Source organism: Carcharodon carcharias, chromosome 2, assembly GCF_017639515.1.
Source record: "Carcharodon carcharias isolate sCarCar2 chromosome 2, sCarCar2.pri, whole genome shotgun sequence".
Taxonomy (NCBI): domain Eukaryota; kingdom Metazoa; phylum Chordata; class Chondrichthyes; order Lamniformes; family Lamnidae; genus Carcharodon; species Carcharodon carcharias.
The window spans coordinates 222,930,090-223,074,268 of record NC_054468.1 but is presented as its reverse complement, the minus strand read 5'-3'; the positions used below and the strand labels follow the sequence as shown (position 1 = coordinate 223,074,268).

General features: G+C 42.5%; 1 protein-coding gene across 5 annotated transcripts; it reads right to left on the bottom strand.

The window, feature by feature from the left end:
• Positions 1–55,493: 55,493 nt before the first annotated feature.
• LOC121271948 (FERM domain-containing protein 6-like) lies at positions 55,494–123,262 on the bottom strand. Of its 5 annotated transcripts, none has more exons than XM_041178216.1 (14): positions 123,167–123,262; positions 88,252–88,467; positions 83,919–84,009; positions 79,537–79,616; positions 78,553–78,629; positions 77,307–77,493; positions 72,659–72,814; positions 67,941–68,006; positions 67,712–67,780; positions 65,591–65,765; positions 63,715–64,044; positions 62,764–62,868; positions 60,523–60,602; positions 55,494–60,109 (listed from the first exon to the last, which is right to left on the bottom strand). In XM_041178216.1, the coding sequence occupies exons 2-14, from the start codon at positions 88,435–88,437 to the stop codon at positions 59,828–59,830; spliced, it is 1,884 nt and encodes a 627-aa protein (XP_041034150.1). In that variant the 5' UTR covers positions 88,438–88,467; positions 123,167–123,262; the 3' UTR covers positions 55,494–59,827. The 5 variants fall into 5 exon arrangements, with proteins under 5 accessions (XP_041034150.1, XP_041034158.1, XP_041034142.1 ...); XM_041178224.1 differs by having other exon boundaries at positions 123,126–123,211; XM_041178208.1 differs by lacking the exon at positions 123,167–123,262 and adding an exon at positions 122,575–122,797.
• Positions 123,263–144,179: the final 20,917 nt, after the last annotated feature.

The following is a 144,179-nucleotide window of genomic DNA, read 5'->3' as shown; positions in this document are numbered from 1 at the left end:
ACATAACCTCTCTCCTCCTGTCCACCTCCAGCACCCAGGCCTCCAGTGTCACACCCATGAATCTAGAAGCTTTCTCTTCCCCGGTGCTCCATTTGTGCAGCTCCTAAATGTAGCCAGCAGCAGCTCCCTTTCACTGAGTACTGATCTGCTAAAAAAGGGGCAGACTGCCTTTAGGGCACCCTACGCTGTCAGTGCACCCTACTCAACCCCTGCCAAGCACTCAGGCAGCCAGCAGTGTGTACCCCATTCAGACCAATACTACAATCAGGTAAAAGAGGAGCAGCACTAAGTTTGCATGCTATCTGCCTCAATAGCAACGAGTGTGGTCAGATGGAGATCCACAACCTCCGTACCTGAAAAGGGGTCATAACCAATTTATAGCCCATTCAGTTTTAAATATGAGGGCATGTGTTCCAGCCCGAAGATTTAGTTACTCCAGGCTAGATTAAGGTAATTTCACATAAAATATGCAGGAATTTCATTTAATGTTTTACATTACTCCCCCTGCTTCAAACGTGATTGCTTTGGGTGTTCTGCTGTCCCACCTGAGTGGGGGTAAAGTTGGGGGTGGGGGGCCTGTTGTTTTTAAAAGAAGCTTCAAATATAATTTCAGTTTCCCAGTACCCTTTTTTAATTCAACTATTCTTTGGAAAATGTTCTTTATTGTTTAAAAACTTTTTGAGAATATTTATGCTGAAACCAAAGTAGCCAAATATTGTCTGGAAGATTACTAGAATGCCAAATGTAATTGAAGTATTAACAAAACTTCAATATAAAAGGAATAGTTTTTAAAAAGGCATGAAATTGACTTCAGTGGAAATGGATGTTGGAAAGGATGTAAAACCAAATTGATATCACCCATTTTACACTATCATGCAAAGTTAAAATTCCCCTCCCCTAAAAGCTGCATGCAACTCATGAGACACATGTTGGTCACCCCTACTGCAGATGGAGTCATTGTCATTATTGATAGAAGTGAACCTTCCAAATCAATTAGAAATTTGTAATCATCCGGACACTATTCAACTTTTAAAAACAAGTCTGCCAATTTCTTTTCTCCTCCATGAATTTTGCTTCTTTGGTCAGTTCCCCTCAGACACCGTCAGTACCTTGTCCAAATGTGCACCAATTATGTGTGATCCTTGACAATGAGGGTTGTCACAGTACAGCAGATGGTAAATGCTGAGCTGTTCAAATCCCAGAGGGAAACTTGAAACAGTTTCCATAACTGTTTTGCAATTTGTATTTTTATTTCAGTGAATATGGTACTTGCCAATATCCTCTTAGCAAGTCAATCTTTGTGATAAATTTTGATTGTCCCACTTTGTCAATACAATCTTCCAACCATAGTATCGAATATGAATCTGCTTTTGTCACTCTATTCACCTTTCGATAGTCCACACACAGTCTTTGTGTTCCATTCAGTTTCAGTACCATCACAATAGCGGAGTTCCTGTTAATGCAACTAGACTCAGTTATGTCATTTTGAAGTATTAATTCAATTTCTTCCCGTACTTTGCTGGATTTACTTATAAGAATGTTGCCATATTGAAGATGAAACTTCTATACACACATCATGTTAAGCTAAATTTGCCCTCCCCAGCTTATTCCCACAAATAGCTTTGTGTGACTGTAATAGTTTCTCCAAATCACTTTGACACTTGTCTGGAAGGTAACTCAATATTACATTTAAATTTTCAAAACACCCCCTCACTATCCAATTTGATTAGAGGAAAATCAATTCCAGAATCCTTCATTTTTACCTCTTTCTCTTTATCTACCACCACTGGTACCTCCTTTTGGTCCTCTTCCCTGTCGAAATACTTAAGCATATTTACACAGCACATCCTCCGCTTCTTTCTTCTCTCTGGAGTATTTATTAAATAATTTACTTCACTCAGCTTCTTTTCAATCCTGTAAGGCCCATTAAAGTTTATTTTCAATCCCGTAAGGCCCATTAAACCTTGCCTTTAATGAGTCACCCAGTACTGGTAACAGAACTAGCGCTTTTCCCCCAGCAACAAAACTACAAGCTGTAGCTTTCCTGCCTAGCTTCACTTTCATCACTTGCTGGGATAGCTTTAAATGTTCCCTAGCTAACTCACATGCTCTGTCCTGATCTTAACCTATCAAAATTTTGTACGTCTCTTTCAAACCTCTCCTCAACCTGTTTTGCTTCAAGGAGAACAACTCCAGTATCTCCATCATAACCTTGTAGCTCCCTCATCCCTCCTAGGTTTTGATACAATCCAGTGCATTTCCTTTCTCCTCAACATTTCTGTTGAAAACACTCTACAGGCTGTTCAACTACCATAGGCATCACCCACATCTGTGACCCAGCTATATCATTACCTAAAATAAATTGAACCTCTGTAATGGGCAATTTTTTCACTACTCCAACAATCACCTCACCTGTTTTCCACTTACTCTTTAAATTTACCTTCCACAAGGGAATAGTTTAGCAACCCCATGAACTCCACTTATTATCACCTGTTCCTGCAATACTCCTGCTGAACAACAAATATCACTATCCCACGCTAAGAATTGACTAGCCCATGTCTCTTAAATTTTTAACATCTTTACCTAATCCATCCTGTACACATGGAAAGACTTCCCCCTCACATACAAAATCTTTAAACATTTCTGCAACCTGATCCTCAGAACTCCCTTGGGTAAATTGTGAATACATTTCCACTTCTTTACTTATCATTGACTTTTCTTGTTTTACCTGTACACAACCACAGGTTTTTACTGTGCCTGAGCCTCAGAACCCACAGTACTTTTACTTCCAGAACTTTTCTGTATCCCTATAAGTCCAACAGATTTTCCCCGTAATTTCCAACACACTGACTTCATGTGTCCAACTTTATTACAATGAAAACACCTCAATTTTAGAGCATCACCTCAGCACCTTCCTTTTTATTCAGAAAAAAAATTCCTGGGAATTTCCACCTACTCCTTCTCTTCCCTGACTAGCCACCTTCCTTTCACCTTCCAACTTTCTTTCCCTCTCAGATTTAAAAGGGTGATGATAAAAAGTTTAGTTCTATGAACTAACTCATAATCATCAGCTATCTCTGCTGCTTGTCTTACCATTTCAACCCTCTGTTCCTGCATAAGTTCTCACTACCAAAGGAATTGAATCTTTAAATTCTTCCAAAAGAATTACTTCTCTAAGAGATGTATATGTCATCTCTATCTTTAATGCCCGTATACACCGATCAAAATTACTTTGTTTTTTTCTCTCAAACTCAATAAGTTTGCCCAAGCTGTTTTCTCATATTCCTAAATTTCTGTCTGTATGCCTCAAGAACCAATTCATATGCACTCGAAATAGCCTTTTTTTACTACATTATAGTTCACCAACATTTTTTCTGACAGCGAAGCATAAATCTCATGTGTTCTACCCACCAACATAGATTGTAACAACAATGTCCAGTTCATCTGTTTAGCTATCTTCTCAAATGAAATAAAGGATACTTCAACTGCTTCATCTTTGGAAGAGCTTGTACAACTTTAAACATCTCCCCATTGGGTTCTAATCTGTAAATAAGTCCTTCCGCAATTTCTGGTGTCTCTTTTTTCAAACTGCCAGCATTTTAAGCTGGAATTCTCTCTCTCTTTTTCTCTTTTCTCCGTTTCTAACCTTGTTATTTCTAACTCCCTTTCCTGTTTTCTTTCTCTTTCCTGCCTTTCTGCCTGTTCCTTTTGGAATGCCCTCTTTCCTTTTCTTTTTCATTCTCTGCCCTTTCTTTTCCTGCTGCCTCTAGTTCCAATTTTTTCATTTCCAACTGAATTTAAGCCCATTCCAACGACCCACCCCTTGGAGAACTTGGCCTCTCAGGTATTCCTTGCAATTTCAAATGCTGTGCTGTTTTCAATTATGTCTGATTTCCTTAGCCCTGCAGATAATCCTAATTGTAACTTATCTACCAATTCCATTAATTTAGCTTTATTTACCTTCTGTAACCTTAAGATTCACCAATCCCAAACTAATCAAGGAATTTCAAATATATTCCACAAAGAGCCCCCAATTGTGTTATGGCACAGCGGATGGTAAATGCTGAGCTGCTCAAATCCCAGACGGAAACTTGAAACAGCTGCCACAATTGTTTTGCAATTTGTATTTTTATTCTGAGATGTGTGCCTTGAATTCAGTAGTAATAAGTCGACCAAGTCTTGGAGGTTCTTTACAAAACTAAATTAAACATTTATTAATAGAGGAAAAGATAAGCACCACACAGGTCTACAAATTACTACTATAATAACTCCTAAATCCCCTAATTAATCTGACTCCCACTTACACCTTCGTTAAGGCAACAGTAAAAACAAATAAATTTCAACAGACCCAGACAAGGCATGCAATACTCTGGATGTGATATTAACTGTAAGTTTTCTTAGTTTTGGTTCCTGCATACAGCAGCTTGAGGCATAGAGGCTGGAGGCTGTTCGCACTTGTGTTAGATCTTAGAATGCTTTCTCCTTACACATAACCTCATCGCCTTTATACATTTTTCTTCCTTTTTAATGTAAACTCAATTGTTCCATTATGTCTTTGCAACTTTACTTTTTCCATTAAATAAATCTTTCATAGCATTCATGTTATCAGTAATCTTTGGGAAAAATAAACACACTGTTTGGCTTAACTTCTTATGGCTAGGTGTAACATCTCATCATCTCTTTGAAATTCAAACTACTCTGGTTTATCTAAAATAGCACATGTTCCTCACACCTCACATTCTAAAATTTCAGCCATGTTTACGTATTTTTAGCATTTCAAACCTAGCTTCTCTTTTGATAACTCAAAAGCTCCAGACTAGCTGCCTACAATTCAATTAAAACCCTCACACACATCCTCTCAGAAACTAATCCGAATACCACTATTAACCTATCTTCACAACTAATCACAATAATATTATGAAAATTATATTTTCATGACAGGGTAGAATTTGCCGATCGTGTGGATGCAAGTCTGAAGGTGTGACTGAGAGCAAGATCAGAGACAGGGGTGTCAGGTCAGGTGTCAGAAATTTTACTGAAGGCAGGTGAACATCTGCAGCTGCTACCCGCCTGGCAGCAGCATGTAGCTAATAACTATTAAAGGCATTAATGAAGCGTACAGGGAGAACTCCACTGGGATCTTCACAGCATCGAAGCAGATGCCCACTCAGCACAGAATCCAGTAACTCCATGGAGGTGGCCTTCCGGTGGCAGGCTAGGTGGCCATCAATATCGGAGTCTTTGTGCTCTAATGATGGGGCCGTGGGTACAAGTTGCCGCAGCCATAGTCCAAATGAATCCTTCAAAGGGATTTTCCATCCAATAATAAAGGGACTATATAAATATAAGTTGTTTCATGTCCATCCTCTACGTCGATAGCCCCACCGGCTTTAGGTCTCTTATTTTTGAAATTATATGAATGCTTCTGAGTTCACCTTTATTTTGTTGTGCCCTAGCATTCCCATCTGCCTGAGCAGCACCCAGTTCTCCTTGTCAGGCCATCCACAATTGTGGGCCCTCCGATTTGGCCTGCAACCACAGGAACCTGCCTGCTGTCCTTAATTAGACAGGGGACATGTGGGACGCAGCCTGGAAATACTCCTGAAAATACACGATCAGTCCAAGATTCTACCCCTTGCAAGTCATCTTTTGACTGAAGAAAGCATCACAAGCAAGTACAATATTCACACAAACACTTTACAAGAGGGGTGGCCTGGGTAGTAATCCCAGAGCAGCAAGTCCAGTCAATTTTATCCTCTCTAACCCAGCTACACCAATGGCAATTGTAGCTCTTGATGAGCTAATTGTATCAACTGGTAATTGAACTGGCAATCTAGATGATCCAGATGATTTTAGATACCAACTGCTTAAAGTTGCTGAGCAATTACAGAGTGGGACATCATCCAATTAAGAAAAGTTTAGGAAAACCAGTACAAAAGAAACTGGAAGCTGGATTTAACATAGTTCCCACACCCCCAGCTAAAATGTTGGCTTGGGGAGTGAGGGAGGGTGGCCGGGACGCATGCCAGCACGTTCCTGAGTGCTGCCCTATAGCCATTTAACATTGGGAGCACCAATCAGATGGCTGGCAGCTCTGTAGTCCCAGCTGCTTCAGAGGAAGTGGTAGCCACTGCTGGGACTACCAGCAGTCTCACTACACCAAGGAGCCTGGACTAAGATCCAGGGATTTGCTGGGACCAGGCTGGCAGGCCCGATGTGGTGGTGAAGATAATGGGGGTCAGGTTTGAGAGGCTTTGGGGGGGGGGGGGGGGTGGGTTAAGGGGGTGGGGGGGGGGGGGGTGGCGGGGTGTGGGGAATGACCTTGGGCGGTGTCTCTGTTGGGCCCAGGGTAACTGCAAAGGAAGTCTTCCCTCACTTTGCCCAACAGCTCACACAGCAAAAGCTGCTGGGCTTCCCAACTGGTGTGGGCCTCCCTACTGTGGGTATAAGAGCTGCAGCGATAGAATGAGGCTCTTAAGTGGACCTCAAAAGGTCCAAGGGCGAACGAGCCACCCAGCTGATCCCCTATCCCATTTACTTTCAGTGGGGGCAGAGTCAGGCAGGTAGATGGTGGGTACAGCACCCACAAAATTTTACGTACCCATGTCTTCAACCCACCAGCAGATGCATGTTTCATTCAGTCCTTGGAGTGAGAACTTACATATTCAGCTTAGAGCAAAATAAGGCCAAAGTACTTGGTGTCCTAACGTTTCAGTTTTCTAGGGGGCAATGTAAATGGGAGCTAATTTTCCCCCTTTATTTAAAACAATTTGCTTAAAAAGTGTGACTCAGTGTACTTTTTGCACTACATAAAATGCACAAATGAGTCAAAACATGCCTACAATAATGGTTACTTGTTAACCATCCAAATAGGTACACCACTGATATAAATAATAGCGGGTTAGGCCAGCCATTGGATCCAAGACTTAAGAACATCAAATTAACTGACACACACTGAGGCAATGAGGGTTTCAGCATTCTTGGCGCTGTTGCCTTTCAGATGAGAACTGAAAATGAGGTCCAGTCCACCCTCTTCAGTGAATGTAAAAGATTTGATGAGCTGTCCTGGCCATTTATCCCTTAACCTACAGGACTAAAATCCCCCAAATCGCTGCTGAACAAAATGAAAACTTGACATCACCCCTGCTCCTTTTTTGATTTGTTTCTCTTGGCTAACAATGCTGCCGTTATGATAGGATCCCATGGGAGGCGTGATCTGATCACCTAAGAGAATTCCAGAGGGAGATAGTGAGAGGGAAATAGCAACTTTCTCTGAAGATTGCTAGGAGTCATACAGCTAAAAGTCATGCCATATAATAGCATATATGCTCTGACAACTTGTCTCAAAAGATTCTCATAGTTTCTGTACCTGTTTTCAAATGCATCACTCATTGAAAAGCTTTGACCATTTCCATAAGATCTCTTTTTTTAATCACGTCTAAACATTAATCATTCTTCTCTAGTACATTTAAAGCAATCAGAACTGTGGCCTGCTGGATGGCTAAAATGCAAAAGCTTGTCAAGAGAAAAATATTTTTAATTTAGTAATAATTTAAATATACCTACCGTTACTGGATATATAGATGCACAGGACGTCCTGCTCAGTAGACCAATAATATTATTTTGGGGTAGACCACGCTTGATCCCAAGTTCTATATAAAAACCTTTCTCATGTCTTATATAAACAGAGTTTCCAATAAGAAATAAAATTTTTCTCTCCAGGAAAGCTGCTGTTTTGACTGTGTTCTGTTCTTGAAGTTGTAGATCAGTGGGCACAATTTTCAGCTCCTCCACCGTAATAAAACCATCATGAGTTATGAAGGTACCATAATCTGTCAGAAGTAAGGCACTACTGGCCGAACATGGGTGGTATATGATCAAGGGATTGCTGCCCTCAGCCATTTTCAGTGAAACATACCCAAGTGCTTTAATGATGGAGAGATCTAGACGCTTTTCAATAGTATAGGAAGTAGCCATGATAAATAAATCTTCAAAAGTCATAGGTCCACCTTGAACTGTTAGAATTATCTCATTAGTTACGTTGTAAATGTAGGCTCTCCAGTACCTATCAAAAGAATCAGAACAACAATGCTGAAAATTATCTTTATGTTTTGGAGATCTAATAACTCAAAAGCAGAAACAGAAATCCCTGAGACACTGATCATGACTTCAATATGCCCCTTTCAACTGATATACTTCTGCTAATTTTGACGATTCTCAGTTTGACTACTATATAGAGCCCCATTCAGAAGCAGGAAGTTGAAGAGGGAGAATCTCAATGTAAACCTTTTATTTTATGTTTTCTTAAATTACTGTATGCCTCCTGCCAGCTGATCAGAATGGAACTTTTGATGATTTCACAATTCATGTCACCAAAACCTCCCTTAAGCAGAACTCATGGCAATGAGCAGTGCTTGGAAGGTAAAAACTAAGTAGAAAGTTAAAAGAATCCTGAAATGAAATTTTGCAAAAGATGTTCATATGGTTCATTCGATTAGGTCCAGTATTCACTAATATCAAACAAACAAATTAAGAGCATGAGGCAATTTGGCCCCCAGAGCCAGCCCTGCCACCTGACCAAGATCATGAGCTTCAGGCTATAGAGCTTTCTTAATTGCATAATATGCTAAAATTGATCAAAATGACAAATTTCAGGTTAAAGGTTAAATACAACGGTGTGTGAGAGTTGAAAGGGAAAGTTCCAGTTCAGTTTAAAAATAAGGGGTCTCACATTTAAGTTGGAGATGAGAATTTTTTTTCTCTCAGAGAGTTGTTAGTCTGGGGAATTCTCTTCCCCCAGTGAGCAGTGGAGGCTAAGTCATTGACGATTTTTAAGACTGAGTTAGACTGACTCTTTTGTCAATCAAGAATCAAAGAATATAGGGGATACACAAGAAAGTGAAGTTGAGGCCACAGTCAGATCGGTCATGATCTTGTCAGGTGGCAGGGCTGGGTCTTGGGGGGCCAAACTGCCTCACGCTCCTAATTCGTATGTTTGATATTAGAGAATACTGGATGAACAACGATGATGAGAAAAAGTTAGGAAAAAGAACCCTCCATCACCAGGCCAATGAAACCAAGTGAAGGAAACAATTCTTGACATTGATGATGCAGTAAAATAGTTATAAAATGTCCATACAAAACTGTGCCCTGTTTTTGCCACCTAACCTGTCTATCTTTAACATTTAGCTGAGTTTTCTAAAAAAAGTTTGTTTGCACTATAATGTGACTATACATACTAACTTGCACACTTTTATAAACTCTTTGAAAGGTACACTATTTAGAAAAGTGGTATGACAGGATTTATTTTAATGTTAAAACTAAATTTTGTTTCCAGGTTTGAAGTTGAGTACCTGCCATAGCGGAACATTTATAGACGAATACTTTCCAAAAACCTTTATACTGAAATTCATGCAGCTCTACCAAGAACTTCTTGTGTCAGTTGCACAGAATGCCATAGGACCTCTATTTGCACATTAAAGGAGTCTATCACCTAAAACCGGCAGGCACTTTGGGAAAGCAATGCGAAGCTCTTGTCAAAATGGTGCCTGCCATATTAGAACCATAGAAAAGTTACAGCACAGAAGGAGGCCATTCAGCCCATCTTATCCATGCCAGCCCGAGGACACCCAGGTGCCCTTTCTAATTCTACCTTCCTGCATCCGGCCCATAGCCCTGCAGCTTACAGCACTTAAGGTGTAGATCCAGATACTTTTTAAAAGAGTTTAGAGTTTCTGCCTCTACCACCAACTTGGGCAGCGAATTCCAGATACCCACTACTCTCTGCATAAAAAAGTTCTTCCTCATGTCCCCCCTACACCTTCTGCCACTTTTCTTGAATCTATGTCCTCTGGTTCTAGAATTCTCCACCAAGGGAAACAATTTTATCCTGTCCACTCTATCTATTCCCCTCATAATTTTGTACACCTCAATCAAGTCACCTCTCAGCCTTCTTTGTTCCAAGGAAAATAACCCCAACCTATCCAATCTCTCCTCATAGCTACATTTTTCTAACCCTGGCAACATTCTTGTAAACCTCCTCGGCACTCCCTCCAGAGCTATTACGTCCTTTCTGTAATGTGGTGACCAGAACTGCACACAATACTCCAGTTGTGGCCTCACCAGTGTTTTATACCATTCCAACATGATATTCTTACTTTTATATTCTATACCTCTGCCAATGAAGGAGAGCATTCCATATACCTTCTTTACAACCTTGTCTACTTGAACTGCTGCCTTCAGGGGCCTGTGTACTTGTATGCCAAGATCTCTCACTTCATCTACCCCTCTTAGCATATTCCCATTTATTTTGTAATCCCTGTAACTGTTTGACCTCCCTACATGTATGACCTCACACTTCTCTATGTTAAAATCCATCTGCTACTTTACTGCCCACTCCACCAACCCATCAATAGTGTTTTAGAAGATTATGGCTATCCTCTACACTATCCACTACTCGGCCAATCTTTGTATCATCTGCAAATTTCCCAGTTGTGCCCCCCACATTCACGTCCAAATCGTTAATATATAACACAAACAGCAAGGGTCCCAACATTAAGCCCTGTGGAACACCACTTGAGACAACTTTCCATTCGCAAGGGTATCCATCGACCATTACTCTTTGTTTCCTGCTACAACGCCAATCTTTTATACAGTTTGCCACATTACCCTGAATCCCACGGGCTTTTACTTTCCTGACCAATCTGCCATGTGGGACCTTGTCAAATGCCTTGCTAAAATCCATGTACACAACATCCACTACACTACCTTCATCAACCCTTCTTGTCACTTCCTCAAAGAATTCAATCAAATTTGTGAGGCAAGACCTTCCTTTAACAAATCCACGCTGACCATCCCTGACTAGTCCATGCCTTTCCACATGACAGTTAATCCTATCTCTCAGGATTGATTCTACTAATTTGCTCATCACCGATGTAAGACTAATTGGCCTATAATTGTTTGGCATTTCCTTTGATCCCTTTTTAAACAATGGAACTAGGTTTGCATTTCTCCAGTTCTCCGGTACCTCCCCTGTATCTAGTGAAGATTGGAAAATCATCCTCAGAGCATCTGCTATCTCCTCCCTGACTTCCTTCAGCAGCCTCAGAAACAATCCATTTGGCTCTGGTGACTTATCAACTTTCAAGTATTTCAACCCTTCGAGTACTTCCTCTCTCTTATGACTATCCCGTCCAATATCTCGCAGTGTTCCTCCTGGACTACTGTATCTTCATCCTCCCTTTCCTTTGTAAACACGGAGACAAAATATTCATTCAAAACCCTTCCCACAGCCTCTGCATCTATATACAAGTTTCCATCTTCATCTCTTATAGGTCCCATTTTTTCCATAACTAACCTTTTAGCACTAAGATATTGGTAAAACATCTTTGGGTTATTTTTAACTTAACTTGCTAATCTTTTTTCATGCTCTCTCTTTGAATTCCCTTATTTCCTTTTTTACTTCGTCTCTGCACTTCCTATATTCGTCCAGGCTATCTGCAGTGCTTAGTTCTTTGTGCCTATTGTACGCTTTCTTCTTCTGTTTGATCTTCCTCTGTATTCCTCTAGATAACCAGGGATTTGGTTATCTTAACTTGTAGATTTGGCAGTACCACTCTTATTTTTATAGGGGACGTGTCTACTTTGTACAATTAGGATCTCGCTTTTTAGTGCTTCCCAATGGTTTTCCACTGTTTTATCCTCCAACAGTGCTGTCCAGTCCACCTCAGTCAAGTCCCTTCTCATTTATGCAAAATTTGCCTTCTCCAGTTCAAGACTTTTACTCCTGCCTTGTCTCTGTCCTTTTCCATGGTAATGCTAAATCTAACTGAATTGTGATCACTGTCCCCGATATGGTCACCAACTGTCACTTCACCCACTTGCCCTTCTTCATTCCCCAAGACTAGGTCTAGAATTGCATCTTCTCTCATTGGGTTTGTCACTAATTGGTTGAAAAAATTTTCCTGGACACACTGCATGAATTTTTCTCCCTCAGTGCCCCTTATATTGTTTGAATCCCAGTTGATATTAGGATAGTTGAAGTCTCCTACTATTATTGCCCTCTTGTTCTTACAAGCAGAAATTTGCCTACGTATCTGTTCTTCTATCTCCCTTTCACTATTTAGGTGTCTGTAGTATACTCCCAGTAGTGTGACTGCCCCTTTTTTATTTCTAAACTCAATCCATAAGGCCTCGTTTGTTGACCCATTTAGTTTATCATTCCTTGCCGGAGTTAACTGTGCAATAAGGATACCAATTCCACAATTTAAAATCAAACTCTTTCTGTTAAACCTTCTAAAGCCCAATGCAGTAATAGTTAAATAATTTGCAATCCCTAATTCAACCAAGGTAAATATTGTTTAAGAAGTTTCTTTAACCTATAAAAGGATACATATGTAATTAAAGAAAATATTTATTTATTTGATTACTTTAAATAACCCTATCTTGAATACATACCTTATAAAATACATAAACCTATAAAAGGATAAATATGCAATTAAAGAAAATATTTATTTATTTCTGATTACGTTAAATAACACTATCTTGAATACATACCCCTCTACAGAATTAAATGCTGTTTCATATTTGTGAGGTATGGGATACATTGTCAGTATTATCTCCTGTCCCAGGTTAAAGAATTCTTTGGTCAAAATGCGAGATAACTGTTGAGTGAAAACACACATCAGTTCTAAAGAGTGGTGAGTTCAATAAAATCAAGTACGATCGTACAGATTGTTTTATTGGGTTGTAGAAGTTACCAAGAAGTCTTTATTAACAGTTCTGTAAATATGTACATAGCTCAGTAGAGGGTACAGGTATGGAGAGGACCCCAAGGCATGTCCTTACATGTTATCTAGCTCACTGGTGGGCGGTACTGCACTAAGTCCCAGGTTAACCCTTAATGTACCAGATCCTTCTACTACACATCCCCCCCAAGACTTTATCCCCTGGATATAGACTAACAATAGTTACTTCCAGTTTGATTCAAGTATTGAGTTTTCATAAGATTTGTGTACTTAATTTCAGTGTTGCAACTATAGCCACTCTAGCTAAATTACTTTGTGATTAACATTACAACATTAGCAGCATGCATTAACAGAGTTTATGTTGTCCCATCGTCCCCCTTCAAGTCCTTGTGATCAGGATTTGAGGCAGTATAGGGGTCTTGTACCTCTGCCATGTCCCAGTTGCCAACTGGTCGGGAGAGTGGTAGGGGCTGTTGATCTTGGGGGTAGATCATTAGTTGGAGCTAGGTGCAGGGCTAGTTTCCATAGCGAGGTGTTGCACTACACCTAGTCGGTCAGGTTGCTGTGGTGGCGGTTTGGTACCATGAGTGGTGATCATTTCTTTCTGGGAGTGGTATCCATCTAGCTGTCAGTTGGTCCCTTCTTCCTCTTCCACCTTTTCCAGCATCCAGAAGCCTTCTCGGGTTGAGAGGGAGCCATCCTGTGGATAGAAGAAGAGTGTAGAGGCTGCTCACTTTTGCTGAGTAGTGCTTGCGTTGGGCTGCTCCCTGGTTCTGGTGGACTCTGTGGTTTCATCACACTGACTGGGGCCATGTGTAGGTTGCCATCTCAACCGACTGCACCATGGTATGGTTATTGGTGGAGGCAGAGGCTCTGCTGAAGTCATTCTGGCTCTGGCATCACCTCCACTGGCGGTGCTGTGGTCACATCCTGCACAGCAGTTGGTCTGGCCCTTGGTTCAGTTCAGGGACCTGAAAATGAGAAGGACAGGGAAGTGAGGTCACAAACAAGGTCAACATCCGAATGTGGTTTGGTGGTTGTGCCTTCGGAAGGATGCCGTTCCGATTGGATTACGACTGAGGGCTTGTTTCTGCCCCTGAATTGTTCTCTCCAGTGATTGGTTCTTCCTTGGCAGAGTATAATTCCTCCATATAACCTTTCAAGGGCACATTTTGTGCTTGCTCTTTCACAAGAACTCATACTCTTTAGTGAGAACTTCAACCTTCACCTGCCATTCTTTGTTCTTGATCTTCAGTTGTTCATAGGCCTCTTTGGGAATGAACATTCCAAGGTTCCTTGCAGCTGTGCAACTGTTTCCTTCAGCATTACAGTTTCACTGTTGTACCTCTCGGCTTTTCCCGGAATAGTGAACATTCTTGAGTCTTCTGTGAAAACTGGGTTGTCAGTTCATTCAGAGTGGCAGTAAATTCATTTTGTCTCACTTCGGAATATTCCCTAGGAACAAACACAGACCTGAGGGAGCCTTGTAGCATGCAAAGATCCTTCAACAGGTTTTCCTTTTTGTTGCAGAAATCAAGGACTTCAAGCCTTCTTGTAACTTAGCACAGTCTCGTTGAGCCTGTTCTGCCATTCTATTGCTCAACTCTGGAGCTTCAGGCCCAAGGTCCCCATAAAGATAACTTGGCTGGAGTTCTGGCCAGTGATATCTCTGTATGGCACCCTCGTGTGGTTTATTTCATCGTGTTGCCGAAGGTTAATGGAATGTTTGAATCTGCTCTTGAAGGACTTCAAGTAGCTGCTCTTTCAAATGGTTCTTGAGCTGCTTATCAGTGAGTATGTTTGTCATTCCTGATAGCTCCAACACAGCTTTCTCTGAAGTAGCATGCAAGGTCTTTGCCAACTCCTCATGTTTTTCAAGGGATACATATCAGTTTGTCAAAGAGTCTTTCAAGGCAACAAGTTCGGTGAGTGCCTTTTTCATCTGCTGTCGTGCCTGGCTGTACGTCATGTTGAGATCTTCGAGCTTGGCTTTGAGACAAATGTTTTCAGCTTATAACTGTGCTTTGTCTTGCTCCACCTGGTGCAAGACTCTTTCCTTGTTGTCCATTACCAGGAAGTGTATAGATCAGAAAACATGTCTAAGTCATCAAGAAATCATCTGGATCTTCAGGCCCAAGGTCCCCATAAAGATAACTTGGCTGGAGTTCTGGCCAGTGATAACTCTGTATGGTACCCTCATGTGGTTTATTTGGTTTTCATCTCTTGCCTTTTCTTCTTTTTGCTGGGTTTTTTTATGGTTCTTTTCAAGCTCTGCACTCTCCCCAGCTTGAAGATTAAAATATCCATCAAAGGCAGTTAACAGTTCCCCGAGACTGGTGCCGGATTCACCACTGCCCTACATCAGGACTACCTGATTCGCAAGATCACCAAACCAGTACAAAAAAATGCATTGATCTTGTGTTGTTCTGATTTTTTGCTAATGCCTGGTGCAGTCAAGTAATGTGAAAAATCGCCTCTCAAGGATGCCAAACGTCCTGTTGGATTTGGTGTAGTGGAATTGTGATGAATGTTTAAAATAAAGTGTGGATGTCCCATTAAGAGATTGGATGCTTTCAAAATGGCGTCACCAGTATTGCTGAGAAAGTTTTTGTGCACTTTGAACTTTGGGTGACATTTAAAATAGCGGCGACTGGCCAGGAAGAGGATGAAGCTGCAAAATGGCTGTGGCTCAGATTGTGACTGTGGGCCAGTAGAATGGTGTTGGCTTGCCATGGATAAGGTCCAGGTGAGGAGGGAAGAAGTCTCACTGGCTGAGAGGCCGAACATTTTACAAGGCACTCGGGCTTTCCTTTAAACGGGGGTTTCTAAGTGTCAGTGGTTTCTTTTGCTTTCCCTTTTGTTGTGCTCCAGACACGGGAACCATGAGGAGGGGGCACAAGTCAGAAGTTGGACTAGCGACAAATGTTCAACTGAGTTTTTTGCCTGACATGTTTTTAAAATAAATAGTTCACAGGACTGGCTTCCCTGGAACTTTAACAAGGTTGTATCTCACCCTGCAGGCTGCTAGCTCTGCTTTGTTGAAGCTGTTTCCACACGGATCCAGTGGATTCTTAAGCTTAACTTCTGCCTTTGTTTCTGCCAACAGGATCAACTTCTGGAGCTTTTCAGGTGCGCTTCTCAGCTTATTGCTTCTTGAATGAGGTTTTCTCAGAGCAGAAATTTGTTGCTGGTATCCTTTTCTTGATCGCTTCTTTATAAAGGATATGGATTTATCACCAGCTGCCACCATGTTTTGTTGGGTTGTCACTACCCATAGTGTGTACTGCTTAGGCACGATTAAGCAATCTTGAGGAAGTTACCAAAATGTCTTTATTAACATTACTGAAGTATGAAGATATTTACAGTAGAGGGTACAGGCATAGAGGGGGCTCCATGGCATGTCCTTACTTGTTGTGACCTAGCCCTACACTGCTTGACTTAAACTCTAGGTCAGGTGCCTTCTTACCTCACTGATGGACAGTACTGTACTCAGTCACAAGTTTGCCCTTAATGTACCAGATCCTTCTACTACACAGATCTTGTGGCCTTTATTTTAATAATCAAGTTCAGTCCCTCCAGTTATTCCCTCTTCAGGTTCCACAAAATCTCACTGGCAAAGCAAGCAGGTGACCTACTCCCTGGAGTTCTTAATATGCCTAACTTAAGTTTTCCATCAAAAGATACTTCATGTAACTCGCTCACTATTTATCCACTTTCATGGCAAGAGGAAGCAGAGTCCAGACCCTGCCAGCTTCACTCAGAACAACAACTTGTGATATGGATTACCACAATATCGATAAAGTATGCCCTTTTTCCAAAATAAAATTAGAAAAATGCTGGAAATACAGACCAGGTCAAGCAGCCTCTGTGGAGATAGATACAGAGGGCCAGATTTTCGTCTCCCAATGGAGGTGCAAATCAGATCACAAAACGCTGAACTTGTGTTTTTTTTTGTCAGAGAAACAATCTCCCTGCCTTCCTGGCCCTACATTTTAGTGTGGCCTTTTCACGGGCTAGAAAAGGCTTGGATACAAAACCCAGAAACACCTCGCTCGAGGTCAGGTTCCACTGTGAGGATGACAGGAAAACTGCATTTCTTCCCACACACTGTTTTGCAAGCCCTTAAAAAAAACTCACCTCCTTGGAGAGTTTGTGACCATTAGAAAAAGCCTACTGAGGAGTTGGGAACATTCTGAAAGGTTAGTGTAAAATGTTTTGACAACTTCAAATGTCACTATTAGATGCAGTATTGTAATGTAGTTATGTTTTTAATGCAGCAATTCATCATAGGGATCTGTCCTGCAAAGGTATGCTGATCCTCACATTGACCAGCATTGTTTAATTGTTGTCATACTTTACTGTACTTTTCCAAATGTCAAAAGTACCATAATGCATTAAAAATGTAAAGTAAGTCCTGTCAGTCTCTGCTGTCATGTTCTGTGCTGTGATCTTAATCAGCCCCGCTTTTGAAAGTTGAAATAAATCTCTGAACTTGCTCCCCTCCATTGATTGACAGGGACTCTGCTTTGAAATTGAAATGGGATACCATTTTGTTCTGTCAGTTTCAGGCAATGTACATTTTATTATGACAGCTGTAGATATTATGAATGTTTGGCTGAGTTTCAAAAGCTATTGATGGCTTCAGTTCAACAGGTGGTCAATTTTTCCAAGAACAATTGAAATTTTTAAGAAGCTCTAATAACAGAATATGCCTTTAATGTGGTTTCTTGTGTGTTTAGAGTGCCTTTTAACAATGCTGGGAGCTGGACTGCCTTGGGGTAGTGAGGTGGGACTTCCAACCATCCCATGTTTGTACCCACACTCCTCAAACTACCACACCATAGGGACTGCATCGATTAAAGAAGGCAACTCACCACCACCTTCTCAAGGGCAACTAGGGATGGGAAATAAATGTTGGCCCAGCCTGCGAAGCCCACGCCCCATGAACAAACTTTTTTTAAAATAGGCATTTAAAGGGTTATATTTGTTTGCACTGGAGTAGTTCCTTTCTCCAGTATCGATGACAGTGTGTTTGAATTCAGGATTTTATTAGATTGACAGAGGTTTAATTTCCTTTCCAATGGTTTTAAAAATAATTTCCATTGCTACTGCATGGCTCCTGAGGATTGTACATAGTGGATACTGGGTGAGTGGCTATGGAGAATACATGGGTCCTCTGAGGTGGCATGGGGTGGGTGGGGAGGTAAGGGAGAATAGGGTGGCATGGGCAATCTGAGGGGACATGAGAGTGGGTGAGGGGTGAGGTTTAGAGGGTCTTTAAACAATCCTGGGAGCTGGGCTGCTGTCGGGTACTGAGGTGGGACTTCCAACCATCCCACGTTCATACCCACACTCCTCACAAAATGCATTGCAACCCTCTGTGGAGCTTTGGCAGGTCAACCAGGAGAGATGGGACTGTTGAAAGATGTCAGGGATCAAGAAGCATCCTCGCTAACCTGCTCAGCAGTGACTAAGTAACCAGCGTCTAAATTGGTGGGCCTATTGGTGTAGAGAGAAAACCCCAACAAACAATTGGTTTTGGCTGTCACTGCAGCCTTTCTTTCACTCAGCGCCCTCTAAGGCACAGCGCCTCTGACTTCGATAGCTACCTGGCCTGCCAGAGAGTCTGCCTCCAAGAAGTGGTAGCCTCTGCATACCGTGGGGGTGTGCTCCACCAGTGTCAGCAATGGCACAACATCACCCTAATTGGGGCTTAACAGCTGTAATTGGTTGCCGACCTCCATGGACAGACAATTCTCTTCCCACTCCTAGGAAATTTCCTCGCTGGCGGAGATGCATTGGGAGGCCATCTCAATGTGGTTCCCCCTATTTTCCCACCAGTCCCTGCAGCACTCACCCCCTCCACCCCCCACCCCACTGCCACCTCTAGGCCACAGGGGCAGGAAAATTTCTTCTGTTAAGTATCACCAAATTTACTGCCTGGTCTGTTGTGTCTTTTCAGCAATTTCTGCTTTAATTATATAAGATCTTTATCTCTATTGAGGAAACCAAAGTGACTAATAAGTGGTCTGGGTTCAGTACAGTGCTGGAAAACAATCTTTCCTAGTGTAGAAGCACAAGGTAAAAAAAAACCTGCATGACATGGAAATGAAAACATAATTATAGCTGGACTGATGGGGCACAGTCAGAACTAGAAGATGGACTAGAGGATGGTGAACAGGGCAGAAGGAAGAAGGCAAGGTCAACTAACTGGAAACTTCAATATTTAAACGTGTCCCTGAGTTTGAGTGTCTCTTAAGTGGAGAGATACTATCATGTATCAAGGACTAATTTTCAAATGTGATCTTTTTCAGGAAAACAAATTCATGTAAAAACCGTACAACAATGGATAATACATCACTTTCTTACTGGAGAAGGCTTTTCAGCCTTTTTATTCAGCTCTGCAGAAACCGCCTTTTCAGGGTCGACTACCCAAATCCTGAGTTCCTAAAAAACAATTGCCAAATGACTGCCATTAAACCAGGTTAGAACTTAAAAATGCTTTGAAGGATTATGATGTAGAAGAAATACCAAAATCTTTAACCTTTTTTCTACTATCAAATTACTTACATCCTTCTGGATGGTTCTGTGAGGTGACTCAAGCTTCTCTTCATCTTCATGGTCATACAGTAAACTGGTCAATCAAGCAAAAGGAGATGTCAGGATCATATTTTGTTAACCACTGCATACTAGTAGGAATTAAAACATTCAAAAAAGACGTATGCTGTGGAAGTCACAAATACAAAAGCACAATTGATTATATTTTGCTCTCTCAGATGTATACATGTATACACGTTGATATAAAGCCATGGAACTTAATTGAAGTCCATGTGCAAAATTATGACATTGTGCAATGGTGTTGGCACATTCAATGAAGCATGAACTTAGAATGCTAAGCTGCATGCTCATGTCCGCTTCTATATATGGTGATGTTTTCATGTTGAGAAGTCGCAATGTGGAGCTTGCCAATCTTCACCACAGAAAATATATCAATGGCCAAGATAATTTGTGTATCTTCTAGTGGTTAATTACAGAGTGGTAGCAGGTGATGCAAGGATAGCATAGAACAGAACATCAGCAAAATATTATGCACTAGAAGAACAATGTTTTACGTTGAAAAGGGATTGCCTTTTTTTGTTTCATCCAATAGGTGCAGAAAACACAAATTTTGAAAAGCCCATAATGATGAGGAAAATAAAACATATGCCAATTATTTGTACACTTACAGAAGATCCATTCTAATTGAGATCCATTACTCAACATTTCCAAGAGCTTGCACACCCATCCCATTTTCTACAGTATTTTTCTACAGCAGCTCCTGCACTTCTTTGGCAGGCACATGCAAATGATGCAGTAATGAGAATGTAATACCCATATGTCCCAATTTCTATAATGTTTGTATCATTTGTGCTGGATAACACTAGTATAAAACTGGTGATCAGGGTTGCTTGTCAAAAAAAAATGAAGGCAGAAGAGAATTTAAATAAACCAGTCTCTAAAGCCTGGTTTTAACTGCCCTGTTAACATCAGACTGGTTTGAGTTGGGGGGGGTGCAGGGCTGGGAGAGTGTTCAAATGGCAGTCAAGCACTGGGCATTGCATTCCCAAAGCAGACATGCCCATCGCCAATTTAATTCCTGGGTTTTTGGCAGCACTAAGACCACTTGCTTCAAGAGTAGCAGTCTGATAACATCATTTGGACTCAAACAGGATTTCGCCTGCTGATCACAGCTGTAATGGAAAAGGGTTTGGAATATATAAGTAAAGAAGTCTTACCACAATTATATAGGGCTTTGATTTGACCCAACCTGGAGTACTGTGATCAGTTTTGGTGTCCTTATCTAAGGAAATGTTCACTGGACTAATTCCCGAGATCAGGGAATTGATTTAGAAGGAGAGACTGAGACTAAGCCTAAAACGTGTCAGTCATATAGGGCTGAGACTAGGAGAGATTTCTTCATTCAGAAGTTTGTGAATCTTTGTAATTCTCTACCCCAGAGAGCTGTAATTGTACAGTCATTGCGTTTGGTCATAGGTTTTTGAATACTCATGAAATCGAGGGATATGGTGATAATGTGGAAGATGGAATTGAGGTAGATGCTCAATCACAATCTAACTGAATGGTGGAGTAGGCTCAAGGGTCAAATGGCCTGCTCCCATTTATGTTTTTATATGATCCTCAATGCTTGCCCTGTCAGTGGAAACCGACAGCAGGCAAGCTCATTGCCAGAGAAGCCCAGTTAAGTACAGAATTATGATTCTTTGAGAGGTTTCTTTGTAGGCCAAACAGGCCAGAAGTGCTCTGCTTGGTCCCACAAAGGAATCAGGGGCCTCCCTTGCCCTAGCTTCCCTCCCCCTCACTGACAGCAGCTGCCTCAGGATTCCATCATGCCTGCCACCCCAACCAAAGCATTAATCTTATATCAGTGTCTGTTCCATTGGATTCCTGATGGCAGCCTCCTGTCACCTAAAAATCCTTGTAATTCATGTTAGGTTTATGTGGGATTCTGCCTTTGAACATTTTGCCCAAGATCCTTTTATTTTAAATAGCCCAGGCCTGACACCAGCGTGCGAGTCACCATTGCACTCCCACCAGAATTAAAATCGGGACTTACATTTACAGATGCTGTAGAAAGTTTTATTGCTGTAGCAATTTTATCTTTACTTTGTACAGTTTTCACAGGGGCTACCACTTTCCTCCCTTTTCAGACAGGGCATAATCAACCTCCCTTTTCAGACAGGGCATAATTAATTGGTTTCCCATTTCCTTTACTTCTTGGGTGAGATAACACAATAGAGGGCGATGTAGCTGCAAGGTTGGACCAAAGGCAACTACCTGTGGCAGCATTTGCAGAGCCTTGATAGTGCCACGCCAATCAGCTTTGAATGGTCTTCTGACTTCCTGCTAAAAGCCAGCCTCTGAAGCGCTGCCAGATTACTGACACAGCAGGGGGCCCATGCAATGCCAGGAAAATTCCAGCACAGTCAGAAAATGGCCCTTGATTGAAGTCTTAATTATGTTGATTATCTGCCTGCTTGCCTCCATGGTGCAGTTGCCAATTCCAATGGTAGCTCACCCCTTGGTAATTCGCCAGAGGTGGGACCACTTTGAGGAACTGTCTTGGGTTTTCTGCAATTTTCCTGTCCAGTCTGTCTCCAGACCTGCTGCCACAGGGCCAGAAAATTCTGCCCATAGTCTAAAAATTAAAGCTAGATCTTTGAGGGGTGAAATTGGGAAACACTTTTACACAAAAAGGCTATTGAAAGTTTGGAATTCTCTTCCACAACTGGCAATTGATGCTAGAACAATTGTAAAAATTAAATCTGAGATTGGTAGATTGTTGTTATCCTAAGGTATTATGGCATATGAGGCAAAAGTAGATATATCGGGCCAGATGTTTGTGGAGGAGGCGGAAAGGTTGACTCGGGAAACTTCCCAAATCGTCAGACCTGTCTCCTTTAAAAGGGCCCATGCCCATATATTTTTGTGTCGGGGAGGCGAGAATAGAATGGAGTTGGGCCCACCACCTCATGAGATGGGCCTGAGGCAGTAACATAGTTAGGTCGATGGCCAAGCCAACAGGCTAGAACACGCACCTCTGTTTACTGGGACATCAGCCGAGTTTTAATGGTGAAAGTCAGACCCTCAAACCATCACCCCTCACTCACATCCACCCCAAATATCCATCATATTCCCCATGCCCCGTCATACCCCCATACCCCCTCCATGCCCCTTGATGTTCCCCAGGCTCCTCCTTGCTGCCTCCATGTCCCATATATCCTCCATAGCAACTCCAAATATCCACAATGGGCAGACCTCAGGAGCCATGTTTTTGAAATGAAGATAAAAAAATAAACTTCTAAGAATCTAATGGAGGTCTCACTTAAAAACACTTCCTATTTAAAAACCTCTCATTCATAAAGACATTCAAAAAATGTAAATCCCCTCAAATGGTCAATCTGTTGTAAAAACAAACCTCTATTCTACTATCTACATCAAAGACCGATAATCCTTTAATAACATCTTAAAACTGTCAATGAAAATATGAACACAGCCATCTGCTGAGATAAATGGTTCTGGAATGTGAAACTCAGTCAAGCATTCATAATAGGCTCAACTATAATTATAAATCCTGGGAAATGTAAACAATGAAGTCTCTTGAAACTGAAAAACCAGATGGCCTTTTTTCCTCTAAGTTATACCAGATATGCTGACAATCAAAGTAGTCCAGGAGAAGATGGGGGCTTTTTAGCTCCAAGTGAAAACTGCTGAGGATTTTTTTTTTAAACTTTTAGAAGGACTCTGCATTTAAGTCACTTTTGATTATTACACTAGAGATCCCAAGCAGTATTTTCTTCAGTTTTGAATGCATAAGAACACTTTTTTCCATTGGGAAAGGGACTCTAATACATCTCAACACCTTACACAATGCTGGTGAATGTAATGGTCGACTTACCTTTGCTGGACAGAGTCCTACAATCAATCACTACAGAAAAACATATCTAACTTACAATACAGCATCCAACTATTGAAACTGAAAGAATTCCAGGAGCAGGCAACTGTCTTATTCGGTTCAAAAATAAAAATACCTGGAAAAACTCAGCAGGTCTGGTAGCATCTGCGGAGAGGAACACAGTTAACATTTCAAGTCCGTATGACTCTTCAACAGAACTAAGTAAAAATAGAAAAGAGGTGGTGGGACAGGTATTTTTATTTTTGTTTTGGATTTCCAGCATCCACAGTTTTTCGCTTTTGTCTTATTCGGTTCCCCACTTGGGACTGGGGTTGCCCCACATTGGTTCATGCCTCCTCTCAGAGGCCATGAACTATGTCTACTTACTGAAAAAGCCCAACTCCACCAAGACTGCGAGGGGGCAGGGATGCTCATGATAAACTGCCCACAATGGAGTCGACAAGGCTGGAAGTGTTGTGTGTGGGCAGATTACCTGCACCCTTATCCCGTGCCATTGAAAATTGCCAGAAATGGGAATAGGGACAAGAATCAGGTCCCACCTGCCATTTTTAAAGGGCTTCTGAGTTGTCCTGACTCGGCAAAAATCTGGGCCATAGAGTTGGATCACAGGTCACCGAATCAATCTCACCGAATGACGCAACAGGCTCAAGGGCCTAACTCTTGTTTCAATGCTAACCCCAGCTGCTCGTTCTTTTCAATCCCCTGCACTTGGAATGCAAAGGAATATTTTCACTCAGTGACATCAGAATAAATTGGCAGAGAAGTTAACTCAACCTCATGACTCTGTCAGCATCAAGGAAATCTCATGTTTGAGTAAAATGCTCTCATTTCACTCCCCCTGTCCCCACCCCTCACCCCTGTCCACAGGACTGGCCGTCTTTAACTGCCATTGGAGAAGGCAAGAATTATGATAACAATCATAAAATTATCCCTCTGGTATCTATACAGATATAATGTCAACCTCTCAATATTAGCCTATATTTGTGTACCTGCATATTGTATCTTCAGCAAGTAGCAAACATATTTCAATTCCTCATGGAACTTAAAGTCTCAACAACACAAGGTGACCGAACATAAGAGTTTCAAAGAGAAGCAGCAATTCAACAACTTATCCTGTATTGTTTTGTACTGTTAATTACCTCTCAGAATTTGGTAGTTTCACCATATACCAGACAAAGTTGAATAAGGCAGAAACAAATTCAAAGTTGCGTGGGTCATCTTCTTTTGTCTAAGAGAAAGCAAGAGCGTTAGCGGGGCAAAATCTGCTGTGTGGAACAGAACATGGACAGAAAATGTTCTATTTCTGAAATTAGAGCAGAAGAGGAGGCCATTAGCTTCACTATACCAACGCCAATCTTTTCAGGCCATCCGCAATACTTCAACATACAGAGGTTTAAATGTACAGCACAGTAAAGACATGGATAGATGTCAGTCCATAACGACTTAGGTTGTCATCTGTACCCAGTTTTTGATACTGCTACTGATTTGTCTCGTCCAGAGGACAGGAGAGAAAGTATGTACATCCACGTCAAACTGGGTACTTCATAAACTTATTATTTTATTTTTAAAATGGATGAAGGCTTTACTCTGACTCATACCAGAGGAATTTCTAATCTTCAGAAACCACATAACCTTTAAGAAGAGGTGCCAATGCCCCCTGGGACTGAAGAAAATCAAATTCCAAAGAAATGCACCAATACCCTTTACCTTTCTAAAGTAGAGCTCTGGCCCACAGAAATGGTATGTCTGCAAGAACAAAAGGGACTCCGATTCCTCTATTAATCCTCTCAAAATTCCAGACCTGAAAAAACCTCGGAGAAGTAATAAAACCATAGAAAAATTATGGTGCAGAAAGAGACCATTCTGCCCACCATGTCTGTGCTATCCAAAAAAGAGAAAAAAAGTAGTTGCTCATTTTAATCCCGTTTTCCAGCACCTGGTCTGTAGCCTTGTAGGTTACAGTGCTTCAGATGCAGATCCAGGTACATTTTAATTGAGTTGAGCATTTCAGCCTCAACCACCAACTTATGGAGTGAATTCCAGATGAACACCACCCTCTGGGTAAAGAAGTTTTTCCTTATGCCCCCTCTGATCCTTCTACCAATCACCTTAAATCTATGCCTCCTCGTAATTGACCACTCAGCTAGGGGAAACAAGTCCTTCCTGTCTCCCCTATCTCGATCCCTCATAATTTTGTACACCTCAATTAGGTCGCCCCTTTGCCTCCTCTGTTCTCAGGAAAACAACCTCAGCCTATCCAATCTCTCCTCATAGCTGCAATTTTCAAGCCCTTGCAACGTTCTTGTAAATCTCCTCTGCACTCTCTCCAGAGCAATTATGTCCTTCCTGTAATGTGGTGACCAGAAGTGCGCACAAAATTCCAGCTGTAGCCTAACCAACATTTTATACAGTTCCATCATTACATCTCTGCTTTTGTATTTCATACCTTGCCCAATAAAGGAAAGCATCCCATATGCTTTCTTGACCACCTTGACCACCTGTCCTGCCACCTTCAAGGACCTGTGGACATGCACTCCAAGGTCTCTTACTTCCTCTATCCCTCTCAATAACTTCCCATTTATTGAGTATTCCCTTACCTTGTTTGCCCTCCTCAAATGCATTACCTCGCACTTTCCTGGATTGAGTTCCATTTGTCATTTCTCTGCCCATTCAAGCAGAAGGTATATCACATGACCTCTCCCAGGCTGCTAGAAGCTGTAATATTGCCATGTGGAACAGAACCCAGGCAGCCTACCATTTTACCACCCAACAGGTAGAGCAAAGAGCTCTGCCCAGGTAAATCGCTAGGTCCTAATCTACAATGAACTACTGGAACAATGGAACTCCTGTATCAGGGCCTATAAAACTAGTTAATTGCTACATGCCCTCCTCCACTGGGGAAGTCCTTACTTCTGAAAAGATGGATCACCCTGCAACAGTTCCAGCCTGCTACCCTCTGAAGGAATACACCATTGGACTTTTGATTCTGACCATGGACTCACATGAAACCATAACTTATTTTCAACGTGGTTTTATCCTGTGCCCTCCTTCTTTCCCTTGTCCTTCTTTTATTGTATGAGTGTAAAAGGGGCGGACATCGCGAAACACCTTCCTGCATTTTGTGTATGTGTAAAATAAACCAACTCTCTTATTTTACCTTATCTTGAGTTTGCTAGAGCGTTATTAATAGAGGACTGGATCACTCCAAATTGAAGGGTTGGAGAAAATACACCGCCAGTTATAAAGGTGGAAATCAAAAATCCAAAGCATCTGTTTACAGATGGGTAGTGAGAGGAGAAATCAGGGCTGTTTAAATTAATCTCCCTCTTATCCGTAACTGATTCTAGAAACACGAAGCAAAATTTTAATAACCTTCACCCATTTGCAGCAAAGGGTCCAGCTGCTGGTTTGGAACCCTCCTGTAAGTGGAACAGGTTTTCCTGTGGTGGTTTAGTTCAGCTGCGGCGTTAACATCCCGCTCAGGGCTTCCCGACCAATCAGAATGCAAACCTTATGATGACCTGCACCTGTCAATTGAGCAATCTCAATTTAAAGGGATCCCAACAGGGGTCACAGTGGCTCTGTTGCAGTCTTTCACTAAACATACAGTAACCAGAAGGATGGATGTGCAACATTGGAAGGCTGCACCCCTTCCAGTTCTCTGATACTTCCAAGGACATCATGCTGTGGGCTGTGAGGGCCCAAAGATAGGTATTGTTCCTTGTGGATGAGAGAGGCCTCACAAACCAAACACACATGGCTGGAAGTATCAGATGAAGTGAGAGCTGAAGCTGCCATCAACTTTCCTTCTCCTGCAGCTCAATCCTCTCTCCTGCAGACCACTACAATTCAAGACACTCTTGCTGGTACATATTGAAGGGTGCCCCAGGCTTGTCCAGGCACGTGAATCACATTATCAGCAATCAAACCTGTGAGTACTCTTCTGCTCATGTGGCTCCAGGTGGACCTTCAAAAGTGACAGGGCTCTTCACAGGGTGGACAACCACATCCTCAGAGGGTAGCTGTTGTCTCCATGCAGTATCCATTAACTCTGTTTGGAGGCGCAACTATCTGTGGAAGATGTAACTGGAGCATTACAAAAATATCTTGGCAGCTTCCAGGATGTCTTGCATAAACATATGAAAACTTTCTGGTGGTCACACTCCATTGAACGTTGATGAAGTGGAATCCCTGTCGACTGACAAATACTGCTGGTTAATCCTTGACCTCTTGACTCCTTGCACCTATGAGAATCCAGTCAGGACCCTTTTGTTTAGAGTTATCTCAGAGTCAGAATCATTTACAGCACCGGAAGCGGCTCAGCAGCGAATTGAATGTAAGTGGCAGCCCTGGCAAACAATGGCATCAGTCACTTGGGAGATGCGATTGTGTGCTGAAGAATGAAATCCTGCAGACTTCGTCATCAGCAGATCCCTGGAAAGAGCTGGAGGTTGTGGTAACCTTGACAACCCTTGGCATTTTGTATCCACCTGGCCCACTTAGTAGAAGATCTCATTTAAGGAGCCTGCAAATGTCAGAACCAACTTGTCATGGAAGTTCATGAAGCCTCCTGAGGTACTGTTGTTCATACGTCATGAAAACTGATTCTCCACCTGTATACCCTCTGCTGACAGTACTGCCTTCTTAAAACTAGAGCTCTGAGTCCATCTCCTCTGTTCTGAGTGGCAGCATATGGCTGAGGTTAGGCAGCTGTTTCTGCTCCTGCTATCCTGGGTGCTGTCAGTGTTGCTGATGCTGCTCCTCTTGTTCCTCGGAAGTCCAAGGCAGAGATGCAAAAACAACTCCCATGCTGCAGTTGAAGGCTAACAGCAGCAAAATGCAGATCAAGGTGAGTAAAGTCCAAGTTAGTAGACATGACATACAAAATATTGAAAATTTTCTGTAAAGCAGTGAAAACATTCTCAGAACAAGTCCTGTGAACAAAAAATTTTCACCTATGCAGAGAAGCAGCTGTGCTGCTTCAGGCTTTAAACTAATGCTTTGTAACAGAGCTGTGCTGTCACCTTGTTGAACTTGGTGATTTTCATACAGTTCCAGAAACCTGAGTGCTGGCTGTTAATGCCAGAATGCTGAGTTAAATTTTCAATTAATTGTCTTAATATATACAAATAAGACCTGCCACCCCAGGGGCGGGGGTTACCTGCACACTTCCTAACACACAGTTAAAAGGAAGAACTGTGTGGGATCTTGCTGTGACAAGACCGTGCGGGCCCGCAACAGAGAACAATCCCAATTCCAACACCCATTAAAAAAGATTGTATCACATGGCCTCTCTCCATTTCAGTTGTATATTCCATAGAATATAGAGGACTTGCCCATGTCTCACATAGCTTCCCTTCAGCCAGTGTTTCATAGCTCATGTGATTAATTTTTTTAATGTCCCAGCCATTAACTCCTGAATGATCCATCCTCCATCTTGATGAGATAGGAAGGAGCTGTTCACAACTCCAGGGGTTCCTATAGCCTCTGTTGGGGTGTCTATAGACTTGTCGCTCCATGGAACGAAATGTGACTTCACAGGCACAAATTAGTAGCTACTTTAATTCAGTGTCCTTTGTTCAGCAAAAGTGTCCTTTTCTTTAAAAAAAAGCGATGACCAGCTGATGAAATTATAAATTGTTATTCCATATAGCACATCTTCTTTACAGATGAGAAGAATCACTCACTCAGTTCCTTTAAGAAAATTATCTTTGGAAACTTGCAATCCTTTTTCCATTGTCCTGCTATATCATAACCTTATTTCCAAGAACACAACAACAGAACTTAAACATTAAGACATTTAAAAGAAAATGTGGTTTAAAAATATCAAAACTAATTATTCTACAAGAACCTTATGTACATTGGCCTGCATTACACTATCAAACCTCTGTAGTAACTAGCTGAGGTGCTGAAGCCAACTGTAATACTACTGTTACTTGTATGCTATTGGCTATCTATTCACAGAATATTGGACCTTCCTGTTCTATTTTGATTTTGTATCACAGCACAAGGGTACAGAGAAGAATAAGAATGTTAAGTATAAAAAGATTGAGGTATATTAAGATGTTGTGTGAGGGGGTGGAAAGGAATGTTAATGGCACGTAAATGTTTAAAAGTAGAGATGGGCTAAACCCAGAATACTACTACCAATTAACAGAAAAGCAAAGGCTTTAACTTAACTTAAAAATAGTGCAACAAAGTGTAGGGAAGAACAAATCAACACAGTAAAAAGAAAAATTACAGATGCTGGAAATATGAAACAAAAAGAGAATATGTTGGAAATACAGAGGGTCAGCGCATTCAGAAAGAAAAACAATTGGTTATAGCAATTCAGGTGCGTACTTTTCATGTTTTAATGAAAAGTACACACCTGAAATGTTGTGACATGTCTCTTCTCTCTACAGATGATGACTGGTCTGCTGTGTATTTCTGGCATTTTATTTTTTCCTTTTGTCTAATATTTGGGAAAATCTTCATGATGGATCCACAGAGGTAAATACATTAGGAACCATCAAAACAAAGCTGAATGCTATTATGGGAGAGGTAAAGCATAAGGGAGGTATTTTTCAATGGACAGAGTGATCTTTTCACTACTTCAGGTTTTTTGTGTTCTTTTCTCTTTATGGGGCAAGTTGATTCTACACTGGAAAGCTTTAAAAATCAAAGGATTGATTTAGGCTCAGCCTAAACGGACTAGTGTGTAATTGCCTAGGCACCAGTTGGGGATCAGGATATGCTGGTCACTTAAATGGTACTGGATTAACTGTCAACATCCTGAAGGTCACCCATTGTGTCACACCTATTTGATATGGAGCCCTTGGTATGGATGCCTTCCCTGCTTTGCAAGTTACCACAGAATGGGGCTTCACCAAGGCATTTGCAGGGAGTGCATTCCACTAACTAACAATGTCAGGTCAGACCAAGGAAATGAAGTCTGACTTGCTGTCTGCCAAAACTCAATTTGTGCAGACAGTAGATCTGTGCTATGTTCCTGGCTCATGTTTTTCTCTGTTCAGTAATGTACAACTGTCCAGTAAGTTTTTAACGTTAACAGAGTGTGCTGATTAAAAATTCACAAGCTCTTCAACAGTCCACTTGGAAACTTGCTGCTAAATATTGCTCTGTATTTTTTGGGGGGCACAAGGGTTGTGATTCATGTTGTGCCAGCATCTGATGCCATGGAGGTAGGCAAAAGGCAAATTTGATGCCTCCTCATTTCCTTCATTGCAGTGTTAGCCCAAGTAGAGGCTGAGTACTGAGCAGCCTTTGCAGACAGCACACAGTGTTGACAGTCTGTCCCTCTTAAAGGGAAGCTGCACTCGTGAAAACAGGCTGCTGCAGATGTGTGTGAAAGACTTGGAGAGAAGCAAAAGTTTTAAAAAAAATGGAAAACTGGGGGAAAAAAAAAGGGCTCCAAGAATCAGAGATGCAACGCTAGATGCCTTAATGGTGGAGATGGACAGAGGGAGAGAGGCCATGATCCCACATTGGGCCAGAAAGCTCTTAAGGACCACCCTTTAAAGGGAATGGGAGTAGGTGGTCAGGGAGATAAATGTCTGGAGTCTGGCCCTGAAGACCTGGCAGCAGTGCTGCAAGACATTTAATGACCTCCGTAAATGGTCAAGGTCAGTAAATGCATCTTCACATGACATCCCCTACCCACTGCACCAGCTTCTCATGCTGCTCAATGCACCACACTCCCATCATTTGCACAGGAACACTTTTGGGTACTCAGTACTCAGATCCAGATACTCCACAAAAGCAAAATACTATGGATGCTGGAAATTGGAAATAAAGACAGAAAGTCCTCGAAATACTCAGCAGGTCAGGCAGCACCAATGGAGAAAGAAACAGTGGGCCATAACATCTGATGGGAGTGGCAACTGAGTCGGATTGCCACTCCGCTCGAAAGTACTTACCTTGAAATGCTGGCAACTATTTGCCTAATCTTCCAACTCAGACCACGTGAGATCTGGGCAGAGCAGCCTGTCCCTGGGACCTAGCATTGAGGGCTGTAGAGTCACAGATCAGGAAACCATGCCACCCCACCCTTTTTTTTTTAAAAAAAACACTAGTTGTCATAATTCAGGTAAGTTTAAAAAGTCCAGCCACATTTAAAGATTCTTGACAAGCCAGGGAGAAGGCCAGTATATAAGCTAAGTGCATACGATCAGCAGATAGTGGGTGGTTGCCGGGTCTTGCTTTACAGGGAGGGGTGGGGAGGGTGGGGGGTGTTGAGTCAGGGGCTGTTGGGTCGGTGACAGGCCTTCAGGAAAGGATTATTATTAGCTGTCGGATTGGGCCTGAGGGGGATGATGGTGGCTGTCGGGTTAAGGGCGAGGGTCTGGTCTGGCAGCAGGGAGGAAGAGGTCAGCAGTCAGGCCTGGCGGGAGTAGTCCCTTGGGGATGGGGGGAGGGTGGTGAGAGTCCCCTGGGAGGGTGGGGCAGTCCTGGGCGCTTGGGGGTGGGGGTGTGGGGGGAGCGGGCGGGAGCATCCCATGGCGGTATACTTGGGGTGGGGGAAGTCCATGGAGTAGGGTTAAGGAGATTCTCCTGGGGGTTCAGGGTGTGGGGTCAGTGTGGGACTGCACAAAAGTTACGCAGAAGCTACAATTGTTTTTGATTTTTCTAACTTTTTCTGAGTAACTATTGATGTAAGACAGTTGGAACCATCTTAAGTTTGAGATTTAAATTGCATTTTCGGATTGTTCCCAGTGCAGGGCAATTGCCCTTGGGAAGTTTGCACTTCACAAGCAATTGCCATACAAATCTACCTGGGAACCTCGTTGGTTGGGGGGAAGGGGGCGGCATTCCCCAGCGCATCTTTGGAATAAGCCCAAATACGATGCCCTGGAGCTCAGAAGTTATAATCCAGTATTAATGTTTCAGATCAATAAATAGTCACTTATTTCCTTACACTAGTGCATTTTTTGTAGATAATACTCAAACATGAAAAGCAGGTCAAGCTATGGTTGCTTCTCATAGCACCCCAAAGCTATCTTGTTTTCACCGGAAAATCTGTTGTTCCAAGATACAAGGAAGTTTGTTTATTAACCCTCAACTCTCCTAGATGTCCAAAACTCTCATGACTCAAACAGGGAGGCCCATACTGGAGTTAGTGCAGCTATAGGATCATTCTAGCAATCAACTATTTCCATATGATTTTTTTTTTAAATCCCTTTAATCTCTTGGTGAACTTTTGTTTGCCTCTCGTCATCTGCACTCCTGTTAAGTATTCAAAAGTAACAACTTTCAGAACAGTTTCCATACCCAGAAGAGAGTGAAAGCAAAGGTCCACACAGGGTGTTCCACTGTTCCTGATTATAATGAGAAACATGGAAGAGAAGCAAGAGCAGTCCCATCAAGTAAGGCACAATGGCCAGACACTGAGCAGAAGTAACCACTACCCCATCCCAAGAGAGACCGCAGAGAACCAGTGTTCTTTGAGACATCAATGGAGATAAACGTGTGCAGACTCTATTCAGCAAGAAGGCAATTGGCCACCTCCGAGATCTGAAGAGGACCTGAAGTCACTTTACACTTGTCTGCGTTAAATTTTATCTGCCCTTTGTTCGTCCATTCCACCAGCGCCTCTTTGGACTCTTGTTGTGTATTTTTGTCCTCCTTACACTTCACAATACTTACAGGTTTTGTGTCATCCACAAATCTTGAAATTATGCCATGTCACCCAAGTCTAGTTCATTAATATATATTATGAAAAGCAAGCATCCTAACACTGACTCCCAGGCAATTCCACTGTACACATTCCTCCTGTCCGAAAGGCAACCATTCATCCAATTTCGTATCCATGCTGCTTTAATTCCATGGGCTCTAACTTTGCTGAGAAGCCTGTTATGTGGCAATTTATCAAATGCCTTTTGGAAATCCACGTACACCATATCAACTACATTAGCCTCATCACTCCTCTGTTACCTGTCCCCAGTGCAGCAAATTTTCATCAGTTTACATAGGATTGCTGGCTACCCCTGTAAGCAGATGGCCATCAATATGGATGAACTTGATGAGTTAGGATCTGAGCGTAAAGATCTGTGATTCCAACTACACATCCCACATGTTAATTCAGAGCACTGGTGAAGTGCTCATGATGCTCCCAGATCTGCACACTCTTTTTCAGATCTTTGAGAAATGTCTGTGGAAAAGTGCATGGTAGGCAATGTTACATTAACTCTTCTACTTGTAAAGTACTTTTTTTAAATGTTACTTTTTTAAAAAATTGATTTAATATATTTTCAGGTCATTCAGACTCACCTTTCAACCGGAGTTATGGCAGCTGCTTTCAGCATTTTATAGTGTCATAGGGTTGGTCGAGAAAATAGGCTAGTGGGTACCCCGTTTGCAAGTTCCCTAACCTAACATTCTTAGATTGACATTGTAATGATTTGTGTTTTCAGGACAATTTCTTAGAGCAGCATGTTCTTGAGCCAACCAGAGGGCAGGCTATTCCAGACCTGATAGTGCGTAATGAGGCAGAATTAATTTATGACCTCAAAGTAAAGAAGCCTCTAGGTAGCAGTGATCATAAAATGATTCAATTGCACATTTAGTTAGAGGGAGAAAAGAGTGAGTCCAAGGCTGCTGTTTTAAACTTAAAAAGGCAATTACAAGAGTACGAAGGCAGAGCAGGCTAAAGGGAACCAGGAAATTAGATTAAAGGGTAGGTCAATAGAGATGCAGTAGCAGACATTTAAAGAGACAGTTCATAACATGCAGCAAAAATACATTCCAGTGAGAAAGAAAGACTCTAAAAGGATGCACCATCCCCGGCTCTAAGGAAGTTAAGGATGGTATCTAATTTAAAGAAAAAGTGTAGATAGAGTTGGTAGTAATTTTCCAAAATTCGCTAGATTCTGTAAAGGTCCCATCAGATTAGAAAATAGCAACTATAACTCCTCTATCCAAGAAAGAAGGGAGACAGAAAGCAGGAAACCACAGGCTAGTGGGCCTAATAGCTGTCATAAGGAAAATGCTAGAATCTATTGTTAAAGAGATTATAGCAGGGCACTTAGAAAATCTTAATGTATTCAGGCAGAATCAACACAGTTTTGTGAAAGGGAAATCATGTTTGACTAATTTATTAGCATTCTCTGAGAAAATAACAAGTAACGTGGATAAAGGGAAACCTGTAGATGTGGTGTACTTCGATTTCCAAAAGGCATTTGGCAAGGCGCCACATCAAAGGTTATTACACAAAATAAGAGCTCATGGTGTAGGGAGTAAAATATTATCCTAGATGGAGGATTAATTGGCGAACAGGAAGCAGAGAGTAGAGATGAATAGATCATTTTCAGGTTGGAAACTGTAACCAGTAGAGTGCTACAGGATCAGTGCTGGGCCTCAACTATTTATAATCTATATAAATGACTTGGATGAAGGGATTGAAGGGATGGTTGCTAAATTTGATGATGACACAAAGATAGGTAGGAAAGTAAGTTGTGAAGAGGGCAGTATCTACTTTCTCTGCAGCTACTTCTTTTAAGACCCTAGGATGCAAGCTATCAGGTCGAGGGGACTTGTCAGCCTTTAGTTCTAAAAGTTTTCCCAGTACCTTGTGATTGTGATTGTTTTAATAACCTCCCCTTCATCTCTTGATTTGAAGTATTTCTGGGATATTATTTATGCCTTCTACAGTGAAGATAGACACAAAATATCTGCTAAGCACTTCCCCCATTTCCTTACTTCCCATTATTAATTTCCCAGACTCACTCTCTCGCTGACCCATGCTCACTTTAGTTACTCTTTTCCTTCTTAAATCGACTACAAAAGGATTTAGGTAGGTTAATTGAGTGGGCAAAAATTTGGCAGATGGAGCATGTGGGAAAACATGAACTTGTCCACTTTGACAGGAAAAATAGAAAAACAGTATGTTATTTAAATGGAGAGAGATTGCAGAGTTCTGCAGTACAGTGGGAGCTGCATGTCCTGGTATATGAAAAACAAAGTTAGTATGCAGGTACAACAAATGATTAGGAAGGCAAATGAAATGTTGGCGTTTATTGCAAGAGGGATCAAGTATAAAAGTAGTGAAGTTTTGCTACAGTTGTACAGGGAGTTGGTGAGACCACATCTGGAGTACTGTGTTCAGTTTTGATCCCCTTAATTAAAAAAGGATATAATTGCATTAGAAGCAGTTCAGAGAAGGTTCACTCAACTGATTCCTGGAATTAAGGGGTTATCTTATGAGGAAAGGTTAGACAGCTTGTACCCATTGGAGTCCAGAAGAATGAAAGTCGATCTTACTGAAACATTCAAGATCCTGAGGGGACTTGGCAAAGTAGATGCTCAGAGGGTGTTTCCCCTTTTGAGAGAGACTGGAATTAGGGGAGACAGTTTAAAAATAAGGGGATCCCATTTAAATGGAGATGAGGAGAATTTCTTTCTCACAGGTGGTCATTAATCTGTTGAATTCTCTTCTCCAGACAGCAGTGGAGGCAGGGTCGCTGAATATTTTTATTCAGATGGATTCCTAACTGACAAGGGAGTCAAAGGGTATAGGGGATAGACTGGAAAGTAGAGTTCAGGTCACATCAGATCAGCCATGACCTTATCAAATGGTGGAACAGGCTCAAGGGGCTGAATGGCCTAGTCCTGTTCCTAATTCATATGTAAATACAGTGCGATACTAATGGTGAGCATTAAGGTCTAATTTACAGCATTCACCAGTCTTGCTAGCGTAGCAATTGCAGGCCCATGGGCTGTATAATTAATGACGCAACTCACTTACTCCATAACGCCCAAGCATCCTAATGACAGATGCACCATTACTTTGGTACAAGTAGTCGGGAAAATCTGGGCTGTTGTCTGAGTCTATTACTCTCAACAGCTGCTGGTTTAAGTCATTACATTCCCTTTCATAACCATATGAAGTCTGTAAGCGCTGCTGTTAAATGGCTGCAGCATGTAAACCTCATCTTGCTTACTTGTAATGTGTGTATTTTTATTTTTGCAAGGTATACTTGAACAGAGTTTATGCTTTTGTTTTGCAGGGCAGAAATTTCACCTATTACACTAGTACAAATAACTGCAGCTCAGAGTCTCAAAGATTACAAACAACTCAGATGAAAGTTAAACGACAAATTTGGCATGGAAACTTCATTTTAAAAATTAGTCTAACACATTGCTCCTCCTCATTTGCTCTCAGAAGAAAAAGTAATACATGCCTGGTTTATAACTTTTGGGAAAATTGTGTATACTCCACGCCTAGAACAGAATAATTCAGCAGAAGGAGATCTGCAGAAAAAAAAGAATGCCATTATACTTTTTTAAAAAGTCTTTATCATGTCCATTGAATTTGGATTCTGAGAGCCAGCCTTTATGTCATTAAAACTGCTTTCCATGGTCTGTCAGGAGACTATTATTCAGTAGACGAGTCTATGCTGGGCTACAGAAAATTATAAAAGCGGCTAGTGTTTTCTTGAATGTAACTTAACTAATTAAAATCATTGTTATTCTATTACAAGTGGGTATTTATCAAATTAAACAAAAATTAATGATTTAAAAAAAAATAAACATTTGCCAATTACCACCCTACCAACCACCAAATATCAATCATCAATCAATAGCAATCATTCAAATGGTAGAAGTCATCAAGAATGCCATCAAGTAACTCACCTCCTGACTCCCCAAAGCCTGTCCACCATCTACAAGGCACAAGTCAGGAATGTGATGGAATACTCCTCACTTGCCTGGATGAGTGCAGCTCCCACAACATTCAAGAAGCTTGACACTGTGCAGGACAAAGCAGCCCGCTTGATTGGCATCACATCCACAAACATTCACTCCCTCCACCATTGTCGCACAGTAGCAGCAGTGTTTGCCATCTACAAGATGCAATGCAGGAATTCACCAAGGCTCTTGAAACAGCACCTTCCAAACCCACAACCACTACAATCTAGAAGGACAAGGACAGCAGATAGATGGGAACACCACCATTTAGAAGTTCCCCTCCAAGTCACTCACCATCCTGACTTGGAAATATATCGCCGTTCCTCCACTGTTGCTGGGTCAAAATCCTGGAACTGCCTTCCTAACAGCACTGTGGGTGTACCTACACCACATGGACTGCAGCGGTTCAAGGCAGCAGCTCAACGCCACCTTCTCAAGTGCAACAAGGGATGGGCAATAAATGCTGGCCCAGTCAGCAAAGCCCACATCCCATGAATGAATAAAAAAGTGATACCTGCTTACCAATAACCTTCTCAATGATAGTTAAAGTTCCATCAGAACCACTCAGCTCGAGTCCTCGTCAAAGCCTTGCTTCAGGCTTGCACACAGGCTGAATGCCAGAGGTGGTGGTGACGGTAGCTGCCTTTTACAGCAAGCCAACATTTGAGGAAATATGTCAGCAAAAACCTAGCAAAACTAAGTTTAATAAGATTCATGGGGGAAACTTGCCAGCAATTGGAATTATGCCATTTTCAGAGCAAGACAGTCATGGTTTTTGATGGCCAATTATCACTGGACTATTGGTGTTCTTCAGGGCCTAATGATCTTCAGTTTCTTCATAAATAACCTTCACTACAATGCAGGGCTGATGCTGATACTTCTAGTGTTCAACTCCATTCACAACTCCTCTGACAAAACCAATAGCCCACGCTGGTCTACAGCAGGATCTGGATGACATTCAGGATCAGGTTGACAAGCAGCAAGTAGTATGACCTTCAACTACGCTGTCTTGTCAAGTGCCATGATGAGCTTCAATGTTGCAAAATATTATGCAACACTGCACACATGCAGCAAGTGGACTCTCCCACTTATTTCATCACCTATAGCTTGCTGCCTTGCAGAGTCCCAAAACCCACCTTAAATCTAATGCTCAAAAAGTATCCTTCTTTCGAACTCCCTTGAGGATCAGATTCTTACATTCAGAGCTAGCATGAGACTCAATCCAGCCCCCATTCTCCTTCTCTGCTAGTATCACCTGGTCACTCATGCTTTCTCTTATGCAGCTCACTGGCTAATTGAGCTGGCCACTTGGGAGGGCGAGAGAGCTGACATGGTCTAATATAGCCCCAGTTTGCCTTCCTGTGACACATCAGGAGAAAAAGAGTGAAATAGGTTGTCCCGATGATCATTTGTTTTGCTGGCAGTAAGTGAATTGGAAAATAGAATGAAAAGGAAAGAACAGCAAATTTGCTAAACAACTATAACAACTCTTCTAATTCCCCAGCTCCAGAAACCGCTGGACATTTTTCGCCTCAAACAGGATTACTGATCTACTGTTATCTCTCATAATTGTTACAGACTGGTAATTTCTACAAGTGTAAAAGTGAGAAACCACCACTGTAAGAAGACCTGCAGCAATAACAGTTTGTAAATTTTGTTCAGTTCATTCAGGGGATGTGGCTGTTGCTGACAAGGATGCCATTTATTGTCCATCTTTATTGTCCTGGAGAAGTTGGTGATGAGCTCCCTTTTTGAACTGCTACAGTCCATATGGTACCAGTATACCAACAGGGCTGTTAGGGAGGAACTGTTCTAATCCAGAAAGCCAGGGAGTGCAGGATAGAACTGGAGCTGAATCTTTTCTTTACACACATACACCTCCAAACCCATTAACCACAGTTTCAATCTGCTCCTATACATTCTTCTGAGTATACAAATAAAACAAATTAACTAATTAATAGCCCTGCAAGAAGCACTAACTAAAAACAAAAATTTCAACAGAAACCTATCAAAATTAAATTAAATTAATATTTTGGGAGCCAGTGATGCATTCCAGCCTTTGTGAAGCCCACCAGCTGCAAAAGGTCTCAAGCGTACCAGCTCTGCTCCTATATATTATTTGAAGCAAACCAATAACAAAAAGGGTAGAAAGTAACAGATCAGCAGAAAGAATAAATAAAACAAGTTAACAAATTAACACAGAGACAAATTAACAAATTAAATGGGCAGCCCCTTAAAGAGGGACTGCAACAAAAAAGACAAAAATCACAAAGAAAATTTATTAAAAATCCTGTTCCTATATACTCTTTTGAGCATAAGAAAACAAACTGACAAATTAACAAATCAGGGACAAATTACTAAATTAAAGGGGCAGCCCCTTAAAGGGATACTGCAAAAAAATCAAAAAAGGAAACTTGTCCACGTTTATATTCTTTTGAATATAACAAATTAACAGAAAGTGACACAAATTAACAAATCGGGGACAAATTAACAAATTAAAGGGGCAGATCCTTAAAGGGATACAACAAAAAAGGCAAAATTATAATGGAAACTTACAAAAGTTTCTACTCCTATATAAGAGCACAATCCCAAGTTAATGTCCACTACCTGAATACAATTAAACACTCAAAGTATGATCAGTGCTGTTGCTACCAAGCCAATAGTGACAGACATTGTCGTCCCCCTATCAGAGTCCATTCTGTGCCCTTATTACTATTACAATTATGAGGTTTGTAAGATTATTTTTTGAACTGTGTCTTTCAACTTAGAGTAAAATGAAGGGAGTCATGACACTATTCCAAATTTTGCCTGACAACATGCCTGACTTGGTCAAGAGACTGGCTGAACAAGGTGCGAAGCTCTCACACATTGGAACAAGGGGCAAGGACAGTTGTACTAACAATAAATAGATTTACTGGCTCCAGACATTTGGGGGCAAAAGAGAAAAGGAGAGGAAAAGAACAGCAGTTGGTGTGGTCATCAAAAAAGAGGCTGCAGGTTCTTTGCAAACTACCAAAGCTAGATGTGGGTTCCACAGCCATCTAAGGAATCCATAGGATTCATTCTGACATGGCCACAGGAAAAGACTCATCAGAGCAGGCTTCACTACTGGTAGTGGATTTGGGAAAATCCAAAAACTGAAGGAAGCACCCAGAGATGGTCATTCTAAGTTACTACTCAGTGAAACAGGAAAACATGAATCCATTGGAAGCTGGAAGCAACTGTATGCTGTTTGCTTTCAGGTCTGTAATTCTGTGGTGAGTGTGATGTGCGATAAGTATAAAAGACAAATTTTCCTTTCTTTTACTTTAAAGTATAAGTTGCCTATGAAAGTAATGTTTAGTGTAACAAGCTCTGATATTTATCCTAATTGGCAGTCGGAGATCAAGAGTTCGGAGATCGGAAACTACAGCTCCTAGCGGGTCTCAGGACTTCTGTGCATGCACGGCCAGGAAAGGGCCACACATGCGCAATTGGTGTCTTTCACGTCTTTAGGCCGGGAACTGGCCCTGCGCACATGCGCGGAAGGGAAAGAAGAAAAGTGAAACGGTGCTGAAGCTGTAGGTCAAGTGACCTAAACAGGAGTGCCATCATAGAGAAGGTATCTCAGCGAACAAGACATGGGGAGGGGGACAGGGAAACGATCCCAAACCAAGAAGGTGGTCCAAAACCAGGGAGTGGGTCAGAAAGACATCCCAGGAAACAGTCCCAGGTAAGAGACAAGAGCAGAGATCAGAAACAGATCCTGTTAAGTAAAGTTGAAAGAAAGGAGCAGAGAAAATGGCTCCAAGTTAAAGAAAGAGCTGGGCGAAGCAGATTTGAAGCAAAGTGGGCTCGAGAGAGGCCCTGAAGATGTGAGAGGGCAGCGAATGGTTGGTGACTCCGTGTTGCTGGCCTTGGGTGTAAAGGTATCTTTTTGGAGCAGTGGTATTCTGCTTGGCATGGCCGAAGATCTGAAAGTGTGCTTGGAAGGTGAAGCGTGAGTGTACTCAACGATGCAGGGGTAAGGAATCTCGAAATGCAAGATAGTGATAGATCCTTGTTGAAGCCGTCCGACTGGAAGCAATGTTTGAAGAGAATTCTAAGGAAAGTTCTTCAAATATGGAGATTGGAAACCCTCGTGAGAAAGACAGAGTTTCAGTGAGACCGGTAGGCCACGGTGTGACAAGCGTCCGGATGGATCATTGAGAAATCCAATCCATCTTTGGTTGCATCTGTCATTTACTTTGGAGTGTGGTGTGCCTGACCACAGTTCTCCAATTATTGGAAATTGTTTATTTGTCTGAATTTGTATGTGTCCATAAAGATATTGCTGGGGTAAATGAATAGTGTGATTTGAATCATTTTCTTGTGCTTGTATTGAGATCTTTTCAACCTTTTTGTATGGTGTAATATAGTTTTTTTTGTTTAATAAATGTTTTATTCTTTTTGTTAGAAGTCTGTTGATGAGCTTTTTTGAATTTGTTCAGTAACTTACCTTTAAAAAAAAAAGTTAAGATCTATCGAGCCAAGTTTCACTCTGGGGTCTGACTTGTCCAGTAGTAACTTCAGCTGGGATTGTAACATTAGTTACTAGTTTTTGGTCAACCATTACAGTAAAAATCTTAAAACATGAAATATTGTTGTCATCCTTTTCAACTATTAGCTACAAGTTTGAATTTCTTCTTAAACATTATCAGTCTCTCCAGGGATTGTAACTCTATCCTCAGTGCTTCTTCTAAGTGTTGTACAACATGGAGGGGTACTGATTTATCAGCAGAGGGAGGTTGGTAGATAGTAATCAGCAGGATTTTTCCTTGACCATGTTTGACCAAATGCCATGAGACCTCATGGGGTGCAAAGATAATGTTGAGGTCTCCCAAGGCCGCTCCCTCCTGACTGTATACCACCGTGCTGCCATCTCTGGTGGGTCCATCCTACAAGTGGGACTGGATACATCCAGGAATGCTCATGGAGGATTGTGAGACAGTGGCTGAAAGGTCTGAATGTGATTATGTCAGGCTGCTGCTTGACTAGACTGTTGGGACAGCTCTCCCAAGTGACAAAGTCCCCAGATGTCAATGAAGTGGGACTGACAACTGGGCTGGGTGTGCCTTTGTCATGTCCAGTGTCTAGGTGTATGCCAGTTGGTTCATCTACTTTTATTCTTATTCAACTTTTTCATAGTGGTTTGATATAAGTGAATTACTTTTTAGGTTATTTCAGAGGACAGATAATAGTCAACTATATTGTTCATCTGGAGTCCAATAAAGGGCAGAAGAGGTCAGGATGGGAGATTTCTTCCTTAAAGGACATTAGTGAACTAAATGGATTTTTATGACAATCCAGTGGTTTTATGGTCACCATTAATAAGGCCAATATTTTATCCCAGATTTATATAATTGTTGAATTAAATTTGCCAGCTACAGAGCAGGATTTGAACTCATGTCTCTGGAGTGCAGTAAAATCTCTGAGTCAAATCCCAGGAGAACCGCCTCCAAATTTGTGTTAAGCAGAGTTCAGTGATGGCTGAGAAGGTCCCATTACTTCACCTCTATGTAACCCAATATGCCTACAAACGCAGTCTATGTCAAAAAGAACAGATTCAAATGCTGAATGAAAACAAAGTAAAGCAGCAAATGTGTTAAAAAAAGTCTTTATTCAAATTGTTCACATCTTACAATGACCTGACCTTGAAAAAGGCCAGGGCTTTCCATTGAAAAAGGCCAGGAGTTAGCACTGGAAAAACTCCATAATTGTTTTCTGCTTTGTGTGCCATTTTAGGATATGCACCATACAGTCTGCCATATTGTCAATATAGTTAAAAATGTTTTCAGTGTTTACATGCTGCAATGCAAAATCCCGAAGCATCTTTATGGCCTTTACAGCATCAGCTAGCGAAACAGGCCAGCGAGCATTCATCAGGCTGTTAGCATTACCAGCCTTCCCGGGCTCCTCAGTTTAAAAGTGTCCTGCATCTACGAAGGCATCATCTGCCAGTTCTGTTGTGCACCTTACAGGATCATCCACTTTTTAAAAAATGAATTAATGGGATCTCGGCACCAATGGCTAAGCCAGCATTTACTGCCCATCCCTAATTGTCCTTTAGAAGGTGATGAGCTGCCTTCTTGAACCGTTGTAATCCCTGTGGTGTAGGTATATCCAGAGTGCTGTTAGGGAAGGTGTTCCAGAATTTTGACCCAGCGACAGTGAAGGACTGTGATATATTTCCAAGTCAGAATAGTGAATGGCTTGGAGGGGAACTTCCATGTGGTGGTGTTCCCACGAATCTGCTGCCTTTGACCTAGATGGTAGCAGTCGTGGGTTTGGAAGGTGCTGCCTAAAGGAGCCTTGGTGAGTTTCTGCAGCGCATCTTGTAGATGGTACACACGACTGCCACTGTTCGTCAGTGGTGAAAGGAGTGAATGTGGAAGAGGTGTCAATCAAGTGGGCTGCTTTGTCCTAGACTGTGTCAAACTTCTTGAGTACAGTCAGAGTTGCACTCATCCAGGCAAATGGAGAGTATTCCATCACATTCCTGACTTAGACCTTGTAGATGCTGGACAGGCTTTAAGAGTCAGGAAATGAGTTACTTGCTGCAAGATTCTTAACCTTTAACCTGCTGTTTTAGCCACAGTATTTATATGGCTAGTCCAATTCAGTTTCTGGTCAATGGTAACCCCCCCCCAGGATGTTGATAATGGGGGGATTCAATGATGGTAATGCCATTGAATGTTAAGAGGCGATGGTTAGATTCTCTCTTCTTGGAGATGATCATTGTCTGGCACCTATGGGACATGAATGTTACTTGCCACTTGTCAGCCCAAGCCTGGATATTATCCAGGTCTTGCTGCATTTGGACATGGGCTGCTTCAGTATCTGATGAGTCACGAATGGCGGTGAACATTGTGCAATCATCAGCGAACATCCCCACTTCTGATGTTATGATGGAAGGAAGGTCATTGATGAAGCAGGTGAAAATGATTGGGCCTAGGATACTACCCTGAGGAACTCCTGCAGCAAAGTCCTGAAATTGAGATGATTGACCTCCAACAACCACAACCATCTTCTTTTGTACTAGGTATGACTCCAACCAGCAATGAGTTTTCCCCCTGATTCCCATTGACTCAAGTTTTGCTGGGGCTCCTTGATGCCACACTTGGTCAAATACTGCCTTAATGTCAAGGCTAATCACTCTCACCTCACCTCTGGAGTTCAGCTTTTTTGTCCAGGTTTGAACCAAGGCTGTAATGAGCTCAGGAGCTGAGTGACGCTGGTGGAAAACAAACTGAGAGTCAGTGAGCAGGTTATTGCTAAGCAAGTGCTGCTTGATAACACTATTGATGACCCCTTCCATCACATTTTTTGTGATAGGAAAGTCACATTGCTTCATGAATGTCCAAACACTACCCACGCAGTACTTGACTAACAAAACTTACTAGGTGACATCCAGCAATTTTGAGGCTTGGACCAGGAAAGTAGACAAACCGTTTCAACAAAAGAAAAGGAAGATTGCCGTCATTACAGACAATTGCCCCATGCACCCTGACATTGCTGGCCTTGAGAGCATGAAACTGTTGTTCTTGCCACTCAACATCATAGCCAAGCTCCAGCCAATGGATCAGAGGGTGAACAGGAACCTGAGAACCCACTAACAGCAGCAGCTGATCTCTTGTTATTGAGGTCATCAATAAGAAAGAATACAGTCCAACTGTACTAAAGGCAATGTTCATGATGAAAAAGACGTGGAAAATGGTGACGGAAGTCACGGTTGCCAACTGCTTCTACCATGTTGGGTTTAATCAAGTTACGACTCCATAAGATGACGAGAACAAACCCAATGACGATGCACTTTTTGCTCTGCTGCAGGAGACAAGCATGGAAATTCCAGCAGAAACATCAACGGAAACTTTAAGGGGACATGGAGGCATAGTGGTATTGTCACTGGACTGTTAATCCAGAGACCCAGGTTAATGCTCTGGTAACCCGAGTTCAAATCCGACCACAACAGGTGGATAGGCAGCCATTCTCATCCTCATCCTTGCTGGAGAGAATGCCTGTTTATCGAACTATTCCAAGGCCAGGATTTTTCTTCTGACGGACGGGGTGGGCGTGGAGCCAATCACCATCCGCGATCGGTTCTGTGCCGCCATTTTAGGCAGGCCAACTAAGGCCCGCCCAACGCAAAATGAAGCCGGTAGCGCTCAGCAGTACCTGTGCAAGCGGGGGCGGGGGGTGGGAGTCAGGGCCAGTGCGAAAGAATGCAGCAATTTCCATGAGACACGGAGCTGCCTCAGGGAGATTGAATGGATTTTAAAATAATTGAATAAATGATTTAAAAATTTATTTAAACATGTCCCCTCATGTGATTGTGTACATCCTTTCACAAAGAGATTGCGATGTCAAATGATGACCTGTCCAATGCTCCAAGATTTAAACTCTTGTGTGGTCTAACTCCACAGAGTGAACGATCATATAACAAGTTTAAACAAGTTTGGTTGATCCAAAGTGACCAATGCAGAACCTCGGCTTATCATGGGCATCGTTCTATGGGATTTGCTATTCTGCCGGTGGGGATGGTTGAGGATTTCGACATAACCAGAATTTCGTGACATCAGAGCTTGAATCATCATAATTTCACTCTACTAATGCAGGCCTCTGGATTACTAGTTCAGTAACAATTACTATGCTACCTTTCCCATTGTCTCATCAGCATTCATGGCAATCCTTTGAAATAACTTTTAAACAGCATGAGGGGAAGGATATTCTAAGTGTGTACATGCTTAGTGTACTATATTAATGTATGTTCATAGTACGTTCTTATGCCTTGAGTGATTGATTTTCCTGCATTATTACCAGGTTCACAGTATCATAAAGGTGACATTCACAATAGTGGCTGCCTGCTCCCATTCCCTCGAGGCCATTCTTGGAGCTGTAGCTCTCAAGGCCTAACAGAGTCCCTGATCTGCTAAATCACTTTGTATAGAAAATCATTTTATGGATATCTAACTGTTCTGTGGCTCACTCTATCCATAGATTTTTTTTTAAAAGTCTTATATTGTGTTAAAATCAGACAGCTTGTTCAATTAAGCTGCTGCAGGCATTTAAAACCTTCAATAAAATGTGATTTTCCACCCATCAAAGGGAAAGAGCTTCAGCACAGGCATTTTCTACAACAAGAGCAAAAATAGCTGGAAAAACTCAGCAGGTCTGACAGCAACTGTGGAGAGGAACACAGTTGACGTTTTGAGACCGTACGATTCTTCATCAAAACTAAGGAAATAGAGAAATGAGGTGAAATATAAGCTGTTTGGGGGGGTGGTGGGACAGGTAGAGCTGGATAGAGGGCCAATGATAGGTGGAGGCAAAGAAGAGATTGCCAAAGATGTCATAGACAAAAGGACAAAGGGGTGTTGATGGTGGTGATATTATCTAAGGAATGTGCGAATGGGGCCATTAAGGGTAGCAAGCAGGACAAGCAAGTAGCAGATGACCCTAGTGGGGTTGGGGTGGGGTGGGGGAAGGAATCGAAATGGGCTAAAAGGTGGAGATAAAAAAATAGATCGAAATAAATTTAAAAATAGATGGGAAAAGAAAAATACATATTTTTTAAATGATTAATTATTGGAAAAAGGGGGATCGGAAAGGGGGTGGGGATGGAGGAGAGAGTTCATGATCTGAAGTTGTTGAACTCAATATTAAATCCGGAAAGCTGAAAAGTGCCTAGTTGGAAGATGAGGTGTTGTTCCTCCAGTTTGTGTTGAGCTTCACTGGCATATTGCAGCAGGCCAAGGACGGACATGTGGACATGAGAGCAGGGTGGTGTGTTGAAATGGCAAGCGACAAGGAGGTCTGGGTCATGCTTGCAGACAGACCGAAGGTGTTCCGCAAAGTGGTCACCCAGTCTGCGTTTGGTCTCTCCAACGTAGAGGAGACCGCATTAGGAGCAGCGAATGCAGTAGACTAAAATGAGAGAAGTACAAGTGAAATGCTGCTTCACTTGAAAGGGGTGTTTGGGCCCTTGGATGGTGAGGAGGGGGAAGTAAAGGGGCAGCTGTTGCACATTCTGCAGTTGCATGGGATGGTGCTGTGGGAGGGGGTTGAGGAGTAGGGAGTGATGGAGGAGTGGACCAGGGTATCCCAGAGGGAACGATCCCCGCGGAAAGCCGCCGGGTGGGGGGGGGGGGGTGAAGGGAAGATGTGTTTGGTGGTGGCATCATGCTGGAGCTGGCAGAAATGGCAGAGGATGATCCTTTAAACGTGGAGGCTGGTGGGGTGATAAGTGAGGACAAGAGGTCCCTATCTTGGTTCTGGGAGGGAGAGGAAGGTGTGAGGGTAGATGCGCAGAAGATGGGCCGGACGCGGTTGAGGACACTGTCAACCATCGTGGGTGGAAAACCTCGGTTAAGAAAGAAGGAAGACATGTCAGAGGAACTGTTTTGAAAGTGGCATAATCAGAACAGATGCAAAGGAGGTGAAGGAACTGAGAGAATGGGATGGAGTCCTTACAGGAAGCGGGGTGTGAGGAGCTGTAGTCGAGGTGGCTGTGGGAGTCGTAGGCTTGTAATGAATATTAGTGGACAGTCCATCACCAGAAATTGAGACTGAGAGGTCAAGGAAGGGAAGGGAAGTGTCAGTGATGGACCACGTGAAAATGATGGAGGAGTGGAAACTGGAAGCAAAATTAATAAAATTTTCCAGGTCCAGACGAGAGCATGAAGAAGCACCGATGTACTGGAGAAAGAGTTGTGGGAGGGGGGCCTGAGTAGGACTGGAACAAGGAATGTTCCACATGCCCCATAAAGAGACAGACATAACGGGCCCATGCGGGTACCCATAGCCACACCTTTTATTTGGAGGAAGTGAGATGAGTTTAAGGAGAAATTGTTCATTTTCCAAACTTGAACCTTACTCACTACATTTTAATTTGGCTTGTTTGCAATTTGCAAGGGTCAGCAACATCTCAGGTGAACAAGTTCAATTTGTCCAATTGAAAAATATATGAAAAAAAAACTTATACAACAAATTCTTTGGAATTAAATTATTATAGCACCATCTTGTTAACAGTATTTACTACAACATATCAGATGATGCTGATTTTCCCTGTCAAAAAGTGCAAAAGGACCAGCTGTTCCTTTCCAGTCTCCCTTAAATTTAACCTTACTTTGGATTATCGACTGTACACTCTCCTGGAACAATCCATTCAATAAATGAGTTTCCTTCGTATGCCAGATGGAGCTGTAAACATTAAAATAGTTAATATTACCAAGTGATGAACCAGCTCAAAAACAGGCATGAATGCATATAAAACTTAGATATTTATATACTGCAGCATCTCAAAACACTGCATAAATGAGACAATGGACACTCAATAGTAAAGGGAGAAGAACAGTTACGGACCGAGATGGGAAGAATGTGCAGTTAATTCTAGCCCCACTTTTCCACAGTTCATAAAAATATTTTAAATGTTTAATTCACCCACAAAATTGGCCACCTGTTAGCCTTTGCTACTGTTCTAAGCATAAAATGGCTAACTAGGCTTCTTTCAGTAAACACAAAAACTAATAGATTTATTATGAAACAAATTTATTTTTTAAAACAAGTTATAAAACTGGTTAACATACAAGTTGTAGTTTAGAAGTTAACAATTTTCCCTCTCTCACAAATATAAAACAGGACAACACAAACACAGTCCCCTGCAGAGGCTGAAGTATGGGAAAGCTTATTTTAAAAGGAAAAAATTCGAAGAGATCTCAACACTGTTGATCTAACAGAATTCTGGTCATAATAGATCTGCAAGTTCTTTCAGACTGATTTTTTGGTGAGACAGATCCTTGATGACTCTTATTTTTCATACCTCTACAGACTTTCAAAAAAAAAAGATGATTTATGCTGGTGAGACATTTCTGAAGAAGGTTTAACACAAAAGCAGGGCAGAGTGAGGGAAAGAGAGGGTATTTTTCTGACAGCCTGCTTCTAAGGCACCCACACACACACACTCAGAGTTTTAAAGACTAAGATGTTTAAAGGATACTTCTCTTAAGCCAGATGTTTTTAACCAATCAGCAAGAGTCCTCAGCCAGGCAACAGCAGTTCTTTGCTAACTTAGAAATACAAAGTATCTCTTCCCTCTTCAGGTGTTCCTCGCTGGACATCCATCTTGACCCGTGGTTTCTTGAAGAATGGCATAGTCACAGCCCTGAATTAATATTGTAAACTTTTAAAAATAACTCAAAAGGAATACACCAAAGTCCTGGGGATGCAATGAATGACCTCCAACAACCAAGACCATCTTCATGTGACATGAATCACTCCAAGTACTCATAAGTTTCCCTTTGGCCCCCAATGACTTAAGATTTTCTGACAATTGGGCACTATTTTGCAAGTTAGGTTTTCCTTTCGTGTGAATAGAGAGATGCATGGCAGTGTCATAGATGCCAATGTTATAACTGCACGAAAGAATCTGGGCAAGTGGAGAAACCAATTCTAGTTCATAGGTCTTCAGTACTGCAGTGAAATGTCGTCATATATCATTGCCTAGATGACATTCAATGTATTCAGAGTCTTTTTAATTGAAAGAACGAAATTGGCTAGACATCAACATCTATACTTTGGGGACTGGAGGAGTAGGATCCTGAAATCAGCTCTTTTGGCTGAAGACACTTGGAAACATTTCTGCCTTGCCTCTTGCACTTGTGCTCAGCTCTGCCATGTTTGAGAATGGGGATATTCTGGCATCTCTTCCTCTCCTGTTATTGATTGATTGACCAGCAGCAATTCTAAGTGGTGTTGGTCGGATGAAAGAGTTCTCCGAAACTATTTATTTTAGGACCACTTAGTAATGTCTATTGTTTTCTGCTTTCAGTGTTTAACATCCAGGCAGCACTGAGCTGTAGTTTCAGTTGTTTATAACAGGACACAACAACTTATATTTATATAGTGTCTTTAATGTAATAAAACATCCCAATGCACTTTAGAAGTGTTATCAAACAAAATTTGACACAGCCACATAAGCCACACCAAAGCATTGAATGGTTACAGCATCAGAGACCATTCAGCCCCTCATGTTTGTACTGGCTCTCTGCAAGAGCAACTCACCTGTCACTCCCCCACGTCTAGAGCTAACAAAGAAACGCTGAATGTTTCAGCAGCAGATTTGCTGAGAAAGCGATGGAGCTGGGTGATATTATGTAGGTGGAAAATGGACTGCAGGAACTCACCAAGGCTCCTTAGACAGCACCTTCCAAACCCACGACCGCTGCCATCTAGAAGAAGGGCAGCAGACACATGGGATGGAATTTTACAGCCCCTCCCACTGGCAGGATTTTGTTCCCGCCAAAGTCAATGGAGCTTGAATGGCTCGCCGCATTTTACGGCCCCAGCCCTGCTGCAACAGAGAATTCTGCCCATGGGAACACCATCACTTGGAAGTGCCCCTCCAAGCTGCTCACCATCCTGACTTTCAAACATATACTGTTCCTTCACTGTCACTGGCTCAAAATCCTGGAACTCCCTCCCTACACCACATGGACTGCAGCAGTTGAAGAAGGCAGCTCACCACCACCTTCTCAAGGGCATTTAGGGATAGGCAAAAAATGATGGCCTAGCCAGCGACACCCACATCCCATGAATTAATTTAAAAAAGTAACTGATCTTGCTGATGGAGGATATGAAGTCAAATGCTCAGTTCAGGGCGAAATAGGACAGCAAGATTACAAACGGTCTGGTTCAGCTAGAAAAATGGAATCGATGGTTAGGTCTGCTCCCTTTCAATGGTTTGATACAACTGCATTAAGGGCCATTGTTTAAAAATAAAGGGGTCGCTCATTTAAGACAGAGGTGAGAAGAATTTTTTTTATCTCAGGGGGTCATGAGTCTATGGAACTCCCTTCCTCAAAAGGCAATGGACGCAGAATCTTTGAATATTTTTAAGGCAGAGGTAGACAGATTCTTGATAAACAAGTTTATCAGAGGTAGGGGGAGGTTACAATCAGATCAGCCATGAGCTTATTGAATAATGGAGCAGATTCAAGGGGCCGAGTGGCCCACTCCTGCTCCTAATTTATATGTTCGAATTGCTTGCTAGGCCATTTCAGAGGGCAGTTAAGAGTCAATCATGCTGGTATGGGACAAAGGCACATCTAGAACAGATCTGGTAAGAAAGGGGGTTTCTTTTCCTAAACTAAGGATAGTAAAGAAACTAATTGGATTTATTTGGTCATCCAATAGCTTCACTTTTTATTAGCATTTTTTCATAGTTTATTGTTTGTTAATTGAGTTCAAATTCTCAAACTGTCATGGTAGGATTTTAACTCACATTGCTTAACAGATTTGATGAAAGTGTTCAAAATCATGAATGTTTTTGACACAGTAAAACAGAAGAAACTGTTTCCAGTGGCAGAACAATCAGTAATCAGAGGACAGAGTTTTAAAATGGTTGGCAAAAGGGTAAACAGTGGCAACATGAGGAAACATTTTTCTGTTGAAGGGTCATGAGGACTCGAAATGTCAACTGTGCTCTTCTCCACCGATGCTGCCAGACCTGCTGAGTTTTTCCAGGTAGTTCTGCTTCTGCTTTTGTTTTGTTAAACATTTTTCTAACTCAATAACTGATCACTACTATTGTGTCAATATCACTTACAGTGCTTCGTGTATTCAGTGAAATTCGACCTTCCATTTTGGTGTAATATCTGAAAAGGACATTTGAAAATTAGAACAGAATTACAATACACTATATTCTGTTTAAAAAGGCTCTTGTTGTTCAATTCATTTTTAAAATTTATTTAAGTTTTTTTCTCCAAAGATTTGGTGCTTTTCCTGACCCAAGGGTATCCAAAAGCACTGTACAGCCTGTGAAATATTTTGAAGTTTGATAGGAAAAACATCAGCCAATTTGCACACAGCAATTTTCCACAAATTGAAATGGTGACCAGATTATCTGTTTTAGTAATGTTGGTTGAGGGATAAATAATGATCAGGAGAACTTCCCAGCTCTTCTTTAAATAGTGTCACAGGATCTCTTACATCCACCTGAAAGAGCAGACATGGCCACGGTTAAATGACATGTCAAAATTGGGGATTATTTTATTAATTCAGAGGAATGTCATAGCTTCTATACAATGAGCATAGGACAAAACTCAGTTTGGTGAGCCAAAGTAACATTGATGGGGTTGAAACAAGATTAAAACCTGCAGAAGTGTACCATTTATAAGATGCACTGCAGGAAATCACCAAGCCTCCTTAGACAGCACCTTCCAAACCCATGACTACCTACCATCTAGAAAGACTAGGGCAGCAGACACATAGGGCAGGATTTTATCGTGGGTGAGCAATGGCACTTGAGACCATTGACAGGATCAATTAAGCAATTAAAGGACCTGTCCGTCCAACCTTAAGGTTGGCGGGCAGGTCAGGAGCCCCGGCGGCAACTAGAAAAAACATGAAACCTCATCCAGCAGCGGGGTGAGGTTTCATGTAGGGTTTTAAAAATTTTAATAAAGTTGTTATGGAAATTATGAACATGTTCCAACTCATGTGACATTGTAAGGGATTTTGTTTTTCTCTGTTTTTAATATTTTTAAAAGTAGAGGCGATCTCCCTGAGGCACTTAGCCTCAAGGAGATGAGTGCACTCTTGTGTGCTTGCGCGAAAGAGCGCACTCTCGATTTTAGGGATTCTGTCCCGCCCGCACAGGGAGCGCATAGCGCTTCCCTGCGGATGTCACGTTGGGCGGGCATTGAAAATAAGAGATTTAGAACTGAAAGCAGGATAAACATGATTGTACATAGAATTGTGGAAATCTGAAATATATTGCCAGAGTTAGTGAATGAAGCAGAGACATTTACCATTTACGAATAGGCTACATAGATGTACAAAGGGAAGACTGGGAGCACATTCAAAGCAATCTCCAACATGGACCAGATGGCCTGAACATCCTGATTCGATGCTGCAATTTCTATGCAATTCTAGATTCGGATTGAGAAAGTGAAGTACTATCTAACATGGAAGGAGTAATTGGTGTCCCAGAAAATGTTGTGGAAGTAAGTAAATGGATAAATGTTGCCCTTCTTCCAGTTATATGGTAGGGCAGGGCAGCTAGAAATGGGAGCCGATTAAACTTTGAAATAAGCGGTTCTGATACGATGGCACAAGTATGAGGTCGGAAATGTCTCATCTTGTGTTGGTGGCATCAGCCTGATGAATAACGAATAACTAGAAGGGCAGAGAATGTGCATGTGCAGCCCAAGGCAGACGAATAGTACAAAGATGCAGCATCTTCCTTCTAAAAGTTAGACTTCTCAAGACAGTCAGAAGTCCACAGCCTTGAAGGCAAATTGCGAAGGTCAAGCCTGAGAAACCAGGTTGTAGAATTGCTTGCCATACCGCAGAATTGTTGTACAATAACAATACTGTCATTAGCCAATACAGTATATTAAAGCTTGTTGTTGAAAACCTGTAGGGGCAGAATCACGCCAAAGTTACTGATGAAAGACCCAACTTTGCGAGAGGAACCAGGGTAAGAAATGTACGAGCAACAGTTTTAAAAGCAAATAGGGATTTAACCCAGTTTAACCATTACCATTTAAGTCTAATTATTAAGAGTCAGGATATGGATTCAATAACGGAACTGCATTCTATAAAGATTTACTGGGTATCATGTTGAGGAAATAAATCGGTTGCTCTGTTTATTACTCCAGGTGAGGGTGGTTGTGGCATCAGTTGGTTTTTCTCAGTCATGGTTGGGAACTCTGGAATTCTGCGGTAACCGAAAGTAACGCATCGTTTTTGGAGCTGGCTCGGGCTGTTTATCTCGCTCCCATAAAGCTTACATCTATATACCTCTGGAAGGTATATTTATTGGCTGGACTGCCTACCTCCACACGCCTTCTGAGTCCCTCAGCACCAGCAGCAGCAGTAGCAGCAACATCGCCGCCACTCCCCAGCTCAACATGCTCACCACGTGACACCCTCCAGCCGGCCGTTGACCGCCCGAAGCCGTCAAATCTCCCGCTCGCTTCCCGCCAGGCTTCACGGCTTTGCGTCATCCCGTCGTCAAAACCCTCGCTCCCCATTGGCCAGCCGGTCACGCAACGGACGTAGTTTCGACTAAGACGTCACTCCCGTCCGACGTCACCAAATGACTGAAGAGTTTGGTAAGTGGTGGAGCTGCCATTTTGTTTTTTTCCCCCATTGGTGATAGAAAGGTCCTTTGTGTGCTAACGTTGGTTAGATAGGGCACGACACTTGACTGGACTGGACTCCCAGAATGGTTACAGCACCGTTCGGTCCGTCGTGTCTGTGCTGGCGTTCTGCAAGAGCAACTCAGCAAATCCAATACCGCTCCTTTTCCCCCAGCCCTGCAAATTTAGTCTCTCATCCTTGCTGTCATCCCGAATAATTCTTAAATCCACATGAACAAACAGATCAATTGTTTTAATATTTCACATAAGAACAGCACCTCTGGTAGTGCATTCTTCATTAAGGACTACAATGTTCTGAATTTGATGTATATCGACTCAAGTTCAATATAGAATCATAGAATGGTTGCAGCACAGAAGGCGGCCATTTGGCCCATTGTGTCTGAGCAGCACCCCTCCCCCCCACCTTGCTCCATAATGCTGCATTTCCAGTAATGATCCAATTCTCTTTTGAATGCCATGATTGAATCCACCTCCACCACTCTCAGCTACTGCATTCCAGATCCTAACCGCTACCTCTCCAGCAATAACTTCTCAATGAGCTTCTAGGCTGTCACTTCCAGAGTTTCTGGAAGTTGAGGTGTTGGATCCTCTCTTGCTCACTACATTGTCATCCCTCAGTGACAATATACATGCACTGGCCTGGCTTCCACATGTAGTTAGTTAGAATGCTTGCCCCAATAATCAGGATGAGTTACAAATTATGTCACAATCCCATGCTTTTGCCAATAATTTCCATCCTCAACCATTCAAGATGAACCTGGCTATTCTCAAGCTTGGATTTTGATTTGGCCCTAACCTAAACTTTAAAGCTCACATCTTACCCATCAGCAAAACTGCTTGCTACCAACCCTGCAAGACTGTCATCTCCTCACCTCAGTCATCAAAGCCCTCATCTCCAGATTTAACCACTCTTTAATGTTTTGATTGCTGGTTTCTCATTCTCCACAGAAGGGAAAAGAGGTGAAAAAGTTTAGAGAGATAGTTTTGAAGGCTAAGTTAAACCTCTGGAGCAACCGGGGGGTGCACGGGGTACATATAGGCGGCTCAAGTTAAGGGAATCCAGTGTTGAGGGAATTAAGGGACAATGCAAAATGGAGAATTTATAGATGCAGAAATTATTTTGAGTTGAATATGTTGGGGTTCTTGTTGTGTCACGCTGATTATAAATGCAAGGAATTGGTTCAGTTAAAGATTAATCGAGGAAACTGATGAGTACTGATGGCAGATCAAGAAGTGCAGAAAAAAAATGGGTTACAGTTGCCACCCGCTGACTGTTGGCAGGTAAGTTTATAGGTGATGGCATTGTCAAGTGCATAAGATGTATGTTAGGAATTACCATCACCACATTAATATAAAAGGAATCCTAAAAAGAGCGAAGGGATACCTACAAATTAATAAAAAGGAAGATGATGAAGCTGTACATGTATGTGTTTGATTTATGAAAACAGGAAATTAAAAATTTTGTAACTTGTATTTTATGTGCACAATAGACTCCTTTCATGGAAAGGATGACAGGTGAACATAAAATATGAAGCTCACATTTAAAACTAAATATTCAACAACAATACAAATAACAGCATTTTGACTATTATATAACAATCACTTAAATCCCCTGGTAAACTGAGTTTCGTAGATCTAGACAAAAACGTTACCTAATTGTTTAATTTGTAAATAAACAGGATACATTTGTATAACTAATTTTCACAGTGTTCAGTTATAATACTGCAAAGTTTCATATAATATAAAATGATTGTTCTTCAGCATTTTAAAACAATCCTTAGCAAAGTACATATATCCTTCATTGTTTTCAAATAACTACAAAAGAGGTATAAAAAAATCAATGTTAACCTTATGCTTTATGACAACAAACACATGTTATATGCTTGAAGACAGTATAAATAATGCGGCACACGACGGTTTATGCATTCAACTCCTCAGTTCAAAACCTACTGGCAGAGGGACTGTGAGGGAGAGAAATAGCAAGCAGAGAAGAAGAAAGCAAGTGTGCGTAAGAGCAAAGAGAGTTAGCAAAAAATTATCTGACCTGTGGGGAATAACCCTTCAAAAGTTATGAATTCTTCAAGTGTGCTGTTATTGATGACACTGAGTTTGATTACATTATGAGTACTGTATATATAAGGAAATGTTTGCACAACCTGTAACCACAACACTATACTATAAATAGTGTGAAATTAATTTTAAAAGACTTGGAGGAAAGAATTTCCTTTGGAGAGTTGTCCTTTCTCATATCTATAAAAATAGAAGGGTAATAAACTTTTAAATAGTAAACGTTTATTTGTACTTTGTAAATTTTAGCCACAGTTTTATTTCATCTATTTTGCTGTATTAATTCTGCAGTCTTCTTGGAGGATGAAAGCTACATTGTCTCTAATTGGCATCTGAAAAATGATCAGACCTGAAGATCACAATGTTGTTCATTTAGCCTTGCTCCTCAAATACTGTTAGGACAGAGCCAAGGATCAGCACACCACTACATAGTTAATTTTAGAAGTGAAAGCAATAGGTAAAGTAGGCAATAGCAGATCCAGGTGGGTGAATAGAGCATGCTTCATCTGAACACATTTGTAAAGATCACCTCTTGCTCGATTAATTGAAGTTTTTAAAAAAATCTCAAGGTATAAAAAAGGTGCTAGAAAAAATGAATTTCCAAAGATATTTGACAAGGCAGTACAGAAGGGACTTGTTAGGAAAACTATGGCACATTAAATTAAATCTTCTTATTGTGTCCACACACAGTCTATACATGGCCCAGCCAGAACTGGACACATTTTTGCGCCTTGTTGTTGAATTCAGCAAGATCTGCAACAGTGCATTAAATTAAATGTAATCCCATTACTAGAGAACGCCCTGGAATGGGAAGTAGGAAATAAAGGTAAATGGATGTTTTCCAGATTGGATGAATATGAATAGGGGTCTGCCCCAGACAGCCACTAGAAGCTAAAGCTTGTTGATAATACCAACTTGAGGAATGGTAAACAGAGGAAGAATGCAAGAAGGCACTGATAGGTTAGTAAAATCAATGCATAGTTCAATGCAGAGAATGTGAAACATCCTTTTTCTGTTTCTTTTTCCCAAAACGTAAGTAATCCTTAATGGTTATAATCTTTCCAAGATATCCTGGGGTTCAAATGCAGTTGCTCTTTAAAGGTGGAAACACAGAAAAGAACCATAAAAAGTCAAATATGTTTGAGTTTTATGTCACAGATGCATTGAATGCAAAGCGAGGAAGTGATGTTGAGATTGTAAAACATCTGGTTGGATGGTGCCTTTCATTTACATAGTACTGTAACATATTTTTAGAACATCCCAACCAATGGGATGACTTTTGAAGTGCAGTTACTGTTGCTACATAGGCAAAACACAGTTTGAATGTAGAGAAATCCCTTAAACAAAACATGAATGAATGACCAAATAACCAGTTTTTGATGTTGAATGAGTCTGCCAGACTACAGCTGCAGAACTCTGGTTAGTTCTAGGCACTAATAAGGAAGAATATAGGAGCCACAGAAATAATAGAATAAATATTAACTAGGGAAATACCAGAAATAAGTAGTTAAAGTTTTTAAGGCAAGTTCAAAAAATTGGAGCATTTTCACTGTAAGCAAAGATTAAGGAGGGTGACCTAAGAGAGGATTTTCAAAATTAGGAAAATTTTGACATGGTAAATAATGAAAAATTGTTTTAACTGCTGAATAGATAACTAGAGATCACAAATGCAAGGTCACTAGAAGAATGAAGGCAGATTTCTTACACAAGGGGGTCAGTAGAACATGGAATGTTTTACTGAAAGTGACTTGGCAACAAAGCTTATCATTTAAAAGGCAACTGGATAAATACTTAAAATAAAAAGTACAAAGGATATGGGAAGAGGAGAAAGAAATCTACTTGGAGGAAGTTCCCTTTGAAGAGTTAGGTGCAATGGGTTGAATGGGCACCATCAGTGCTGTAATTTTTAATCATTCTGGGGAACATTTTTTAAAAAGTGCAACAACCAGAAATATTTGTAAATAGGATGAGGAGAAGAAAGGAAAAGTAACCGATTCTGTCTCTCTTCATCCCTACTGCCTGAACTTACTACTTCATTTCACGAAACAGAATTCCTTTCTCTCCAAGTAGACTACATCTTCACATCTTGATCTGGCATTTTGATTTTTCCACTCAGTTCTTACTTCTCAGTGGATAAATGCTGAGAATACTGTTGCGTATTCTCTTAATCCAATATAAGGCACATGTCAGCATCAAAGATACATTTCACAAGCAGCGCAATATTATTCCTTTGTTACCACGTTCAGTGCATTTTTGGTCTCCATTTACGCAGTTAACATTACAGAGGAGCAATTTATAATATTGTTCTTAAGTGAACACTTCCTGTGCATCCCAAAACCACTTGGTCCAATATAAAACTAGCAACCTATCATTTCCATCACTGTATAAATGCAAAATAGGTTAGACCAAGGATGGGTAGGAATATGATGCTGGAGTCTACTCTGACCATCCATATTTAAAATGGTGATCTTGGCAGCATTGCACAACCTTGCTTGAAACCAAAATGCTTTTGAAGAGAACAAATAAAATCTTGTTTCTCAGCCCTCTTAATTCTACTCCACACCTGCCGATTAGAGGTGCACAATGGTAAATAATGACCCGATTGATCTCCAATTTTTCTTTCTTAGTCATAGGAAGCATCATACAATTGCTTAACATCTCCCAGTAACAACAGAGTAATGATTGGGAGCCTATTGTTCATTAGTTTATTACAGCATTGGTCACTCTGTTGCCACTGAAGGCATACCTTTCTTTAAATGATTGAAGTAATCATTCATTGGTATTTGCTTGAATGTTGTTCAGTTTAAACATCATCCTCCAAACGTAGCAGTGCCCAAAAAAATGATTCTGAAGTGTGTACTCTGGATAGATCTTCATATTGTTGTTTCTTGCTGTTGTGGGTTGTTAAAAATTAACTTTCAGGTTAGCTGAAACACAACTTCTTAAATGCAGGCACATCTCCCACCAATTTTGTTGCTGGGGAGCCCTAGGAACACTGGATGAAGGTGACAATAAAGGCAATTCACTCCAATTATCCAATTCAGATAGATTTTTCATCAACAAAGGAGTCAAGGGGGAAGTGGGGAGGCTGACGAAGACAGGAAAGTGGAGTTGAGGCCGCAATCGTATCAGCCATGATATTATCGAATGGCGGAGCATGGTCGAGGGGCTGAATGGACTATTCCTCCTAATTCTTGTGGTCAGTGTTCATTGTTACTCAATTCATTGAATGCCTCACAGGTAAGATGAAATATCTGTATTTTTCTCATTTGGGCAAATATGGAATTGTTTTGCAGAAGGCTAGTGTCAACAAAAACTCTGGTACTGAAATAGGAATAGTTAAGAGTTTTCCATCTGTTTTCTATGTATGAAATAAAACCCATTGCAAAATTACCACAGTAAGTCCCAAAGTTACTCATACAACTGCTGTTAGATTCTAACAATGAATCTTTAGTTTGGGCTCCAAATATTGGTGAGGTATACAGTACTCCATTAAATTGTTTGCAGAAATTACTGTTAGGCTCATGTTTTTGGACCTTACTGTGGATTCCTGTTACAGGACATCTTCACATTATGTTTCGCAATACAACTTCCTTAAATCATAATTTAACCCTCAAAAATAGATCAGTCCAGGGCTTGCCTACTTAGCAAATTAACCATGATGATACAGCTACTAATTATACCACAAATTCCAGTAGTTGCTCTTCTCCAAGGAGGTCCAGGGATAGGCAGTTCATTGAACGTTTGCCATAAAAGGTGGACTTAGTCTTACAATCTGCTGTGGAGTAAGTGTAGCAAAATTGGCTATCTTTGTCTTCATTGATGCAGCCAAAAGTGTAGCTCTGGGAGCTGTCTGAAGATAAAGTGGAGCCTAAAGGTGGTTGCTGTTGGTACAGACGTACATCATCCAAGCTTTGACTATGGCGATCAGTGGAATTTCGCGGCTTAGATCGCGTAGCCTGTAAAAGTGAAGACACATTTGTTCATTCAGATTTTCTAAGTTCTGAAAGATTAGACAGATTTTATACTTTCCCTAGAAGAAAGTTATAACTTCCCTTTATAGTTTCTGTGTATGTTCGTAACACTGTTATCATTACCCAAGCTGCTTTTAGATTGATGTTACAAATGACTAACAGCGAGTTAAAACATAGCACTGTTCACCAAATAAAATTATGGGAGAGCCAACTTATTGGTCTAATGATCTACATTGCAAACATGGGTATATTTTTATATTTCTATACCTTCTGCTGACCAAATAGTTGATGACACAGCACCTTTTAATATAACATTTAAGCAGTTACTGGTTTAACATGTGAATGCAAAGAATTGGACTCCAGCTTCTTTACAAGATAGCAAAAACAAGACTTTGTACCTGTGAGAGCGAGTCTACACTTTGTCCTCGAAGTTTTACTGAAGGATCGCACAAACTCACAGTGGTATCATTGATAATATCTAGAAAGCAAAACAGACTTTTCATTGCTAAAAAGACAAAAATATATGATTTAATGTTAAGATGCTATTTTCAATATAGGCTTTCTTTAGGTTATTTTACTAACAAATTAAATCATTATTGTAAGCAGGTGAGATTTGGATGATTTCACTTTCCAGGATTCCATTAGTTTACAATTAGACCCTTTGATCTTTGTTGACTGAATGAGTCTATTTATATTGTAAGATGGGATAGTATTCTGTGATTCCACAAATCCCAGATCAATGGCTTTGGCTATAGGCCATCACTATGGAGCTCTATCACAGAAGAGATTAATTGAAAATCTTTACAGCCCACTATGTACCAACAACGACAACAACTTGTATTTATGCAGCACCTTTAACATATAAACTACCCCTAAGCGCTTCACAGGAGTGTGAACAAACAAAATTTTACATGAGGGGCAAATAACCAAAATCTTGACCAAAGAGGTACGTGTTAAGGAACATCATGAAGACAGAAATACAATTAAAGGATGCTGAGAGGTTTAAGGAGGGAATTCCAGAACTTGGGACATTAGCAGCTGAAGGCACAGCCACCAATGGTGCAGTAATTGAAACCAGAGATTCTCAAGAGGCCAGAATTGAAGGAACACAAATATCTCAGAGGATTGTAGGGCTTGACGCATCACAGAGAAGGAAGGGACAAGGTCTTTGATAGATTTGAAAACAAGGATGAGAATATTAAAATTGAGAATATGTTTAACTAGGAGCCATTGTAAGTAGCAAGCATAGCGATGATGGGTGAATTGGACTTAGCTCGAGTTAGGGCACAGGCAGCACAGTTTTGGATGAGGACTAATTTAAAGGGTAGGTTATGGAAGGCTGGCCAGGAGTGTGTTGGTATTGTCTATTCTAGAGGTAATAAAACCACACCAAAGTATTGACCAGCACATAATATACTCATAATACTTGAATTTGATTTTAAACTTTAAATAAAAACTATTGATTTAAAAGGGTTTTGTTTGTGCACTTTGTTGCTAAAATTAGTCACTACTGTTTTGTGACTTTCTTTGAAGCCGTTCACGACATACACCATTCCCCAGCTATCGAATCCATCTCTCTCCATGGTCACTGCCTCAGGCTGAACCAGACTGTTCACAACATTGACAACATATGTGATCTTTAGCTGAGCTGCCAGTCCCTCCATCATAAAGACCGTCTACTTCTACCTCCATAACTTGTCGCATCTCTGCCCATAGTGCCCATAGTCCCATCTGCTGATAGAAACCCTCATCCATGCTTTTGTTACCCTCCAGACTCAACTACTCCAAAGTTCATATCCTAACTGACTGTAAGCCCCTTTCAACCATTACCTTTGTGCTCACTGACCTTAAATTGCTCCCGGTGCACTAATCCCTCCCGTTTTAAAATTCTCATCTTCCCATTCAAATCCCTCCATAATCTCACCCCTATCTCTATAACTTTCTTCAGCCCTGCAATGCTCTGAGAACTCTGCATTCCTCCAATTCTGACCTTTCATGCATACGTAGTTTTCTTCACCCCCACCATTGGCAGCCTTACTTTAAAGCATCTAGACCCTGACCTCTGGAATTCCCTCCAAAATCTCTCCACCTCTCTCTCTCCTTTAAGACACTCCTAAAAACTTACCACTTTGACCAAGTTTTTAGTTGCCAACCCCATTATCTCCTTTAGCTAGGCGTAAATTTTGTCTGACTGTCTCCCATGAAGTGCCTTGGGACAATTTACTACATTAAAGGTATTATAAGTTGATGTTATAGTTTTAAATCACACCAATGAAATTATGGGGGCTGCAACCCACCTGGTTCCTTCAGAGCAGTGTTATAATAATGCTGGATCCCAATCTGTCCCTGTAAATTCAACTGGCCTTTGTATGAGCCAACCACATATGCTCCAATAGACTTTACGCCACTGATCACCAGTGGTACGATCACAGCATAACTACTCTGATCATAGCCTATGAATTTTTACCCATGATCTTTATTTCTACTTAATTTCTACTGATCCTCAACTCTACTATAATCTTTATCAATTTTGACCCATTTAACTTGAGTCTGAGACTAATTCCTTCTGAACCTAAGTGAAAGTTACTGAATTAGAGATGCTCATTACTGAGCATGCATCCTATAACCATTCAGCTCACCTTGCCAATAGTCCTGCTTTAAAATGGGATAGTCAACAGATTCACCTTCGATTATAACATTTTCTAGAGATGTCTCAAGTGGATCATCGACAGGGACCTCCACCTCTGTAGCAGGAAAGAGTGGTAGTTAGCTATTGAAGAGTTAGGTTTAATCAGAAAATAGCCTTATAAAACTGTTGTGTAAATCTCTTTAAACTTTAAATTCTAAGCCGTGACTATTGTTTTTGGAGATTGATTTAGAAAGTAAAAACTGAATCCAATGGGGCACTGACCTAATGTACTCCATGTATATTATATGCAAAGCATCGCATATATGCTTCAACAGCTATTTCACTGCAGTTACATGTGTGGTTATGTGAAAGGTTTTTAAAATCCAGTTTGCTAGTTGCCCATATTATATGAAAACCTGCAAAGCTTCAAACTTGTATTTTGTGTAAATTGTCTAATGTTGATTTAATTTTCAATAAAAGGGAGATTGATATGGCTTTACAATCTAGCAGCTTTGGAAAGCAAAAGAATTTGATTCATCCACCATTGTGAGATTTGGATGACCAGCATCTTTAGTTAATTTAATAAGAAGTGACTTGACTGTCATTGACAGAGTGGTGTTGGCTTCATGGGTTTGGTTTGAATCAAGTCAAGCCCATCCCCACTGATTTCTAAAAACCCTTAGGACTGTCTTAGATTAATTCCATGGTTACAGATTATGCATCTATTTTCAAAGTATTTTTGAAGATCAGAAGCAGCCTCACTCAAATGAAAAACTGGGCTGTTTCTCTGCCTGAATCGGCTGTGATTTTAATATATGTCACTCCAAAGAAGCTGAACATAAATGCTAAATACTGGTAGCTGTTACTGGACATTTTGTACAGGCTGCTATAGTATTGTCAAGTGACTGGGAGAATAGTCATATAACTGAAATGATTCACTATAATTTGCCAACATTCTTACCATCATCATCAGTCCGGTCTTTGTTGCTACTCTCAATTCCTGATGTATGGGAGCTTCTGCGGCTCATCATACTACAGTATTTAACTGTACTGTGCACTGGCTCAGTAGAAAATGGTTCATCCACTGCCATCTCCACAGACATTCTGTGCCTCGAATCTGCCTCAATCCCAGAGGTATGTGAACTACCATGGCTAACGGTTGAATGACGGGAGAGCCGTTTGTTCCTTGCGCTTCCTTGACTGCTTCCACTGCCGTGTGAATGCTCATCTAGTCGTTCTAGATCCATCTCAAAGACATCACTGATGTACGATTCTCTGTAGCACTTTTTCTCTGCATTGTACATTGTGAAGGAATGTAAGCTTTAATGTAAATATGGAAAGCATCTTTGCCCAAAAATAATGTAAAATAAATTAGTTAAATTATTCACTCTCCCAAATAATTGAGAAAGCCAGGAATTAATTGACAGATGTTGGAATCTGGCACGTCTCGACTGAGTTTCTAAAATGGTATGAGACTTTTTTTTTGTTCATAATCCTTTAAAGTACTGGTTCCTCAGAGAAGTGAGGTGGGATACCTACGTGTGGGAATTCTTGTACACATTCATCAGTATATTTCAGATTCAATTTAGTTCCTGAGGCAGAAAATATTTCTGAATTGGAAGCTTTACTGAAAATGATTCACACTATAATGATCAGGAAAATGATGATTGAATGTTTCATGTTTCTTGCTGACAGAAGCAAGCAATGACATGGTGGATGGCCTTTCAAAATCACACCACAAGGTGGCAGCAGCAACACAATCAGTGACCAAAAATATACACGGAGCAGTAGCACCATTCCCACATTCCAAAACTGGATCAGGAAGTGGAATCCAAGAATTGCATTCATATACAACTTATAATCTTCAGTCTGTACTTTTTAACGTAAAAAAAATCCTAAACTCATTAATTTCATAGTGTTCCTATTCATACCCCCCTTTAAGCCCAAAAACAATCCAGCTCTCCCTTCCCACAAAAGCCTCCTCTCCCCAAGTGAATGTTACTTGGCAGAGAAACCTACAATTTCATTCATAGTTCCTAAGAGTCTTTCCAAAAAGTACCTCAATCCAAAAGTAAAACCAACCCACCCCGCCCCCGCTTTGTCTCTTAGTCCATCTTGCTACAAGCTACCCAGTCTGAGATAGGACAACCCTTTAGCTCCAAAGTACAAAACTGAATGGTTAAATGGCCTGAAACCTGGTCCTGCTGCAGACTCCATCCATTCGAAATAGCTGACCACAAATACATGCTACACAGCACCCACTGATGAGAAAGGATGTGTAGAAAGGATCGAGTACTTCTGATGTAACCAAGCACATGCACTTCTCCAGTTCTGTTTGAATGACCTATTATGACCGTTGAAGAAGGAAAAAATGCCCATTTGAAAGAAGCTGTAAACCACAAGAATTTAATATCTCAGTTCCAACATGTAAATTAGGACAGGTAAGAAAGAAAGGAAAGAAGAAATTACTTTTATATTTGGCAGCTTATCATATCTTCAGAATGATCCAAGTGCTTCACAGTCGACAAGCTACGTTTTAATTGCTGTCACGTGGGCACAGCATAATCTCACAAACAGCAAACAAATGAACAGCTAGATGACCTATTTTTGATGGTGTTGGTTGAGGGAGGAACGTTGGATCACCCTGCCCTTCTTCAAACAGAAGTAGAGGAAGTTTATTTGGAAAAGGTACTACAACATTTTGGAATCAACTTGGAGCATTTGTGAAGAGTCCAGGCTAGTTAAACTTTTTGTTTTAAGTATGCAAGTTTATGTGAGTTTAAACTGTACGTTGAAGGTTTTCCCACACACCCAGGTTGTGTTTTCTCTGTTCTTACCTTCCATTTCTTCAATTTTTCGAATCTGTTTGAGCACGGGCTGAACATTCATGTAGAGTCGATGGCTGCTACTGAGGAGCTGCAGCAAATGTCTGGATCGGAATGGACAACCTGTGTAATAGATCAGCTTCCGGGCGGAGGGTAAACCATCTGGCTGGATCTCAAACTTCTTTCCCTACAACAGAAAAGGAAGCAAAGGTTTAAAATCACACAATAAAACATAACTCCAGTGACGGAAATAATCTGATAATTGGTATGAGAGAAAAATCTCGCAACATTCTCCTATTTATCACTTTTCTTATTCTTTCAGGGGATGTGGGCATCACTGGTAATGCCAACATTTGTTACCCATCCCTAATGGCCCTCAAAGGTGGTGGTGGTGAGCCATCACAGCAGTTCATGTGATGTCGGGAAGGAAACTCCGAGGTTTTGACCCAGCAACAGTGAAGAAACAGTAATGTAGTTTGTAGTCAGGATGGTGTGTGCCTTGCAGGGGAACAGGCGGTGGTATTCCCATGTGTCTGCTGCACTTGTCCTTCAGTGTAGTCCAGTCAAGTCCACTCCACATAGAGTTCATGTGTTATTCTATCATAAGCATCCCACAATCACCACCATCTCTTAATACCCTAATCTACAGAATCCCAATCTGGCCTGGAAATATTAGATATTGAAGAATATATTTATAATTCCACAATTTCCAATCTTCAACATTAACTTAACCCATGCAAAAAAAACTGGAGTAAAATAAATCAGTTGTCCTTTCATAGGCAACTTATAGAAATCAGGGATATGCCAGAACGGATGAAATCTCACTTTTCCACAACCAGTATTTGATTCACTGCTCCAACACTTGCCTCTGTGGGTAGAAAATAATGCGTGCAAAAATGTGGAAGGACAAGAGGGTCGGGGATAAGACAAATTAAATCCAAGCTTAAAGAAAAGAAACAGCTATCATGCCATCATGGGCAGTAAATTGGATTTAAAGTTTCAAAGGATAAAATGTCTCCTGGAAAGACAAACTCACACTGGAAAGATACACATACGTGTTCCATTCTACACTGAATCAGCGGTGAAATCTACAGCAGAGCCCTTGACAAACCATGCAGAGTCTACATGGCTGTTTCGCAAAAGCATCATTAATGATCGGGGAGTATTGTGGCGTTCCAATTTAACTAGTAAGTGGGTGATACAAATTGTGAGCTACAATGGCACATAATTATTAAAATTTAGGGTTTAAGGTAAGGTTATTTCCTCAACTCATCTGCTTATGGAACCCTGATCTATACCTATAATACCTCTCGACTTGCCTATTCCAAACCACTCCTACTGGTCCACCCCCCTACCCTCCATGTTATATTCTCTGTGAATTTGAGGTCATTCAAAACTCTGCTGCCCAGTGTCCTAACAAGTCCCGTTTACATATCACCTCTCTGCTCACTAACCTACACTGGTTCCCAGTTAAGAATCACCTTTATTTTAAAATTCTTATCCTTGTTTTCAAATCCATTCTTAGCCACAGCTGTCTCCATCTCTAATCTATTCCATCTTATGTTCCTCCAAGATTTCTGCACTGCCCCAATTCTAGCCTCTTGAACAAGCCCAATTTTAATCACTTGACCATTGTCAGCTGTGCCTTCATGTGCCAAGACCGTAAGTTCTTAAATTCCCTCCCTAAACCTCTCCTTCTAGCTTTCCTCCTTTAAGACACTCCTTAAATCCTACCTCTTTGATCAAGCTTCTTATCATCTACCCTAAAGTCTCCTCATGTGCCTCAGTGCAAGTTTGATTTGAGGATGCTTCCAGCTCTTAAGCGAGAGAATGTGCCATGCACTTCACAGTGGGGGTAAAAATACACAATTGAATATCAGTAGCAAATTTATGTAGCATTAAAAGAATAAAAGAAATCTGTTGCACACGTGATCCCATCACAGGAGAAAATAAACACAATATGGCCAGTGCTTCCATGAAAATGAACATTGAACAACATTTGGGGTTAGAAACAAATATTGACTGGACAATGAAGAGAAACCTCGAAATGGCATTTTGCTGTTTAAAGAATGAATTGTTCAAAACTAGCCTTACAAGATTCCAACACTGGCAGGACCACATTCCTCCACTTACCAGGAAAGTAAGCTTGCCAACATTTGACCACGGAAAGTCATACAGCAATTGCCGGACGTTCTGAGACTCCTATAAACAGAATAAAAACAGAAAGTTAATGTGCTTAACAATTAATTGCAGCCGGAATACAAAGTGCGTAACGTTGAAATTATAAATGCAGCCGAATACGGCCGCTTTGCAAGCATTAAACGAACATTACATTTTTACACAGTCACATCCTTATTTGTACCTGATAAATATGCATGCCTTTCAAAGTGAGCCCAAGCACCACTGAGGGACGCGCTTCCTTCTTGTCCTGCAATAGAATAAATTGTTATATGCAGAGGCAAAATGGTGTTCAGGAGGTCATCCAAAGCTCTGTGACCCATGTCCTAACTCGTACAAAGTCCCACTCACTCATCACCCCCATGCTTAAGCATTGCCTTAGTTTTAAAATTCTCATTCTTATGTTCAAATCGCTGCATGGTCTTGCCCTTCCCTATCTCCCTAATCTCTTCCAGCCCTGCAACTCTTCGAGCTACCTGCACACCTCTCATTCTGGCCTCTTGAACACCCCACCCACCCCCCTCCAATTTTAATCGCTCCTTCATTGGGGGCCACATCTTTGGCTGCCAAAGCCCTAAACTCAGGAATTCCTTCCCAAAACTATTCCATCTCTCTGCCTCTCTTTCCTCCTTTAAGATCCTCTTTAAAAGTTATAGCTCCATGTCCCTCTGCCCTCATACCTCCTCATGTGGCTTGGTGTCAAATTTTGTTTGACCATGCTCCTGTGAATAGCCATGAGACATTTTACTACATTAATGGTGCTACAATCTGCTGTTGTTGTAGAGATTGCTGACCACCAAAACAAAAAGTTTGGAGCATTCTTCTGTACAGTTGATTAAAGCAAACATTTCAACAGCTAAAAGTCAACCTGTGTACAAATAGGCAGAACAACTGAATGTGTAGCACACAAGGTTTTATGACAAGTCTTTAAATCAAGCTTCTGCCATAGGGTACGTCCTACTTAACCAAATGCAGGTTGGCAACAACCAAGGAACAAATACACCCAGGTGTCTACATGTCATACTGATGGAGTTTAACCAGCTAAAACCCTATAGGCTCACGGACACAGAATACCGGTAAGATTCTAACTCCTTGTCCTGCTAACCCTTAGGCTTACAGGGTTAACTGGAATCAAATGGGAAGAATCATGGGTCCCAGTTAACAGATCCCACTAATGAGCCAGGTTAGCTAGAGCACTGCGAACCTGCTTAGCTCTTAAACAGAATTCGAATTCACGTGCAAGAAATAAAATGGATTCATCCATAAATCTTTGATCTATCCAGGCCAAATATTTCAAATAAAAATTGCCAAATGATGCCACTTTTTCTTCCTTGAAGCAAGGGAAGGCGGAAGCAAGGTGGGCAGCCCAGCAGCTGTGGCCAAAATGGAGCAGGTGCCTCTTTTGTGTGTGTGTGTGTGTGGGGGTGGGGGGGGGGGGGTCCCCATACCCACCAGAGGCAACCCCTCCACAAGATCGTATCCCACTCCCCTTTAACCCTCCACCCTGATCTCTAAAACACAGCCCTCTCTCCCCCTCCCCAGAGTTACAAAGAATAGGTGATCTAATTGAAATTGACAAAATTCTTGTAGTACGTGACAGGGTAGATGTAGATGGGATGCTTCCCTTGGCTGGTGAGCTTAGAACCAGGGTACACAGTCTCAGAATAAAGGGCAGGCCATTTAGGGCTGAGATGAGGAGGAATTTCTTCACTCAGAGGGTGGTGAATCTTTTGAATTCTCTACTCCAGAGGGCTGTGGAATCTCAATCATTGAGCATGTTCAAGACAGAAATCGATAGATTTTTGGATATTAATGACATTAGGGGATATGGGGGTAGCACAAGATAATTGGGATTGAGGTAGACAAACAGCCATGATCTAATTAAATGGCAGAGCAGGGTCGACAGGCAGAATGGCCTACTCCTGCTATGTTCTTATTTGTGACTGGATGTGGTGGGATTTTAGAGATTTGAACTGATCTATTGGTTTACTGCTCTCTGTAGCATTCTGCTTCTACTGTTGAGCACTCATTAGTCTTGTTTGTGGCTTCATTGGGCTGACAGCTCATTTTCAGATCCAGACACTCTTCCACGTGCCACGTTGAACTAGGGTTGGTCAGATAGCTTGATTGTGATGGAAGTGAGAGGGATGTACCAGCCAGGCATGTCATGACATCAGATCATGGGCTCGAATTACTTATGGGCATATTGAACTTTTAAGGAAGATGTGTTTTTTAAAAAGACATACAAGCAAAAGCTGGCTGAGAATGTAAAGTAACCACTTTCTGGAAAATTCCTATATGGATTATACTTGGCCGACTAATCCAAAGAGACCATCAAATATCACACCTAAAGAAGGCATCAAGGCCTACTTCAGACAGAGACACTTGAAAGGAAAAGATGCAATGCAAAAGACTGAACTTTAATTTCCTGTGGTTGCAGAGACAATGGAGACCAATCTCAGCAGAAATCATCGCTTGTTGACTTATATCTCAGAATGTGGAAATGATCCGAGTTGAAAGAAAGCAGACATGTTTGTTTTTCCTTTCCAGGAATACACAAGAAAATGGGTTAAAAAGCCAACGGCAAACCTGATCTGTGTGCTGTGTGTTGTAGTTCTGGTGTGCTCATGTGTGCTGTGGGGGTCACAGCAGAAGAACAGCAACTAGGAATCCCTGCAGCTTGCAGATAATAGTCTTTATCTCTCTCTCTCTCTCTCTCTCTCTCTCTGGCTGGAGGCAAGTCAGCTAACCTGCAGAACCAAGCGTCTCCAAACCAACTGCTCAACTACCAAAGTCAGCTCTACTGGAATCACCTAACTTAACAGCTGCAACGTTTCACCATCTACTCCTCACGGACAAGCCAAAGACTGATCCGTATATCTTTTTCAACTTTTATTTTTGGACTCAACTTCTCATTTCTGATCTGTGTGTGTGTGTGTGTGTGTGTGTGTGTGTGTTGTATTTTAATTTTTTTCTTGGGTTTTCAGTAACCAATAAGCTTACTCTTTCTTTCACTCAAGAAAACCTGGTTAAATTGACTTCTAAAACATAAATATATTTGGACTGGGAGAAGGTATCCATGCGGGAAAGGATCCTTTTTAATTAATCTTGTTGCGACCAATGAAGGGGGTTGAATAAAGAAGGGGAGCCAGGTCATTCCTCCTCATCCACAATCATAACATATTGGGGAACCTCGCCTAGGAACTAGTCGTAAAAGGCATAAAGTTACAGATTGCAGTCGTACACGTTTACACTGCTGATGACTGTCCAGTGCCTTATGCATGCCCAATTTCAAGCTACTGGATCTGTTCTTCCACGTTCAAGGTGCTATTAGAGATTGCTTTTGTTACTGTTGCTCTTAATCTATCCTGTTCTGCATAGTGGTAGTACCACACAAGATTACAAATGATATGCTCAGTGTTAAGATGGGACTTGGTGTCCACAAGGATTATGCATTCCTACCTGTGCTGTCAAAGACAGATGCATTTGCACCCAGCAGAGTGATGAAGAATGTCTTTTCTACTCTGTGTTCAGCATGGAAGAGTACCAATTCATCAGCTGAGGGAGTGTGGTAAGTAATAATTAGCAGGATGTTTCCTGAAGCCGTCAGACTTAATGGTATCTGGAGTTAATGTTGATGATATCAACTGTAAACTTCTGTGGCCAACTCTGTTGGGTCTATCCTATCAAAAATGACAAGACGTACCAAACAATAGTGATGGAGGAATATCGGATGTTGGCTGATTCTGTGTGTGTGCCCATGGCACAATCCACAAATGTTATGGAGGATGACTTTAGAGCACAGGATGTCTAAGTCACAGTTAAGTGATACGCCTGATTTTTTCTATACCTTGTATTGGTTTGATATGGTCTTGTGATGCAGTGGTAGTGTCCCTACCTCTGAGCTGGAAGCTCCAGGTTCGAGTCCTACTCCAGGACTTGATGGCCACGAAAGGTGCGTTCATAATGTGGTCATACAGGTTGATTAACAGCCTGTAAATCTTTATGCCTGATGGCAGGCAGTAATAGTGGAAGAGTTTCCAGGTCAGCCATACTGCAGAAGGCGACGGCAAACCACTGCAGTACTTTGCCAAACATAATCATGGACCAATCCGATGGAAGTCCATGGTCGCCAAAGTTCTCTTAGGGCATGGTACGTGAAGGAGGAGAAGTGGTTTGATACAGCTGATTGAATTGGAGTGTTATATAAGCCAAACCAAGGAAAGGATGGCAAGTTTCGTTTTCTAAGGAACGTTATGAGCTAGCTGTTTTCTTTTTGGAGATCTAATCTGGTTATTTTTTACTGATACACACTTTTTATTTCCAGATTTATTTTTTAAACTTCATTCAAATTCTCATATGGCATGGTGGGATTTTAACTCTCATTCTCTGTATCATTAGTCCAGACCTCCAGATCACAAGTCCCGAAATATATAAGCATTGCATTACCGGCCCATATCTGCAAGGGGTGTACTTCTGTTAATACCACAAGCCAAGTCCTCATCTACTATGATTTGATGGCATCATGTGAACATTGCAAGCTGTTATTTTAACCTATCTCAAGTGCTACTTCACAAACTTAATTGTTCCTGGTTCACAATCTGCCTCGCTTAGATATCAATACTGGAACCTGTGTTGCACAGGCACACACATGCACAAAATACTGGCACATCAAAGTAGTCAAAGAGATAACTTTCAATGAAAGAAAACTCTTTTAGGCTACATTCATCATTAGGGTGACAAAGCATCTACCAGACTATAGGACTGCCAGCCAAGTCAAGAGGAAATTCTTCTAAGACTTGCAGCATATGTGTAATTTATTCCATTAGTAACTTTTTCTCCTCCCATTTTAACAGCCTTGTAATTTAGTAATAACGAAAGAAAAGAAAATATGTTCCTTACTTTCTGGAGCCGGTAATAATGAACAGGCACATCCTCTAAAAGACAGGCCTCTTTAATAAACCTCAGCAATCCCTCTTTAGGAGTCAGGCCACGGTGCTCTCTGTGCATTTCTGGAACATGCTTCAAAATGTAATCGCAGCCCCTTTTGTTAATTACCTATGTACAACAAAGCAAACATTCCACTTTTTAGTTAAAGCTGTAAGCACCATAATTATTATAGTCACATGGGCTAGAAAACACATTTGTCATCTTTCCTTTTTTTTTTATATAGTCTTTCACGGGACATGGGCCTCGCTGGCTAGGTCAGCATTTTTATTGCCCAGCTCCAATTGCCCTTGAAAAGGTGGTGGTGAGCTGCCTTCTTGAGCCGCTGCAGTCCATGTAGTGTAGGTACACCCACAGTGCTGTTAGGAAGCGAGTTCCAGGATTTTGACCCAGTGACCGTGAAGGAACGGCGAAATAGTTCGAGGTCAGGATGGTGTGTGGCTTGGAGGGGAACTTGCAGGTGGTGGTGTTCCCATGTGTCTGCTGCCCTTGACTTTCTAGGTGGTGGAGGTCACAGGTTTGGAAGGTGCTGTCGAAGGAGCCTTGGTGAGTTGCTGCAGTGCATTTTGTAGATGGTACAGACTGCTGCCGCTGTGCATCGGTGGTGGAGTGAGTAGATGTTGAATGTGTTGGATGGGGTGCCAATCAAGCAGCTGCCTTATTGAGGATGGTGTCAGGCTTCTTGAGTGTTGTTAGAGCTGCACTCATCCAGGCAAGTGGAGAGTATTCCATCATACTCCCCACTTGTGCCTTGTAGATGGTAGACAGGCTTTGGGGAGTCAGGAGGTGAGTTACTCTCCACAGAATTCCCAGCTTCTGACCTGCTCTCGTAGCCATTGCATACACTGCAGTGCTGCATCTCAACAGCAGCACTCCTACAGATCAAAACTACTGTTCACACACAATTAAGCACATGAAACAAAATATTATAATAGTTGTTATTTGTTTTATTAATACTTGTTATTTGTTTTTTTTCAAAAAGAAACTGACTGGTCTAAGTGTTTTATTTGCAACAATTAACAAGACAAGAATGTATGGAACAAATAATAGTTGTGCACAACATCAAACCCATTCTGGTGCTACCATAATTATTATTACTATCTTTTTCCCTCATTGACAGCACTTCAGGCAGTGCAAAGCAAGAGTCCAACCACAGCATTTAGCTATAATTTTCTTTGGCAATGCAATTATAGATTTTATCCTTCTAAATTTTGGGAAAGAACATCGAGCTAACAAGGCTACGATGACATTCTGCAAGCAGATTCATTAAAAACATCACACAAAAAGCATCATCTCAACTTAAATATGTTTTTCATTTCTTTCCCTATAGTGTAGCAGGACCAAGGCATGAAAACATCTGGACATTCACATTCATAACAAATTCCTTTGTAATTCACCACCTCAAAAGATGCTGTTCTGCCAGGTTTCATGTTATTCAAAGTCACCATCTAATGCTAGAAAAATGGGTTTTTTTTAGAAAAACAAAAGATTAGGGAGAGAATTGGGATGCATTTAAAGAAGGGCTCTTAAGATTCCAAATGCTTTCTGCTCACAGCAACATTAAAGATGGAGTACAACACCGGAATAGGGTCTTCGCCTGATTCTGGAGCTCAATGGGATGGGAGCCCCTGGAGGAAGCAATCTCACATCTTCAGTTTAATACCTTGTGGAATGAAAATCCAATGTGGTGTAAAACCTGCCTTTAAAAGTCCTCATGTGGTGGGGTAAGGGGAGGGCTATCTGTTGGATCTTCTGGGCATCTCTTAAACTGACCCAGAATTGAATTAAACCTTGAGAGAGAGTACAAATGCTCTTACCAGTGCTCTCAAATACGTATTTCCAAGTTTCATGTAATCTGCAAACTTTGAAATTATACACTATATACCCAAGTCCAGATCAATAATATACATAATATATTATCAAAAAAGCAGTAGTCCCAATACTGACCACTGTACACTTCCCTCTAGTCCAAAAAACAACTGTTCACCATTATTCTCTGCCTTCAGTTCACCCTATCATTGGACCTTTTTGTGGTACTTTGTCAAACATCTTTTGAAAGTCCATATACACATCAACTACACTATTTTCATTAGCCATCTCCACTCCTTTATTGAATAATTTAATTGAAGTTAGTTAAACATGATTTGTCTTTTACAAATCCAGGCTAATTTTCATTTATTCATCTATAATTTTCCAATTCTCCAAACAATATTTTCCTGGATTATTATCTCTATAAATTTCCCCACCACTGATATGAAGGCTGACCAGCCTGTAGTTTCTGGGTTTATCTTTCTCTCCAGGGTGACGATGTCACCTCAATCTTCAGTTAGATCTATTCCCGCCTATTCAGGATGCTCGATATCAGGCCATGAGCAAAATCCACATGCCTCAGCGCTGTCTGCACTCTCAGGGATAATTTCTATATCCTGACTCACGCCCAGTTAAATACAGCCTTGTCTATAACTGTCAAATCTGGAGCATGTCACTAGATATACCTGGAACTCAAACAGGACATTCCACTCTTTGCACGCGCTTATATTGTGCCTGAGCAAAGCAGTTTTGCTTCAAGAAGGGGAGGGAAAACAGGTTTGTGGGCGTATGCTTTTGTCTTATTGTTCTACCTGGTTTCAACAGAATGCCAAAAGTAAATGCCAAATTGTTACATCTTATGACTCATGAGCAAGTTTGAAAGCAACTTGTTTACTGACCGATGGACCGAGAAAATATCTGCTTTTTCTCTCTTTTAAAGAATTAATACATTACTGGCTTATTCTTCAGATTTTTCCAATAAATCTGCATCAGATAAAATTAAAACCATCAGTTATACTTTGAGAAAACAGGAATTCCATGAGAATATTAAACTTTTGCCTCCGCAATGTTTTGTCCAAGAAGTTTTGAAATCAGTAAAAGGACACTTGTTCCGCTTCCCCTGATAGTCAGGCTACCATTGCCCCTCCTCGCACAGACCCAAAAAAAGAGAGATCCCTGATCCTCTCCCAGCTTAGCCTTGGCGCCCCCCCACCCCCGATGTTCTTTCTATTCTCATCCACTCACTGCTGCCACCTCTTCCAGGTATTAGCCACAAAAATGAGCCCAGCTGCTCTTCAGCCTGTTCCTGGCACCGCTCCAAAAATCAATCTCCCGTCTCATGAAATATCAGTCAGCTTCTCTCTGATCTCCCATCCTGTGAAGGCCAGAGCAAGCACCGACTTACAAAGAAGTCTGAATTAGTTGAAGCGGTGGAAAGGTTGGGGAGTTTTCAGGAGAGTCTGCAGGTTTTAAGCTGGGGTGTTGTCCATTGTGTGCACATGCAGTCATAAGGCCAGGCTGAAGACCAGACTTCTCATCATTAATCCATTGCTACATTCTGTTAACTTATGTCCGGGGAGAAAAATTTTTATAAGCCTTTAGGAAAAGATTTTAAATTTTTTACGGTTATGGTTTCAGGCAAAACAAGCTGTTATGTTCGTCATTTCCCAGCTTCAATGTTTTCCACGTAAAAGTATTTATTAGAGTCTTTTTCAATAAAAGCGTCATTTAACTCCACGCACTAGTGACTAGGACAACAATTCTCCTCTCTGTACGGCATGTAAAATATGAATCAGAATTGTTCGGTTGACATGTGTCATTGAGGAGAAATGCTTTATACAATTTTTAAAATGTGGCATTACGCAACATTGCATTAATTAACCTAATAGAGGACTTTAGCATTATGAAAGGTTATGAAGTAGATGGTCTATAAATTGGCAATCAATATAAATTAGTCATCAAGCAATCAAACAGCGAATTCAGAAAAAACGTCTTTACCCAGAGACTGATAAGAGTTTGGAACTTCTTGCTACCACAGGGATGTAGTTCAGATAAGTAGCAGAGGTACATTTAAGGGAAATGCTTAAGGGAGGGAGAAGGGAACAGCAGGTTATGCTGATAGAGTTAGATGAGGAAGGATGGGAGGAGCATAAACACTGGACTGTTTGGGCCAAATGGGCTGTTTCTCTGCTGTAATTTATATGTTATTCTTTGTCGTAATAAGGTGCATATTGGCAGAAGCTAAAACCTACCTATGAACTGAAAATACACTCTTTGTGCCTTGTGACATGGATTAGTTTTTGGACTTGGTCTGAATAATATGTAGTTTGTGTATTTGAGCTCTGATCTCAAAACCATGAGATTGAGGAACAAAAAGGAAACCTGATTGAGGGGTATATGACAGGGGAGGGGTGGGGTGGAAGGGGAAGTATATGGCTTGAAACAATCTATAAACTGAGCAAAAGTCAGCAAGCAACAGTTTACAGATATGAAGTGCTTAGTGCCACTGTTTGTTTCACATAAGCTACTGGTCCCAAGGGTGTACTTTATATTGCTCTAGCTATTAGACGTTTTACTCATATTAAATAGACAACATAATCCTGCAAGTTCCAAATGCCGACTATGCAAACATCCAGTTTACCTTGAAACCTTGAGGAAAGAAGCCCACCAAGCATATCTCAAAAAAAAACATTTTTTCATATCTATTAGCAAGTTAAAATTCTTACAACTGCATATACAAAACCTGAAATAATGATCGAACTTCAGCAAACAAAAACAAATAAGTTATTCTTACCCACTGAGGGAAATAATGCTGAGGCTCAAAATATTTTCCAACGTGTATGTGCTTTTTGTAGTTCCCCAAGTCAGCCTGTAAAGCATATGCTGCAAGCAAAAAATAGACTTCCTCTTTGCTTGTGCACCTCGAACTTAAAACTTGCTCTTTTAATTGGCAATAATAGAAATGCCTTGCCTTCTTGTCACTGCGGGGATAGGGAGAATTTTCCAAGAGTTAGAAAATGAACTGAACAGCTGTTGACGTAAGTAACTTGCATTGTAAGGATAATGTATTCAGCATGGTATCACAACCTGGCTCATGAAAGCTGTGCGCAACGGAGCCCTGTAGACCAGGAGGTGTCAAAAATGATGCCCAGACTGCAGTGCAAAAACTGATCCTAGCTGGAAGAGTGAAAAAGGCCCCGTGCTTGTGAAAATGTAGATCAGAGGGCGGGGAGGAAAATCAGTCAGAGCTATTTCTCTTTATTCCTATCCGACGGCAACCCCCAACCCAGGAAGTGCCCATGTTGAATATCAGGCGAGGAGCAAGCTCGACTGTCCTGTATCCTAACAGTTATTGTCTGCACCCAAAAAAGCAAGCACTTGGGGTAGGCGGAAGGCAGAGTTGCCTGTGGGATCTATACCTCAACAGACAAGTGGCACGATAGGGGAACTTGGAGAAAAGTGGCAAACAGATTGGGGAAAAGTTCTATAAAATCAGTCAAGACTTGTATTCCAAGGTTTTCAACCATTCCCCCTCCTTTCCCCATTCACGCGCCACATGCAGCAACAGCTAAACAGCCATCTGACTGCACAACAGAGAGTCATAATGGAAGAACCCTTGAAACTGTTTTCATTTTAAACAGCGGGTGAGTGGTAAAATTAAGTGCAACATTATTGTTCATTTTGCAGGCACTACTTTGTTTGAAAATCAAAAATCATCAGTGGTCAACAGAATCCATTTCGGAGCAGCTGTGCTTTCTATTTTTCTCTCATAATTATCTTACCTCCACTTTACTTATTTGGAAGGTAAACAAATGAGTCAATGGAAGCACACATTTGTCAAGGACACAATGCTGACCAGTCACACAGTAAATGTACATTTATTACTACCAGGCTCTCTTATTTTCATCTGAGATTAAATTATTCAGCAATTTTTTTTTCTCTACAAAGTTCGACCCATAGTAAGTGTTCTGTGGAGCTGGCTACTGAATAGATATGCTTACTTTATTTTTAAACTCAACTATTGAAGAGGAACTTTGTACCTTATTACTTTTCCATTTTCAACATAGTACTGCACCCTTAAACAAACGACGAATGGAGCACCAAAACTTTCATTGCTCTGTTAAAAAAAGGAAAAGGGGAAGGAAGGAGGCGGTATCATTAGAATGTAGCTATACATTTCTGCCAAGATTAAAGCTCTGATTTTAACCTAACCACATGGGAGCAAACGGTGCGAGCTTGGGTCGGAAGCCTGTTTTGCACAGCTACCCGACTTTACTCGCCGCCACTTGACTTCAGTTTATATTCTCTAATTCTACATTCCTGGTTTGATTTGAAGTAACCTTCTCCAATACACTATCCGTACCACAATTTACAACTTTCATTTACACAGCTCATCTACCTTTAAAACATTCCAAAGTGCATCACAATTGGGGGTCAAGCCTCGACAGCAGGAGGAGGAAGGCAGTCAAAGCACTCTTGAAGCAGTCAGTTTTAAAACTGGGCTGAAGATAAATTCATTGCACATAATACCCTTACAGTCTTAGAGCAGACTGAGGAGATTTTCATCCCATTAATCCACATTGCGTAGCAGGAGTCAGTTAGCTAGATGACTAAAGTATGGTGCAGAATGATGCCAAGGGTGCAGGTTCAACCCTTGTACCGGCTGTGCTAGTTTATGGAGGCCTGCCTCCTTGCTTTGCCCCATGCTTGTGGAGTGGTGCCCCTCAAGCTATATATAACCAATTGTGTCTCTCTAATGGAGAGAGGTGTCTCTGGTCCTTTGTGTACTATGGCTAATTGCTGTTCACACACAGGTTGCACATAAGAAGATTAACATCTCACCTATTATGCCACCCAATTGCTCAAAAAAAATTGCCTAGCAAACTATTTCACTTGCAAAAAGCACAAAAAATCCACAGATCTGTTATTCTATAATAAGCACAATGCAGGAACTCAACTCGGCTATCCTAAAGACTTGAAGGTTACAGTTACTGCACTTGTACCAAATAACAAATAAAACTTACTTTGCTAATTTCTTTCTTCCATTCCTTGGGAAAATATTTGGTGAGCTTCTGCTCCAAGTCTATGAAAATGTGTTCATTGTCTAAAAATATGAAAACAACACTGCAGTTACCCTCTGTGAGAGTGACTGAGAGAATGGCAGCCCAGCCCAATCTGCTGTGTGGCTTAACATTACATTGTTAAACGAGAAACAGAGAACATTTTGTAAATAGCAAGCTTCCCAAAATATTTGATAATCAGGCTCAGCTTTAATGCCTCTTGCAACTGAATATTCTTCGTCTGACTCATACGTGATGAATGGGCTATTCAGCTAAGGTAGCTTGGCTGTTGGCAACTGGCAATAGGGGAAATAAAGAAAACCCTTCACTGTTACTCAAGATGTGCTCCGCATTCAATCCTGGCTTACACGCTTCTTTTAACCTGCCATTGTTTAACCTTTACTCAATCCTCCTGCCTAGCAGGTTTGAAAGCCGCCTTCTTATTCCTGATACAGTACTATTCTTTACATCCTTACTTAAACAATTCAGCCTCCATTACCCTTAGTTACTTATAACTAAGCTTAGCAACACTCCCTCAAATACTTAATTGTCTACGATAGATTCAATGAGCTTCTATTTTGAAATGTAACATTTATGTGTCACGCTTTTTGTATACTCTCAATTCCACTGATTTTATAAATTTCAGAATCCTAAATCTTCCCCTTACCAATAATCCATCCAGGATGGCTGTTAACCACTCTGGTGTTTTCATCATAAATCCTCTGTAGCTCCCCTGCAGACATGTGCTTATCTCATTTTTCTTTTACTGTTTTCCCAGTGACCGTCTAGCTAATCGTAATGCTCTACAATTAACATTCTGGCCTTGTAACAGGTTTCCCTGCCAGAATATTTCGCAGTATGTCCTCTGCCTTTGTTTACTAGCCTTGAGCACCATCTGTCAAACAGGAGATTCTTCACACTTAATCTTCCTGACGACACTGAGCTTTTCAGTTGGTTATCCTATAGCCTGAGGTGGATTCATAAATATTTTAATAAAACAGTCAAAATTGGAAAGCACAGTTCACATACAGAAACGTACAAATAAACACACTTCCAATTTGAATATCGATGCACAAAACCCTTCCCATTCACATTCAATTATTCTGAATTCTAGATTCCACTAACAGACTCAAAATTAATCAATCTGATCCACACAGAAACAGTTTTATATAAGCTAGCTTTTCACAGCTCAGCACATCGATTCCAGGCTGTGAGACATGTGCTAGTCATTCATTTTAAGAAAAAGCAAAATATTGCACAAGTAAAAATTTTAATTTTGACTAATTTGACTTGTGCAAATAATTCAAAAGGAGCTGTCTAACAAAATTTGTGATCCGAGCACAGAACTTTTCATCAACTTGCATCTCTCAGGATTTAACTACAACTTTTTCAGAGCCAAACTCACGGAAGGACTGACAGGTTTGAGCAGGCAAGTCCCACCCAATTAATTGAGCATGAAGCTTTCACTTTCCATTAATATTGAACAAGAAACCAGAGTCAAACATATTTTTATTCCATCTCAGTTGTCAAAAGTCAGATCACACTCCCTGCACCACCTTTACCACCCCTCCTCCAGCTGTTATTGTAAATGTTTAACAAGTGAATTGAGAGCATGATTGGCACATTTTTTCACTTTGCGGTTAATACACAGAAGTTCAAATTTATTGAGCACCTGATCCACTGAACAAGAAAGGTGCTAAGTTTGATTTCTAGTTTGCACCTAGCCTAAGGCAGTAGAGGCTGGAAGTAGCCCTGTTATGCTGGAGCAAAAGAACAGGAGAGGGGACAAAAAAAAAAAATCAGCCAGCGTGCCTGATCCCAATCACAAACTACTGACACTTGCTCTTAAAGGGAGAGCACAATTGTATCACACAAGATTGGGATTAATGGTCTATGATGGACCTGTGATCAAATGCTTAGGCCAGTACATAAAGGGTGGCTATTTTGGTTGAAATACTAAAAGGATGTCATAGCTTATTGAGCCCTCCCCTACAAAGGGTTATCACCTTCAGGAGAAGGCAGATAATTGAAAATAAGAGAAAAAAAAAATCACTATCTTAAAGCAACTTGATCTATGACTCTATCCATCTCCCCCTGATTAAAGAAATTCCATCTACATTCCAGACTTAATGAAATATCATTGGGCTTCATACTTGTGGTAAGTGGTTACATGGATGAAAATAACTTATCTTGATAATGGCTATTCATTCGGTTTAGCTTTTAAATGCTACAAACCTTAACAGCTTTAAATTGCAGATTTAGTAACATAGCATCTGAAGTCAGTAAGTACTCTCTGATAGACAGGTAAAGTGGGTGCAGTACTTTTCTAACTCTGCTTCTCTAATGCAATAGGTTCTGTATCCAAAATGTTGTGTTTTTCTCCCCTCACTTTTTTTCATTCATTCACAGGATGAGGGTGTCACTGGCTGGGCCTGCATTTATTGCCCATCCTTAGTTGTCCTTGAGAAGGTGGTGATGAGCTGCCTTGTTGAACCGCTGCAGTCCATGTGGTGTAGGTACACCCACAGTGCTGTTGAAAAGGGAGTTCCAGGATTTTGACCCAGTGACATTGAAGGAACGGCGATATATTTCAAAGTCAGGATGCTGAGTTACTTGGAAGGGAACTTCCAGATGGTGGTGTTCCCATCTATCTGCTGCCCTTGTTCTTCTAGATGGTAGTGGCAGGGGTTTGGAAGGCGCTGTCTAAGGAGCCTTGGTGAATTCCTGCAATGCATCTTGTAGAATGTACACACTGCTGCTACTGTGCATCGGTGGTGGAGGGAGTGAATGTTTGTGGATGTGGTGCCAATGAAGCGGGCTGCTTTGTCCTGGATGGTGTTGAGCTTCTTGAGTTTTATGGGAGCTGCACTCATCCAGGCAAGTGGAGAGTATTCCATCACACTCCTGATTTGTGCCTTCTAGATGCTGGACAGACTTTGGGGAATCAGGAGGTGAGTAACTCATTGCACGATTCCTAGCCTCTGACCTGCTCTTGTAGACACAGTTTTTGTATGGCTAGACCTGAACCAATAAATACTGCATACCCAAAATGAGCATTTTGGCTATAGCTCTTCTTCTGGTTAAGTCAGCAAGTAGCTGTATCCTGTTATACTCCTGATAGCCAGGTGGTGAAGGAAGCCACAGTCTTTACTTGGAATAAATTTATTCACAGAGTGAAATATTACAGGTATATATCGCTTGACTAGAGAAGATTATAAAAAACAGCCAGAGTTCCTGTTGCTGATTATTATGCAAGATGAAGGTGCATTAGTGGATATTGGGTAGTACAAGATCTGGATCGAATGTAATGTCCCAAATAGGCAATTGCAAATAGGCTCACAAATGTGGAATTGCAACTCAAACCATGTAATGGAAGAAGACCGATGCTCATGGCACAGTTTACCTCAGTAAGAGGTCTAAAAAAAGGGTAAAATTTATAATTATACATTTCATTTAATCATGGCATGTAAGCTTTAGATTTAGAGAGTTGGGAATTTAGGAACATGTCTATTCAGTCCCTCATGCCTCTTCCACCATTTTATGAGACCATGGCTAATCCATATCTCAATTCCATTTACCTGCTAAGGTTCCATATCCCCCAATACTCTAAACATAACTAAAGTCTATCGATCTCGGCTTTGAGATCTTCAGTCAACTCCAGCCTCAACAGCTTTTTCGGATGAAAGGGTTCGAGATTTACAATACCTTTGAGTGAAGAAGTACTTCCTGACATCACCCCTGAACACCTCTTGTTATGTCACTTGTTCTGGAGTCCCCCACCCAGAGGAAATAGTTTTTCTCTATCTACCCTAATAAATCCTCTAATCATCTTAAACATCTCAATTAAATCACCCCTTAACCATACTGAAAAAGAATACAAGCCCTACTGCGTGCAACCTGTCCTGTATCATTCTGGTGAACCTGCACTGCATCCCCTCCAGATCTAGTATATCTTCCTGAGGTGCAGTGCCCAGACTGAACTCAGTACTCCAGATGCATTCTAACCAGAACTTTATACAATATATTAGAAATATCTTGTGACCATCAAGCAATTGTTTGTCAGAAATACTTGGTGAATTCAGATGCAATATTATGTTACACTTGCCTGAATGGGAAGTATTGGAACCTGATTATTTTCTTCTTAATAATTAAAGCCCCATAGAAAAATAACTGTTTAAATTTATCATAAACGTTACAGACAAACCAAGTAAAAAAGGATGTAGTGTTACCACAAAATTATCAAAATAAAACAAGGGTTTGGCAAGAATCCTCTCTTGGCCAATCCATTCGCTGGAGGTCATCTTATTTCCTCATAAAAATTTTTAAAATATTGAATCCCAACTTACTTTGTACCATACTCAGACCAAAGAAGTGACCATCCCGGATCTTCAGGATATCGCAAACTTGATCGTAGAGGTCCTGACCTGTAGCTTTTACCTACAAATAAACAAAAAAGTTAGAACAAGAGAGGCACAGCACAAAGCATTTTAAACAAGCAAAATAGACTGTCTCCAAATATCACTATACCAGGAGGTACTCATGGTGACTGAAAATATTGAACAAAATGGTGTAATTGCCCAAGAACTTGATAAACAGTGATGGCAATGTGGAATTAGAAATGCACACTGTTAACTATCAGTGCAAATCCTGAGCAGTCATGCAGTTTCAAATTTTAGAAGATATTGGGAGTCTATTTGATCGGCGGGAGCAGGAAGTGGCCACGACCAAGATCTCTGTTTCCTGTGTTGGGTTATCAACAGTGCATTAATTAGATTTGCTCAGCATTTTACTTGCACAAGGTCAACCTTTGTGAACTAAGGGTAACGCATCATTTCCAAAAGGACAGCAGATTGGCTAACTATTCTGAATAATGGAGAGGAGGATGAGTTGGGGGGCAGGGGTGGATGAGTTGGGGTGCATCAAGGTGAGTCTTGTTTTTTATTTGATTTGTTCTTTAGTAATTACTGACCAATGTCAAGAGCTGCCAACAAATGAGGTGCTGGGAATGATTATCTGCAGCCTCTGAGTGTCTTCAGACTTAACAGATGTCTTTTTATTCTTTTACGGGATTTAGGTGTTGCTGGCTAGGCCAACATTTATTGCCCATCCCTAATTGCTCATGAAAAGGTGGTGGTGAGCCACCTTCTTGAACCACTGCAGTCCATGTACTGTAGGTACACCCAAACTGCAGTTAGGGAGGGAGTTGCAGGATTTTTACCCTGCGACAGTGAAGGAACAGCAATATATTTCTAAGTCAATGATGGTGAGTGGCTTGGAGGGGAGAAAATCTGGATTTAAGCCCAAAGACTGACGAGAAATGGGTCGCTTTAATTATAAATCAAGACAGCAGCAACCTTGTGAGGAGGACCCTTACTAGACATTTTTTTAAAAAACCTGCAAATGTTGAAAATTTGAATAAAAAGAGAATGTTTGAAATACACAGGTGGTTAGTCAGTATCTGAACAGAAAAAAAAGACAGGGTGACTTGCAGTTGGATCTCACTAGTCAGAGTAGAAGGTGACCCATGTTTTCATTTGCTGATGGACACTTCCTATTTTTAATTATTGTTGAAGTCACAGAAAACATGGATGGATTAGATCCAAAAAAAATGTTTCAGAAAGATTAATTATGATTAGCCATCATTCATGCATTATTAACTATATAAATGAAGTATTTCCATTTAATAATTTTCTGCAGTGCTTTGTTTCCAGTCCAATGAGAGGACATGCACTTTTGGACCTGGTTCTGGGGAATGAGTTGGCCCAAGTGGATCAAATGTCAGTGTGAGAGCCTCTAGGTGACAATGACCTTTGTATCATAAGGTTTAGTTTAATCATGGAAAAGGGCAGGGAACAATCCAGAGCAAGGATAATTAATTGGGGGAAAGCCAACTTCGATGGGATTGAGAACGCATCTGAGTCGAGCGAATTGGAATCAAATGTTGGCAAAATGGACGGTGGTTGAACAATGGACCACCTTCAAAAGAAAAGGTATTGCAGGCAATGCCAAGGTATATTCCCTTGAAGGGGAAAGGTAGGACAAATAAATCCAGAGCGCCCTGGATGACGAGAGATTAGCACATCAAATCACTAAATGATTGGCATTGGGTAATTTTGCAATTGGTGTCAGCATCAAACACTCTCATATTAGGTAAACTCAATTAGATGCTGAATAACGCTCTCTCTAGCCCCTCCAACAACTTGCCCCTACACCAGCATCAGCGTCCAAATAGTAAACCCCTCCACAGTGCAGCATCGTGAATAGTCCATTTATATCCTCTCTTTAAACTGAAGCCAAAGTAACCTGGGTTTTTAATTACTTTCAAATTTATTAGGTGCACCTTGCGACTGCCAGACAGCTAGCTTGTAGCTTTAAAATGAAGGTAACATTGTGTTCAAATTATCCTCCTTCACTTACATAAAGAAAATAATGACATGTTGCCATCACTAAAATACCTGTTTCTGACTTCTGCCATTTCAGCTCTTCCATTCTCCAGGTTAGCTTCTGAAACATGGGCTAAGGGGCTATATGCATCCCATGGCATCTCCATTCATTTTCACAGGTGGGGATGGGAGTGGGATGGATTGGCACTTTAGGTTGGTCTGGAAACTAATCCAGAGTTATCCAAACCCTAATCAGCTCCTAGTTCAGGCCAGTAGACCAGCCCATTATGAAATAAATTAGACCACTGAATCCATCCCACTCTGTACCTATCACTACCTAAGCAACTCAAACGAGATGGTCACTGAAATCAGAAAATGAACGGCAGATAAATACTGCTAATGCTTTGATTTAAGACAGATCTGAGGGAGAGAGTGCTTTGAACACAAAGCATGCCTCATAGATTTTTCTCCCTCTGTAGTATAACATATTATTTAGTTGTTATTTATTTATTTAGCAAATGGAAACCCCCAAAGTCAAGCAATAGCCTCCTAATTTGCTGAGTTTAAGGTGATTAATCTGCCACTTAGTCTGTAGAGGGGACATTCCATGGTAACATGCAGCATTGTTTGTGGATCTCCATAAGTGCATAAGGGGTTTGCACTGAGGCCCTAGCAGTGGAGGTTGGCTGCACTAGGGGCCCTGGCCTATCCTGAACCTATTTAGCAAGAACCACTGTCGTTTGAAAGTTCAAAGCCTGCCATTCGACAAGATAGAGTTTGTCACAGTGAACTTGTTAGTGACTTCCCGTGTTCCCCATTCCTTGAACCAAAGGATGTCTGACGATAGATTTTGCTCAGGAAGGGTGCTCCATATGGGGCACCGAGACGCATAGGTGTGTTGAACAGGTCATCGTGGAGTGGCAAGTGAAGTGTGGCCTTGCTAATTAAAGTGAGGTCTACTTCTTTGGTGGTGCTGGGAGGTTGGGTGGGGGAAGGGGGGTGGTGTGGAGTGGAATCTCCCACAGGAAGAACCAAGTACCCAGATGTGCCTTTAAGGGCAATCACTAACTTGCTAGTTGCTTTGAACTGGATTCATCACTGCACATCTGCTAATTTCATCCATGTCACGCTATAATTTCTGCTGTAGGAAATGTGAACTGTTTATACTTTGTATCTTTTTAAACACTTTTTTATAGATTATAGGTAATGAATTCCTTTTTATGCGCATTTTGTAACAGATCCTGGTAGATGAAGTGTGTAGATGCGAGCGTACTGCTGCATAAATTGAGTAAATTAGAACCATATGTATGGATGGATTGTTTATGTTTGGGTCCTGATTATGGCTGAGGGCTTGTGACCAGGGGTAGTGATCACAACTGACAGTTAATGTAAGCAATGACAGACAGATAACAAGATCAGAACACGACAACACAGGAAAAGCCCCTGGTTACAGGGATAAAAGGAAAGGATTCAGAAAAGTTCTTTGCACAGATTTTGAAGATGACAGAGGGAGAGAAAGAAGGGCAAGAGTCACAACAAGCCATCTATAGCAGCTAGGGGCTGCTAGGAGCAGTGGGAAGCAAGAAGCACCAGAGCCAGGATATTGACTGCCTTCTTTTGTTAAGTATAACTTTTGTTACTTGATAAATTGTCCTGACACCACTGCATCAAGTGAATCCTTGTCCAAATTTGTTTCCTTTGAACCTCTTGTATTGCTGAATGCTGGCTGCGGAGAAAATGGTCTCTGACATTGGAGATTACTGGTCGATCATAATCAAAAAGTATTTATGAATACCAAACAATGTGCAAGGTATTAATTTCAGATTGCTAAAGGACCAAAACAATGTAAAAAGGTATGAAATCAAACGTGGAAAGGCCAAGAATGGGGGAATCCTAGATTGAGTGCTTGTTTGACTTGTACCAGGTTGTTTAGTGATTAAGCTGCTCCAGACGTTTAAGCAGGGTAGTTTCATTGCTGCAATACTAGTATCTGTTTCAGCATTGTAGCATGCAAGTTGAAGACTAAGAATGTGGCCAGTCAAGGGAGACTAGAACGTCTCAGCATGTTATAACCTACTGTTATAGAAAAGCTATATCCTTTGGACACCAACAAATGGCGTAACAATGTAACTAACTGGCCACATCCACATAGTTAACCTTTTCAGTAGTGTCAAGTATCAATTCTGAAACTCATAAGGAATCACAACAAATAATAATATCAATTGATATTCCAGTTGCAATAAATACTAAGTTCTAGTCAGTGCTTTTGTGCAGCCACAAAGAAATTTCTACTCACTCCAACGAGGACTTCAAGTTGTTCCTTGTTTGGCAGAAGTACAGAAACAACGCGTTGGCCCGGCATCATTTTATTTTGGAAAAGCTGCTTGTTCATGACGATACTGTGGGAAAGTTTCAGTTTAATTAATCTCTGTCCAGTCCAGTGCTGCCTTCCACAGGTTATGACGCTCTCTTCACTGAACATAGGACTACATTCGGTCTGGCCTCATCCTCCCTGCCAAATGACCATGTTTCAATATTAATTAATGAAAACAAAGCATGTGACGTACCAGGACTTGCGGATGTGGACACGTAGAGGCATAAACAATTAAGGAATCCTGGCCACAGATAAGGTACATTATTTTAAGTGTTACGCACGAACATAAGCATTTTTGACATCCAAAGAATGAAGGGGGCGGGTTTAAGAGAATTCTGGCAACTCAAGTCAAACTTTCATCAACATTTGCACAAACCTTATGCAATAAAATAGGAATTAAAGACAAAGGCTATTGAAGGTCATTCTAGAAAACTTTTCTCTGAAAAAAGACACTCCTAACACTGTTGGCAGCTTTGGGAAGAAAAGAAAGTTTATTTTTTTAAAAAAAGCATCCACCCACTTTGAGATACTGAGCAAATAAATGCAAATATTTCCGATGATCACCTCACCTGGTAGATCCCTTATGTTCAGTTTTATCTATGGTGCAGTGCAAAACATGTGACAAATATCAACTGTACCACCACATGGATGCATGTATGCCTATATGTAACATGTCTTTGAGCACGTTGTAAATACAACCAAATCCTTACTTTATTCAAACATGCCATAAGAAAATAAGAAACAGGAGCAAGAATAGACCATATGCCCCCTCAGGCCTGCTCCAACATCCAGTATAATCATAGCTGATCTTCTATCTCAAACTCTGCTTTCCTGCCTGTTTCTATATCCCTTAATTCCCTGAGAGATCAAAAATCTATCTTGGTCTTGAACATAGTCAGTGATGGAGCATCAACAACCCTCTGAGCAGAGAATTCAAAAGATTCACACCCTGAAGAAATTTCTTCTCATCGCAATCCTAATTGATCAGGACCTTAGCCTGAGACTGTGTCCCTGTGTTCTAGATTCCCCAGCCAGGGGAACGAACCTCAGTATCTGCCCTGTCAAACCTCTTCAGCATCTTGTATGTTTCAATGAGATCACTTCTCATTCTTCTAAAGTCCAGAGAGTGTAGGCCCAATTTACTCAGCCTCTCATCATAGGAATGTTATTGTGCAACACACAGATTGGAGGAATTTGATGCGAAAGCCTTTCTGTCAGTATTTTCTTCCTCCAACAATTGTGTTTTCTTTTAAGGAATTTGCTTTTTCACTTACTCTTCTTGACCCTGGTGTGCCACCTCCCCCCCCCACCCCACCACCCCACTGTGTGCTTTGGCCACTCATCTTGTTTGCTCTCAATGAACAACAAAAAAATGTGTTCTCAGCAACAAAGTTAGAAGGAGCCCAGACCAAAGTAAAAAAAAGGAAAAAAAAACACACTGAAATACCCTAAATAAAATTCGAGGTGAACAAACCACTTGTAATTTATTTAATCAGAATCAGTTGACTAGATCATTGCCTTGTAATTCACTCCCACCTATCCAGCAACTGTGCAAACGATTTGCCATCCAGACTATACATACATCAGTTACGTTATTGCGGACCAAATTAAATATTAAACATAAGGTTGAGCAACATCTTGGTTTTAAAATTCTCACCCTTGGGTTCAAACCCCACCAGGACCTGGCCCATCCCTATCTCTTTAATCTCCTACAGCATTATAACTCTCCACTTTGTGTGTTGCACAATAGCATATTGCAATAAATTGGGAATTTGGTGGTGTTTGCCAGGAGGATATGTTAAATACTTACGTGCTTCTGGTGGCACGGTCAATATTTATCACGTGTTTTGGACTCCACCAGGTGAAACTGAACATCATGGGTCCACTAAGTCAGGTGATCTTTGGAAATATTCACATCTCTATGCTCAGTATCTCATTGTGGGTGGATGCTTTTTTTTAATAAAAACTTCTTTTCCCCAAAGCTGTAAGTGCTATCTGAGTGTGCTTTTTAGGAGAATAATTTTCTATAATGATTGGCAAAAGCCTTTGCCTGGCACTCCTCAAATTCTGGCTTCCTGTGCATCCCCGATTTCCATCACACCACTATTGGCAGTCGTGCCTTCAGCTGCCTAGGCTCCAAGTGCAAGGATTCCCTCTCTAAACCTCTCCATCTTCAAACAACTCCTTAAAAGCAACCTCTTTGACCAAACTATTGGTCACCTGTCCTAATCTCTTTATGCAGCTCGGTGCCAAGATGGCACTCCTGCGAAGTGCTTTGGGATGTTTTAAAATGTTAAAAGCACCATATAAATGCAAGTTGTTGCAAATCAGATGTTGTCTCCCAGGAAGTGAGCATTCCCTCTAGAAATTCAGACAATGCTTTTTTTCCCCCACAAAATGCAATGACTCCAAGCAGACTATTAAATAACTATAATTAATATGATAGACTGTTAGTCATCTTCCCAGCAATATGAATTGTTGTTCCCTTTACTGTTGGTATTCTTTCGATCTGTCCTGATGAGTCAAGACAAAAAGCTTAGACAACATGCCTCTTTTTAGCAATATTATAGACTCTATTAAGACTTTTTTTGAAGAACAAGTGCTGACATTAAGGGATATTGTTGGAGAAGTTAGTATCTAGTAATTCATCCCTTCATGCTAGGCTCAAGTCATTAACCCAAGGAGCTGGGCCTAACTGAGAGTTTAAATCGTATGAGTAGACACATGCACCAGTCAGATGCACTAACTCTTGTGAGTAAACAGCTGGGGGTGCCAAAGAAATAACTTGGGATGATGTAGGCTGGATTGGGAAGAGATAGAAAGAATACTTTCAACTGGCTTGTAATTTTAAAAGGCGTGATGATGGTTGAGAGTCTCCTTTTAAGGTCGCATTCAGATGCCAACAGGCAGCTCTTTCAACAGGTCTTAAACAATAACTGAAAATAAAATGTCAGCAATGACAAAGAAATGTAAAAGGAGAAGGAAAATTCAAGCTTAATACACACAGTTAACAAAACTAACACTCCTGCAAGTGCAACTAGCAAAGAGAATAATCCTTTTCATTAGACCGAGAATCAGTTGGCCAATTCAGAACCAAGTTGGAGATTTGAGAACAGACTGACGAACTGCACACAAAACAAGGGCCAATAATACACATGCATGCACACAGATACAGACATGCATATAGGGGCAGACAGACAGGCATATAGACACACACACTAATATATATAGGCCTGCTAATACATGAGCAAGTGAGCCAGTTTTACAATTACGTGTGTACCATCAGCCTCTATTCCACTTGTGCACATGATATTTTTCATAAAAGCCAGCATTTCAAATATTAACTGCAAGCCACCATCTCCACCACCACTACCATTTGAAATACAGACTTGCCTGGTTCAAAATCCAGATGGGTTCTCACCATACTTTTGGCCAGGACAAATCTGGATATAGGTTCAGTAAGCCGCTTGCTGAGAAGTTGTTTTGTTCTTTCAGCAATTAAAAATAACAAAGACTTTTAGGAGCCGGGAAAAGCCAGCAAGTCCATCCTCTGACCCACAACTGCTCGGGTATGCAGCATGCACAGGCCACATCATCCCACAGTAAATAAAACAGATGTAATTGAAGAGGGACTGTGGCAAAGCCCAGACCTAACAGTTATATGGATAAGGGACAAAAGGAATATTACTTAATCACCACGTCACAATGACGAGATGTTCAGTGTAAAGGCGACCAGAGCGGCTTCATCAAAACCCAAAAGAATTAACAGCTAAAGATTAGCTACAATCTGTATGCTCTCTATAATTCTTTGATCACAATTCATAGTCCTACGCCTTTGGCTCACAGTATGTCATTGACATACACACACACACACACATACACACTTCACAGAGCAACATTCATTCAGGAACCTTATACACAAGCAAACATACAAGGATTCCTCGCCCCGCTCTCGAAATAAATGCAAACCTCCAACCAGACCAAAAAGCAGCTCTTGGCACCTCAGAGTCTGTGGTGTGGATATTTAGTTCTGAACAACTGAATTAATCCATCAAAAGAGATTAAAATCATGGCTAGGTTTTCAACTCGCTTCCGTGAGTAGGTGCCAGGGGCAAAATGGCCTACTCCTGTTCCTATGTTCCTAACATTAAATTCATCTACTGCTCTACTTTGCTGAGTTCAGACAGATTTCTCAAAGTATAGACTCACACTTTGGCTAAGAAGTCAACATCCTTCTGTTGCCTCATTCCGAGTGCAAACACCGGGTGTTGTATAATGTCACTGGTGCTGCATGCCACTGTAATGTAAAGGTGCTCAGCAGAGCAAGGGTTAAAGTGGGACTGCAGGATAGCCCCACCCAGGTATGATGTATAGACTCACATGGTAATAGACTGAGAGAACACTTTAGAGAGAACATTCTGGAGCCAGCCTGCATGGAGGTATCAGCTCCGTGCATGACCATACCTTGGATCTGTAAATAGTTAAAGGCTAACAATAAAGGGTTCATGTTTAAATATGCAAATCTCAAGATCTCTGCATTGAGACATCACAGCACATCATAATATAACACCAAGGGCAGGATTTTCCATGCGAGGTTCAGGACCCTGCCATCAAGCTCAAAAGGGGAGCAAGGGGGGGGACACACTGTGTAGAGAATAGGCAGGCATCTGCGATTTTCCCCAAATTGGCCCAATTACTGGCCAGAGGACAGGCTCGCTGTCCATAGGGCTTCTGAAGCTGGAGGACCAGTAGAAGGGACTCCAGCTCGGAAGCAGCATCAGGATGCCATGGCAGATGAGCAAGGGAGAGGGCCCTCCAACATTTTTAAATGGAAAATTTAGCAGCCATAACAAATTGTGAGGGTGGGGAAACTCCTGCACAGTGAGGTCTGCTGCTGTAGCTGAAGCCAGCAGGAAGGGAGTCTGGAGCACTGGCTCCTCAGTTGGCCTCCAACAATAGGCCTTTAATTGGGTAAATTGACTACCTGCCGCTTGCGGGCAAGTAGACCTGCTACTCCTCCTTCCCCATGCTACCACCAGAAAAATGCCCCGGGAGTGGGACGGATCCAAGGATCTGGCTTCAGGTGCAAAATTCCACACCTGCCTGGTTCAGTCTCTCCCTTTCATGATCATCCTCACACCACTGCCCCTTCACGGCCTAAATATTCAGCCCAGGCACTGATCATTGGAGAGCTGTTCAACTGTGGAAGATGGCACCATTCCTAACCTACCCTGATTGGACAGTTTCCACTTGGGAGTCATTGGGGGAAGCACAAACTATACAGAGTTTCTCTGCTCCCTAGCCCAGGAGCACTGAGATCAATTGTGGAACCCCTATTGGCAGGTTTTGAGCAGATTAACCTCAAGGCTTTCACTAAGAATTCCAGGAATGTCCATCCTATCCACTGGATATCTGAATCCAAAGTGCAGTTATTAAAGACGTGTGTGATAAACAGTGGTGCCTGGCTCAGTAAACCCATTATTTGTCTATATCACAAAGCAAACATATCAGTTGACTGATGCTAGGGAAAGTATTAATCCGTGAAGATCATTCCTCACGGTAACAGGACATTAATCTTCGTATCATAATGAGTCAACTGATTCAAACTGCAGGAATTTGCTGTAATCAGAAGCATTAGAGTCTAACAGACCTTTGTACCTTACATTTGTATTTATACTGATACAGAATTATTTGACTGCACACCTCTCCCCGCAACACCCACACCCCCCATCTTCCCCCAAATGGTTGGCAATTGAAAGCACTTGTAGCTGAGAAGTTTCATCAGCATCAAATAACAGGAGGATTTTAGTTATGTTTTAAATGTTTGAGGAAGAAAGGAATAAAAGGTTTAGCTGATAGGATTAGATGAAGTCAGGTGGGAAGAGGCTCAAAAAACCTTTTGGACCCAATGCCGTATTTCTGTGACTTCACTCCATATCAGTCTCTGTAAATAACGCACAGGTTTTAAATTTTCAGAAGATCATCAGATTTCCTGAGGGCTCCATCTAAGATACAGAAGGGGACTATTGCCCAAGGGTCCACTCTTACTGCACAAGCCTAAACAATGGGTGTTGTTGACAAGCTATTTGACTGACATCTGACAGCATTCATACACATCCACACCAGAGGCCACTGGATAGCGATCAGGAGTTGGCATTGTAGTGGCAGGGTGGCATCATTCTGGGACAAAAAGGCCAGTATCTTCGCTTTGCATCACTTTCACTCTCAGAAATGTCTATATGTGGTGATTATATTAGCTGAAGCAAACACTGCAAGGTTGAAAAGTCAATACGCAATTATTACAGTCAAACTTTGTGATTTATACATTCAAACGAACTTTTAGGCTTCCTGAAGGAGTACAAATCACCTCTAATGCAATATTACATACAATGCAAATAAGCATGGCAGATCGTACAGAATAAAGTACACGTGTGATTAATGGATGTGTGTAATGTACCAGGGCTGTGTCCACAACTAGGAGAACACGCCATGTGAGTACACTTCAGTGCCAAAGAAATTCAGCCGCTTAGGCCTACACATGGGTGAAAGGGTAATGGCATCTTGATATGCCATGAACGGTTCCCTTTACCTCCAACACGTGACAGGCTTTGAAATCAGTATCAGTCCAGGTAATCACTTAACCTGTCATCGGCTCATTCCGATGTTGTACTCCCAGTTTTAAGTATTTCAGTGCCTACACTTCGATATTTGGGAACTTCCATTTCCATGTACCATGGTGGCAGTGTGGGTTGGGAGACTGGTGCAGAAGGGGTTGGAGGTCGGGGGAGGAAGCAAGAAAAAGCGACAGAGAACGATAAGTGTTAACAAGAGAATGGTTTAGAAAAGAAATGGGAAGCAACAATTTTCCTTCGTCTATTCCCAGGACATGGTCTACATTGGGAAGGCAAGTGCTTATTGCTCATCCCTGGTTGCCCTGCGAAGGAAGTGGTGGACCTTTTTGTTGAACTGCTACAATCTGCATGATGATGGTGCTCCCACATTGAAAGCAGGTAGAGAATTCCAGAGCATTGACCTAGTAATGATGAAAGAATGTCAAAGTACATCCGATTTCAGCAATCAATACTACAAAACTGTTCTTATTTCCATTGTCGGAGCCTTAAAATGTAATATTTGCTGAAACACATTGCATTTTAAACAAATACAGACCAGAAAATACTCAAGATAAGAAGAAAAGGGTCAAAGAAACGGGAAGAGTTGTAAAACTGACACCACCACAGGCATGATGGGTCGAATGGCATCTTTCCATACAGTAATTTGTATATTTTAATTGTTCTTGGAGTGCCAAAACTGGCAAAGTAGTATATTGCCCATTCCCAGTTGTCATGAGGGCATTAAGAATCAGCCATGAAGTTAGGGCCTTGAGTCACATGCAGGTCAGACCAGGTCATTTCCAAAAAGGACAACAGTGAAGCAGTTTGGTTTTTGCAACCACCTAGCAGCTTTCATGTTTATTTTCTGCTGTTAGCTCACGTATTACCAGATTTAGTAAACTTGAGCTCAGTGTCTCTGGGTGGCCAGTCCAGTATCATATCCACGAGGCGACCCCACTCAATTTATCAAGTGCTGCATCCCTTGTGTCCCTACCCCACATTTGCCAATAACCAGGAAAAAGAGCCAATAAAATTTGGCTTCAGCACCCCTATGTTGGAGGGGTTGGTTAAACAATGGTCCCCACCCCTCTTTATCACCCAGTGAAGTGCAAGTCTGTGGATGTCACACAAGGACAAGATTGGGCTCAACTTTGATATCACCCAACCCCAAATAGTTGCCAACATTCACAATTCGAGCTTACTGAACAAAGAAAAAGAAACATCTAACTCCTACAGCATAAATGAAGTCACTATTACCTGCATCACACTCATGACTGAAGAGTAAGTGCAACTGCAAACATTGATGAAGTAAAACATGATAAATTCTAGCACTAACTTTCTGCTTGATATAGCTAATCAGCTTGATATATGCAACGCAGCATGTTATATTAAGCCAAATAGAAGTCCTAAATTTAGTCCCTGGTCTGTGCTGAATTAGCTGGTAATCCGTATTGAGGTGAGGGAGGGGTGGGAGGAAATAGTGCCCCTTGTCTTGGAGGGAAATTATATCAGCAAGGGTTCCCACTCAAACATCATCAATAGCCTCGCCTGAAAAATACACTAAGTTTGTCAACAGGTCTGAACTTGGCTGCAATTTCCTACACAGTCAAATAGCCTGCTGAGGTTTTCTTTATAAACTTGCGGGTGAAGAACAGCTAGTTGGGTAGGGTATCAAAGGCTGTGCCCCAACAGCAATTTCCACTCTTCATGGCAAAACTTATCAGAACATACGAAATAGGAGTAGGCCATTCAGCCCCTCGAGCTTGCTCTTCTATTCAATAAAATCATGGCTGATCTGATGTGGCATTAACTCTACTTTCTTGCCTGCTTCCCCCATAACCTTCAACTCCCTTGTCGGTCAAAAATCTAACACAGCCTTGAATATATTCAATGATTCAGCCTCCACTTCTCCCTAGGGAAGAGAGTTCCAAAGTTTAATGACCCTCAGAAGAAATACCTCCTCATCTCTCTCTTAAATGGGAGAGCCCTTATTTTTAAACTGTGCCCCCTAGTTCTAGATTCCCCCACAAGGGGAAACATCCTCCAAACATCCACCTTTTTGTTGCTTGCAGTAGCTCAATATGTTCCCTTTAGACACAGAAGGTTGGGATGAGTAAATCTCAGAGTAGCTTTCATCGCTTGGGTGGCTATAGTACAATAATTTTCCCCGCTCATAGTTACATCTCAGAAATCCTAGCGAAGGAAAACACTTCTGCTATTTTCCAACGCATCCAAATCAGTGTCGTTAATTCGACTTTGTTAAAGCCACAGGTGCTATGTGAAATGGCCCCATGGACAAGGAACTACTTGCTGTACTTGAGGCACACTGAAGCTCAGCACAAATCCATGCTGAGGGGCAGAGGGCTGACCAAGAGAAATGGTGAAAGGAAATTTTTTAAAAAACTTAACAGCCCTTGCAAAGAAACGTGTTTCGACCTATTTGACTTTGAGTACATAGAGGACAGAATTTTACATCCTGCGGGTGGGCGCGCGTCCGACCCCAAGAGGGGTAAAATCGCGCGAGATGACGTCGGGCAAGCGTCAGAATGGCATCATGCACTTGCACGATATTTCGCTCGGCGGCCAGGTACAAAAGTTAGAAAAGCGCCCGCTGACAATAAGCAGGCAATTAAGCTCATTCACGGTCCAATTGTAAGCCATTATTCGTGGTCTGTCCAAACTTACGGTTGGCGGACGGGCCATTCAGCCAGGCGGGCTTTACATTTTTGATAAAACCTCATCCAAGGGCGGGATGAAATCTCCATTAGGATTTAAAATAAAAAGGAAAATCTGGGGACTTCTTTTTTAAATGAGGTCTGCTTTCAGGTGCTTGATTGTGCTGCATGGACATTCTGTGCAGAATCTTTGTGCGTTCTTTTGTTATCTGGAGGTCTGCTGCTCCCTGGGGAAGCTGTCTGCCTTCAGGGAGCTCGGTGGAAGCGCTCACCAGCACCACTCGCGGTGACGTCGGCACCTGCCCTCTTCCTGCCCCCACCGGCAGAGCTGAGCCTTTCTCAGGGCGCGTTTCACGCTGACTGGCTGTTAATTGGCCAGCCAGCATGAAATCACAGTCACGGGACGGTTAACCCGGTCCGCTCCCGGACCCACCAATTGCATACACCCAACCAGCGCAAACTTCAGGACATACTTTCTGTTTGCAGGTATAATGTGTACAATTACCTTCCACTAAACACAGATTCAAGTCAATTTGACACAATTATACCTTACGCACAAATAGATGGTTATTGGAATTTTTGCCAGTTTCTTTTGCCTCATTTCCTTCCTTCTAATTATTGCTTCTTTCTGCTATTCAGAAAAATCTAAAAGAAGGGCCTGTAAGGTCTGTGGAACTGTCAAGCTGTCAAGTTATTTAAACAGCCAGCCTTTTAAAAACTGAAATAAAAATCCTGCCTGTGTTTGTGAGAATTTAAAAAAAAACCTGTTCCAACAATTTCAATTGTTGTTTGTTGACATTGTGGGAGAGGAAGATGTACTGGGTGGGTGGGGGGGTGGCGGAGGTGAGGTTGGAAGGGAGGGGACGAAGGTGCCAGGTGAGATGAGGTTGATGGGTAAAATCCTGGAACTCCCTCCCGAACTGCACTGTGGATGTACCCACGCCACATGGACTGCAGCGGTTCAAGAAGGCAGCTCACCACCACCTTCTCAAGGGCAGTTAGGGATGGGCAATAAATGCTGGTCCAGCCAGCGAAGCCCACATCCCGTGAATGAATAAAAAAAAGTTTCAGTTTAGAAAAACAGATTAAAAGAGCCTTTTCACTGAACAATTTAAGTTACAGGAAACAGGTTGTTCTCAAAGTGCACACATTCTAAAAAGATAGGGAAGTTATTTATTGAGGCCTAATAACATTTTAAATTTCTATCATAACAATTTCACCTAATGCAGTCACCTAACAGGTTTAGTAAACTCTTAAGGGGTTCCAGATTACTGAATTAGTCAGTTACAAGATCTTTATAGATAATGGAGGCCGCATTTCACTTCATCCACCCAAACACCATCCAATTATTTCTTAACCTCCATTCCGACTGGAAATTCATTCCAAAATGTTAATCACTCTAAAAATAGATGTCCTGAAAGGTTGCTGCAAGCAGATAGAGTTGTAACTCAAAAGAGAATTGGATATATACTTGTAAAAGTTTGCAGAGCTATGGGGAAGGAGCAGGGTGTGAGATTAATTAGATAGTAGTAATAAGGAGACGAAATGGATCAAATGGGTTCCCTCTCTGCTGTATGGTTCTCTGATACTCTCTACAGGGGGATAAAAAAAGCCTCCCGATTCAGTCCTACAATTACCTTGTATTAGCTTGAACCTGTAGAACTTAATTTCCCCGTTAGTATTTTCCATAGCCTTAGCAAACATACACAGGTAGACGACCTCAAATCTGGCTACCCAAAACCAGCAGTGTCCAAGAACCAGACATTTTTATCATGTTCCATGCACCAATTTAAATGAAGTACAATTTAAAATAAAATCACTTAGCTGGACAATTCAGCTCGGAGCTGCATTTACACAGTGTGGCTCCAGACTAGTACCGGCCTCTTGCGCTTCATGCACTGCTCTATCTCACACTCCAAGGAACCCTTGACCCCACCCAGCATGACCTGAACTGTCCATGGCCTGAACCACACGACCCAAAATCCAGCAATATCCGAAATCTGGCACGGCCTTGATCCTGAGGGTGCCAGATTTAAGGTATTGTGCCTGTACCTCAAAGTTCTTTAGGATGCTGTTTGACTAGGCTGAAAAGCACCATGATTCTTCTCATAAATCGGAAGCAGTCTATGGCTTTTCTCTGCACTACCTCTTAACACTCAACTATATCTTGTGTTTCTCAACAACCAGGAATGCACTCAGTGCTCCAGGTACACTTTGGCCAGGGCAATAAACAATCTGATTATGATTTTCCCTGACTTGTAATCTGCTCCTTTAGTTATATTGTTCAGCATTCTTTTGGCTTTGTTGATTGCTGCTCTCCATTGGTTGTGAATGCTGAATCTACTAAAATAATTGGATATGCTGAATAATACTGAGCCTGCCAAAAGCTAAACAATAAATAATTTAAGATAAACAATCAATATAGCTCTTAATGGCATAATGGCACTTAATTGCTGGAAACAACACGCTTACGCAGCAACTGGTTCTCTGCAAACAAAAGGAATCTGTTAAAGCCTTGTACCTTTTAGAATTACCTATTGTTCCCTGTTGTTTTCTCCATGATAACACCTCAGGCAATTAGAGTCAACGTGCCAACCAACCGGCACCCTTTTCTCCTGTGGTAAAAATTGTGATTACTTGAAATTTGGTGTTCTTGCATTTGTTTTGAGTATAAGATGAAAAGCTTCAGCAACATGTCTTTCTTTCCAGCAAGATTCAAGTTCTGTACAACTGAGTGACTGTTTTATTAGACAATTCTTTCAACATTCTCCCCACCTTTTTCAACATCATCCATGAAGTAAGTGTGTTGCCTATTTTTTCCTTCCTATGCACAACAACTTGAATTTAAATTTCATCTGCTATTATTTGACCCACTCACCTATTTTTCTTAACCTGTAATTTCATGGCTATCTTCTCTGATTCCACTGCCCCTCCTCCAAGCTTGGTCACAGAAGAAATGCTCAATGTCTCTCAATACATTGCTCAATAAATAACACGTGACAGGGACAACAAATAAAATTATTTGAGACAACAAATAAACGAAGAAGAAAAAAGATGCTGACAATCATCAAATATTCTATCCTTCAGGTCAAAAACAAAAATAAGCCTGTCTGATTTAGGAAATAAACTATGAATTCAGTTTATTAAAATTAGCTAGATGAAAGCAGAGAGTTAATACATATGTTACTTGTAGAATTTTCAACTTCCAGCTCCTCCAGATACAAAAATAATTTTAACAATCACAATAATTCACAAAGTATCTTAGCCACAAGGTTTTGTCTGCAAAGAAAGCAAATCTATTCTCTCTCTCAGTTGGCTCCAAAGAACTGAAGGACATTGCTTGGATTGCACCCTTTGATCTTGAGAACAGGAAGTAAAGTTAGCTAGCATATTTAAATGAAGCTGCTCAGATTTACCGGACTCTCCTCAGATGGTAGACTTTGGCATGTTATGTAGCCTTTTCCTTTCAAGTGATTGATTTTACAACAAAGCTAGCCATCTCTTTTAAGTGGTTTCTACTTATTTTGCTATTCCCATAGAAATTACCTTTGAAGTGATATATCGGATACAAGTTATTAACATATACCCTCTCCAAAATGTGGAAAGAAAGTTGGCAGAGGGATAGGAGCAACTGAAGGACATTTTCTCTCAATAGTCAAATACAACCTGACCAGCCATTATTAATCTGTTAAGCCTTGTATATAGTCAGCATGTCCTGTGAGCATCACAGGCATCACCCTTGCACTCTGTAACACTTTTTCTGTCACACTTTGCTGATAACCTCGTGGGCCATATAAAGCAGTTCACTCTGAGCAACTCCACAGGAGATCTGCTTTAAATATATAGATGTGATTTTGCACAGAAATACAACAGGGAAACAGGTGTTCAGTTAACTAGTCCATATTGGTGTTTATCCTTCACATGTGTATAGCTCAAATCCCATGTGCTTCTGCAACCTTTTATTCCCTTTTACTTAAACCACCAGATTATTAAATGTTGATATTGTCTCTGTTTCAATCATTGTCTCTAGAAGTGCTTTCCACAATCAGGTAATTCTTTCAGCCTCCTTTCTTTCAACCAGCTCTCTAACCTATCCTTAGATGTTGACATGGTTTCTGCTTCAGTTACTAACTCCAGTAGTGCATTCCACACCTTCACAAAATGTGTTTCCTCTGTTCTCTCCTAAATCCCTGACATTCAATATTGAATCTTTGTCCTTCACCTTGGACCACCCCCAACCACAGCAAAACAATGTTCCTCACATTTGCGACTCCTCAGATACTAAAGCAGTCCATGTCTAAATGCAGCAAGACCTGGACAATATCCAGGCTTGGGCAGGCAAGTGACAAGTGACATTCACGCCACATAAGTGTGAGGCAATGACCATCTCCAACAAGAGAGAATCTAACCATCACCCCATGACAATCAATGGCATTACCATCACTGATTCCCCCACTATCAGGATTCTGGGGTTACCATTGACCAGAAACTGAACTGAACTAGCCATATAAATACTGTGGCTACAGGAGCAGGTTAGAGGCTAGGAATCCTGTGACGAGTAACTCACCTCCTGACTCCCCAAAGCCTGTCCACCATCTACAAGGCACAAGGCAGGAGTGTGGTGGAATACTCCCCACTTGCCTGAATGAGTGCAGTTCCCACAACACTCAAGAAGCTTGACACCATCCAGGACAAAGCAGTCCGCTTGATTGGCACCACATCCACAAACATTCACTCCCTTCACCACAGACGCACAGTAGCAGCAGTATGTACCATCTACAAGATGCATTGCAGGAATTAACCCAGGCTCCTTAGGCAGCATCTTCCAAACCCACAACCACTACCATCTAGAAGGACAAGGGCAGCAGATAGACGGGAATACCACCACCTGGAAGTTCCCCTCCAAGTCACTCACCATCCTGACCTGGAGATATATTGTCGTTCCTTCACTATCACTGGGTCAAAATCCTGGAACTCCTTTCCTAACAGCACTGTGGGTGTACCTACACCACACAGACTGCAGTGGTTCAAGAAGGCAGCTCACCACCACCTTCTCAAGAGCAACTAGGGATGGGCAATAAATGCTGACCCAGCCAGCGAAGGCCACATCCCCTGAATGAATAAATAAAAAACATTCAGTACTGTTTCCCACCCCTTACAGTGTAAAATCACCTCTATTCTAATGTAAAACCTTCCACAGCAGGATTTTTCAGTCGGCGTGCGGGGCCGGTACAACATGCCAAAGCGTAAAATGACGCGCGATGACATCGGGCGTGAATCCCAATGTCATCGCGCTGAGTTGCGATATTTCGTTTGGCGGGCACGCGCCAGAGTCAGCTGCGCGCCCGCCGATATATAAACGGTCTATTAAGGCCAATAAGGAACCAATTAAGGTTATTGTAAATGCTGCCCATCCAACCTTAAGTTTGGTGGGCAGGCAAAAAGGCCAAGCGGCCTTCGCGTTTTTAGGAAACCTCATCCGCAAGCATGTCCCATCTCATGTGAGTCACATGAGGGGACATGTTTAAATACATTTTTAAACCTTTTATTCATTATTTACAGTAGCAATTCAATCTCCCTGAGGCAGCTCCGTGCTGACTCCATTCTGACACTCTCTCCTCCCCAATTTTAAAATTTGCAGATGCTATGAAACTTGGAAGTATTGTGAACCATGAAGTAGAACTTAAAAAGAACAAAGACAGGTTGCTGGAATGGGCAGACAAGTGGCAGATGAAGTTTAATGCAGAGAAATATGAAGCGATTCATTGTGATAGGAACAATGTAGACAGACAATATAAAATGAAGGGTACAATTCTATAGTGGGTTCAGAAGCAGAGGAACCTGGGTGTATACGTGCTTAAATCATGGAAGGACAGGTTGAGAGAGTGGGATTAATAAGGCATACAGCATCCTGGGCTTTATCAGTAAGGGCATAGAGCAAGGAAATTATGTTTTTTTTTAATTCATTCATGGGATGTGGGCGTCACTGGCTAAGCCAGTATTTTTTTATTGCCTGTCCCTAATCGCCCTTGTTCAGAGGGCAGTTAAGAGTCAATCACATCACTCTGGGTCTGTAGGCCAGACCAGGTAAGGACGGCAGATTTCCTTCCCTAAAGGTCATCAGTGAACCAGATGGATTTTTACAACAATCGACAATGGTTTCATGGTCAGACTTTTAATTCCACATTTTTATTGAATTCAAATTTCGCCATGTGCTCGGTGGGATTTGAACCCAGGTCCCCAGAGCATTACCCTGGGTCTCTGGAACACCAGTCCACTATGCCATCGCCTCCCCGTAAGGAAGGAAATTATGTTAAACTTGCATAAAACACTGGTTCGGCCTCAGCTGGAGTATTGCATCCAGTTCTGGGCACCGCCCCTTTAGGAAGGATGTGAAGTGATTCGAGAGGGTGCAGAAAAGATTTACAAGAATAGTCCCAGGAATGAGGAACGTCAGTTACATAGAAAGATTTGAGAAGTTGGGACTGTTCTCCCTTGAAGAGATGGTGGAGAGGAGGTTTAATAGAGGTATTCAAAGTCATGAGGGGTTCCAACGGAGCAAATAGGGAGAAACTGTTCCTGTTGGTGGAAGAATCGAGAACCAGGGGTTAAGGTAATTGGCAAAAGAAGCAATGGAGATATGAGGAAAAGTATTAACTCAGCGAGTGGTCAGGATCTGGAACGGACTGCCTGAGAGTGTGGTGAAGGCAGGGTTTGTTGAGACTTTCAAAAAGGAATTGGATGATTATCCGAAAAGGAAAAATTTGCAGGGCTACGGGGAAAAGGTCAAGAGTGGCACGAGGTGAACTGCACCTTCAGAGGGCTAGCACAGACACAAAGGGCTGAATGGCCTCCTGTGCTGTACCCATTCTATGATTCTCAGTGCAAGCACAGTTTTGTTTAGCTGCAAAGCAAGCTACACAGCCATATCCCACAGGATAAAATAGCTCCATGACGATAGATTTATGGTGGTTTGGCTGTTCGTTTGCTGAACTCTCTGTCGGATGGGACTTTACAAGATGCGTAAATTAACACAACAATCCTAGTCATACGTTTCCAAGGACTTCACACAAAAGTTATTTGTCCATCAGCACGCAGGGCACCTTTTACATGAAAATAAAGGCAACTGAAGCTTGACTAACCACTCAGTGATGTTAAGCATATTTACTGGGTACATTAATGAGGATTGAGGTTGTTCCAACTCAACCAGCCTTTTAAGAGAGAAGCACGAGCCCTGTCATCTAGTTTTCAGTATTTTGTTTCATTCATCACAGGCGCTGACAGGGGCTGCCATCTTTGCAACTTATCTCAAGCTGGCTGATGAGAAGCAGCCCCCTTTCCCCTCACCCACACCCCCCCCACCCCACCACCATCCGCCCCCCCCCCCGCACCATCCGTCCCCCCACCACCACCACCACACAACCCCAAATGCATTCAAGATCTTTAGAATCCAAAAAGTCACATTTCTGTTGCCTCCAAGGAAGCAGCAAAACAGCTGGCCCTGATCAGGAGGCCCAGTATTGTCGGATGGCCGGCTCCTTTTAATCAGGCAGGGGTTAAATGGTACAGCTGGGGAAGGAGTGAGCTGCTGACCCACACAGGTCAAGAACAGATAGGGGCAATTCCCAGGGTGTGCCACATTAGGTAATCTCACCAAAGGCAGGAGCAGGGACATTTTAATTTCACTTAGTACCTCAGATAAGGAAGATGGCGGGGTAGGGTAGGGTGGTGAACTATCAAGGTTTCCACTCCATAACACTACCTAGTGACCCTGGAAATGCGTGTATCTGGCTGTCAGATGTGAGGATAAACAAGTTCAGCTGTCATGTAGCCTCCAAATCTCGTCTAATTAAATCTCCTGCTGTTACCGAATTGCTATCACCATCACAAGCTACCAATGGTGACCATTGTTTGGACTCATATGAAGGAAGGTGATTTTGGCAAGGTACCACAGGACAGCTGAAATTCTGGTATTATGACAATGTCTTCAGGAGACAGGAGAACCTTGGAAAGGAAATTGTCCAATTCCTCCCTCTCCAGCTTGAGGGACCAAGGAATAATAGATACCTGGGAGTGAATTACCAGGCTATAATCAAGGAGTTCAGGTGGTATCAAAGCTAGGAGATTAGGTTACAGCCTGGCAACTCTATAGCTGATACTTGTGTGTGTTATAGAATTTCACACATCACACATCCTGCACACATTTAAAAACAGCACATGTATACATAGCACGGTCTGAAAAAGAAAACACCAGCCTAACAATTCTCAGAAATTCCAGAAACAATACACGCTGAAAGGTTAAATTGCTAAAAAGTCAGCAAAAAGCGGAAAAGCATTTCAGTAAACATAACAGTCGTGTGAAACGTTCATATCATGTCTCCTCGAATTCTGATAAAAACAAGAAAATATCCCCTTCCCAAATTGGTTTGACCTTTCATAACACCGGGGGATAAAACATTCAAATGTTTAGAGATCCTTCATTCATACTAAAAAGATCGATATTATGCCCATCGTGCCTCAGGGCGTTCCAAAGTACTTTACAGCCACTGGCCAGCCCTGGCACGGTGGCTCCCGCCACAGTGGAGGCATTCAGAAGTCCACCAGAAGATCCCGCTGGTGAGAGGGGCCGGAAAATTCCAGCCTTTGCTGTAATGCAGGAAGCGCGGCAGCTAATTTGTGCACAGCAAGGTCCCATAATTGTTTGTTTTTAGTGGTATTGGTTGAGGGATAAATATTGGCCAAGACACCAATGAGGATTCCTCTGAACTTCTTTAGAATGGTGCCATGAGATCCTTAACATCCACCTGTAGGGTGCAGAATGGGCCTTGGTTTAATGTCTGATCCAAAAGACAGCGCCGCCAACAGTGCAGCACTCCCTCAGTACTGCACTGGAGTGTCAACCTGGATTTTGTGCTCAAGTCTCTGGAATGAGATTTGAACCCGCAGCCTTCTGACTCAGAGGTGAGAGAATGTAGTGGGATTGTTTACATCCATCCGGGAGGGGCAGGTGGAACCTTGGTTTCAGCATTCCTTCCGAAAGATGGCGTCTCCAACGGTCCAGCAGTCCTTCGGTTTTGTACGAGGAGTTACAGCAAGGATTATGGGCTCAAGTCTCTGGAGTGAGGTTGATACCCACACAGCCACAGCTGATACTGTGGTGATAGCGGCAGCAATTCAAGAGAACCATGTTTCTAAAGCATATTAGCTTAAAGACTTTTCCTGTTGCGTGTTAATGCCAACACATGAGGTAAACCTGGTGACTGTGATATATGTATTTCCCTGATGATTCCCTGCCCCCATACCAGAGCTGCCTTAGCCAACAGTGCATGTCAGCTGCAGTATTGAGAGGGGTAACCCGAGTATGTAAGGCCACTAACCTACTCATCTAATCTGCTCATCTAATCTGCTCACAGGAGGACAGCTGTTTGCTCCACTTCAACCTATCACACAAGGGAATCCATTCCTGCACCGATGAATACTCCAAGATGTTGCCGATGAATAAGGTGGTGAAACAACTGCTTTAATTGATGTACGCCTCCTTTCCGTTATGCAACCTTTCCAATCACCACATCCCCGGCAGTGAGTAAAATGGGGTTCCTGCAGCACAAACACAAGAGGCTTCCTTTCACCCATGTATTAAAAAGGGCTCTGAGCAGCCCTGTATCTGCTGAGCAAAAAAGATGTAAGCAGGTCTGTGGACAGCCTTCATAGCAACATCACTGCTGAGATTTGGCAGCATTGCAATGTCTCGAACCCACAAGGTGACAAGTCCTGTACGCCTGCTTCCGTGGCACTGCAGCTGATGGCGCAGCGGTTAAGCAAACATCAGAGAGTGGCTCACTTCAGATATTTCAAACCTGTTTTTGTCAATTTTGTTTTAAAATATATCCCACAAATACTTACAAGTCCAGAGGCAAGCTACATTGTTCCTAGGCACTGTGTCACAGTATCTGAGCTGAGTCTGAAAGTCTAAGGGTAGTGACCAACGTTGGGTGGATGGGCAGGGTGGGGGGCGGGGAACTGGGAGTCACTTCTGTCATATTTTTCAGACAGCTTGTGCTGGAGGTCAGTGATGTGGCAAAGCCCAGCCCCCTGAAGCCTGTACCATTTGTGTTTACATATACTCACCAAATTATACATTTTTTTGCTCCTGTTTCCGAACAGTGCCCTGTGTGCACCCCAATCACCCACTTTTACAATTGTCAACAGAAGCTGGGCTCCACAGTGCATAAACTGAGGGGACAACACCCCAAAGTTGGATTACCCAAAGCAAGCACTCCCAACAGTAGACTGGGGTCCAGAAGAACTCTGGTTCTCTGAATCCCAACTGTTTCACTAAAAAAAAGTGTCATTTCATAGAGAACTATTGATCATAATGCCCTGCCACAAAAGCATTTCTAAAGTTGTGTTCCCAATTTTAGCTGAACCATATTTGAGAGAGTGGGCGATGTTAGCAAGAAGAAACAAATTAAGGGACAATGTAAGGAAATCAGAGCACAGTTCCATCCAAACCATGGGGCTGCATTTTACAAGGGTACAGATATGTGGGGAGTTCCTCAGGGTAGTGCTTTTGGCCCAACCATCGTCAGCTGCTTCATCATAAGGTCAGAGATGGGGATGTTCGCTGATGATTGCACCATTCACAATTCCTCAGATACTGAGGCAGTCCATGTCCAAATGCAGCAAGACTTGGACAATATCCAGGCTTAGGCTGACAAGTGGCAAGTAACATTCGCGTCACACAAATGCCTGGCAATAACCATCTCCAAGAAGAGATAATCTAACCCTTGCCCCTTGACAATCATTGGCATTACCATCACTGAATTCTCCACTTTCAACACCCTGGGGTGGCCAGTGGCTGTAAAGTACTTTGGAATGCCCTGAGGCACGACGGGCATAATATCGATTTTTTTAGTATGAATGAAGGATCTCTAAACATTTGAATGTTTTATCCCCCGGTGTTATGAAAGGTCAAACCAATTTGGGAAGGGGACATTTTCTTGTCGGGTGTTTTTATCAGAATTCGAGGAGACATGATATGAACATTTCACACGACTGTTGTGTTTACTGAAATGCTTTTCCGCTTTTTGCTGACTTTTTAGCAATTTAACCTTTCAGCGTGTATTGTTTCTGGAATTTCTGAGATTTGTTAGGCTGGTGTTTTCTTTTTCAGACCGTGCTGTGTTTACATGTGCTGTTTTTAAATGTGTGCAGGATGTGTGATGTGTGAAATTCTATAACACACACAAGTATCATTGACCAGAAACTGAACCGGGCTAGCCATATAAATATTGTGGCTACAAAAACAGGTCAGAGGCTAGGAATCCTGTGATGAGTAACTCACCTCCTGACTCCCCAAAGCCTGTCCATAAGTCAGGAGTGTGATGGAATACTCACCACTCGCCTGGATGAGTGCAGCTCCCACAACACTCAAGAAGCTTGACACTGTCCAGGACAAAGCAGCCCACTTGATTGGCACCACATCCACAAACATTCACTCCCTCCATCACTGTTGCACAGTAGCAGCACTGTGTACCATCTACAAGATGCACTGCAGGAATTCACCAAGGCTGCTTAGACAGCACCTTCCAAACCCACGACCACTACCATTTAGAAGGAAAATTTGTGCCACACAAGTGCCAGGCAATGACCATCTCCAACAAGAGAGAATCTAACCATTGCCCCTTGACGATCAATGGCATTACCCCCACGCCGTGTGAAGAAGGATAAAGGCAACAGATAGATGGGAACACCGCCACCTGGAAGATCCCCTTCAAGTCACTCACCATCCTGATTTGGAAATTCATTGTTGTTCCTTCACTGTCACTGGGTCAGAATCCTGGAACTCCCTTCCCTAACAGCACTGTGGGTGTACCTACACCACTTGGACTGCAGCGGTTCAAGAAGGCAGCTCACCACCACTGTCTCAAGGGCAACTAGGGATGGGCAATAAACGCTGACCCAGCCAGTGAAGCCCACAACCCGTGAATGAATTTTTTAAAAACTGCTCCCCCACCCCCCTCCTCCCCCACCAGAAGGAAAGACGGCCAGATGCCGACAAATCCGGAACAAGCCCCCCTTCCATAGCCATAATATGCTGGGGTTCGGCTAAATTGGTTGATAGGGGACTTCTGCCCCTCAGTGGCAGGGAGTCCTGCCCTCAGGAGCTGATAGTTCACCTGATTGGCAGGCAGCTTCAGCGGTCTGGCAGTGCCAGAGCTCAGCAGTGGGCACTGCCGGGATTGCAGGAAGGGGGTGAAGAAGATCATGGCTGCCTCAGAAAGTCCCAGGGTTTTCAAGCGAGGAGAAATCCTACAGCCCAGAGAGAGAGGGAAAGAGGGGGATGGGGGAGCTGGGTTTTGTGAGGCAGATGATGTGGAAGGAAGGCAAGGGTGATATCTTGGGGCCGGGGGTGGAGTGCCCCTAATGCGTGTAGGGCAAACCCAGCGCCAACCCCCCCCACCACTCCTTCTCGTCCTTTGTCATGTAGGCCATAGAAATCGGCCACCCACTCATGCTTCTTGCCCACACCAGCCGTATTATGGCATGGGCAGCATATTAGCCAGGTCAATGGGCTTGCTAACAAAGTAATTATCTTTATTTATTTCCATATGGTGGGCAAAAATACCCTCAACCTGATTAAGGAAAAGATAAAAGGAAGTTATTTATTTTATGAAAAGCATTAAGTACGAACCTAACCTGTAAACAAGTATTTTGATGCGTTAATTCCCCGCTGAATGAAATAAGATGGTTTTAGTGCCCGCCCAACTAGACTATTATGGGGGTCAGCTCAGGTGTAGGCGGGAAGGTGATGGGTCAGCCAGCCTATTTTACCTGCCCTACCTCCCCCCTCGCCACAAACACACCTTGCGGGGGCACGTAAAATCCATCCCATTATTTACTGACAGAAAGCTACAGAAGAGCATTGTCAAAAAGTTAGCAATGAATCAGCTCCCTGTCCTCTCAGGAACAAGATGCATTCTTTACTAATAATTCCCAATTTTAAAGAATAAAAACCTCATCAAAAATACCCTCAACCTGATTAAGGAAAAGATAAAAGGAAGTTATTTATTTTATGAAAAGCATTAAGTACTAACCTAACCTGTAAACAAGTATTTTGATGCGTTAATTCCCCGCTGAATGAAATAAGATAGCTTATCAGTCCTGTTTCCTTCAAATAAAGGTTTACACTCTTGTAACAATTCAGCCTTTAAACAACATCATAATGGGGAGTTCTTTTGCCATATTTATTTTGAGGTCATCAAGATCACACTTCTCTGATGCAAATTTCCAAAAGAATCTCTTGCTCCATTCAAAAATTGGTCCTCTATGAATGCATGTACTTCTTTAAAACCAAGAATTTTTAATATCGATTACTTGTTCAAAACAGGACAAAGACAAACACCTACTTCAATTCATGTCTTTGTTTATTTTAAACAGCAATGGGTCATTAACCTCCTCTTTAAAGTGTCGGTGACTGGACAACCTGCAGGACATTTCCAGTTTGGTCTAGGAACAGACCTGGAATGACAGTCTGTACATCCTGCTTCTGCTTTTTTATTTGTGGTCTTGTCGCTCCACAGTACAAACCGTGCCAGTTAGGATTTTGAATTGTACAAATGCTATGAGTGACACAAACAGAGCTAAGTGAGATTCGACTGATATAACAACGTGTGGTTGCTCAGGGTTGGAAGAACAGCTGCTGTCATTGACATCTGCACCCAAGGTCTTTTTGTTAATGACCCATGGAGATTGGAGATCTAAGATCTGCAACAGGAGACCGGAAACCTGTCAGATGATTTATTGCAGTTAGCGATTTGGGGGAGGGAGATGTGGGCGGAAGATTGAGCAGAAGGTGTGCAGTAATGAGGAGGAGTTTAAAGTATTTGCCCTTTTCCTTGCTTTCTCCATTAATTCTAAATTTTAGCTCCGACAGTGGGATTTTAAAGAGAGGCAGCTGCTGTAATATGCCACTCTTCCAGTCGAAGATAAATAAAAACTAACACCTTCAGATGAAAAATAGGGGAAAAAATACTCCACCTTCCAAATTAAAATAACTGAAATAATCAGAGGAAACTGCTGGAAATAATAAATTGGGGGGCGATTCTTAACTGATGTTGGTGGCTTTGTTTCATATAAGTGACTGACCGTGACACATAGCCAACGTCAAGTATTGCTCAGATATATTTCTGATCTTCATTGAATTATGTGGGTGGATTGAATACTTCAAATTTATTCTGAAAGCCTGAATGTTTGCAAAATAGGACAAAGGCACAGACACACAGGTGGAACACTACATCAAAACGTCCAGTAAATAATGAACGAGGTGCAGATTCCCATCGAGGCATTCTCTACCCCAGAGGGCTGTGGAGTCTCAGTCATTAAATATGTTCAAGAGAGATCGATTAATTTCTAGGTATTAAAATTATCAAGGAGTATGGGGATAGTGGGGGAAAATGGCATTGAGATAGAAGATCAGCTATTATCTTGTTGAATGGAGGAGCAGGCTTGAGGGGGCCGAATGGCTTACTCTTGCTCCTGTTTTCAATGTTCCTAACTGCTACACTGAGTGCTATTCCTGAATGGATTAAAGAGGCGATAAAAAAATCTACAAAGATAACATAAGAAATAGGAGTAGGAGTAGGCCATTCAGCCCCTCGAGCCTGCTCTGCCATTCAATAAGATCATGGCTGACCTGATTGTGGCCTTAACTCCACTTTCCTGCCTGCTCCACCATAACTCTTGACTCCCTTGTCAATCAAGAATCTGTCTAACTCATCCTTGAATATGTTCAATGACCCAGCCTCCATTGCTTCTGGGGGAGAGAATTCCAAACGCTAACCACCCTCAGAGAAGAATTCCTCCTCATCTCTGTCTTAAAACCCTTTTCTTGAAACTGTGCACCCTAGTTCTAGGTTCCCCCATGAGAGGAAACATCCTTAACATCATACAAGATCGGCAATTCTGAAGAGATAAATGCAAACATTTGTAGGTCTAATTTTCTATTCAGTTTCAACAACATAAAATATCTTAATATTATAATTCTCCATGCCTCGCCCCTCCCTATCTCTGTAACTTCCTACAGTCCTATTATCCTTCAAGATCTCTGCGTTCATCCAATTCTGGCCTCTTGCACACTCCCCCATTTACATTGCTCTACCAATGGTTGCCATGGCTACAATTGCCCGGACCCCAAACACTCACAATTCCTTCCATTAACCTCTCTACATCCCTACCTGTCTCTCTTCCTTTTAGATACTCTTTAAGGCCTACCTCTTTGAGCAAGCTTTTGGCCACCTGTCTAAATAAGTGGCTCAGTTTCAAATTCTATCTGATTTTGCTCATGAGCAGTGTCTTAGATGCTAAAGGCATCTTACTATGTTAAAAGCGCTATATAAATGCAACATGTTACTGTTGCTCAATAACTGAGCGTCAGTAGCAGGACAGACGGAGTAGTGGGTCAGGATGTTTGCTGTTGACCACTATGAGCTATCTAGTTTAGACAGAGCAGATGGAAATTCATCCACTAACACCTGTGTGAAGCGAGTTTGAACAACTTAAACCTAATCCCTACTTGGTATGAGCTGATAGCACAAATTTGACACAATGAAAACCGCATTCAGAGAAGTCAATGTGTGTGGCAAATGGAAAATGCTACCCGAGTACATTGCTGAGTGCACTTCCAAGTTTCAGGTGAAGGTGCGTTATTGGTGTAGAGTAGAGAGGATTTTACTCTGCTTATAACTGTGAACTGAGTACTTGATATAGGCCCTCAAAATGAACGGCTCACATTTTACAGTGTATCACCCCTCACGTTAACTCAAAATTTCACCTAAAATTTAAAACGCAACTGCACTCACTCAGTGGGATAATGTTACTGAGTGATACAGACAAGGAGAATTCAAAACAAATGCACAGTGTGTGCTAAGTGAGCTACACTCAGCCAAGACAATATTAATGGTGTCAATGGAAACAGGGTAGAACACAAAGGGTAGAAAAATAGAGTAACTGGAGTTCAACCCTGATGGCTACCTAGTGACCTTAGCTGGGTGTGTCTGCACCCGCAAGCATGTGCATATAGCTCTTGTATCCCATCAACAGTCATTGTTCAAACTCAAACACAAGAGAAGTGCACCAGTAACCCCCTTGGAACTGAATCTCAGCATGAGTTAGCTTCAGGCAAGGAAGATTGGAGAATGTGAACAGCCTTCGAGTCAAATTAGGTTACATACTGAGCTGCAATTCTTTCCTTTCCTCAGCATATAGAAACCAGAAAAAAACAGAAAGACAGCACTTTGGTATCCCGAATCAATAACAAGAAGTGTTCCCGACGAGCCTAAGCTATTACACCACTTAAAAGTAAAGTCAAAAATATCTGTGCTCTCCTAAAGAAATAGGCTTCTTAACTTCGGTTTAGCGACACAACTTGATTTAGGTGGAAAATCAGAATTTAAAAGCAGTCTTTAGTTTTTAAACAAAATTTGTAGTCTGGCAAACAAGAGTTTGTATTCTGCCATTTCATGTAATCTATACCTAAGCATATCATAGAATCAGACAACACAGACGGAGGCTATTTGGCCCATCATGCCTGGTATTTGAGAGAACTATCCAATTAGTCCTACACCTCTCCTATAGCCCTGTGAAGTTTTTCAAATGTATATCAAATTCCCTTTTGAAAGTTACTACTGAACTGACTTTCATCATTGTTTCAGGCAGCATATTCCAGATCTTAACAACTCTCTGCTTTAAGAAATGCTGTGCAACCACTCCCCCACCTCTGGTTCTTTTGCCAGTCACCTTAACTCTGTACTCTAGTTACCAACCCTTCTGCCACTGGAAACAGATTCTCCTTATTTATTCTATTCCAACCTCTTGTAATGTTTAAGCATGTCTGTAAATCTCCCCATAAAGCTTCACTGTTCTAAGGAGAACAATCCCAGTTTCTCTAATCTCTTCACATAACTAAAGTCCCTAAGCCCTGGATCCCTGATATATCCTCTGTACACTACCTGAAGGGTGATCCCAGAATTCGATATAATGCTGTACTTAGGAGTAACCTCAAAAGTGATAGACCAGATTAAACAGTTCCATTTGCTAAATTGCACAAGTGTTCCAGACTAACACGTCAGCAGTGCCACCAGGGACCAACTAACAAATCTGGGTATTCCTTTATCATTCAACATTGGATTACAGTATTAGGAATCTTAACAGGCCCGTGTTTCCCCCATATTGTAAATCAAGGAACTCCCCTTGTCTTCCCTATGTTTTCTCATTACACACTACAAATCAAACACTAATTAAATTGTTTAAAAACTCAGATGTAAACGCCAATAAAGATTCACCATCTAACTGTACTGTGAAATCAACACAAGCAGAGGCTGGCAAGAAAACTAACCACACGACAAACAGGCTTGCGTTGCACTCCAGCCACAAAGAATGGCTTTGTTACTGTTTGAGAATTTTTAATCAGACTAACAGGTTTCAGATATTCTTTTGATCACGGGCTGCAGAAAAATATGATTGCTATGTCATTGCTCGTCACTAAGTTGAGCATTACTGAAAAATCCTTAGACTCTTAAAATGCAACAAACACAACAGCAGAAAGCTAACTGCTAGCAAGAGCCAGCACATAAGTAAAGGTAGTAAAACCAGAAAATGCTGGAAATACTTAGCAGGTCTGGCAGTATCTGTGGAGAGAGAAACAGAGTTAACATTCCAGGCGATGATCCTTCATCAGTTCTGATTGATTTCGAGCATCTGCAGAACACAAGAGTTGGGAGGAGTAGGCCATTCAGCCCTGTGAGTCTGCTCTGCCATTTAATAAGATTATGGATGATCTGATTGTGGCCTCAACTCCACTTTCGTGTCTGCCCACCACCACCCCCATGACTCTTGAGTCCCTTGTCAGTCAAAAATCTAACTAACTCAGCCTTGAATATATTCAATGACCCAGCCTCCACTGCTGTCTGGGGAAGAGACTTCCACAGACTAATACTCCGAGGGAAAAAAATTCTCCTCATCTCTGTATTAAATGGGAAACCCCTAATTTTCAAACTGTGTACCCTAGTTCTAGTCTCTCCCACAAGGGGAAACATCCTCTGAGCATCCAAACTATCAAGTCCCTTCAAGATCTTATGTTTCAATAAGGTCACTTCCCAGTCTTCTAAATTCCAATGGATACTGGCCCAACCTGTCAAACCTTTCCTCATAAGATAATCTCTTCATCCCAGGAAGCATTCGGTTGTACCTTCTCTGAATTGCTTCTACTGCAGTTATATCCTTTCTTAAGAAAGGAGGCCAAAACTGTACACAGTACGACAGATGCGTACTGGCAATGTACAGCTGTGGCAACACTTCTCTACTTTTATACTCAATTCCCACGGCAATAAACAGCAACATTCCATTTGCCTTTCTAATCACTGGCTGCACCTGCATACCAACCATTTGTGATTCATGTACCAGGACACCCAGATCCCTCTGTACCGTAGAGTTCTGCAGTCTCTCTGCATTCAGATAACACACTGCTTTTCTATTCTTCCCTGCCAAAGTGAACACATTCACTTTTTCCCACATTATACTCCATCTGACAAAGTTTTGTCCACTCACTTAACCTTTCTAAATCCCTTTATGAATTCTTATGCCCTCTTCACAACTTACTTTCCTACATATCTTTGTGTCATCAACAAATTTAGCAACCATACATTTGGCCCCTTCATCCAAGTCATTTATGTAAATTATAAGTTTTTGAGCACTGATCTCTGTGACTCTCCATTCGTCACATCTTGCCAACCCAAAGATGACCCATTTATCCCTACTCTCTTACTTCTAGTTAGCCAACCAATCTCCAATCCATGCTAATATGTTAGCCCTACAGCGTGTGCTCTTATTTTGTGCAGAAGCCTTTGATGTGACACCTTGTCAAATGTCTTTTAAAAATCTAAGTACACCACATCTACAGGTTCCCTTTTATCCACAATATTTGTTGCTTCCTCAAAGAACACTAATAAATTAGTCAAGCACAATTTCCCTTTCACAAAACCATGTTGACTCTGCCTGATTGTATTATGATCTGCTAAATGCCCTGCTATTACCTCTTTAATAATGGATTCTACCATTTTCCCTATAACAAATGTTAGGCTAACTGGCCTAGAGTTTCCTGTTTTCTGTCTCCCCTTCTTGATTAAAGTTGTTGCAATAACAATTTTCCAACCTACTGGGACCTTTCCAGAACTTAAGGAATTTTGGAAGGCCACAACCAATACATCTATTATTCCTGCAGCCACTTCTTCTGAGACCCTGGGATCGGGTCTAGGGGACTTGTCAGCCTTTCGTTCTAATAGTTTTCCCTTTATCCCTACTCTCCAACCAATATCCAGCTCATGTTTTAAGGGGTTGGGAATGGTGAAGCCTGCTGGAGTTGGCCACATGCTGGGACGAAAAAATTTGATAAGAACTGGGGACGAACATTTTCAAGTATTCAGTACTGGGAAGCTAGAGGATGGGAAACTTCTGCAAGCAGGCAGCAGTTTTTCAGATAGGATTGCGGGGAGAGGAGGAAGTTGCAAGGGGATTTAAAGTGTCAATCAGGTTCTGGAATCTGTTGGGTAGAGGAAAGGGAGCTAAGGATTGTACACAATGTAGTCGGCAACTGGGAATCTGCCAAGGGTGGGGGTTGGGTAGATTAGGTGGGGTGCAGGGGAGGGAAAGAGGGTTAAACATTTTAAAGAATAGGCTGAGATGAACTGCAGTGTTTCAGAAGAACCGGTAGCTGAGAATTTTGAGAGGGCGGCACCAGGAAAGCCAGAGGACCCAAGGCTTTGGGCATGAATATGAACGGGCCCAGAAAAGCAGACTGAAGGAGAAAGAAACTAAACTAACTAACCAAGCAGATAGGCAGGCAGCCAAAAGAGAGTCAGCCGTTCAGTGATGCGATAGAGAGCCTGTATGGTGCCATAAGATCGGGGCTGCAGGAAACTGTGCAATGACAGACGAGTGTGTACACAGGGAATGGCGTTTGTCAATGCTGGCATTAGGAAATATTAATCAAAAAACACAACACAAAAAGTCGTTCTGGAAGCGCATGTACCTTTAATAGCAGATGATGTAAAAATGACGAAACCAGGCACAGCGTTACTAGCTTGCTTGTGGCTAATAAGAAAATTATGAATACTGGCTATCTGAAATAAATACATAAAATGCTATAAAAAAACACAGCCGATCAGTCAGTACCTGGAAATAAATCCTGTTGAGACAAAAGGCATGGTCCAAAACCTTAATATGCCTTTTCTCCCCACAAGTGCTGAAGGACCTGTAACTCATGTTCTGCATCCTCTACTTTTATTTCTGCTTGTGTTTGACATGTTCAATAGTTTCAGTAACAATTTTAAAAGCACAATCCTGCTCAGCTTCAGTATTACCAGAAGAAATCACCAATAATAATTTTACCTCAAATGTCACATTACACCAAAGTAAATCAGGATCCAGCATGTGAGAAATTAAAGTGCCAGTGTGACGCCAGTACATCCCAGTGATTGGCTGGTCGAATCAAACAACATGTTTTTTTGGTTGTTTGTAATAGGCAGAGTATAGACGGTACTCAACCATCCTGCGCTTGCAAAACCCAAAACAAAACATCTACTGTTAGATGTGATTCTACATTTGGGCAGCACTTGCTGAACAATCCTGAGTGTGCTAATAGCGACACTAACAACCAATTTAAGATAATCACAAAAACAAAAAAAAAAAAAAAAAACTGCGGATGCTGGAAATCCAAAACAAAAACAGAATTACCTGGAAAAACTCAGCAGGTCTGGCAGCATCGGCGGAGAAGAAAAGAGTTGACGTTTCGAGTCCTCATGACCCTTCGACAGAACTAGTTCTGTCGAAGGGTCATGAGGACTCGAAACGTCAACTCTTTTCTTCTCCGCCGATGCTGCCAGACCTGCTGAGTTTTTCCAGGTAATTCTGTTTTTGTTTAAGATAATCAGTTGAGCTTGAAATGTGGCTCATTTATGCTTACTAGAAGTGGCATACATTCATATGCAGGAACCCTTTGCAAATGAAAGTAATATATTCAAGCCTTCCACCTTTTCTGAATTACCCAGGATCTTAGAGAGCCTATAATTCCCCATGGCTTTCTCCATGGCAACATCTCGGCCAATCAAAGTCGACTTGCCAACCAATCAGCACCTTTTCTCCTGTCCTATAAATTTTTGTGATTGTTTGAAATTTGACATTCTTGTGTTCATCCTAATGAGTGCAAGATGAAAAGCTTCAGCAACATGCCTCTCCTTTCAGCAATATTCAAGAAATTATAGTGTACTCATCAGCATCTCAGTTTACGAGATTTGTAACTTCACCATCAGGGCCATATATAAGGTAACATGCAGAGTATTGCCTTATATCTCTAACCTCTGATCTTTGCCCCAGCAACCTGAGTCAAGAAGGCATGTTAATGTCAGGAGCACAAAGCTTACATTACTGATATCAATAACCATCATACAAACATGATGATTTTAAAAGAGAAAGCATGGGTAACTTGTCCCACTACCACCTTTGCATTTACCAGAATGTTAGCAGTAGGATTTCAGTAGAGCATCTGAAATCGGACATATCACACTTCTGCTTTTATTTTGTTTTAAGCTTGGTAAACTTCATATTAGTGGATGGTTTTGAAATGTCTATTTGATTCAGAGGGACGGGGAGAAAGGGGTGCAAGACACACATCAGTAAAATTCGTAAGTTTATCCTGCCAGAATGTTGTATCTGGGGGCAAGAATACCACGAATACCGCGGCACTATATAAAGGCAAGTTTCTCTTCTTTTTTAAAGACCCCTATCATTACTACTGTAATTTACTTTTCCAACTAAAGTGGTCTCAGTTTTTCAAGTGAAAACATTTCTTGGGATAAGAGTTGATAGATGTGGGTTTCTTTCCAATATCTTTTCCAACGATCCATTCTGCATGTCCAAGCCTAAACAGTGTTAATGGGTCTTTGACTAAAGCAGCAGAAGGGGTGAATCATAACCAAGCTTCATCCTGTCCTCACACAATGCATAAACACTGTGGCTACAAGAGCAAGTCTAAGGCTGGGAATTCTGTGGACAGTAACTCACCTCCTGACTCCCCAAAGCCTATCCACCATCCACAAGGCACAAGACAGAAGTGTGATGGGATACTCCCCACTTGCCTAGATGAGTGCAGCTCCAACAACTCTTAAGAAGCTCAACACCATCCAGGACAAAGCAGCCTGCCTATTTGACACCCCATCCACCAACTCCATACACAGTGGCAGCAGTGTGATTCATCTACAGGATGCACTGCAGCAATTCACCAAAGCTCCTTTGACAGCACCTTCCAAACCCATGACCTCTACCACCTAAAAGGACATGGGCAGCAGACACAGGGGAACACCACCTGACTGCAAGTTTCCCTCCAAGTCACACGCCATCCTGACTTGGAAATATACCGCCTTCCTTCACTGTTGCTGGGTTAAAATCCTGGAACTCACTCCCTTACAGCACTGTGAGTGTACCTACACTACATGGACTGCAGCGTTTCAAGAAGGCAGTTTACCACCACCTTCTCAAGGGCAATTAGGGATGGGCAATTAAAATGCTGGCTTAGCCAGCGACACCCACATCCCGTGAAAGAATAAAGAAAAAAAATGCTACTGGTACCAAGCAGACACCAAATCAGAAAGTATATGTGGTAAACTTGAACTCATCCGAAACTCTGCTGCCTATATACCAACTTACACAAAATCCCATCCACCCATCGTTTCTGTGCTCACTGACCTACAATAACCAATCCCTCAAATTCAAAATTTGCACTCTGGTGTGGAAACCCCTCCACGGATTCACTCCTCCCCAAGTCTTGTAACCTCCTCAAGACCTACAGCCCTCCAAGAATTCTGCATTCCTCCCAGTTTCAGCCTCTGGTCCATCTCACACTTGCTTTACCCCATCATTAGCGACTGTACCTTCAGATGTCTAGGCCCTAAATTCTGGGTTACCCTCTCTTAATCTTTCCACCTCTCTCCTCCTTTAAGGCACTATTTAAAACTTTCACCAAGCATTTGGTCACCCATCCCACTTTCTCCTTATTTGGCTCTGCATAATTTTTTTTGTCTGATTGCACTCTTGTAAAGCATCTTGAGACGTTTTACTGTCTTAAAGGTGCTATATAAATGCATATTATTGTTGTTTGAATATTTCTTGCTCCTCTACCACCAGATTAGAAATAGACCATTGAATATGGAGCTTGCCAACCTTCCCACAAGTTATTCTTCCAGATGCAACACTTTATACTGGGTGCCTCATATTTTTTTGAAACTGTACCATGTGGGTGGTTGTGTCTGGGGACACATCTAAGGACATTATTTTTAAAGACATACATGAAACATTCTACAAATTTATTTAAATTAAAAAAAGAAAATTTTAAGCAGAGTGAACATTTCAATGACCAGCTCTTTACCTTGTCGAACATACATAGGACGAGAAACAATCTACATACAAGTCAGCGTTACAAAAAAAAAGACCCTTTCCCTGTTTAAAAAGGCGCAGGGCTTCTTGGTGGAAAAAGTCGTGAAAGCGACGTTACTTCGCCGGAGTGCGGTTTACGCTCGGCAACGAAATTTGCGGCCGAGTAACGCCGGCGGATCTGGGCTCACTCAGGGTATTTCCCAGCCTATGTCAACCAATGACGTATCGCTATGCGATTGAAGCTGTTCAAACAATCGAGCCTCAATATTTGCACACGCCCACTAAACCTTTCAAAGCGCACGATGTTTGAGTGGAGCATTGTGTCAGTGACTTGCCTTAGCAAACTCGTTCCCTGTCCCGGGGCAAATTAAGTTCTCATGTGGCAAAAGACAAACATCAGAGGCTTCGCCCCAACAGCAACAAACCTTAAGCCTAAAAGTAGTCAATCTATCTCTCCATCTCAAATAGGGTAGAAAGATCATTTTGAAATAACTTCAGATGAAGTCTAACCTACGTGAATCCAAGTTGAAGCGACTGCCGTTAGTGCTTTTTCTTTCTCTTTCGTACATGAGACAGATTGTTTCAATAGCCGAAACTTCTCCCCCAATCCTGGTACTATTTTTGTCAAATGATAATTAACGGTCCAAAATAGTCGTTCAACGATTTAGTCCCTCGGTTACTAGAGATTATTTTGCTATTAAGGAGATGGATGTTTCTATAGTGTGAGGAAATGTTCATCACTATGAAGGTTTTTTTTTAAAGAGATTTTTTTTTAGGTCTCTTTTTTTCTAGAGTTTGAATCGCTGGAAAGTAGGCTGCGTTCTATCGGATAAAATGGATCATTTACCAAAATAACAAAGGCCTGCAGCGACTAAACTGTTCAATTATACAGGGTGACTATCGACAACATACCGAGTGACGGAGGACGCGTCAGGAGACGTGTACCTCACCGTAACTATCCTCCCTTTTTGGCAGCTCAGGAAGAAAGATGAACAAGCTCGCAAATGGAATTTACAGTTCCCTTCGACACCCAGACAGATTCCTCACCGCCCGCCTCCTTGCATCGTTCGCATGCTGTTCTTTATATATATATATATATATATATATATATAAATATTCAGAGAACGCCTACAAACTAAGACACTCCAAACAATATTGATCACCACCCGTGAATCACGACCCCGGGACTCTTCCCAAAATCAAAAAGCCAACCGGCAGTTAAACACTGAGGGGATACGACGCCAAGTTCATCGTAGTGGAACCTGCCAAGTCGTCTGCTCCATGGAAGCTTCAGTCTGTTTACATGCATGATTGAAATGAAAAAGGAGCCTTTCAGAACGTACATTAAATAGCAACTTTTCTTTTGTTACGGTGGCAGCCAATCATTGATACATATCAACCCCGTGCGCTCCCGAAAAGCATAACATTTTTTTAAAAATTAAAACAACGCTTAAACTATAATAATTGAGACTCACTGCATATTGCTAGCAGAATACGTGGATCGAGGGGCGAGTCCGGACCCTTGGAGCATGCCTGTGCTAAACTCCAGATCTAAAGCGAGCTCAGGCAGGCAACAGGTTTGACATGCACAGAGCGCCTGGCCACTGCCGACTCCACCACTCTCCAAACAGGGGAGACACTCGCCTCTCGCACCCCGGCAGCTCCGGAGGAGATGAAGCTAAGACCGTTCGCTGCCCGCGTCGTCCCCCACCCCCCTCTCGTTCCCAATCGCCGAGGCTTCCTCGTCACCTCCAGTTAAGTATGGGTGATGATCACCACCCCACCCCCTCCCGTCCACGGGCGGCAGTGACAACTGTCTCCCCTGTTTGGAGGGGACAAGTGCGCGGGCTCTCTCTCAGGGGTAAGCGTGTTGAGTCACGGAGTAAACACTTTAGCTGCTTGTGAATGAACTGCAGCGATGTCAGTCTCTGGATCTGAGCGCCTTTACAAACGTAAACAGGCGAGACATTTACACACACACACACACATATGCACCGATTAAAGATCATAAAGCTTGTTAACTCACAGAAATGGCTGCAAATTAAAGAACCTCCCCCGACAACTCACCCTGAGCGGGTTTCCTGACACAAGGTTTTTCCGGGTAATTCTGTTTTTGTTTTCCTGACACAATGTTGCCCCGGGCTTCAATGTTGCAACATTATCAGTGAACGGGACGCTAAAGGTGAGCCTTCCGTGGGCGCGCACAGGCTGGGTGGTCGCGAGCGCGCTTTTACAGCGGGCGCGTTCGCGATGCACGTGCTCGCATGGGGCGGTGGTGGTGCTGTTGGGTGGGGTGACCCACTGCTCTCTCTCTCTCTTTCTCTCCCTCTCTCTCACACACACACACACACACCATGAGACAAGGGCAGAACGCCTCATTGTTCTCAACATCCTGCACGGATAACCAACAATTTAAAAAAAAACAACTTAGGAACCCCCCCACCCCTGCTCGATTCCCCTTGAGCTGATCATCTTCAAGATGAAGGATTAAGCTGTGAGGTGGATTTTGCAGTTGAAAGTGAGCTTGTATTCTTAACCCCAACCCTCCTCAGTTCCTATGGGGGGGGAGTTGGGGGTTGGGGGTCGGTGTCCCATAGGGGACAGCAAACCTCTGTGAGTGCCTCTCAAATAGGATTTGAAAGGGAACAGTAGGTGGACACGTAAGTTTGCCAAATGGCACAACGTGTGGGGGTGTCTAGAACATCACGAGGGCTGGCAAGCCCTCAAAGTATGCCCTTTCACCGCAGTGGAGGCAAAAAAACAACATTAATTAGCTGATGGAGATGCTCTGCCTTCTGTCATGACAGCTGCTAGAAGTTGGAGTTTTGGGTTTGAGAAGCATTTCTAAGGCTTAGTGCCTGGATTAAATCAAAGAGGGACACAAATGCTGCCTCTCCAGCCGGTCGTGGCAAAATGGGTGTTCGTGCCAGGAAAATGATGCCAAGAGGTTCACAGGCTGGGCTTGTGCTGCTCACTGACAAGAAAGAACATGCGGTGGGCGCACACACTGTTCACAGCGTCAAAACATTGGCCTGGTGAGAACTGATAGCCATCGCCCTTGGGCAGAAGATACACTGGCTCATTTTATTCCGAGATAATAATGTACCTAAGAATGGAATTGATCATCCGCCGTATACTCTACAATCCATGAATCACTGCTGTTACCAGGTTGTCCAACGGTTTCAGCTCAGACCCTTTCCTTACATCATAAGCTTACGAGCCGATGGGCAAACTGAGAAGTGTTTGTTATCCAGTTAAGTGGCAGGAAGCTTACCAGCACTTAGCCCTGCGTTGTTTTACCCAATTAAATCCTTACAGTACTTTTGCTTTAGGGTCCCTGCTTGCACCAAAGTTCCTTTCACCTTGTCAAAGTGGAATGTTCCCCTACTGGCAGAGTGCGTGCACTTCATATCAGATAACTGAAACTGCTTATGCAGGCTAGTTTAGTTTGCAGAGTCTTACACTGTGCATGCTTGAGGTAGATTTTTCTGTGTCTTTGCACCCAGAGCTCATAAACCCAGAGTTCATAATTCATAAACCAAATCCCTGGCATAAGTGATCAGGCAAACCCAACGTTTAGGTATTGCCGTGTTACTCAAGTGTATCTTTTTACTCTTTCATGGGTTGTGGGCATCACTGGCAAGGCCAGCATTTGCTGCCGTAATTGCCTTTTGAACTGAGTGGTTTGCTGGGCCATTTCAGAGGGCATTTAAGAGTCAACCACATTGCTGTGGATCTAGAGTCACATGTAGGCCAGACCAGGTAAGGACAGCAGATTTCCTTCTCTAAAGGGCATTAGTGAACCAGCTGGGGTTTTTTTTTGTAAAAAATCGGTGATAGTTGTCGTGGTCGCCATTACTGATGTTGCCTTTATATTTCAGATTAATTAATTGAATTTAAATTCTACCAGCCGCCATGGTGGGATTTGAACCCATGTCCCTTCAGCATTAGCCTGGGCTGCTAGATTACTAGCCCAGTGACATTGCTCACAGCATCTCCATCCCCACTACTATACCTGCATTTCCTCATTGTTTTATGTCTATCAATCCCTGCTCCCATTTGCACCTCGGTTTATCATATTGGCACCATCCCCTGAATGAAGAGTTTCCCGCGATTACACTGATTCAAAACAGGTATAAAATTAAGCCCGAGAATTTTTGGTGCAGTAGGAAGACAGAGTCAATTTTCTGATGTTTTATTGTGTTTTTTCCCCCCCTCACTGAACCGTATTTTCTGTTTTTTTATGACATCAGTAAAAGTCACATTAAAAATGGGAAAGCTTCCACGATTGCTTGGGTACAGTCAGCAATTCCAGTGTAAATTGGGCCATTTTGAAAAGTGTTACCCTCTCCCTGAGTTTTCAATCAAAACACCCGCCTTATAAACTATTAGCTACTCATTCAATGATAAGAATGTGGAACTCAACCACATGGAGTAGCTGAGCCAAGTAGTATGAATGCCTTTAAGGGGAAGCATATGAGGGAAAAGGGAATTGAGGTTTACTGGGATAGATTCAGATATAGAAGGATCACGAAATATTACATTTGCCATAACCAATGCTATGAGTTTTAAAATAAATCACTTTAAATAATATTCCTTAATATATTTAAGAATGGTAACTTGGAAAAATTTGATGACTACAGCTGAGCTGAAAATTGGTTTGCCACAAAACATAAGCATTTTGTACCATAGGGTCAATCCAACACCTATAAGTAACTTTAAATGACTTTTAGAGAAAATGCAAAACTATCATTTAGTTAGCTTGTAGTAGTCAGTACCTTGATAGGTTTGAAAAAAATCACTCAAGACTTGTCAAAAAGTACCTGTTGGTGTCCATGCGTGCAAAAAATACAGCTTAATCTTTGGAACTGCCTCACAATTGTTTGTGCGATTAGTGCAAACTGTTTGCTAATGAGATTAGCAGTAAATTTATGCACAGAATGACATTGGCAAATGAGCACACAAATAGGCATAATTTCAAGTGAACTTCCCAATTATGACCCCTCAAATAATTCTGTATCTGTATCGGTAATTCCACTGACCAGAAAGCACACAATTAAGTTTGTTTTTTTTACCCTTAGTTACAAGTAAACATGTGATTCCTCCTCAGACCATGCCCCAAGAGGACATAGGTGATCATGGGCATCCATCAGATTGGTCCATGATTATGCTTGGGCAAAATTACTGCCCATTGCCTTCTGTAGTATAGCTGACCAGGAAACTCTCCCACTCTTACTGCCTGCCATCAGGCATATTGGAAGGATTTACAGGTTGATCATCCAACTGTTTGACCATGTCATGAACGCATTTTCCATGGCTTGAAGTGGGATTTGAACCTGGCACTTCTGACCCAGAGATAATGACTCTACCCACTGTGCTACATGGCCTCCTAGCACGGGGTGACATCTTAATTTGAATTGTTCGCTATACTGCCTGAGCTATAAAGACTTTTGAATGTTATTTTCCTGTGGAAAAAACAAAATGGGATAATGGGTTGGGCACTTTATGATTATCTTAACATTCCATTAAATTAATCTTGTCAGTCATCTCTAAGTAGACTGACGACATTGCATGACTCGGATTTCCAGAGACATTTAGTGACTGCTGGAGTCACATTATCAAATGATTATCAATAAAATGTAATTGACTTGGATATAATATTAGAATGTGAAGGTGATACTAAGATATCCGCTATCTACAGGTCTGGGTGAAACTGAAGGGAATTTAAGTAGAGCCTTCAATCCAATTTCACCTCTATTAAAAGAACCAGCAATGATTCAACTATGACCACATTCATTCTAAGTAGGTAAGGTAGTCAACTGCTATTGAATCATGGAGTTTTACAGCGAGATGAATATGGTATGTTGCTGAGAAAAGTTCAACGTAGGAACAGGTGTAGTTTATTCAGCCTCTCAGGCCAATTCTGCCACCGTTCAAACAGATCATGGCTGAGCTGTTGTTCACAGGTTTAGTGTAGGAAACCTTACACTTAACTCCCAAGAGTGCACAGTGTAAAATCAATAAAAATTGGCCATGCTCACAGACTTGCGCAGGAAATTAAAATTAAACCACAGCAGACAATAAAATGCTTAGTGCTTTTTACCTGTGAGGTTATTTTATCTAAGTTTACATGCTGTTTTATTAAGTTGCATTTTTATGTGGTGGCACTGTTTAACTTAAGATTAAAATGCATTGCACAACGCGATTGGAATGTTGGCATGTGCCATGACTAATTGTAGTGTCACACTTCATTTTGAAATCCACAGTCGAGCCTGCGAATTTGTTTGCTAACTATTAACCTTTTCAAGGACACAAATGTACTTCTGGTTTTGACTGAAATGCCCTCTGAACAGGGGCACATTTACTTAGAAAAGGGAAGGGAAGGGTGCAAAACTGACCAGGGAAAATCTAACTTCGGATGGCACTCCTTGCTCCCAGCTCCCAGCCATATTGATTAACGTCTCATCAGCAGAGGAATTTGAACGCTGTATTGGGTCACATGCCCATCGGTCATTGTGCTTGGCTGTGCCTTCCCCTGGAGCATTCTTCAAGCTGGGTTGAACAGTAATGAGAGTTTCTGCAAGAGGGCAACTTTAATTCTTACAGTGGGAAGTGTCAGTGTTACCTACTGAGAAGTAAAATTGCCACGTTTTGCAGTAACCTCCTATGGATCCCGATTGGATGTGGCCGTGAAGTGGTCACTCTGGCTGCTTTGGCTCTCGTCCGCAGCCCTGTCCACACTCAGGCAGCTCTGGAATGGGAGCACACAGTGTCTGCTGGTACGCTTAAGCCCATCCACAACCATGGGCAGCGCAAGACCTAGAATGTGCACTGAACATGGACAATAATATTATTTATTAATTTAATGTTTCCTTTTTTTATGGTTTAGTTCTTTAACAGTTGTGCCCCTCTGAAAGGAAGGGGTGTTTTTGTTTGATAACACCGCAGCAACCCAGTGTTTTCTTTTAGTTTCATTAAGAAAAGGCCACATGGTTTTACAACCTGAACCTTAGGTTTATTGTCACTCATGAGTCAGATGTCCTCCAGCTCACTAGGAGTAATCGTTCTGCATTTCTCCAATGCATTTGTCTGTGTTCTTACAAACACTGAGGAGAAAACAAATCTAAAATGTTCAATTCAATGCCAAATCTAATAGATGCCCCATGAGCTACAGTTTAATTGGAGTCTCAGACTTTGTCACCTCCCAGAATGAACAATCCACAATCACATCAGGAAAAAGCAACAAAGCCCTGCTCTTATTTGTAATTAGCCCACATACTTTTTAACCTAGGTGGGTTTTTTTTGTGCAGTGTTTTCTGACTTCTTATGTGTATTTTTGTGATCTGCAAGATGATTAAGCCTAAGGCTAAGGCCGGAATTTTCCGTCCCTGTTGGCATTGAGTGTCATGGCAGGTGTGAGCAGACAATATGGCGAGAGGGCCAAAAATCCATTCCATGCCATTATGAAACTAGTTTACAATCGTCCGCTCCACTCGTCAAAGGCAGGCTGCATTTCCCGGCACCACATGTTGGGAACATCTGCATATATGATAAGCCCTGCTCGCCAGAATCATCCCCCGACACTGGATTATCCAGGCACGTCGGTGTGATCGGACACTGACATGTTTCACAACAGCATTTAAAAGGCGTGTGCCTGGCAAGCTGAACGTCGAGGGGAACTTGGAGTTGAGTGCACGTTAACATTGTGCAGCGCTCAGGAGGGTCACCCATTCAACTTCAAGGAAGAGGTGTCACGCATGCAGGAGTGGGCACAGGCAAGTCGCCTTTTCCAGCCTGGCTGACAGGGCAGTGCTGGGGCAAAGGCTGCACTGCGCTTGGGTCGAGTTACGGGGGGGCAAGGCAGCACAGTCTGATGGTAATGCAGAAGCACATGTGGGGTGGGGGGTGGGGTGGGTTGGGAGGGCGGGGGTGGGGGGGGGCGTGTGGGAGGGAAGCGGACATGCATTAGGGAAGCCTTATGTAAAGTGACCATTCCTCTGCAGCTAAGACAGTTCAGGTGCAGCCACATTAATATGCGTGGAGTTGGGCCTCTAGCTTATCTGCCCACTCAAGCAACGCAGCAAAGGCACGAACGTGCCACCAAGTGCTCCAGAGTTTTTCACCCCTCGGGCACAGGCTGCAAACTAATGAGTGTTTTAGTGGACTGCAGAGCAATTAGACGACTGCGCATGTTGTACAATCTCCTTGAGAAAGCTGGCCATGGAGCAGTCACTGGTGGAGGCACTCATAGCCCCTTGCAACGTCCCTATTCAGTTTTGGACCAGTCTCCCTCATGATTCAAGCTAACAGTGCAGCCTTGCAGTGCAGGTTAGGATAATGCCTATGCCTAAGCTGAGAGCACAGCATGCAGTCCCGTGGCCAAAGCTGTCACCAATCGGTCAGGTGGAGTGGGATGGAGGTGGGTGGGGTTTCAGGCAACCATGCAGCGCACCAAATCCTGTCCATCCAAGTGGTGGCCAGCACTCTCCAGCATGCATTAAGGGGCCTTCAGACTTAACCAATAGAGGTTCTTACTACACTCAAGCTAACTTATGCATCTCACTCTTACATCCTGCAGGAGGAGTACATCAGGAGCATGGAGCCTGGTGATCTCCCTGTATACCTCATGGCTCATAGGGAATGGAGACAAAGGAGAAGAGAGTGAAGGAGGCACTTGGCTGGGCAGAGGGAGGAGCAGCACCCTCAAGAAGAAGGGGCAGCTGGGGCTCCTGTGCATGTTGCAGAAAAGCCACAGTGAGTCATCGCTGATTGGCACCTAGCTAGATCCAGGGTCTAGAGGCGGCACTTGTCTTTCATGAAGATGACCAAGAACCAATGTCACTGAACACTGCGCATGTCCGGGGAACTGGTCAGTCACATCTGCCACCCGCTGCAGGATTTGGTGCCAGGGGCTCATGGAGAGCATCCACTGCCAGTGACCATGAAAGTAACTGCAGCACTCAATTTTTACGCCAGTGGCTTGTTTCAGGCCTTCACAGGTGATCTCTGCAGGATCCCGCAAGCCTCCACACACAAATGCATCCAGGAGGTCACGGATGCTACATTCACGATGGCACAGAACTTTGTGCCTTTCACCCAGGATCAGGGAGCAAGAGCACTGGGATTTGTGCAGATCTCAAGTTTCCACAGGTGCAGAGTGCCATCGGCTGCACTCACGTGGCACTTAGATCTCCGTGGCAACAAGCGGTCAACTACGTCAACTGTAAGAGCTTCCAATCGCTGAATGTGCAGCTGGTGTGTGACCACGACAAACACATCCTGCAGGTCTGCGCACGGTTCCCAGGGAGTGTCCACGACTCCTACATTCTCAGTCAGTTTCAGATGCCTGACATCTTCCAGGGCCCACAGAAGCTGCAGGGATGGCTCCTTGGGGACAACGGCTACTCGCAGAGGACGTAGCTGATGACACCCGTGCGGTGGCCTCAGACTGCAGCAGAGCGACGATATAAAGAGGCTCAGGCTGCAACTCACAACTCGGTGGAGCAGGCCATTGGGATGCTGAAAATGAGGTTCCAGTGCCTGGACAGGTCTGGAGGAGCCCAGCAATACAGTCCATAAAGGGTGTGGTGAATCGTCGCCACCTGCTGTGCCCTTCACAAATTGGCTCTGCAATGGGGAGAGGAGCCTGGCTGAGGAGGAGATGGAGGAGCTGCACGTCTCCTCCAATGAGGAGGATGTTGACGGGGATGAGGGTGATGAGGCCTCTCACACAGGCCAGGTGAGGCAGGCGTGCTTGGGAGACCCTCATAGCTGATGGAGGATAGATTCATGGAGGATGATGACAACATGCAGTGAGGCATCACCATAGATCCTCACATGGCACCTGTGAATGTCTGACTCCTATCTGGCTGATGGCAGCGCACATACCCTCTGTGATAAGGCTCCTGTCATGGAGAAGCAGCAGATGCCCATAGACCCTACATTCCAGGAGGCTGATGACGAAATGCAATGGGGACACTCCATAGATTCTCACCTAGCTTATGTGAATGTCTGACTCCTGTCTGGCTGATGGCAGCTCACTTGTGCTCTGTGAACAGGGTCACATCATGGAGATGCAGCGGGGAAACTTTAACTTCTCCTGATCCTCTGACATCCTTCGTGAGCTGAACCCTTCAGGACCACACTGTCACCGGACACAGATGCTGATGGGATGGAGGTGCCAGCCATACCTTAAAGGTGCTGGGAGCACACAGAGAGAATGACGGAACTCAGTGCCACTGGCCCAGGACATTCTGGAACCAATGCTAAGCCCCATTGAGCTGCAGGTATGACTGATGTGCCCAATGATTGTGAAGGCACAGCATCAGTGTGCTGGGAATGTTGTGCAAAGCACAGGGAAGAGGCCCTGGACTGAGACACCTGCCTTTATCTTGTGCAGGGACCAAGATTTCATAACTGAGTGACATGATCACTGCTCACCAGAACAAGAAGCTGTAGGCAAGGAGACATTCTTGGGAGTTTATTTACACAAGTGAACAATATGTACAAGTGATTAACACCCGTGCCCAGGCTGTACAACTACATCTTTACCATCATAACCCTGCCGCTATGTCTTGGTGCTCCCCCAACATCGACAGCAGAGGTGGAGGCAGTCTGTTGGCTGCCAGGCACTGCCTGTGGTGACCTTGACAAGCATCCCCTGAAGGGACGAGACCTGGAGGCCTGTGGCCTGCTTTCAGGACCCTGCTGTGTAGCAGTGGCACCCTCCTCAGCCTGTGGAGCTACTGGGGTCACAGGAAGAGAGGATTTGAATGGGCCGGACATTCCTGGAGTTGCCTGTGCCGATGGCCTGGGGTATGCACCTGCTGATCCTCCTCCCTATGGGTGCTCAAGGGACCCTGGTTGACTCCTTCAGGAGAAAGGGTAGCTAGAGTGAGATCGAGCTGCCTCGCACCCTTCTTGTGTAGACACTATTGGAGGCCAACTATGGCATCAGCGATGGAGTTCAGCCCATGCACAGTACAGGACCAATGTCATACCAGTGTTGACCTCAGTGCGTTGCAATGCCGGAGCTGTCACCTCAGAGTGAAGGCGGACAGACTCCTCCATCGTGTCTTGCAATCTGAGGAGTGCAGCGGACATCCCTTCCTGATGTTCCTGAGCTTGCATTTGTAGCTCCAGCAACTGTGACATGACCGAGTCCACAGGCTCGTCATTTGACTTGGACTCAGCAAATTTCATGTCTCCAGCAGTCATCCGAGTGCTGAACAGCTGGGAAGTCCCTACCACTGCCTGCTGTGGATCAGACACTGCAATGTGCTCACCAGACGGTGACTCCAATGCTACTATGGAGCTAGTTCCCACCGAGGTGTGTGTCTCTGCACTGGTGGAGGTGTGGGTGAGCGCTGTGACGAGTCTTCAATGAAGGTATAATCAGATTCTTCTTCCCAGGTTTCTTCGGGGCTGGAGTCAAGGACCTGGCTCATGGACCCTCTTGGCTGCTTGCCAGATGTACCTGCGAAAGCCAGGAGAGATAATTAGTGCATGGCAGGGGACTGTGGAGCAGGACACATCACTCACAGCATGGTTGTCTGATGAATGCTGCACTGCATTCACTTGGTTGAGCATTGCTGACTTCACCATCAGCACAGGAACGGTCCAGATTGTTGCCGGTCAGCTGGATGACTCTATTTTCAAAGTCCATGAGGACCTTAATGTCGGGCATTCCTCCACCAGTCTGTGACCTCTCCATTTTTTTGTGTGCCAGGTTGTCCAGTATGAATACAGATGGAGAGATTGTAAGCAGGACACCTGCCAGGCCTGATAACAAGGACGCCTGGCATGTTTGTGGGTGATGAGTGGTGCCATAGATGGGTTGAGGACACGGTCTCCAAGGCAAATGAAGGTGTGTGAGAGAGAGCGAATGGTGATGTCCTTTGAACTGCCAGTCAGTGAGGTCCCTGTGGATGTGTGATGGGTTTGTGAGTGTGTGAGTTGAGAATGATGAGAAGAGTGACATACCTTGGTGGAACGGAGGCGATCATTCATCCACTTTTGGCACAGGGTGAATGTCCTCTTCTACAGGGTGTTGGCGCTGCCACCGCTGCCACCGCCTCCCATCTGGCTTGGTGGCCTTGCCTGCTGGTCTTCACCCAGAGCAGGGATAGAAGACATTGTGGCGGGCCTCCACTGCGTCCAGTAGGCACTCGAGGGAGGTGGCACTAAATTTGGAGGCAGCATGTTTCCTCCCTTTGGCAGCCATCAGTTCCCAGCAGCTTCCTATCCTTTGAAGAGTGCTAATTCTGTGCAGGGATGCCCTTTAAATATACTGAAGGTCTGTGGTGAAGGTGGAGAAGGTGAATCAGACACCTCCCTGCCAGTGACCCAGCGTGTTTCCCGAAAATGAATGAATGAGACGGGATGCACCAAAATATGGTGTGAAAAGCCACCATTGCGGTCGGTGGGTAAAATGTCCTTTCTCCCAGCCGCTACTGCACTTAGTGCAAATCCAGGGCAATTCCGCCCTAAGTCTCTTATGGTCTGAAACCTGTGCTGTATATGTGCCATGTGTGGTGTAACTGTCCAGAATTGTCATATACTTCCTTATGATGGCATAAACTGGAGTTTAAAGTGGAATGTCCATCATATTCTCCTGTATTCTTTGAAAGGCACACCAATGTGCACATGCTAATATTAATAAAGATTTGTTCTTCATTTGAATAATACATCAAAGTCGTGAGATACCACAAAATAATAAAAGTACAATATTTAAAAATAGAGGTCCAACCACCTACAGCTGCTTCATCATAGGTCAGGAGTAGGGATGCTCGCTGATGATTGTACAATGTTCAGTTCCTCAAGTAACGAAGTAGCCTGTGGCCATAGGCAGCAAGGCCAGGATGACATTCAGACTGGGGCTGATAAATGTCATGTAGCATTCAAATCACACAAGTGCTAGGGAAAGATCATCTCCAGTCAAAGATAGCATAATCACACCCTTGACATTCAATTGCCGAATCTCCCACTATCAACATCCTGAAGGTCACCATTTGTCAGGAAACTTAATGACACCAGCCACATAAATATTGTGGCTACAGGAGTAGATCAGAAGCTGCACATTCTGCAGTGAGTGGCTCACTTCCTGACTCACCAAATCCTTTCCACAGCCCACAAGCCCCAAGTCAGGAATGTGATACTTGCCACTTGCTTGGATGAATGCAGTTCCAAAAAAACTCAAGAAGCTTGTTACTATTCGGGACAACGCAGCATGTTTGATTGGCACCCCATACATCACCGTACACACCCACTTCCTCAGCCACTGACAGAATGTAGCCGTGTCTACGATGCACTGCAGCAACTCGCCAAGTTCCTTTGACAGCACCTTCTGAAACCGTGATCCCTACCACCCAGAAGAACAAGGGCAGCAGGCGGATGGGAACATCACCAGCTGCAAGTTCCACGTCAAGCCACACCCCATCCTGACTTGGAAATAGATCGTCGTTCCTCCAACGATGTGGTGCGGGACACTTCCAGGTTCAAACCTCCCCCGCCCCCAAAACCAGGGAACGGAAGTTAGGAGCCAATGAGTTGCACTATTGGAACTCTTTTGTGTCACAACCGGGCCTTTGAAGTCAACAAACAGAAATTGAGAGTACAACAACTCTCACGCTGTACAAGATTGGCTGCTGATGTCAAGTTATGAGTGATCTCCCTGCTACCATTTTCCTTTTACTGGCTTAGCAATCAGAAATTAAATATTGTGATCTCTTAGCCTGCCGACATTAATATTTCACAGAACCTGTGTTTGAAATCAGACAATAATTGTGATCACACTCTCCTCTGTGTGGTTGGAGTGGAAGCAGTATATGAACTTTCCTTTACAATTTGGTGATCTTGGTCACTTTTTATAGTCACCAGTATAATTTCAGAGGTAGTGTTTAGACTCAAATTTTCATCCTGAAAAATTATAGATGTATAACGTGTACATTTCAGGATGAAAACTCTGCATTTGTACCAGAGCCAATACCAAGTGGGAAATGGATTGAGATTTCCCCAATCAATTCTTATTTAATTTAATTTTGTTGGTTTTGTTTAACAATAATGAATGTAGCTTTCTACCCCTCTGTGAGCAAAACACATAGGGCGGGATTTTGAGGTCATCAGGTGGGTGCAGTGGACAGGCCCAGGAGTGGCTGCAAAATGGTCCATCACCCGCCATCGGCCTCCAACCACGATTTCACGCCGGCCGGCCAATTAAGGCCCGCCCAGTGTGAAATGTGGCTCCCCATTGGCCAGGAAGGGCCAAGTTGGGGGCAGGGGCCTGTCATCTGCCAGGTCCAATGGCGACCCGGTTTAAAAGCAGCCCGGGTAGGTGACCCTGGAAGGCTGCCAAGGAAGGAGGTCTCCTCTGCATTCCCCAACCGAAGTTATGGAGTCAGCATGGACATGGCAGGCGGGAGGGCAGGTCAGGTGGGCACTCAGCACCCGCCCCCCACCCCCCACCCCACTTTTCCGATTATAGCCTCGCCGTCTCCCTGGAGGAGGTGGCTGCCAGGAGGGACACCCTTGTCCCCAGAGATGGGGGGGGACGAGGCCACCACACCTCACAAAGAGGGCTTGGGAGGAGATTGCAGCACTGGTGAGCAGCCCTGATGTGGTGCGGCACACATGGGTGCAGTGCCGGAAGCGCTTCAGTGATCTGCTGCGCTGACGGGGGGTGAGTACCATGTTGGCATGGGCCAGTGTGCAGAAGTGTGGCCGTCACCACCATGGACCCCAGGGGTCCTAGAGTCTGAGTGCCAAATGTCAATAACGCCGGAGCTGCCCAAGGGGGTGAGCCCTGGATGCTTGGACTGAGTGCCTTGCAGCTCAAGGGCCATGACTCAGGTGTGCCGTGGGAGGTAGTCTTCAGCTGGGGTTGGCCAGGCTGCAATGGCGCTGCAGGTAGAGAGTGGACTAATCAATGCCCCTCTGTTCTTTCAGGGAAGACAAGCCATAACGAGGCAGAGAGGGCAGCCCAACCTCCTGATGCTCGGCAGGTTCGAGCAAGATGCCATCGAGCTCGAGAACCAGCACGGTCCCCGTGTAACCAGGTGTGGAGAGGTGGGGGTGCCAGATGGGCGTAAGAGCGCAGTGCACAGAGGTGAGAGTTTTGGCTTGTGCAACCATTCTGGTATAGTCCTTCAGTGATGTGAGCCTCGAGCCTTGCATCCATGACAGTGTGATGACTTTAACTAATGACATATCCTTGTTCTCATTAGGCGACAGATGATAGATGTCCAGCGAGATGTGCAGGAGGATATGGCAGAGATCCATGAGGGTACACATGCCAATGTCTACGCTATGGAGGAGTCCATGTAGAGCATCAACACCGCCTTGACCCTCATGGCCGAGCGCACTGTCTCCTCCATGGAGAGACTGGCAACTCTCATGGAGAGGCAGCTTCAGGAACAGAATCAGGGGTTCCTGGGGTTGTGCTTCCACCTGCAAGCCCTCACACAGACACTGAGCTCAGGTGATAAGTGCCAGTGTGGGAGATGGATGAGGCACCCGGTATCCCAGCTCAGTGCACATCCATCAAGGTGAGCAGGGAGGTCCAGAGCAACCTCACATTGGCGCATGAGCTGCCTGTCATCTCTGCGGGCTCCTCTCAGGGTGCTCTGGATGTCAGCAGCAGATCCTCTGCCCCTCTGCCAGCGACCGTGTCATAAAATGAGGCTGCGATAACTGGGGAGGTGCCAGTCGTGGCACTGGCTGCTCTCTCCCCGGCAGGGCCAGCACAGGCTCCATTGGCCAAAGGTCGACCACCAAGGTCATCAAGGCCAACAAGACAGCAGAGTCAGCAGGCTGCCTCCAATGCAAGTGCCAGTGAGGTTGCGGGGAGGTCACCAAGACGTAGCACTTGCAAACATAAGTTAAAGGCACCATGAGCACAAGAGGGACAGGTCACAGGTGATTTTATGTTTGCTTATGTTTACTTTACCTATACTGATCTGGAAATGAAGACCAGAGAAGTTTATGTAAATACTTTGGAATTGTCAAAATGAGATCAATTTTGTTTTTGTCATCATGGCCTGAGTATGCTTCACCTTTTTATTTTATAGGTGCAGGGTATGCCAGTATGTAATGCTGGATGTTAGTGGCTCTGAACTTTATTGCACAGGCACTGACTGTTCTTTGTGTTCAAATGAAAGTGTCATTTCAGATGGGATGGAGGCAGCAGCCCTGGCATGCGTTTGAGCCTGATCTTTGGTAGCCTAGCTGAAGGAGTGTTGGATCAGGCATCCCTGGTGCCCTTGCCTTGTTCAAAAAAGGCTGTAAGGATAGGCCCAGCAAGTACAGACTAGTCCGTTTAACTTCAGTGGTGGGCAGGATTTAAGAAACAATTATTCAGGATAGAATTAGTAGCCACATGGAAAAATATGGGTTGATAAGGAAGAGCCAGCATGGATTTCGAAAGGGGAAATCATGTTTAACTAACTTGCCGGAGTTTTTTGAAGAAGTAATACAAAAGGTCAATGAGGGTAATGGTGTTGATGTGGTGTACGTGGACTTTCAAATACAGTGCCACACAACAGTCTTGTGAGAAAAGTTATTGCTCATGGAATAAAAGGGACAGTATCATAATGGATACAAAATTGGCTGAAAAATAGGAAGCAGAGGGTAATGGTCAGTGGATATTTTTCAGGCTAGAGGAAGGTTTGTAGTGGAATTCCCCAGGAGTTGGTATTGGGACCCTTACTTTTCCTCATATATATTAATGATCTAGATGTTGGTGTGCAGGGGACAATTTCAAAGTTTGTGAATGATATGAACCTTGGAAGTGTTATACAATGCGAGGACGACAGTGTAGGACTTCAAGAGGACATAGACAAGTTGGTGGAGTGAGCAAATTGGTGGCAGATGAAGTGCGAGTTGATGCATTTTGATGGGAAGAACACGGACAATATGAGATAAGGGTGAAATTTTGAAAGGGATGCAGGAGTGCAAAGACCTGGTTATATATGGCGTGGATCTTTGAAGGTGGCAGGACAGGTGGAGAGAGCAGTTAATAAAGTATGTAGTATCCTGGGCTTTATTAATAGGGGCAGAGAGTACAAGAGCAAGGAGGTTATGCTGAATTTATATACGATACTCGTTAGACCTCAGTTGGAATATTTTGTACAGTTCTGGGCGCCACACTATAGGAAGGATGTGAATGATTGGAGAGAGGGCAGAAGAGGTTTACAAGAATGGTAAGATAAAAGCAAAAAACTGCGGATGCTGGAATTCCAAAACAAAAATAAAAATAAAAATACCTGGAAAAACTCAGCAGGTCTGACAGCATCTGCGGAGAGGAACACAGTTAACATTTCAAGTCCGTATGACCCTTCAACAGAACTAAGGAAAAATAGAAAAGAGGTGAAATATAAGCTGGTTTAAGGGGGTGTGGGACAGGTAGAGCTGGATAGAGGGCCAGTGATAGGTGGAGATAACCAAAAGATGTCATAGACGAAAGGACAAAGAGGTGTTGAAGGTGGTGATATTATCTAAGGAATGTGCTAATAGGTGACATTAAGGGTAGAAAGCAGGACGAGCAAGGTACAGATAGCCCTACTGGGGATGGGGTGGGGGGAAGGGATCGAAATAGGGTAAAAGGTAGAGATAAAACAATGGATGGAAATACGTTTAAAAATAATGGAAATAGGTGGGAAAAGAAAAATCTATATAAATTATTAGAAAAAAGGGGGATCGGAAAGGGGGTGGGGATGGAGGAGAGAGTTCATGATCTAAAATTGTTGAACTCAATATTAAGTCCGGAAGGCCGTAAAGTGCCTAGTCGGAAGATGAGGTGCTGTTCCTCCAGTTTGCGTTGAGCTTCACTGGAACATTGCAGCAGGCCAAGGACAGACATGTGGGCATGAGATCAGGGTGGAGTGTTGAAATGGCAAGCGACAGGGAGGTCTGGGTCATGCTTGCGGACAGACCGAAGGTGTTCTGCAAAGCAGTCACCCAGTCTGCGTTTAGTCTCTCCAATGTAGAGGAAACCGCATTGGGAGCAGCGAATGCAGTAGACTAAATTGAGGGAAGTGCAAGTGAAATGCTGCTTCACTTGAAAGGAGTGTTTGGGCCCTTGGACGGCGAGAAGAGGGGAAGTAAAGGGGCAGGTGTTGCACCTTCTGCGGTCGCATGGGAAGGTGCCGTGGGAGGAGGTTGAGGAGTAGGGGGTGATGGAGAAGTGGACCAGGGTGTCACGGAGGGAACGATCCCTACGGAATGCTGATAGGGGGGTGAAGGGAAGATGTGTTTGGTGGTGGCATCATGCTGGAGTTGGCGGAAATGGCGGAGGATGATCCTTTGAATGCGGAGGCTGGTGGGGTGATAAGTGAGGACAAGGGGTCCCTATCATGTTTCTGGGAGGGAGAGGAAGGTGTGAGGGCGGATGTGCGGGAGATGGGCTGGACATGGTTGAGGGCCCTGTCAACCATCGTGGGTGGAAAACCTCGGTTAAGGGAGAAGGAAGACATGTCAAAGGATCTGTTTTTGAAAGTGGCATCATCAGAACAGATGCGACGGAGGCGAAGAAACTGAGAGAATGGGATGGAGTCCTTACAGGAAGCGGGGTGTGAGGAGCTGTAGTCAAGGTAGCTGTGGGAGTCGGTAGGCTTGTAATGGATATTGGTGGACAGTCTATCACCAAAAATTGAGACAGAGAGGTCAGGGAAGGGAAGGGAAGTGTCAGAGATGGACCATGTGAAAATGATGGAGGGGTGGAAATTGGAAGCAAAATTAATACATTTTCCCAGGTCCAGATGAGAGCATGAAGCAGCACCAAAGCAATCATTGATGTACTGGAGAAAGAGATGTGGGAGGGGGCCAGAGCAGGACTGGAACAAGGAATGTTCCACATGCCCCATAAAGAGACAGGCATAACTGGGGCCCATGCGGGTCCCCATAGCCACACCTTTTATTTGGAGGAAGTGAGAGGAGTTTAAGGAGAAATTGTTCAGATGTAGGAGAGTAGTGATGTATGGGAATTGTTCAGGCCTCTGTTCGAGGAAGAAGCGGAAAGCCATCAGACCATCCCGGCGGGGGATGGAGGTGTAGGTGGGGGATGGAGGTGTAGAGGGATTGGACATCCATGGTGAAAAGGAGACGGTTGGGGCCAGGGAACTGGAAATTGTTGATATGATGTAGGGTGTCAGAGGAATCACGGATGTAGGAGGGAAGGGACTGGACAAAGAGAGAGAGAATGGAGTTAAGATAGCAAGAAATGAGTTCCGTTGGGCAGGAACAGGCTGGCACGATCGGTCTACCAGGACAGTCCTGTTTGTGGATTTTGGGTAGGAGGTAGAAGCGGGCCGTCCGAGGTTTGGAGATATCAGGTTGGAAGCTGTGGAAGGAAGATCTCCAAAGGAGATGAGGTCAGTAACAGTCCTGGAAACAATGGCTTGATGTTCAGTGGCGGGGTCATGGTCCAGGGGGAGGTAGGAGGAAGTGTCTGCGAATTGACGCTCAGCCTCTGCGAGATAGAGGTCAGTGCGCCAGACAACAACAGCACCACCCTTGTCAGCAGGTTTGATGACAATGTCAGAGTTGGACCTGAGAGAACGGAATGCAGCAAGTTCGGAGAGAGACAGGTTAGAGTGGGTGAGAGGAGCAGAGAAATTGAGATGACTAATGTCACGCCGACAGTTCTCAATGAAAAGATCAAGATAAGGTAAGAATCCAGAGGGAGGGGTCCAGGTGGAGGGAGAATATTGGAGGCGGGTAAAAGGATCCGTTGAATGGGGAGAGGACTCCTGCCCAAAGAAGTGAGCATGGAGACGAAGGTGGCAGAAGAAGAGTTCAGTGCCATTCCAAGCCAAAAATTCATTGAGATGAGGGCGTAAGGGGATGAAACTAAGTCCTCAGACAGGGGAAGGTCAGGGGGTATGGTGAATACACTGCCGGGGCTGGGATTGGAAGACAGGATGGGGACAGAGGGACAGGTATCTCTTCTCATATACTCTATTTCCTCTTTTTCTATGCCCTTAAAAAAATGCATTACCTCTCTGTCATTCCTCATTTATACAGTCTTTAGGCAGTTAAAGGCACAGCCTGGTGTCACTCACATCCAGTTTCCTGATATACCTTGACCACTATTTTTTGGTAACGACTGTGACATGCCTTTTAGACATTTAGCTAACTCAACACAGAGTGAGAATCAACCCTAGCACCTTCTGACCCATGTGTCTCTCATAGCCCTAAAATTACACCTGTACTTTGCGAAAAAAAAAGTCCTGCATTTATGTACCACCTTAGTGTGTCAGTGAGAATGGTTTCAATGTGCTTCACACAAATTACATTTGAAATACTATCATTGCTGTGTGTTATAAATGGGATCCTCAGATTGTGAGGAGTTCTGGCAGAGAACAGCTATGTCAGTTGTGTGCCATAGATGCTCAAATCTGTGTGCCTTGGACTTAAGAGAGCAAAGATGGTGACTAAACCAAGAGGAAGGACCAGGGTGGATGAGAGTAAGGGTATTTATTGGGGCCAAGGGAAGGTGGAGGTGAAGGTATGATTGAGAAAATCAGTAACTGGGAGATGGTGGCATAGTGGTAATGTTATGGGACTAGTAATCCAGAGACCCAGGCTAATGCTCTTGGGGCAATTCAATTAATAAATCTGGAATATAAAACTAGTCCCAGTGATGATGATCATGAAACTATCGTCAATAGTTGTAAAAACCCCATCTGGTTCACTAATGCCCTTTAGGGAAGGAAATCTGCCATCCAAACCTGGTCTGGCCTTCAGGTGACTCCAGATCCACAGCAATGTGGTTGACACTTAACAGCCTCTAAAATGTCCTAGCAAGCCACTCAGTTCAAGGGCAATTGGGGATGGGCAATAAATGCTGGCCTTGCCAGCAAAGCACACATCCCATGAAAGAATTAAAAAAGTATCATGGTAAATCGAGTACCAGCGGCTAGACAGCTGGGAATTTGAAAATACCATTGGAAGTGACTTCAAAGCAAAGATCTTCCAGTGGTGGATCACATCAGCTCAGCAGTGCTATCACCATAAACAGTTTTCCATTCACTGTTGATCATTCCTGTGCAGTATTTGATCTATGTCTCCAGCTATTATTAATTGTTCGTTATCCAAGCCCCAGTGATGTGAATTTTATGCTAGACACGGCGAATGTTTTCTTCTCTAGGATAAAATCCAACCATTTGTTGGTTGGTTGGTTCAGCTATTGTGTTCTTCTTGCCTGTGACATATTCTGGGAGGTACACCTGTTGTTGAAAGTCTGACTGCATGGCGAGTATTGTAGAGCATCCTAAAGGCCTTATTATTTTGGCTGAGCCTTGGGAGTCACTGAAGATTTTCTAAATAGAATTACGGCGTTTGCTCATTTTGCATACATCGCATTACATCATCCAACAAAGCAGCTTTCAGGCCGTCTTGCTACAATATAAAGAGGTTGGCTCTTTTCAATTGAGGTTATTTGTTGTCCTGACAACAGTGCATTCCAGGATCAGCTGCTAATGCACAGTGCGTAGCACTGGAACTTGGACAGACATAGACCATGGGAAAATTCCAGCATACTTTAACAGCAATAGAAGTAGAAATAGTCTTATTTTTACCCCTAAAATAACCTGCATCTATCATTTCCTAGTTCCTCACTGCCTTGAATTTGGCATTATGTTGCTTAATGTTTGATGATATACATTAACTGCATAATCCAGTGATCAATTGCTGATTATAAGGTGACAACATTTAGCAGTGATTGTGTTAGGATCATGAATCAACTCCAAAATGCAGATTAACTATCAATGTCCTCTGAACATTGTTCCAGCAAAATGAGAGTACAACATAGAATAAATCCAGTCATTGTGACAAATATCTTAGAGCAATTCTGCCCTAAGCCAAAAAGCACCTACAAACAGCACTGGAATGGAAACTCTCAAGCTAGGTTTTTTTTTCATATGAAAAAGACTGAGGGGTTGGGGGGAATACACTTTCACTGACTACGAGAATTTTTTTTTTAATTAAAATTCCACTCACCTTTGAGAGAATTTCACCTGCCTGTTTAGTGAAGAAGTAGCTCAATTAAATGAAAAAAAAATCTGCAATTCCAACTTTTTTAGCTGTTCAGACAAAACAGCTACAAAGACAGCACGCTGTATAATTTGGAAACCTGTTATTAGGATCATTTTTTTGTTCAAGAGAGCAACAATTTTGAAACCCTTAAGAAAGCAAAAGAATGTAAAAAGTCTAAAATTTAGATTTGCAAAAGTTGCAAACTATTTATCAATATATATCAGATTTATCAGTTTATCTGATTGATGTTTATCTTTGATGTTTATGTTTATCTTTTTATCTTTTTACTACAACCATTATCACTCCCTGTGCCTTTTGTCCTATGGCATTTGTTATTTAATTGATCCTGTACTCTACCCTCTTCCAGCCATTTTCTTTTGTTCTTCCTTCCCCCCCACCCACTCTTTTGAAGGCATATAACATTTCTACCCACATATTAAAACAAAATACTGCGGATGCTGGAAATCTAAAACAAAGACAGAAAAAAACTCAGCAGGTCTGACAGCATCTGTGGAGAGAAAAACAGAGTTAACAATTTGAGTCCGTATGACCTTTCTTCAGGTCTGTATGACCCTCTGAAGAAGGGTCATACGGACTCGAAACGCCAACTCTATTTCTCTTTCCACAGTTCTACCCTCCTTCAGTTCCGAAGAACAGCCATATTCAACTCAAAACGTTAACTCTGTTTCTTTCTCCACTGGTGCTGCCAGACCTGCTGAGTATTTCCAACATTTTCTGTATTTATATCAGATTCTCAGTATCCACAAGGTTTTGCATTTATCTGATTTATGTGTCAGCTGTGGTGCGATTGGTAGCACTCACCTCTGTGGTAGCACCCTCACCTTTGATTCATGAAGTTCTGGGTTCAAGTACAGTCCCCACTTACATGGGCACAAAAATCAAGGCAGCTACTCCAGTGCAGTACTGTAGGATTGCTGCAATGTTTGGAGGTGCTGTCTTTTGGGTGAGATATTAAACTGAGGCCCTGTCCTCTCTCTAAGGTGGATGTAAAAGATTCCATGGCACTAATTGAAGAAGAGCAGGGGAGTTA

Excerpts from the sequence above, each read along its gene's own strand:
- LOC121271948 (XM_041178216.1), bottom strand. The coding sequence starts at position 88,437 with ATGTTCAGTGAAGAGAGCGTCATAACCTGTGGAAGGCAGCACTGGACT. Across the intron at positions 78,630-79,536 it reads GGAAGAAAGAAATTAGCAAA|AGCAATGAAAGTTTTGGTGC; the intron begins GTAAGTTTTATT and ends TTTTTTTAACAG. Across the intron at positions 67,781-67,940 it reads AAGGCATGCATATTTATCAG|GAGTCTCAGAACGTCCGGCA; the intron begins GTACAAATAAGG and ends TTCTGTTTATAG.